The 121,896-nt window shown below is 40.5% G+C and overlaps 10 protein-coding genes, 3 long non-coding RNA genes and 1 pseudogene across 21 annotated transcripts; 4 read left to right on the forward strand and 10 right to left on the reverse strand.

Annotated features, from left to right (window-relative positions):
• Window positions 1-1,862: 1,862 nt before the first annotated feature.
• Window positions 1,863-3,023, reverse strand: LOC125016310 (urokinase plasminogen activator surface receptor-like). The gene is made up of 4 exons (XM_047598743.1): window positions 2,822-3,023; window positions 2,476-2,595; window positions 2,255-2,401; window positions 1,863-2,142 (listed from the first exon to the last, which is right to left on the reverse strand). The coding sequence occupies exons 1-4, from the start codon at window positions 2,865-2,867 to the stop codon at window positions 1,991-1,993; spliced, it is 465 nt and encodes a 154-aa protein (XP_047454699.1). The 5' UTR covers window positions 2,868-3,023; the 3' UTR covers window positions 1,863-1,990.
• Window positions 3,024-11,397: 8,374 nt separating this feature from the next.
• Window positions 11,398-12,982, forward strand: LOC125016047 (urokinase plasminogen activator surface receptor-like; the record flags this gene model as incomplete). Its single annotated transcript, XM_047598216.1, has 6 exons — window positions 11,398-11,440; window positions 11,761-11,874; window positions 11,922-12,095; window positions 12,226-12,336; window positions 12,443-12,576; window positions 12,706-12,982. Coding segments are annotated over 6 exons (642 nt in total), but the record flags the coding sequence as incomplete, so codon positions are not given.
• A 3,977-nt stretch (window positions 12,983-16,959) lies between these two features.
• LOC125016048 lies at window positions 16,960-18,820 on the forward strand (annotated as a pseudogene).
• Window positions 18,821-28,729: 9,909 nt separating this feature from the next.
• LOC125016308 (urokinase plasminogen activator surface receptor-like) lies at window positions 28,730-31,768 on the reverse strand. The gene is made up of 5 exons (XM_047598741.1): window positions 31,648-31,768; window positions 29,793-29,909; window positions 29,572-29,718; window positions 29,325-29,435; window positions 28,730-29,172 (listed from the first exon to the last, which is right to left on the reverse strand). The coding sequence occupies exons 1-5, from the start codon at window positions 31,691-31,693 to the stop codon at window positions 28,973-28,975; spliced, it is 621 nt and encodes a 206-aa protein (XP_047454697.1). The 5' UTR covers window positions 31,694-31,768; the 3' UTR covers window positions 28,730-28,972.
• LOC125016314 lies at window positions 30,813-31,320 on the reverse strand. The gene is made up of 3 exons (XR_007113674.1): window positions 31,231-31,320; window positions 31,013-31,071; window positions 30,813-30,888 (listed from the first exon to the last, which is right to left on the reverse strand). It is a non-coding gene; the product is annotated as an uncharacterized LOC125016314 (long non-coding RNA).
• Window positions 31,769-37,992: 6,224 nt separating the features above from the next.
• On the reverse strand, window positions 37,993-48,906 carry LOC125016049 (urokinase plasminogen activator surface receptor-like). The gene is made up of 5 exons (XM_047598217.1): window positions 48,861-48,906; window positions 48,459-48,578; window positions 48,238-48,384; window positions 47,670-47,780; window positions 37,993-38,192 (listed from the first exon to the last, which is right to left on the reverse strand). Exons 1-5 carry the CDS (start codon window positions 48,904-48,906, stop codon window positions 37,993-37,995), a joined length of 624 nt encoding a protein of 207 aa, XP_047454173.1.
• Window positions 48,907-54,266: 5,360 nt separating this feature from the next.
• Window positions 54,267-58,309, reverse strand: LOC125016311. 6 transcript variants are annotated; one of them, XR_007113672.1, is made up of 8 exons: window positions 57,914-58,309; window positions 57,740-57,825; window positions 57,122-57,246; window positions 56,534-56,633; window positions 55,952-56,188; window positions 55,720-55,831; window positions 55,385-55,494; window positions 54,267-54,896 (listed from the first exon to the last, which is right to left on the reverse strand). It is a non-coding gene; the product is annotated as an uncharacterized LOC125016311 (long non-coding RNA). The 6 variants fall into 6 exon arrangements; XR_007113669.1 differs by having other exon boundaries at window positions 57,110-57,246; XR_007113671.1 differs by having other exon boundaries at window positions 55,952-56,633.
• A 5,782-nt stretch (window positions 58,310-64,091) lies between these two features.
• LOC125016313 lies at window positions 64,092-68,546 on the forward strand. The gene is made up of 3 exons (XR_007113673.1): window positions 64,092-64,783; window positions 66,287-66,372; window positions 66,989-68,546. It is a non-coding gene; the product is annotated as an uncharacterized LOC125016313 (long non-coding RNA).
• A 2,986-nt stretch (window positions 68,547-71,532) lies between these two features.
• Window positions 71,533-73,458, reverse strand: LOC125016306 (urokinase plasminogen activator surface receptor-like). The gene is made up of 5 exons (XM_047598739.1): window positions 73,304-73,458; window positions 72,951-73,070; window positions 72,730-72,876; window positions 72,162-72,272; window positions 71,533-72,058 (listed from the first exon to the last, which is right to left on the reverse strand). The coding sequence occupies exons 1-5, from the start codon at window positions 73,347-73,349 to the stop codon at window positions 71,859-71,861; spliced, it is 624 nt and encodes a 207-aa protein (XP_047454695.1). The 5' UTR covers window positions 73,350-73,458; the 3' UTR covers window positions 71,533-71,858.
• A 4,640-nt stretch (window positions 73,459-78,098) lies between these two features.
• LOC125016307 (urokinase plasminogen activator surface receptor-like) lies at window positions 78,099-79,846 on the reverse strand. The gene is made up of 5 exons (XM_047598740.1): window positions 79,712-79,846; window positions 79,264-79,383; window positions 79,043-79,189; window positions 78,657-78,767; window positions 78,099-78,543 (listed from the first exon to the last, which is right to left on the reverse strand). Exons 1-5 carry the CDS (start codon window positions 79,755-79,757, stop codon window positions 78,344-78,346), a joined length of 624 nt encoding a protein of 207 aa, XP_047454696.1. The 5' UTR covers window positions 79,758-79,846; the 3' UTR covers window positions 78,099-78,343.
• A 1,749-nt stretch (window positions 79,847-81,595) lies between these two features.
• Window positions 81,596-90,675, reverse strand: smg9 (SMG9 nonsense mediated mRNA decay factor). The gene is made up of 13 exons (XM_047598732.1): window positions 90,199-90,675; window positions 90,034-90,108; window positions 89,694-89,928; window positions 89,461-89,558; window positions 89,252-89,364; window positions 87,773-87,884; window positions 87,510-87,605; window positions 87,235-87,320; window positions 83,083-83,189; window positions 82,880-82,987; window positions 82,527-82,652; window positions 82,295-82,439; window positions 81,596-81,942 (listed from the first exon to the last, which is right to left on the reverse strand). The coding sequence occupies exons 1-13, from the start codon at window positions 90,343-90,345 to the stop codon at window positions 81,864-81,866; spliced, it is 1,527 nt and encodes a 508-aa protein (XP_047454688.1). The 5' UTR covers window positions 90,346-90,675; the 3' UTR covers window positions 81,596-81,863.
• A 420-nt stretch (window positions 90,676-91,095) lies between these two features.
• Window positions 91,096-95,149, forward strand: si:dkey-79d12.4 (zinc finger protein 883). Of its 2 annotated transcripts, none has more exons than XM_047598733.1 (2): window positions 91,096-91,261; window positions 92,421-95,149. In XM_047598733.1, the coding sequence occupies exon 2, from the start codon at window positions 92,904-92,906 to the stop codon at window positions 94,374-94,376; it is 1,473 nt and encodes a 490-aa protein (XP_047454689.1). In that variant the 5' UTR covers window positions 91,096-91,261; window positions 92,421-92,903; the 3' UTR covers window positions 94,377-95,149. The 2 variants fall into 2 exon arrangements, with proteins under 2 accessions (XP_047454689.1, XP_047454690.1); XM_047598734.1 differs by having other exon boundaries at window positions 91,111-91,277.
• On the reverse strand, window positions 94,835-114,464 carry kcnn4 (potassium intermediate/small conductance calcium-activated channel, subfamily N, member 4). Of its 2 annotated transcripts, XM_047598731.1 has the most exons (9): window positions 113,165-114,019; window positions 108,848-108,943; window positions 106,202-106,638; window positions 103,858-103,993; window positions 100,434-100,544; window positions 98,237-98,358; window positions 96,805-96,874; window positions 95,960-96,126; window positions 94,835-95,819 (listed from the first exon to the last, which is right to left on the reverse strand). In XM_047598731.1, the coding sequence occupies exons 1-9, from the start codon at window positions 113,567-113,569 to the stop codon at window positions 95,816-95,818; spliced, it is 1,548 nt and encodes a 515-aa protein (XP_047454687.1). In that variant the 5' UTR covers window positions 113,570-114,019; the 3' UTR covers window positions 94,835-95,815. The 2 variants fall into 2 exon arrangements, 1 of the variants encoding a protein (XP_047454687.1); XR_007113666.1 differs by lacking the exons at window positions 94,835-95,819; window positions 95,960-96,126 and adding an exon at window positions 104,071-104,164 and having other exon boundaries at window positions 96,848-96,874; window positions 113,165-114,464.
• Window positions 114,465-114,584: 120 nt separating this feature from the next.
• si:dkey-79d12.5 (maternal B9.15 protein) lies at window positions 114,585-120,173 on the reverse strand. 2 transcript variants are annotated; one of them, XM_047598737.1, is made up of 5 exons: window positions 120,008-120,173; window positions 117,152-117,329; window positions 116,914-117,051; window positions 116,373-116,706; window positions 114,585-115,756 (listed from the first exon to the last, which is right to left on the reverse strand). In XM_047598737.1, exons 2-5 carry the CDS (start codon window positions 117,322-117,324, stop codon window positions 115,544-115,546), a joined length of 858 nt encoding a protein of 285 aa, XP_047454693.1. In that variant the 5' UTR covers window positions 117,325-117,329; window positions 120,008-120,173; the 3' UTR covers window positions 114,585-115,543. The 2 variants fall into 2 exon arrangements, with proteins under 2 accessions (XP_047454693.1, XP_047454692.1); XM_047598736.1 differs by having other exon boundaries at window positions 116,352-116,706.
• Between the last annotated feature and the right edge of the window lie 1,723 nt (window positions 120,174-121,896).

Here is a 121,896-nt window from a genome sequence, read left to right on the forward strand (position 1 = left end):
TATCAAAGTGGCCTCAAAGGCCTCAACGTTTTAACCAGGGGTGGGCTGGGGTTGAGGTTCAGCCCAGGAGCTTGGTTTCGAGAGGCCTTTTATTCGATCGCATGAAGGACACAAGTAGAACCGTAATTTAATTTAAACACAAATACTTTATTTTCAACAAACAAAATTACTGCGTGTGTGTGAGAAAAGGTATTTGTTCAATATACAAACCGCTGCTGCTCCCCCTCCTTTTCTCCTCTTTTTCTCCCTCCCTCTTTTTCTTCTCCCCCACTTCTTCTTCTTCCTCCATTTCTTCCTATTGCTCCTATTACTCTTCTTCCTCCTGCTCCTCTTCCAGCACCTCACACTGCCTCTCCTTCTCCTCCTCCTCTCCTTATTATTTAAACAGTGTGAGGACCTTTTTCTGACCTGTTTAGATGTTAACCTTCTGCTCTAATTTTCTCGGTTTATCAACACCGATTTGTTTATACCCATCACTGTTTCTATTAATCTCATCCTCTGTTAACATGTGTTATTCACCTAAACTCTCAGCTCTTTCAAGTTTTTATTATCATGTCAACCCTCCCAACAAAAGGAAACTGTCCTAACTTACTTCATCAGCAAGCGCCTGAGCAATACACTGCTCTCTGCAACTCTGTCTATGACTGCATCATTGTCTATAGTCATCAGGGTCTCTTTCTCTGTTGACATTAGCATAAATGCCTCAAGATGCTACTGTGTTGATTTCAAACTTTCAAACTAAAGCAGAGACAAAGGAGACATTAGCAGCATTTTTTGTCCTGGAATATAACTTTTGACCACAAAACAGCAAAGATAAGACATACTGTATCGTCTTGTGGATTTTTTTTGCTACTCTTTGGGGGCTAGCTCACCTAGTTTTCATCGCACAGTGGTGAGACATATCTTTGTAATCAGCGGAGTCTCTGCTTTCACCCGACACCTCGTTTGTGTGGTTTGGTCGAAGTGGTGAAAGTAGCAGAAGCCCTAAAGTGGACATGCCCGGTTTTCGTGTTTTTGTTACATGCCCATATAATTGCTTGGGGATTGAACTGTGTTTCGCTTGGGTGGCAATTCTCCCCGTCATTTTGGCTTGCTGCATGTTGCGATTGGTGCTTCCTAGCAGACGCTGGTCGTCTGTATTGTGCGTGCATCTCATCCTGACTTTCGGTTTGAAGAGGCTAAGCAGTACATCTAAAGCATCTGCGACTCAGACAACAGGAAAACGTTTAATTTGTGCTCCTTATTTAATGTATTTATTTGAATAATCCCACTGGCTGTTGTTTGTTTGTTTGTATGTACATTAATAACTGCCATGGTACAATATATTATTGTCAATAAAAATTGAGAAAAAAACAAACAAACAAAACACTAGGCTACACAGGATTACGAATTTGTCTAAGCAAAGCAACACCTGCCCAACTCCACCTCTGATTGGCTTACCATGGAATTACAGATCTAGTCGGTCTGAAAAAACGGTGCTTTCAATCATAGTAACGCGCAGTAACGCTAATGACGTTATAATGGGAAGAGTAATCAATTAGATTACTCGTTACTGAAAAAAGTAACGCCGTTACTGTTCATAAATGCATGTATTGGTGCCCTGAGCACATCTGAAAACACGAACACTATATTGCCAAGTCTGGAATGATAGCGCCGTATAGGCAGTGTTTGTTAACCTACTGCTCGGACCGTGCCGTCACCGGCCTAGGTGACCTTGGTTCCACCACGACAGAACAGATCTGTCAGTTTGGCACATTTGGCCGCATGCTGTATTAACATACTTTTCTTTTTTTATCCTAACTTTCTCTGCTCCACCCATCTCTCTTTCTGGCTTTTTTCTTTTCACCATGGTCACTATCCAGCTCCTCTTCCTTCCTTGCCCCCTTTTTTTTTTTTTTTTAACAGGAAAACAACCGTGGAATCCTCCCGAACCTGCCTATGGCCAACCCACCCCTGGTTTTAACACCAGAATCTGTAACCAATTCCTAGTCTACATGTAGAACATGAAATTTAATACAGAAGTCATGCTACCTGTTGTTGAGATGCAGCGGTCCTCATTCCCATGGCAGTTTAGAGTTTTGGTGCATGTTTGTCCGTCACAAGTGAAACACTTTCTACCATTTGGATTGGTTTTACTGGGCTCTGTGAAATAAAAATATATATTATTGAAAAGCTTATGTAATAATTTCATCATTTGAGCTAAGCTTGATATATACACAAAAGCAAATATTTACATCATTGATTTTTTTCCTACCTGGGGCAGGTTGGGTGTTACAGAGGTCGGTGCTGCAACACTTGCTGGTAACTATGGTTCTAGAGACTCCATAGTTGATTGAGTGCTGGTCACACTCCTCAGGCAAAGCACATGATTTTCCAAAGAGATTCGACACTTCTGAACTACCTGCAATGAACCAGTAGTCATTGTAAACTGGACCAACGTTGAGAAGAAATCAGAACAATAACAGAACACCATACCTGTATAAGACACAAGTCTTAGTGCAGCACACTGATACTTCTCTGAAGGGCATTGTGTTGTTGTTTCAGTGCAGGTTCCAGTCTGTTCTGATGTGCACTCATAACATCTCAGGGTACGGGCTGACGACACAAAGAAGAGTTAAATGTACTTCCCTTGTTTGTTTTAAAAAATATAAAATATAAGCAATGCTTAAAAAGTGAATTATATATATATTTTTATATATAGATGCAAATAACAAGAGGCTGAATCATCTGTGCACAAGATACAGAGATACAAGTAAATACTCAAGGAAAATTACAGTACTTATTTTCTTTAAAATTAAAAAGTTAACAAAACAAAATTTACCTTCAGGGAGAAGCACAATCCCAAGGATCAGAGTGACGAGATACATGTTGTGATGGTGGGGTACAAGTGAGTTTTAGTTTGATAGTTTCCATGGGAAGGGGCTGGCTTCATCCTTCAAACCACACCTCCATTATTTACCGATAGTGACAAAACCTGACTCTGAAAAATCCCTTTTTTTCCCCATGAAAACTGTATTTAAGATTTCAAATTCGTTGTTTTCTTTTAAAGATTGTTTTCAATGTAGAAATTCAGAAATACACAATTACGATCTACATTATTCCTGAAAATGTTAATTCATTTATGTGAACATTTAACATGTACTCAAACACTGGTTAGAAAGTTTAATTTGGTCAATTCATTTACATAGAATGAGTTATGTTTTAGCCAGTTCAAGATACAAGGACACTTTGCTCTTTCAGTGGAAGTGAAAGGTTAAAGTCCACACTTTACAGCCCTTAAAAGGTTCCTGTTGGTTGGCATCATAAACCATTTATGGTTCTGTCTCAATGATTTAAGATACCACTTTCGTTTGAGTTTCATTTCTGAGTAAATGAAACTTTCCCTTTTCAAAACGTTTAAAAGCATAACACTGTACATCTTGTTCAGAAATGGATGGTTTTCTCCCTCTCTTTTCCCTTTTTGCCCTCATTGATGCACAAGAAGCAGTTCTGTCTTTTAAACTTATTTAGTCAGACAGGCCTACTCAGTTCCATAGTTTAACTTTTATCTGCTAACATTTTTATGTATCTATATGTATGTATGTAAATTTATTTGTGTTTGCGCACAGAGTAAACAGTATAAAGTTAAGATAATTGAAATGAAAGGATCCGTAACAATAAACTTAGATGTTCTCTTCTTCTGCACTGTGGGGCCTGAACAGTAAGTGAACAATGTTCAGAAGGATTTTTTTAAGGACACATTTGCTCTTTTAACAATTTGTAGTAATTATAAAAGACGTGATAACTATTGGATCCCTGAGCAAAAAGCAGTGAATATATTTTGTCCTTGTTTTATATTTATTTTCACGACAGTTTCTCTCATACTATTGCACCGTTTCATTGTGTCAAAGCAGGTTCTAGTCTCTCCTGATGTACACTCCTAACATTTTAGGGCACTGGCTCATGAAACAAAAGAAATGTTGACATAAAGAAGAGTCGTATATCAGAAATATAAGCAGTGTGTATATGTATGACTAAATACAAATCATAAAGAAAACAGGCTGAATGATCTGTGCACAAGATGCAGAGACAACATGAGAACAGCAGTAAATACTAGAGGAAAATTCTGGTTAAATTCACAATTCTTCACAAGGCTTTGCAATCCACAATTCCTGTGGATTGCAAAGCCTCCAAACACATTTCAGTAGAACATTTCTGAAAAGGATGTTTATTTGTGTTAAAGGTGGAGAGAGCAGAGGTAAGAGCAGAGGAGGCGGACTTTGTTTCTACACGGACGCGTGTGGTGCAAACGTGGTGTGCAAACGTCACAGTTAAGGATACTCATGGTGCAGACCTTTCTGTGGTTAATTTTATTCAAATCACCAAGTCACAGCAGAATACGTTTCCCTATAAAGCAAGTCTGGACTATGTTCTTTAAATAAAATAAACAATGATGATGGTGTTTCTGATCTAATTTAAGCAAAGGTATGTACACACAAACAAACACGTGAACACACACCTACAGTCAGAATCACAGATATATAGTACTAGGAAAAAGTTTTATGCAGGTGTGAAAAATGTAAAATAAGAATGCTTTCAAAAATAGAAGAGTTAATAGTTTATTTTCATGAATTAACAAAAGGCAGTGAATGAACAGAAGAGAAATCTAAAACAAATCAGTATCTGGTGTGACCAACCTTTGTCTTTAAGAGCATCAGTTCTTGTAGGTACTTGCACACAGTTTTTGAAGGAACTCGACTGGTAGGTAGCTCCAAACATCTGGGAGAACTAACCACAGATCTTCTGTGGATGTAAGCTTCCTCAGATCCTTCTGTCTCTTCATGTAATCCCAGACACACTCCATCATGTTGGGATGAGGGCTCTGTGGGGACCTTGCCAGGTCTTCTTGTTCTTCTCTATCCTGGAGATAGTTCTTAACAATGTATCAGTTCATTGTTGCATCATTCTATGATGACCATAAGTGTCAAGGATGAGCAATGATTTAACAATTAAAGTAAATAACACTCAAAATGTTTAATAACAAAGTTAGGTAGTATATTAGTAGTATTACAACTTGTTATGTGATATTTACATTGGCAGTGCTCTTAAGTAAACATGAGTAAAGTGAAATTGCACAACATGCTGTGAGGTCCAGGCGGGGCCGAGTGTGCAGGTGGAGCAGAGAGTGCAGGTGGGGAAGAGATTGCTGGGGGGGCAGAGTGCAGGTGGGGTGAAATGTGCAGGTGTGGCTTAAGAGCCGCTTCGTCATCTACGTCGAGGTCAGTACAGCCACTTTCCACTCCAGGTAAGGAACCTGAAGTCATAAAAGTAATACACATCACATTCATAGTTTGCTCATGGATACGCTGTTGTTACATATTTTCATTTAGATTTTTATGTTTGGTATTGAGATCTAAATAATATTGTATAATCCTGCAGTGTCATGCTGAATTACTCATGCCACAATAATCTTGCACGACTTTTCTGGGACGATCCTGAGCCGACGGAGGCACTGGAAGCTGACCTTCAGGATACCGACGGTCACTTCCACTCTGGGCCACGTCTGGATGTGGGCCAAGTTGAAGAGGTCAGCAGATGGTCACTTGTACCATGAAACTCCTATGAAATGACAAGAATACAGTTTAAATTTTCAGTTATAATAGGGGGAAACACAATATTGATCACAGGATATAGCTATGTACCGTATATGAGCTAACCACAGGCAAATTTAGTACTCAACATAGACTGAAAAATCTCAGTCATGCACAGACGCAGGCCATTTCGCCTCCACATTATTTATCATGTAGGCGGCATCACATCTGGAGAACAGTAATTAGCTGCAGAGGCTGTATTGTGTGAAGTATGTTTCACTTGTAATGTAAAAAGTTATATATAGGCGTCCCAGAACATTAATTCTGTGGTATGTACTATTCGCATAACCTCCTTATTGACTGAAGGAGCTGTGATGGGAATGTGAGTGCCGTCTATACCGCGAATCACACCAGGAAACGCTAAAACATATAAAACTGACTGATTAGTGATTCAAGCCTCAAAGCTTTATGCTACATAAATTCATTATTTCTTAGACTGATGCTTAGATATGCTTTTCTGATATTCTGAGAATATTATAGCAAGCTCCCTTTTACAATGACTGATTACAAACAACCCATCAGTATAGTATACGATACATACATTATAAACACATATTTATGCTTGTAGTGACTCCAGAATCTTTGAAGTATCATATGATGTCATGTGTTGATCCTTTGGTGACACTGATACTGTGTTGTCAACACTTTGGACCACTTCTTCTTCAATTCAGCATGGCCCCCATCATGTCAAATGCAGTTCTTGCCTATTCTCCTTTTTACATCCTCACTCACTACTTCACTTCCCTGGTAAATGAAGGAGTCCGCCTCATTTAGTGGTCGGTGTCTATTGGCCTTGGGTACTTTAGTCTTCTGTGTGGAGACCTGATTCAGCTGCCTTCTCTTCTACCTCTCTCAATTTTTCTTGCGTTTGTTGGTGGTTGACTGACAAAAAGAGCAATATTGTCTGCGAAGTCTAGGTCATCCAGTTGTGTACGCAGAGTCCACTGGATCCCATTTCACCTGTTAGTGCCTCACGAACCAGTCTACCACTAGGAAGAATAGTAGTGGTGACAATAAGCAGACTTGCCTTACTCCTGTTGTGATCTTGAATGCCTCTGTCAGCTTTCATGTATGACTCTCCACTGCACTAAATGTTCTTGGTGATGGCGATGAACTTCTCGGATATCCCGTGGTGTGTCATGAGCTGACAGAGCACTGTCGAATGCTTCCAATGTCTGGAGATACTGTATATAGCAGTGACCTAAACTCTTGTGATTTTTTCAGGATGATTTCGTTGTCTCTAAGGTCTGCATCCACTGCTGCCTTGAGGCCTTGCAAGACTACCTTGTTTAGGATTTTGCCTGGTATGGACAATAGCATTGTTCCCCTGTAGCTGTTGCAGAGACTTAGGTTGTGTTACGTGCGGCTTACATGCGGCCTCTTCCCTTGGCCTGCTGAGCACCTGAGTGCTATTTGTGCTCAGGTAGGACACTATATAAGGAGAGGAGATGAGTGGTGGTGTGCTCTTTCTCGTTTTCCCTCTTTGTCTGCTGCAAGCCTGTGACAACACCAGAGGCACCGTTTATATTGATCTTTCTTTCCCCTCAAGCAGGTGGTTTCCTTTGAGTTATTAGAACTTTGTAGGTTTCATTATTTTAGTTCGGGTTGTAGTGTAGTTCCGTTTTTGTTTTTTGTTGATTTTTTGTTTTACATTCAATTTCTCTCTTTAAGTAGGCTAGTTATTAAGTGGAACAAAATGCAAAATAAATAGTTTAATAACTGGTCATTTTAATTTACATCCTCTATTCATTGACCCGTTTTGAGTTGTAGCTCTTTGAGATTGTTAAAATGTGAAGTGCAATACAAATGAAATGTAAATCATTAATTAATGATAATTTGCTTCCTGTCTTGTCCATGTAAATATATACATTCACTCTACATATGTGTACAGATAAGCACATACACGCACATGTTAATACCTACATACGTAGCGACATATACATGACCACATATTCAGTGCCGACAGAGAAGAGATGAATTAAGGAATGAATAAATAAGTAAATAAGTAAGTGATGACCCTATATCAACCCCCCTCTTCGTCTCTGTGCTGTTTGAATGCCATATTTTTATACTGCATCTTGAATTGGTGGATGTTTGGACATCTTTAAACTCTTCCATAAACTCCCACCATACTACGAACACTGTGAATTTTCAAGATGTGTTTTTCCCTGAGATTATAACCCTCCTCTCGTTCAGTGAATAAAGCTTGAATGTTTTCTGGTACTTGGTTTTTGGCCTTGAATAATATTTGAACTGTTAACTGTTATTTGATATGTTACAAGAGAGGGAGTTGGTGTGATTGAGAGATCCAGTGCTGTGAATGATCCTTATTGCTCTTTTTTTGTAGAATAGACAGTGTAGACAATGTAATGAACTCTTGTAGTTATTGCCCTTAGACCTCTGCACAGTACATTAGATACGGTAGGATGAGTGAGCAGTAGAGAATGTGAAGTGACTTGTGATCTAAGACCTGTTTTTCTTTATGTAAAACTGAAATGCTTCTTGATATTTTGTTGTCTACATGCTTAATATGTGATTTCCAGTTGAGTTGCTCATCTATTGTTACATCCAAGAATTTATTTTCACGAACTCTTTCAATTTTAACACCAATTATTTGTACCTGAATTTCCATTTTCACTCTGCAACTGCCAAATATTTTGGTGATCTGTTATATATTATTGTTTTCATGTTTATTTTATTTTGTATTTCACCTTCATTTTATTACATTGTAAAGTGACCTTGAGTTTCTGAAAGGTGCTTATAAATATTGCTTATAAATAATTATTTCTATCTACTATCTGCAAATAGTAATGAACATTTTCGGGTCTTTAATATAGATGATAATCAGCTTTGGTCTCAACAGTGACCCCTGGGGGACCCCACACGCAATGTCCAAACATCAACCGAAATGTCGAACCGAAAGCACCCAACTGCACCTGCCCATCCTGTCTCTCACGAAAGAGTATCAGGGCCACCCGTGAGAGAAAATAAACTAAATGAATAAATTAGAAGAGGTAGATATGTTTTCATCATGCACTTCGAGAAAAAAGTCGAAATTTCAAAAGAAAAAGGTCGACATTTTTTTTTAATTTTTTTTAAATAAGCCGAAATATATTGTCATTATTATTATTTTATTTTTTTTTTCTAACTAAACTCAAAACACCTATTTCTGCACTAGTTTCAACTACAGATGCATTTGGTAGCTTGATAGCTTCTCAGGTTATAGAATTACGTCTGAAACGTCAAACTGCTCTCAACACCGCTGGTTTTCCCCGACGGCGCCGCTGTGGAGGTCTGAGCTCTCAGCGACAGCCTTCCCCCAGGAGCGGATCGGAGCGGCATCGACGGAGTCCTGCCTGTGCAAAAGTAAACTCGTCTTTGATCCGAGTTGATGGGATGTCGTGGTAAATCTAGACCAAGTTTCATTCTACTTGCTTAATCTTTAATATAGGAAATTAGATCCCCTTTGCATCCTCATTTTTGGTTAGTTATTTCTCTCGTCAAAACTCTTTCATCCCGTTATCCTCCTCATCATCTTTCCATTATACCAGCTGTTACATTCTTATTATTCATTATACACTATTGATGTAAATAAATCATATATTCCACTTAAGGTTCTGGGAAATGGGAAATAGATGATCGCTGTATTGAGAGCTGACGCATGAGCTATGATGAGACAAATTAACTATTAATAATTAACCCTCTGGATCCCAAGCCGTTTTTGGCCGTTTTTGGTATATTTGGTTTTTGGTTAATATTAATCTAATAGTGATTAATTCTTACAGTTAACCTTCACTTGTGAGTGGTTCCCCCTATCGACGAGTTCTATTATTATACTTAAATATTTATTACATAATTTCCGTACACTTCATTTCAGTTATCTTAACTTTATACCGAGCACAACAAAAGCACTGAGTTCAACTGGAAGTTCAGAGTCACAGTCGCTTAATGGCTTGAACTACTGTGATAAATGTCATTCAAATAGAGCAGAAACTCGGGTCACGCAAGGAGAAAAGTGTGTCGGTAAGTGGAGACTGTCATTTGCACTCCGTAAGGAAGGACAACAGAATCTGGACTTAAAGGACAGTTTATGTTGTTTTCAAGTCACCACATGAATGAAATGTTGAAACCAAGTGGAGCCGATTGTGCTCTATGTCATAAAGTTACCTAAGGCTGGCCAAAGTAGTGTTTTGCAATAATAATGCATTTTATTTATAGGTGATTTTCAGCACACTCAATGTCACTTTACAAACTTGTTAAAATAAAACACAATTAAAATTACACACATACATATATATAAAACATACAGGTACATAAAAATGTTAGCAGATAAAAGCTAAACTATGGAACTGTGTAGGTCTGTCTGAATAAATAAGCCTTACAGACAGAACTGCTTCTTGTGCATCAAGGGTTTGAAGGAAGAGAGGGAGAAAATCATCCGACTGTACAATTCTGAAGTTTCATTTATTCAGAAATGAAACTCAAGTGAAAGTGATATTCCTTTATGTGCGGTGTCAAAATCATTATGACACAACAATAAATGGTTTACGATGCCAACCAACAGGAACAGGAACCGGAACCTTTTAAGGGCTGTAAACTGTGGACTTTAACCTTTCACTTCCACTGAAAGAGCAAAGTGTCCTTCTTTCTAGAAGTGGATTGAACTTGACTCATTGTGTGTAAATGAATTGACCAAACCGACAAAACTTTCTAATCAGTGACTGAGTACATTTTGAAATGTTCACATAGATTAATTAACACACACGCACACACACACACACACACACACACACACACACACACACACACACACACACACAAACACACACACACTCACACACACATTGTGTCAGTTGGCGAGATTTTATCACTAAGATCACTAAACGCTTCTTAATTTACATATAGAGGAAGCAATTTACTGCAAAAGTCATGCTACCTGTCGCTGACATGCAGTGGTTCTCATTCCCCTCACAGTGTGTGTGTGTGTGTGTGTGTGTGTGTGTATTAACATGAATCCAACATATTTATTAAAGGGAGGCAGAAATGCAGAAGACATTATCTGTCATTCAGCACTCATTCAGCGATACAGCAGCTCTCAGCAGCTCACCGTTTCACACAGAGCCCTACCCGAGTTGAGATCTGTTAATTTAAGCTTCCTGTACACAGTAGGCCCCGCCCCTATCGCTGCTGAGCCAATCACGAGACCGCATAGTCCCAGGGTGCAGTGTTAGCGGAAGAGAAGCTAACAGTGCATGATACACAGTGTATAGGTATGTTTATGTGTATGGCAGTTGCATGGCCCAGCCTACATGTTTGAAATAAAAAATATATATTAATAATAGCTTAATATTGAATGTAAAATGTGAAATGAAAATAATAATGTATATTTATAAATAGCACTAAGTCGAGTTTAATATAGAACACATATAGTAGGTAGGGGGTCCCTGCTCAATCTCTCCATCGGTTTGGGGGTCCTTGGCCTGAAAAATGTTGACGACCGTTGGTGTAGATAAGAGTTGTGTATTGCTGAATTTCTACATTGAAATAAATCTCCAAAAGAAAACATCACAAACTAATTTAAAATCAGTTCATTCAGTTTTCAGAACATGTTCAAGGATTTTTCAGAGTCAGGTTTTGTCACTAAATTATAATAATTATAATAATAGAGGTGTGGTTTGAAGGGTGAAGCCAGCCCCTTCTTATGAGAACTATTTATACCCTTAAGAGATCAAACTAAAACTCACTTGTACCTCACCATCACAACATTTATCTCCTCATCCTGGTCATTGGGATTGTGCTTCTCCCTGAAGGTAAGTTTTGTTTGTTTTATTTTTTGGTGTTTTGTGTTTTTATACTTTTTAATGTTTACAAAAATAAGTACTGTAATTTTCCTTTAGTATCTATTGTTGTTCTTCTTGAATCTCTGTATCTGGTGCACAGATGATTCAGCCTCTTTGTATTTGCATCTATATATGTGTGTGTGTGTGTGTGTGTGTGTGTGTGTGTGTGTGTGTATATATATAACCATATATATGTATTTCTTATATTTTTTAAACAGGTGTGTTCATACTTTGAAGACAAGGAAAGTAGATTTAACTCTTCTTTATGTCACCATTTTTTGTTTCATCAGCCAGTACCCTGAGATGTTATGACTGCATACCAGAAGTGACTGGAACCTGCAATGAAACAACAACATGTCCTACAGAGAAGAATCAGTGTGCTGCAGTAAATCTCGTGTCTAGAAGTATGGTGTTCTGTGCTTCTTCTTATTTCTTCCTGACACTGGCCCAGTTTACAATGACTACTGTTTCATTGCAGGAGGTTCAGAAGTTTTCAATGGCACAGGAAAAACATGTGTTTTGCCTGAGGAGTGTGGCCAGCACTCAGTCAACTTTGGAGTCTTTAGAACCGTAGTTACCAGCAAGTGTTGTAACACCGACCTCTGCAACACCCAACCTGCCCCAGGTAGGGAAAAAATTATATAATTATATAAATATTTGCTTTTGTGTATATATATCACACTTAGCCCAAATAATGGAATTATATGAGTTGTTTTTTTTTTTTTTTTTTAAATAATAAATATTTTATTTCACAGAGCCCAGTGAAACCAATCCAAATGGCAGAAAGTGCTTCACTTGTGTCGGACAAATGTGTAACACAACTCTAAACTGCCTGGGGACTGAGGACAGCTGCATCTCAGCAACAGGTAGCATGAATTCTGTATTAAATTTCCCCCTCTATATGCAGATTAAGAAGCGTTAGTGATGTAAGTGATTAAGTCTCACCAATTGACACAATTGTCTTTCTCTCAGTGAGTACAGGTGGCCAAAATGTGACTTTGAAGGGCTGCGCCTCTAAGGTACTCTGCACAAACAAGGAATTTCTTCGGGCCATAGAACTCCTTGGAGCAGAAGTGAGCTGCTGTCAGGGCGACAGCTGCAACAGCGGCAGCAGTACAAGTACTCCAACTACTACTTCAACTACTACTCCAACTACTACTCCAACTACTACTTCAACTACTACTCCAACTACTACTCCAACTACTATTACAACTACTACCCCAACTCCTAGTGCAAGTTCTAGTACAAGTGCTGGCCTCATGCTGCTGGTGGCACCACTGATCTCTTTGGTTCTGAGCTGATGGAGAAAAAAGAATCCACAGATGTTCCACAGGTGTTCTCCACTTTTTATCTTTGCCTAGGCTCATTGTCCTTGCACCTGTGTCCTCACTCTTTCAATTGATGTGACGATTAAGTAAGCAACTCCTCAAAATATGACTTTTATATTTCTGTAACTGTTTTTTTTTTTCAGATGCTTCGTATGAAATCAGTAGCATAGAATTGTGAATAGCAGCTTAAAATGAAAAGAAAGTAAAATATACGTTATTCCCTTAAACAGTTTTTGTTCTGATTGCCAGTGTAACCAAAGTCTGTTATGGTTTGAAATTAATAAAATGTTCAATGTCACTTATAAAAAGCAAAATAAACAAATTCCTGAAAGGTCTGTTTGAATATAACTATAAAAGTGTTTTGGGATCCCGTCTCACATATAAGCTTGCAATAGGAGGAAGCTGAGATCCTTCAACGTGTGCAGTAAAATGCTGGAGACCTTCTACCAGTCCAGCACCCTTTTCTCTGCTGGGGGAACAGTAGACCACAAAAAAAAAGAAAAAGTTCCATGTGCAATTCAGACTCAAAGTCCGGCACATACAATTTAAAATAAGCAAAATAAAATAAAGCAGCCTAGAAATATAACATTTCGAGTAAAACCTCATGAATGTGCATATTTCTGGTACCTTTTCAGATGCAGGCACAGGATACAAATGTGCAAATCGGCAGTACTCTGACAAATGTTTTTACCTGAATTTTAGCATTCTACCTAGTAATTATTATAGTATATACCGTATATGCAGTATCTATATATTGAACTACACTGAAAAGATGCAGTCAAATAAAGAGTCTATCAAAGTATTTATAAAAAAACACCAGTTTAGAAAGTATAGTTAAAACATGGCAAATTTGAATATGCAAAATAATTTTCACACATGTTAATTAATTTGCATGAGAGAACCTGATGTCAAAAGACATTGAATGACAGATGTATGGTTGAATTGGATGTAGTTTATATAAGCACAGGAGCAGGTGGTGAGAATACTCACTCCTTTGGGGATGGAGAAGTCTAGAGAAATGACCCAATTTACAGTGTTGGTGTTGTTTCTATGGCAGGAGAATGAAATCAGAACATTATTTTTTCTGTGGTTCTTGTTTCAGTAACCCCAGTGTTATTGTGGCACCTCCAAAGATTAAAAACATTGCATTACTACTACAGTTTCATTTTATATCTGTATATACGCTATATATATATATACGCTGGAATAAGAGAAAGTGGAACAAAAGTACCTTGAAAGTGTGGTTCCGCAAATAAAATTGAAACACTCGTTTTGCCACTCATTGCTGTAATCCTCTGTTGTACTTAAAAGAAAGTGTTAAGTTCACAATGTATTTCAGTTGAGGATTAAAAGTGAAAGTTTGCTTTAGGATGTTCCTACCTGGAAATTTGCTTTCAAATGGGCCTCCTGTGTGTAGCTTTGTCTCTCAGTGCATTTGTAAAGCTTGTTACTGTTTAAGGTAATGATGTCATTGTTGATTTTCTCTCAGATGCCTTGAAATTTGTGTCTTTTAATGAAGCATATCTAGATATATGATAAACAAGATAAGCATGAAAACTTAAATGTCAATTATTTTCTACTGAGGCTCATTCAGTCACTAATACAGTGTATTTACATAGAAAAATGGGTAAGTCAGTGCATCAACACTTACAGCAGTTGACTAAAAATGTTATATTCATTTCACCAAAACACCCCAATTTCATTAATTTCCATTGGGTTCTTCTTTCCTCCGTATTAGTGCGTATGCATGTACGTGTACAGCAACAGTGAAACTGTTGAATTTTTAGATCTGTGACCCTGTTCTTCATTCCCAAACACGCAGAGGAAAAATCCCCAGGGAAAGGCCCACACAGGTCAAACACGGACATACACATACAAATACATTTGTATGTGTTAAACTAATTTGCACATCAATTTACAAATATGTGGATGGATTTGCATTTCCACTGGACCCGGGGCTAATACAAGTGTGGAAATTGATGTTCTGTGTACCTACACTCTGTCCTCCTCCTGTCTGGGCCTGTCTGTGTGTGTGTGTGTGTGTGTGTGTGTTTGTGTTTGTGTGTGTGGATGCGCATGTGTGAGAGAGAGAGAGAGAGAGAGAGAGAGTGACTGTAGATGTGAGTTTTGTGTTTTTGTACGGTTCCCGCACAAGGTTGCAACATTTTTGCAAAATTGAAGCGTCTGCCCTCATTTTCCTGCGGGAATATTTATTTTCTCACACTCTATCTGATAAAAATTGGAGGCGGGACACTATAAATATAGCTTTGCCGGTGTGGGTCCTTATCAGAACCGATCAAGATGGCCAAAAGGTTCTCAGATCATATGTCCATGCTGCTGATTCCTGCATACACCCCCCTGAGGAGGAGAGCCCCCCCAACCACAAAAACTGTGAAAACATGGCCAGAGGGTGCACTACACCAGCTGCAGGACTGTTTTGAAAGCACAGATTGGAGTGTGTTTGAACACCAGGATTTAGAGGAGTACACCTCATCTGTGCTCTCTTACATCAACTTCTGCGTGGATAGCGTCACTGTTGAAAAACGTCTTCGGGTATATTCCAACCAGAAACCCTGGATGACGAAAGAAGTCAAGGCACTGCTGAGGCAACGTGATGATGCCTTCAAGTTGGGGGATGGAGTGCAGTATAGTGCAGCCAGAGCTGACCTGAGGAGAGAGCATCAGAGATGCCAAGAAAGCCTACAGGAGGAAGGCTGAGGATCACTTCACCAAGAACAACACGCGCCAGGTGTGGCAGGGACTCCAGCACCTTACCCACTTCAAGTCCAGCAGCACCACGACGGTAGAGGGCGACGCTTGCCTAGTGGAGGAGCTAAACCACTTCTTTGCATGGTTCGAGGCGAAAGGACACGAGGCAGCCACAGCTTGTCCACTTAACTGCAACAGTTCCAGCTTCTCGGTGAAGGAACATGAGGTGATGTGCACACTGAAGGCAGTGAACCGGATGGAGTGACAGGGAGGGTCCTCAGAGAGTGTGCAGACCAGCTGGCTGGGGTCTTCACCAGGATCTTTAATGAGTCACTGTCCCAGTCCTTCATCCCACCATACCTGAAGTCGGCCACAATCGTCCTGCTGCGTAAAAAGACCACCATCAACAAACTTAACGACTACAGACCAGTTGCTCCGACTCCTGTGGTCACGAAGTGCTTCGAGAAACTGGTCCGACACCACATCACGTCCTGCCTCCCACCCGCATTTGACCCACTTCAATTTACATAAAGAGTAAACAGATCAACAGAGGATGCCATCTGAACAGTGCTCAACACCACCATCTCCTATCTGGAACTACAGGACACTCCCGGACAGACTGACAGAAAAACTGCTGGACATTGGACTCCCAGCCACCACCTGCTGCTGGATTAAAGACTTCCTCTCCAACCGTGTACAGACAGTCAGAGTCGGGCCCCATCTTTCAACAGCCCTCAGCCTCAACATTGGCTCCCCACAGGGCTGTGTACTCAGTCCTCTGCTCTACACTCTGTACACCCATGACTGTGTCAGCACCCACCCAGACAACATCATTGTTAAATTTGCAGACGACACCACCTTAGTGGGGCTAATTTCTGGTGGTGACGAGACTGTCTACAGGGAGGGGGTCCAGAGGCTGGTGGAGTGGTGTAATGACAACAACTTGGTCCTCAACACCTCAAAAACAAAGGAGATGATTGTGGACTACAGGAGGAGGAAGACTGACCTGCAGCCCATCTGCATTAACGGGGAGTCTGTGGAGAGGGTGCACAGCTTCAAGTTCCTGGGTGGAGCTGGAGCTCCAACACCTCACCAGTTGTGAAGAAAGCCTAGCAGCGGCTTCACTTTCTGAGGATCCTCAGGAGGATCAACCTAAAGAGGGAGCTGCTGACTGTCTTCTACCGCTGCTCCATTGAGAGTGTGCTGACATACTGTTTATGTATGTGGTTTTCCAGCTGCACCATGGCACATAGAAAGGCACTACAAATCGTCATTTATTGAATATTTATCTTTTGCACTGACGGGAGAGCTGTACCTCAATTTTGTTGTGCAATGTATATTGTTATATGCTACCGTGAAATGACAATAAAGACTCTAATCTAATCTAATCTAATCTAATCTCTGCGCAGAGAGCTCTGGAATTGATTTTGGAAGAGAGAGAAGTTTTTGATGATGAGCGAGAGGATTCAGAAGAAGCAGCCAGTTCCAAAACGAAGACGAGCCACAGGGCCAGGCCGTCAGCAGCCAGTCACAGGACCAGGCCATCAGCAGCCAGCCCCTGGACCAGAACAAGACAGTCAGCATGGATCAAGCGAGGAAATGTGGATGTCAAAAAATTCTGAAATTGAATGGTATTCTCGCCGAAGAAAAGAGCCACCCCGCAAGGCTGCCAATGTGATAAGGATGCAACTAGGGCCAACACGGATGGCAGTTACTCATACACAGGATATCAAGTCTTCTTTTGAGCTTTTCATCCCAGATTCCATCCAGAAAATTATTCTTGACTGCACTAATTTAGAAGGAAAACGTGTTTTTGGAGAGAGGTGGAAGGAAACGGACCAAGCCCATTTACATGCCTACTTTGGGGTTCTTATCCTTGCTGGAGTTTTCAGGTCCAAAAGGGAATCCGCAGAATCCCTGTGGGATGCAGAAGCTGGCAGAGAAATTTTCCGTGCAACAATGTCTCTGGAAAACTTTCACATAATTTCCAGGACTATCTGCTTTGACAACCGAAATGACAGACCAGCTCAACGGCAGAGAGACAAACTAGCTGCCATCAGGACAGCGTGGGACAAGTGGGTGCACTGCCTTCCCCTGCTGTACAACCCTGGGCCAAATATCACCATTGATGAACAGCTGATGCCATTTAGGGGTCGCTGCCCCTTTTGGCAGTACATCCAATCTTAACCTGCAAAGTATGGTATAAAGATCTGGGCTGCCTGTGATGCCACTTCCTCATATGCTTGGAACATACACGTCTACACAGGAAAACCTGTTGGAGAAGCCCCTGAGAAAAACCAAGGAATGAGAGTTGTTCTGGACATGTCTCAAGGACTCAGTGGACACAACATCACATGCGACATTTTTTTTTTTACCTCGCACAAGCTGTGACAGGAGCTCCTAAAGAAGAAGCTGATCATGGTGGGAACAATATGGAAAAACAAGCCAGAGCTCCCACCTCAACTTCTGACTTCACAGAACAGGCCTGTCAAGTCTTCCAAGTTTGTGTACACCGCTGATACATCCCTGGTATCCTATGTGCCAAAGAAAGGCAAGAATGTGGTACTCATGAGTACACTGCACGGGGATGGAAGAATCTGTGACCAGGAACATCACAAACAAGGGATCATCATGGATTATAATGCCACAAAAGGAGGGGTAGACAACATGGACAAGCTGGTGACGGCCTACAGCTGCAAACGGCGGACTCTACGCTGGCCGCTGGTGATATTCTTTGATATGTTGGAAATCTCAGCATACAACGCCTTTGTCATTTGGATGGCACTGAACCCAGAGTAGAACAGAGGGAAGCTCCAGAAGAGACGCCTCTTTCTCGAGGATCTGGGAAAGGCATTGGTGAGACCACAAATCGAGCAAAGACAACATGTCCCCAGAACCCCAGCCTCTGCAGCCATCATGAGGAGGATTCAAGAGGAGAATGCTGGTGCCCTGTCCACCCAACCTACAGAACCACAATCTGCAGAGCCTGAAGTAAGTGTGTGATGCTGTTACAGTACATGTCTGGCACTCATGTCTTGTGAGAGAGAGAGGTGTTAGTAAAATTCCTGATCTTTTCATTATTCTAGGTTGTGAACACCAGTAACAACAAGAAGCGATGCGAAGTGTGCGGACCCAAGATGGACAGAAAAACACAATATACATGCATCAAGTGCAAAAAGTATATCTGCAACACACACACAGTAAAACTCTGCCCCTCATGTGTTGTATAGGCTAGTGGTTAAAGGCCATGTGTTCCATGGGGCTGATGTGTTGTATTAACTGATATGTTTACTCAATGTGTTCATGTGTTCAGCTTGTGTTGTGCAAAGAAATAAAAGTCAGTAGTTTTGAAAAACATTGCTTCATTTGTAAATTTGTTTCCACTCATATCTTGATTTTAATAGATTTTCTTAAAATGTTTTAAAGAATAAGTTATAAATGTGATCTAACAAAGGTAAAGGGCAAATATTAACCATATATACTGTTTATACAGCTTGTAATTGGGATGAAGTAAACATCTGTTGAGTATTTTAACATAAAAGTGTTTGATTGTGAGGCATTAAAAACCACAAAATGCAACAGGTCCACCAGACCCACAAACACTGGCTGAATAACAACAATATGAACACCACATGACAGTTAAAAAGTGACAGTTTTGGTTTTTGGTCTTTTAATGAAACATATCTAGATATATAATAAACAAGATAAGCATGGAAACTTAAATGTCAATTATTTTCTACTGAGGCTCATTCAGTCACTAACACAATGTATTTACGTAGGAAAATGAGCGAATCAGTGCATCAACACTTACATTATTACCTTACGTAGCAGTTGACTAAAAATGTTATATACATTTCACCAAAACACCCCAATTTCATTAATTTCCAATGGGTTCTTCTTTCCTCCGTAGTGTGTATGGATGTGCATGTACAGCAACAGTGAAACTGTTGAATTTTTAGATCTGTGACCCTGTTCTTCATTCCCAAACACGCAGAGGAAAAATCACCAGGGAAAGGCCCACACAGGCCAAACACGGACATACACATGTAAATACATTTGTATGTGTTAAACTAATTTGCACATCAGTTTACAAATATGTGGATGGATTTGCATGAGCCAACCTGACCTGTGATGACTTGTTATTTGAAGATGATATAGCTGGTTTTATTTGAGTATTTCAGAGGCTGATTCAGGTTTATTTGTCAGTACTATGCCTGATGGACCGTTCACACTCTTCAGCAAACTGAACGAAAACCAGAGCCAATGTAACTAAACATTAAACCTGAAGTTTCTCGAAAGTTACCATTTAAAAAGTGACGGTTTTGGTTGTTTCCAGCTTTAAATCTCTTATAATTTCATAATGAAAAAAATGGATGCACTCTGTCAAAATCCAGTCATGGGGGTCTAACGTCCACAACTATGCTAGCAGTTATAAACTTTTAACCCTCCTGAAACTTTGAATGTCTTGTGATTATTATTATTTATTTTTGCTTCATATTTTACGACTTTTAACATGGACACTGACAAGGACACTGGCCCTGACATAATAAAGTTCACAACAGGGAACAGTTTAACTCAGCATCAATAGTCTGTGTGGGTGTGTGTATAGAGATGTTTTCCATTTGATGGATGAATATATTATAGTCTTACCCATCCATTTCTTATGGTGGTAATTTTTACCAGGAACACTAAAGGTGTAACTGTTTTTGCTACACCACTGAAACTTCAACAAAAGGGATGACCAACAGGTTTATATGTTAAATATACAATAAATTGTTAATCCGTCCCTCTAGTTGGAAGTGTGGTCCTTACTAGTGAAATGCTTGAATGAAGACAGAAGCCACTGTTGGAGCTCCTGTGATGTCATTCAGCCATTTTCCCTGTGCATGTGGATCAGGATGAGGTCATTTCTTGCTGAAGAAACCCCTTGGATGCCCAGATCTTGGTTTGTCTTCCAAGCTGTTGGTTTGTCTGTATTTCTGCAATGTATCCAACTGCTGCAGGACTGTATCTGCAATTCCTGCTGGTTTGGCGGCAGCTATACCCTTCCTTGCTGAGAATCTGTATCCTCAGGTGTGTTTTCTGCGTAACGTTCCTTGTTTTAGGCTTTTTTTGTCTCTGAAGAGCTTTCAAATGTACTGGTTTTATATAGACAAGAAGCACAGCAACAGAAAAATATGTCTTTTATTGAAAAGCGCGGCCTTCATAAGTGGATCACTAGTACCAAAGTGACCCACCACCAACGACTACTCAAACTGTCAAACCAATCAATTTTAGGTTTTTAATAGTTTTTTTTTTAACAATTCGTTTAGCATTTTGTCTGTGAAAGCAATTGCACATGAACACATAAGAGTGATTCTTAGCGCAACTGCACAGCTGTGGACAGGTTGGCCCTGCAAGAGAGCACAAAATCCCCTGCTGCAGCATGCCATCCACCAGTCAGTGTGCAGGAGTGGGTGACTCCACTCACCCTGGCAAACAGACTACTCAGCCTCCTCCCATCAGGCAGTTTCTTTCCAGAAGCTGTGAGACTCATAAACAATATACCAAAGACCTGACATGACCCCTGCAATCTACTGCTCTATGCAGTGCATTTGCTGAATTTGTATTGCATATTTTATTTTATTGCACTATTTTTCTATTCTTTATTTATTTATGCCCATGGCCCTGACAAACAAATTGCGTTTGTATGTGTAACAAATAAAGGACAATAAAGAACCTTGAACTTTTTTCACAGATGCATGGGGTGTCTGAAAACATTTTTCCACCACTGTACAATGATCACTATGGGGCAAAGGAAACAGTTACTGAGTTCACGTCAGTGCAGAAGCTGAGGCTTTCATATCGAGGAGGCAAAGAAAACTCCAAGGACTTGGACTGGGCACTGCAAATTCTTATTGTACAACACACTAAAAAACCCATGGCAAATTTGAACATGACACTTAAAAGAAAGTGTTAAGTTCACAATGTATTACAGTTGAGTATTAAAAGTGAAAGTTTGCTTTAGGATGTTCATACCTGGAAATTTGCTTTCAAATGGGCCTCCTGTGTGTAGCTTTGTCTCTCAGTGCATTTGTAAAGCTTGTTACTGTTTAAGGTAATGATGTCATTGTTGATTTTCTCTCAGATGCCTTGAAATTTGTGTCTTTTAATGAAGCATATCTAGATATATGATAAACAAGATAAGCATGAAAACTTAAATGTCAATTATTTTCTACTGAGGCTCATTCAGTCACTAACACAGTGTATTTACATAGAAAAATGGGCAAGTCAGTGCATCAACACTTACATTATTACCTTATGTAGCAGTTGACTAAAAATGTTATATTAATTTCACCAAAACACCCCAATTTCATTAATTTCCATTGGGTTCTTCTTTCTTCCGTAGTAGTGTGTATGCATGTGCGTGTACAGCAACAGTGAAACTGTTGAATTTTTAGATCTGTGACCCTGTTCTTCATTCCCAAACACGCAGAGGAAAAATCACCAGGGAAAGGCCCACACAGGTCAAACACGGACATACACATACAAATACATTTGTATGTGTTAAAGTAATTTACACATCAGTTTACAAATATGTGGATGGATTTGCATGAGCCAACCTGACCTGTGATGACTTGTTATTTGAAGATGATATAGCTGGTTTTATTTGAGTATTTCAGAGGCTGATTCAGGTTTATTTGTCAGTACTATGCCTGATGGACCGTTCACACTCTTCAGCAAACTGAACGAAAACCAGAGCCAATGTAACTAAACATTAAACCTGAAGTTTCTTGATAGTTACCGTTTAAAAAGTGACAGTTTTGATTTTTGTTTTCAAAATGCTCTGTTCAAGTTTCCAGCTTAAAATCTCTTATAATTTCATAATGAAAAAAGGGATGCCCTGTTTTAGCATTTCTACACAATTATCTTTTTGAGCGGTACAATCAGAATCTATTGGGACAAAAGAAAAAAAAGACGTAAAAGACAAATAAATATTTGTATGAACAGGCTTTAAAAGTATCTATAGGAGTATTACATTTTATAAAGGCACTTGTGTCTTGGGGGGTGGACTCAGAGGATGAGCTCCCTCCAGGGATTCCCTCAGCCACTGGCCTTCCAATATTCTGGTTTAGGGCTCCTCTGCCTCCATTAGAGGTGGCAGTGCTGGGACACCTCCCATCTTACGGGCATCTGCCTTCTGTCTTTAGGCTGAGTAGAAGTCTGTGTTAGTTTAAACAGGCTTAATTATTTAACAGAACCTGATATAGATGAGAAGACATTTATGTGTGTGAAAATAGCATTATGTTGTGGATAAAACAACTGCACAGTCAAATAGTCACTTAATATTTACTTTACAGTGTAAAACATGATCAAAATGAGGTCTCTCCATGCCGAGGTCTTACCTGTTTGAGCAATGTTTTTATATTTCATCTTAAGCTGCTGCCAACTGCACTTCTCCCCTGCGGGATTGCACCTGAATGAAATACATGAATAGGCTACCATTCAAGCAATTTCCCCAGTAATATTATTGTGATTACAAAGGACTACATTTAAACTTACGCACCGACCCGAGCTGCAATGTTCTCCCACATTGTCTCCCTCTCTGCAGTTACAGTGGTGTTGCACTTCTTTCTAAAAACGTGTTGAAACTCGTTGTATCAGCGCATTAGGATTTCCACTTCGTAGCCCTCCGCTTCCCCTGTTGCCATGGTGACTTGGCGAATCGGGCCTCCACTGATGCTGGCTTTTTATAGTTGTGGCGCACGCACTTAACTCCGGGTGAAATTACTCCGAGTTGATTAAACCACTCAAATCCGCTGTTCTGAAAATGGATGTGCTTCCTTGTGGTTTTGTCATGTCTGTCCATGTCATGTTTTGTTCATGTTTCCTATTTTCTGGATTTCCTGTCTTCTGCCTCCTTGTCCCTTGATTGTTCATTGGTTTCCCCTGGTTGATTGCCGTCTGTGTCTTATCTGTGCCTTCTCGTCCCTGAGTCCTCATGTGTATTTATAGCCCTGCCTTCCCTTTGTTCCTTGTCGTGTTGTTTAATGTCTCCACACCGTGGTTCCTTGTTCCATGTTCCCATGCCACGTTTCTTGATTCTTTTTGAGTATTGTATTTTGCACCCGCCTTGCTTGCAGCGCCTTTTGTTCACTATTATTATTATTTTGTTTGAACTTCGTGCCTCATTGTTAGTCCTGCATCTGGGTCCTCAACTCCTTCCATCCTGACATAACAACGTGACTAGCATGGACCCAGCAGACTTTATTTTCGATGAAGCAGAGCATAAAAGGCGAGTAATTTTCTATTATTAAGAACTTATGCTCGAGTACAAACCCTGGCTCACTCCTGAGTACCAGTCCCTTTTTGAGGGCACTTGCCTGGCCAGGAGGGCTCCGACTGGAAGGCATGGCCCTCATGGCCGCCAGGGAGGCAGACCTGCGGGAAGGCAGCTTCGGAAGGGCCTGTCTGCCTACCTCCTGGATGCCTCTGCTCCTGTCCCTGCCAGATGGTGGCACCTGCCTCAGCTCCAGTTCATGGCATGAGGGTGTACACCGCTTCAGCCCCTGTCTCTGCTTGGAGGGTGATCGCCACTGCTGCACCTGCCTCCACAACCCCAGTGCCCCACTGCACCCGCAATCCTGATTCTGAGGACCCCCGCAGTGAACCCAGTACCTGATCATGAGGAGCGGTTTGCTCCGGCAGTCCACGGCTACGTTCCTGAGCCGGTTGCTGCACCTGCAGCCCACGCCTATGTTCCCATTCAGGAGCCGATCGGCGCGCCATCTATCCATGCTCTTGTCGCCGAAACTGTGCCGGTAGACACGCCGGCAGTCCACGCCCACGATTCCGAGCAGCCCACCACATCTTCCCAGCCCCCTGGCCTCCCTCCGGAGCGGTCCACCAATTAGAACTTTTGAGACTCCATTGCACTTTCTTGTTTTGTTCCCCCCTTCCTTGCCCCCTCCGCCCGCCCAGGTCTAGACTATTTTGTTCTCGATTTTAATGGACATCTGGAAACCATCCTTTGAGGCATAATTATGACATAATTATTTTTTTCTCACAGTGAGTACAGCTTACCAGAAGGTGACTTTGAAGGGCTGCTCCTCCATGGTACTCTGCACAAACAAGGAATTTTTGCAGGGCATGGGAGTCCTTGGTGCAGAAATTTACTGGTGTCAGGAAGACTACTGCAACAGCGACAGCAGTGCAAGTACTCCAATTACTACTACAACTCCTAGTACAAGTTCTAGTACAAGTGCTGGCCTCATGCTGCTGGTGGCACCACTGATCTCTTTGGTTCTAAGCTGATTGCCAGTAATAACCAAGGTCTATTATGGTTGGAAATTAATGAAATGTTAGGTGTCACTGATAAATAAAAAACTAAACCAATTCCTGAAAAGCCTTTTTGAAAGCAACTCTTTGTTTGGGGGTCCTGTCTCACATATAAGCTTGCAATAGTAAATGTTCTGATGTTTTGCCATATAATTTAATGTCACCAAGTGGAATAAAGGTAAATGAAAACTACTGGATAAACAGTGTGAACAAATATATACACAATTAAGTTCATAAAGGTCTAAGTGTAATTCAGACTCAAAGTCTGGCACAGACAATTTAAAATTAAATAAAATAAATCAGCTTCTTCAGAAGAAATATAACATTTCTAGTTAAACCTTCTACTCGTGAATGTGCACATTTCCGGTTCCTTTCCAGATGCAGACACAGGATACAAATGTACAAATCGGCAGTACTCTGACAAACGTTTTTACCTGAATTTTAGTATTCTACCTAGTAATTATCATAGTATAAATCGTATATGCAAGTATTTATATATTTTATATATACTGCGCTATATTGAACAGAATCAGTCAAATAAGGAGTCTATCAAAGCATATATTAAAAAACCTGTTCAGAAAGGATTATTAAAACATGGCAAATTTGAATATGGAAAATAATTTGCACACATGTTAATTAATTTGCATGAGCGAACCTGACCTCAAGACACTGAATAAGGGTTGTAAGGTTGGACAGCATGTAATTTAGATAAGCACAGGAGCAGGTGGTTTCCTGTGCGTTTTGTTTCAGTTATCCCCGGTGTTATTGTGGCACCTCTGAAGATTAAAAACATTTCATTACTATTACAGTTTCATTTGATATCTGGGGTTTCTATCTACACTGGAATTAAGAGAAGGTGGAAAAAATTTATATTGAAAATGTGCTTCAGCAAATAAAAATTAAACAGACAGAAATGAACATCTATCCTCTCATTTTTCCACTTGTTGTGGTAATCCTCTGTTGTACTGTAACAAAAAAAATAAATAGAAAGTGTTAAGTTCACAATGTATTTCAGTTCAAGATTAAAAGTAAATGTTTGCTTTTGGATGTTCATACCTGGAAATTTGCTTTCAAATGGGCCTCCTGTGTGGAGCTTTGTCTCTCAGTGCATTTGTAAAGCTTGTTACTGTTTAAGGTAATGATGTCATTGTTGATTTCTCTCAGATGCCTTGAAATTTGTGTCTTTTGATGAAACATATCTAGATATATGATAAACAAGATAAGCATGAAAACTTAAATGTCAATTATTTTCTATTGGGGCTCATTCAGTCACTAACACAGTGTATTCAAATAGGAAAATGAGCAAGTCAGTGCATCAGCAGAAATGTAACACTTACATTATTACCTTATGAAGCAGCTGACTCCAAATGTTTTATTCATTTCACAAAAACACCGGAATTTTATTAATTCCCATTGGGTTCTTCTTTCCTGTGTAGTAGTGTGCATGTGTGAGCGTGTGCAGCAACAGTAAAACTATTGAACTGGATCTGTGACTCTGTCCTTCATTACCATACAACACAACACAGAGGAAAAATCCACAGGGAAAGAACCACAACGGTCACACTTACAGTGCATTTCTTACTATTTGCGCAGACGAACACAGGTGCAGTCAAATGAATTTGTATGTGTTAATTTAATTTGCACATCCATTTACAAATGTGAATATATGTGGAAGCTTTAAATCTCCTATAGTAATGTGATAATGAAAAAAGGATGCCCTCTGTCAAAATCAAGTCCTGTGGATCTAGCACCCACAACTACACCAGCAGTTATAAACTTTCAACCCTCCTGTTATCTTGGGGGTTAGACCCCATGCAATTTTTAATGTCTCATGATTAACATCATTTTTGCTTGCACATTGACACGGACGCTTGCCCTGACATAATAAAATGATCCACAACTTTTTATGTTAAATATACAATAAATTGTTAATCCGTCCCTCTAGTTGGAAGTGTGGTCCTTGCTAATGAAATGCTTGATGAAGACAGAAGCCACTGTTGGAGCTCCTGTGATGTCATTCAGCAGTTTTCCCTGTGTATGTGGATCAGGATGAGGTCATTTCTTGCTGAAGAAACCCCTTGGACACCCAGATGTTAAAGGACTTCATCCTCTGTATCCTCAGGTGTGTTTCCTGCATTACTTGATTTAACCTTTTTTTTGTCTCTTAAGAGCTTTCAAATTTACTGACTTAATGAGTCATCCTTCTTTCCAAAGCACATCATATGCTTTTTCAACATCAAAGCAGACAGCTATTACCACTTCCTTGTACTTTCCTGGTACTATACTATACTATTGGTACTATTATTGCTTGTTTCCACACTGAGGGAAGTTGACCCAAACCCTATTAAAGGACCTTAACACCATGGCTAGTGCATTCTCTGTCAACATTTTGTAGAATACACCATCTTTTCCCAATTTCAGTTCATTCATACCAGAAGCTTCTTCACAACTTGACCCAAGCTGAACAGTTGTTTCTCCTCTGTTGTCTGAAGTCACACTGAAATGCAAAGTGATCCTAATGACAAACTGCAGGCAGGTGTGTTCAGTCCCCTAATCAGCTGGTGTCAGTTTGGGGATTTCCCTCTCCTCAACAGGGAGGAAATACACTGCTCCACTCTTCCTGCAGGTGTCATGGTTTCTTTGATTTTGATTTATGATTCATGTCTTTGACTCAATAGACACAGAGTGTGCTTTTCTGAAAGAAACGTTTACCATATCACAGTCAGGAAGAAAATATCCAACTGGAGAAATATGTTTAAAAATAGCTTGATTTCTCATTTATTGTAGGATTACCAGTGTGCACTCTTCAAAGACACCCCAGAGACATTTTGGAAAAAGTCGCATGCTTCCAGTGTCTCTTATCAGTTGATATTCAGTGATACCCAAACTAGTGTATGTGCCCCATGCTTGTTTGCATTTAAACTTAGTTTCAATCAGGAAAAACTAAAATCAGCTGACTGATGTGTTCTGAGCAAGAATAGAGAGAGAGTGGAGCATGGGATTGTCTTCTTGATTCAAACGTCGCTTCATTTAAATTTCCTTTGCTTCATTTATTAAATAATTCAAAATGTCATAGTTGGCACTGTGATGAATTAAACCTCTTGTTTGTATTGTTTATGTTCACGTTCTAACCTTTTATGGACAGAATTTCTAGGCGTAGCCGGGTGGTGGAGGGTGTCGAGTTCGGTGATCAGAGGATCTCATCTCTGCTTTTTGCGGATGATGTGGTCCTCCTCATCAAACTATGACCTCCAGCTCTTACTAGGGGTGTTCGCAGCCAAGTGTGAAGCAGCTGGGATGAAGATCAGCACCTCCAAGTCTGAGGCCGTGGTCCTCAGTCAGAAAAGGGTGGAGTATTCACTCCGGGTCGGGGAAGAGGTCTTGCCTGAAAATGGAGGAGTTTAAGTATCCCAGAACCTTGTTCACAAGTGACGGTAGGGTGGAGATCGACGGATGGAATCGGAGTGGCGTCTGCAATGATAAACCAGTTTGTTGTGGTGAAGAGGGAGCTAAGCCAAAAGGCGAAGCTCTCAGTTTACCGGTTGATCTACGTTCCAACCTTCACCTATGGTCATGCACTTTGGGTAATGACAGAAAGAACAAGATCATGGATAGAAGTGACCGAAATGAGTTTCCTTCACAGGGTGGCCAGGCTCAGCGTTAGAGATAGGGTGAGGAGCTCAGTCACACAGGGGGAGCTCATAGTATGCTCCTGCATGTTGCTGAGATGGTTCGGACATCTAGTGAGGATGCCTCACGGACGGCTTTCGTTGGAGGTGTTCCACTGGAAGGAGGCCCCGGGCTCTCGTCTGGCCTGGGAGCGCCTGGCCTTATTGAAGCAATAAGATAAGATAATATACTTTATTGATCCCCACTTAGGGAATTCAAAATGTTTCACATAAAACACAGCAATAAAAACATTTATTCATTTACAGCCTCGAATAGTTGCAGAATTACATTAAATACTCAAATGACTCAAACAACCTAAAAATCATGTTTTTCTCAGACAGATCTATATCACAAGCAGAGAATATGTTTATTTTTTCCTGTTGGTCACATATCACTTAAGGTCATGTGTGAGGCAGTAAGTGCTACGAGTCTACACAGTGATGTGAAGCAAATCTGGGCAGTGATTCTTCTTTCTCCATCAGCTCAGAACCAAAGAGATCAGTGGTGCCACCAGCAGCATGAGGCCAGCACTTGTACTGCTGGCACTGTTGCAGTAGTCGCCCTGACAGCAGCTCATTTCTGCTCCAATGGTTCCCATCATCTGTGCAGATTCCTTGTTTGTGCAGATTACCTTGGAGGCGCAGCCCTTCAAAGTCACCATTTGGTCACCTGTACTCACTGAGAGAAAGACAATCATGTCAATGGGCTTTTTATCAGATTTTGTCATTAGAATCACTAAACATTTCTCTGCAGAGTATCTGCATCAAAGTGGTTTCAACTCTTCTTATTCTACACATAGGAGATGAAAGTTAATACAGTCGTCATGTTACCTGTTGCTGAGATGCAGTGGTCCTCATTCCCCAGGCAGTTTAGAGTTGTGGTGCTCGTTTGTCCATCACTACTGAAACACTTTCTACCATTTGGAACGGCTGGGGTGACCCCTGTGACATAAAATACATATTATTTAAAAACAACAACAACAACAAAAAAAAAAAACTCCTATAATAATTTGATCATTTGAACTAAGCATGACATATACACAAAAGCAAATATTTATATAATAGCTTTTTTCCCTACCTGAGGCAGGTTGGGTGTTGCAGAGGTTGGTGCTGCAACACTTGCTGGCAATTACGGTTCTGGAGACTCCAAAGTTGAGTGAGTGCTCTCCACACTCCTCTGGCAAAGCACATGATTTTTCTGTGACATTCAAAACTTCTGAACCACCTGCAACAAAACAGTAGTCATTGTAAATTAGGCCAGAGTCAAGAAGAAATAAGATGAAGTACAGAACACCATACCCGTATAAGACACAAGTCTTTGTACAGCACACTGATTCTTCTGTGAAGGACATTGTGTTGTTTCAGTGCAGGTTCCAGTCTGTCCTGGTGCACACTCATAACATATCAGGGTCCTGGCTGATGAAACAAAAAAATGAACACACCTGTTTTAAAAAATACAAGGATTTAAAAGTGAGTTAAACACTTTTATATATAGATGCAAATAAAAAGAGACTGAATCATCAGTGCACAACATGCAGAGACTCAAAATGAACAGCAGTAGATTCTAAAGGAAAATTACAGTACTTATTTTATTAAACAAAAAGTAAAAAAAAAAAAAAAAAAAACTCAGGGAGAAGCACAATCCCAAGGACCAGAATGAGGAGATACATGTTGTGATGGTGAGGTACAAGTGAGTTTTAGTTTGATTCTTAAAAATCTCCACTGCTAATTAAAAAAAATCAACTAATAACATCTTAAGTCCTACATCTCATGGTTACACTCTTGTTGAGGCTCTTTGTCAAAATCTAGATATAAAAGCTGAATTATTTTACTTTATTGGTTGGAGTTTTAATGTGCATTTTAACTTAATAACTTAAAATAAATAGAAGCTCACTTTGAGCTCAAACAAGACACATCCTACTCCATCACCACATTAACAGATACCGATAGTTTAAAGAAAAGAAAATCACGTACAAGTTTCACTGTTGCAGTAGTCGCCCTGACAGCAGTTAATGTCAGATAGGGGGCTATCTGTTAGTGAGCAGGCTGACTGGGAGATGCAGCCCTTCGCAGGCTCATTTCGGTCCACAGAGTCTGAGAGAAAGAAAACTGTGTCACTGGGTCAGATTTTATCGCATGAATCACTAAACATTTCTCTGCAGAGTATCTGTATCAAAGTGTCTTCAAAGGCTTCAAAGTTTTAATACTAGAATCAGTAAACACTTCTTAGTCTACATATAGATAATGAAATTTAATGCAGAAGTTGTAGAGTATGTAGTACCTAATGTTGTTGAGAAACAGCGGTCCTCTTCCCCCAGGCAGTTTAGAGTTTTGGTGCATGTTTGTCCGTCACAGGTGAAACACTTCCTGCCATTTTGAACGGGTGGAGTGACCTCTGTGAAATAAAATATATATATTAATACACACTACACACACACACACACACACACACACAACAACACACACACACACACAAAAGCAAATTTGTAGAATTTATTTATGTGTTTATTTTTTCCTACCTGGGACAGGTTGGCTGTTGCAGAGGTCGGTGCTGCAACACTTGGTGATAAATACGCCTCTGTAGTATCCATAGTTGACTGAGTGGTCACCACACTCCTCAGGTAAACGACATACTTTTCCAAATTCATGATAAAGTTCTAAACCGTCTGCAATGAGTTAGTAGTCACTGAAAATTGGCCCAGTGTCAAGAAGAAATAAGAAGTACAAAACACCATACCTTTATAATACACGATTCTTACTGCAGCACACTGATACTTCTCTGAAGGGCATTGTGTTATTGTTTCATTGCATTCGGTTCCATTCGGTCCTGATGTGCATTGATGGCATTGTAGAGTACTGGCTAATGAAACAAAAATGGCGACATAGAGAAGAGTTAAATCTACTTTCCCTCGTCTTCAAAGCATGAACACACCTGTTTTAAAAATATAAGCAATGCTTAAAAAGTGAGTTATATATACGTTTTCATATAGAAATGCAAATAAAAAGAGGCTGAATCATCTGTGCAAAAGAAGCTTCGAGAAGAATTTAAGATTCAAGAAGAATAGTAGTAAATACTAAAGAAGAATTACAGTACTAAAATCTTAAACATCAAAAGGTTAAAGAACAAACAAACAAACAAAAGAACAAAACTTACCTTCAGGGAGAAGCACAATCCCAAGGACCAGAGTGAGGAGATACATGTTGTGATGGTGAGGTACAAGTGAGTTTTAGTTTGATCTCTTAAAGGTATAAATAGTTCTCATGAGAAGGGGCTGGCTTCACCCTTCAAACCACACCTCCATTATTACTGATAGTGACAACACCTGACTCTGAACAATGAACATTGAACATTGTGAAAGTGAGGTTACTTGTTGATCATTAATTCATATAATGGTTTGTATTTTGTTCTTCTTACTGTGTAATTTTGAACCACAAAGATAGTGTTTCTGTTGAGGTAATTACCCTTCTGATGATTTACTGGACATAAGCACCTTGGAGTGAAGTAAGAGGAGACATTATCAAGTGTTTGATGTAAAAAAAAAATTGCCTTTTCCTATTTTTGTGTGACACATTGTAACAGGAATGCAGTTTAGTTAGAGGTGTACAGTTTTGGTCATCTTCGTGAACACTTATGCCTAGTGGCCATATGTATTCTTCACTTTGGGAAGCTACCCAATCACTATGAGAGATGAATATTTCTCTGTTATATTCACTGCAAAAGCTTGATCCCCTCTAAGGAGGGAACAGGGAACATACAGGACCATCAGCTCACCTGAGGGCTCTGGATGGACGATGCACGCTCAAAAGGTCAGAAAGGTATTCTCGGGCCAGTCCATTCAGAGAGTTAAAAACACATAAAAGAATCTTAAAATCAATCCTGTACCTAACTAGGAACCAATGAACAGAGGAAAGCACTGGTGTTATATGTTCTTGTTTCTTTGTCCCAGTTAGGAGACGAGCTGCTGTGTTCTGGACAAGCTGGAGATGGTTGAGCTCTGATCGACTGGGAGTGTACCTATGTTCCCCAGGTCCTATGTTCCCTGGGTCCCTAACCCTGTCCCTAACCCTAACCCTAACCCTAACCCTAACCATTTAATGTCCCTCACACAATTGGACACAACATGAAGAGATTCCAAAGGAGGGACCTTTAGCGGCAAGCACACATGCACATCATCAGCAAAGCAATGAAAAGGAGTACCATGTTTCCCCCCAGGGTTAGAGTATGCAGTGACAACAGTAGAGGTAGAACAGTAGACTGAGGTCAGAGTGGCATCAGAGGAGGAAAACTGTCCCAAATGCACTCAGAAGGATCTGTCTGTGAGGTAAGATTTAAACCGACCTAACGCAGTTCCTTTGATGCCTACGCAGTGCTTGAGGCGTGACCCACTGTGTCAAACGCTACTGTTAGGTCTAAAAGAATTAAAAATGCACAATTGCCAGAGTCAAGATTTAAAAGAAGATTGTTAAAAACTTTTAAAAGAGCAGTTTCAGTGCTGTGAAGAGGCTAAAAACCAGACTGAAACAGTTCACCAACAGTATCCTGATTCTTGGTTAAGAACAACTTTCTCTAAAACCTTGGAAATAAAAGTGAGTTTGTAAATTGGCCTGAAATTAGACCGAATTTTCTTTTTTAAAAGAGGCTGCACAGTGGCACGTTTAAAGGAGGATGGGACACACCCAGAGCCAAGGCACAGAATTATAAGACACAAAATAAAAGACCCAAATGAGCTAAAAAACCTTTTTGAACATACAGGATGGGATGCTGTCAGATGGGCAGTTAGCAGGACGTAGGTGTTCAACTATTTCACTGAGTGCAGAAAGTGAAACAGGCTCAAACTGGTTGAAAAGAGCTGAGCTCGCTTTTGGAATGGAGGGGTTCTGGGCAGGCTGAGGGAGTGGGGACTTAAGAGCAGAAATCTTATTCACAAAGAACTGCAAAAAGTCCTCACACAGAGAAGAAGAGAGTTCAACAGAGACAGCATCTAAAGACTCAAATACATTAAAAAGAACCTGAGGTTTGTGAGCGTTTTTGGAGACAAACAAGGAAGAATATTCAGCTTTAACAGCTTTAACAGCAAGCTGGTAAGTGAAAAGACAATTACCTAGGCGATCCCTAGAAATCTGGAGATTGTCCTTTTTCCACTTTTTCTCCGCTGGTCTATATGTGCGTCTGAGTCTGTGGCTTTACCCGCTTTAAAGTCATCCATGCAATAGAGTCTAAAATGACAATTATTGCAGCAATCAGACACATCAACTGACCTCAGCTGAGCTTCGAGTCTAACTTAGCCGAGATAGATGGGAAGACACCTAAGGAACATTGGGATTTCATCGAAGCGTGGAGAAGATTCCACCAACGGATCACACCAGCCGAGCACCCCAGCGCCATCTTGCCACAATGAATTCTACAAACATATTTCAGAATTTTTCATGTGCTGTATGTTTCGTATGTGTTTTCCCTACAAAGGGAAAGGAACAATAATCAATCTGCACACCAGTTCCAGTCCATCTTCCACTGCCTGATTGTTTGGTGTCAGTCAGACAATGTGCAGCAGACGTGTCCTCTGTCCTCCGACAGCATTTCAGCTCCGAGGCACCGAAGATGTTTTCTTGCTCAGGGAACACATTGATAACCATCATTCAAACTTGTTGTCATTGGTTATGTCCATGTTCCTTAAAATAAACCTTCACCACATCACCAACTCACCTCTCTTACACTGCAGGCAGTGTAAGGCAGTAAAAGAAATATGCTATTCAAACCTGTCCTCTTTCAATGGTTCAATAGGCTCAAACCCTTTAACTAAGGAATAGATAAGATTACTCTCTTACACTGCAGGCAGTGTAAGGCAGTAAAAGAAATATGCTATTCAAACCTGTCCTCTTTCAATGGTTCAATAGGCTCAAACCCTTTAACTAAGGAATAGATAAGATTATTAGATTGCATAAAATAAATAAGACAAACAGGTGAGTGAATGGAGCTGATGACCAGTCCAAGATGGCGGCCACACAGCTCGTCAGCTCCATAGACACACTACATATACATATGTGTATATTGTCAGTTCCTACAGGTGGTAGCAACGAATGCGGTGTCTACTCTTTATTATGTTTATGGGAGCCAAAGCAAACAACTTCAGACCAGGAGGCTGAGGAGCTTAGTGCCATACACCGACACACGGTGACCTCAGACACTGAGCATCCGACCGTGTGGCAGACAGGCACGGTCAAGCGATGTATCACTTCCTCCAAATATCTGAGTGTCGACGTTTGAACCGGTGTATGACACTAAATGCAACAGGCTCAGACACGGCTCACTGCAAAAGATAAATAGTCCTGACCGACAGCGTTACTTTCTGACACATCAGTTCAGCGCCTCGGCTTCTGTCTGCCATTGCTGCGCCATTTCTAATCAGACTACAAGGCTGGTTTTGAAGACCAAGGCATGTGCAGTCAGGCCGTGCACTCATCGATCAACCAATAGGAGGTATTCAGCCAGTGTGGACAGCCCCCTCATCTGAATAACATTTTGTTGTGCATGTGAAGTAAATATATAAATCAATAAATAAATGGATAAATAAATAATTAAATATCATTTATGTCATATTTTTGGGTATTTATTTAATTATTTATGGCAGGATTTATTTGTTTGTCATTGTTAATATTTTTTTTATTATGTCAGTTGTCTCATATCGCATATCATCAACATTGGCCTTCTCCTTGACCTCTCACATCACAGTGTTTTCATCCAACAACTGCAGCTCTCCAATTTTCTCTTTTGGACCCCTCTGTAAACCTTAGAGATGGTGTGTATCCTCGGAACCAACAACAATACCAGCTTCAAGCACTTAATCAATTTTCTCCTTTGATGCTCAGTTTTAACTTCAGCAAGCTGTCTTGATCACCTCTACATGCCTAAATGCACTGAATTGCAGTCATGTGATGTGACTTATTAGGCATTTGTGTTAACAGATAATTGAACAGGTGTGCCTAATGAAGTGGCCGGTGAGTTTCATATTGCGCATATACTGTATATACTATCCCACACACAAGTGAACAGTACATCATTCTCATTGTTTTGCAATTTAAAACATACTTGACTTTGTTCAAAATACTCCATCCCAGATACAGGCTGCAGAGTGAAACCTGCAAAATCAACAACAAGGAAGACGAGAAGAGAAATGTGGGTGGGATGACAAGATTCAGAGGTCCCCACTAGCGTCTCACAGAAGTGTGTAGTTGATGTGTATGTTTTTTAATTAGTGCTCATTGAACACAGATAAAAACACTGAAGCAGTCTATGCAACCCTCTGCCTCTGTTGATACACAAACCTTACTTAAGATCATACTGGTTTTTGCATTTTTGCTACAATTTCATGAAGACATGCAGAGAAGACTTTTTTCTGGCTTTTCTCTTTCAGTCTGGATACAGACTCACCAACTTGTGGTTGTGACCCTTAAACCATGCCACTTCCTCTGTGCTCAACTTCCTGTTGAGCTCAGTGCTTTTGCTTAGATGTTCTCTCCTCTGGACTGTGGGGGGTGAAGAGTGAGTGAGGGACCGTAGAGAAGAACAACAAGAGGGAGAAGTAGGTTTTGAGCAGTAAATCTCATCTTCTCATATTCTACTACTGCTTATCCTCCCTAGGGTTGCGGGGGTCCTTGGAGCCTATCCCAGCTGTCAACGGGCGGGAGGCAGAGTACGGTTTTGTATGAGGAAGTTTTTCAGACATCCCTCAGAAAGAGGACAAGGTGTTGCTACTAAAACATGAGACTGATTCTGGCTTCCATAACATAACAAGCCCAGTCCCATTATTTAATCATTCACAATGATAAACAAGAAAAGCTCAGGCAGCTCAAAATGTGCTGCTCACACCACACATCTGGATGCAGGTGCACACACTGGTGTGGCAACAAAAAATATAAAGGTCTCGTTGCTTTTTGTGATAAATACTGATGCATCTATATTTGTGTTTAATTCAGCAAGTTAATCACTGAACCCCACGTTCAGGGCCTACTGTACTTCTACCACATGTGTGTTGAATCAGTAAATACAGAGTCTGAGTCTGACCTGGACCGTGATGACCTCTTTGACAGGCTCTTGTGGTTCAACCTGAAACAGTATGTAACCCCAGTCCCATGTAGCTAAAAAATACTGATCGACAAATAATGGGTGTGTTGTAGTACAATAGCACAGGGCCTGAGTTTGTCCGGGTAAAGCGCTATATACCTGTGATAACGGTGATAATGATATAAACCAACTTGGTGGTGTCTCGAATAATATTTAAGAAGCAAACACACAATTAGGTACTTCATCTTTAAAATAAAAGTTCACTTTAACCTGTTTTAGGTTTATCAAAAATGTATCACATTTGTAATTACAACACAGGATTTAGCTGAAACAACAAGAATTATTTACTACAAAGTTAGGAATTAGTCATTTGCAAATTAGTTAACTGGTTCACTGTTGACCTTTAAGTATGCACTGATAGCGGTACTCAAACTCTCATATAATGTTCCCACAGTTTTGACCCAATAAAGATCCCTGATGAACCCAAATGGAACATGTAAAATAAATCATAGACCTGGAAAACTCAAATGTCCATAGCCCACACTCACATTCACCAGGCTATCAAATGTAAATAAAATAAACAGGCAAAAGGCAAGGTGCAGTTTCAGCGGCAAACGAATGGAGCGTGCGGCAACACACTCTGTCAGTCTTGAAAAGATGCTTCACTACCCCACAAACAAACATGGTCTGCCATTTGTGCCACCAACCAACTATGAATTTTTTTGTTGTTGTTGTTGTATTAAAAACTAACATATTTAAACTAACACCACCCTTTTGTCTCTGACTTTGAACTCTATATAAAATGACTGTATTTTTACATGTTGTACTCCAACAGTTTTTTTTAAACGTATTTACCCTTCATGAACTTTTATTATCGACATAAACATTTTAATCTCTGCATATGGATTAATAAAATCAAGAGTCACAGGGCTACAAGTACATGTCACATTGTCTCATGCTTTACTCTGGTTCACCAGATAATAATGGACATTTGAGCTGTTAAATCATTGAGGCCTTGTCATGAGTGAAAGGGGAATAACGATCCATACTGCATAGGGTTTGATGATTGTAAATATCCACTGTAGTTATACAATAAAATATCAGAAAACTCAGTGTTTTTAGATTAGATTTTATTTAGTTTGACACCATAAAGTCGTAAATTAATATCATTTGAGGACATCAACATCATATCTTCTTTCCTTTATTCTTTTAATCACAATCATATGCAAAGCAGTCGCTATTGTATTTGGAAACAAGACATGAACAACATTTAAAAAAGCAAGCTAGAAGCAGAAAATATTTTTATGTTTTCCTGTTGGTAATTACACTTTCTACTTGTCACATATCACTTAAGGTCATGTGTGAGGCAGTAAGTGCTACGAGTATACACAGTGATATGAAGCAAATCTGTGCAGAGCAGTGATTCTTCTTTCTCCATCAGCTCAGAACCAAAGAGATCAGTGGTGCCACCAGCAGCATGAGGCCAGCACTTGTACTGCTGGCACTGTTGCAGTAGTCGCCATAACAGCACCTCCATCTTGTTGCTGAGTGTCCTATGATCCGTGCAAATTCCTTATTCGAGCAGAGTGCCTTAGACGCACAGCCCTTCATAGTCTCATTTTGTTGAGTTTTCTTCACTGAGAGAGAGAAAGATTTTATTACTTGAATCACTAAACTCTTCTTATTCTACAGAAGATTCTATAGAAGATTAAATTTAATACAGAAGTCATGCTACCTGTTGCTGAGATGCAGTGGTCCTCATTCCCCAGGCAGTTTAGAGTTGCATTGCATGTTTGTCCATCACAAGTGAAGCACTTCCTGCCATTTGGATTGGTTTTACTGGGCTCTGTGAAATATACATTATTTTAAACAATTAATATAATAATTGTATCATTCAAACTAAACAAGATATATAATTAAAATCTATATCACTGATTAGTTTATCTGATAATAATATTTTAATATTTTCTCTGATGACTTTGACACGCAGGATTTTTTTTATTATTCTACAGTATGTACTCAAGAGGATCTTTAGGCTTTGAACTAATATTAACAGTAGTGACGATTCACAGATTACATGAACAAGCCAATGGACTAACTCAATTAAAGATGGCGATAGGCAGAAAAGTAATTTTCCATCCAGGAATTTGAGTCTTATTTCTCTAACAGTATCTGCGCAACATATTTAGTAAAATCTTCACATTTTAACAGCTTTTGCTCATGCAACAAAATGCAAATCGTGCAGGAAATACAAAGGGCATTTTATAATTTACCTGGGACACGTTGGGTGTTGCAGAGGTTAGAGCTACAACACTTGCTGGCAACTACAGTTCTGGAGACTCCAAAGTTGACTGAGTGCTCTCCACACCCCTCAGACACAGCACATGATTTTGCATTGACATCCACTCCAACTTTTGAACCACCTGCAATGAAACAGTAGTCACTGTAAACTGGACCAGTGTCAAGAAGAAATAAGAAGAAGAACAGAACCCCATACCTGCGTAGACAACACGTCTTGTTGTAAGCCATTTGATTTTCCTAAAGGGCATTGTGTGTTTCTATGCAGTTTCCGAGGCACTCATAACATTTCAGGGTACTGGCTGATGACACATAAAATGTTGACATAAAGAAGAGTTAAATGTCTTCAAAGTATGAACACACTTGTTTTAAAAATATAAGCAATACTTGTGAATTATATATATGTTTATATATATAGATGCAAATAAAAAGAGGCTGAATCATCTGTGCACAAGATACAGAGATACAAGAAGATCAGCAGTAAATACTAAAATTACACTACTTAATTTCTTAAACATCAAAAAGTTATAAACAAACAAACTTACCTTCAGGGAGAAGCACAATCCCAAGGACCAGAGTGAGGAGATACATGTTGTGATGGTGAGGTACAAGTGAGTTTTAGGTTCATCTCTTAAGGGTATAAATAGTTCTCATGAGAAGGGGCTGGCTTCAGCCTTCAAACCACACCTCCATTATTTACTGACAGTGACAACACCTGACTCTGAACAATCCATGAACATTCTCTGAAAACTGAATTAGTAACAGAAGAAGTTAAATTAATTTTAGTTCTTCTCTTTTGAGGAATTTTGAAAACAAAATCAGGAATACACAATTCTCTTCTACCTCATTCCTTATGTGAATTAATATATGTGAAAACTTCATATGTAGTCAGTTACTTTTTAAAGGTTTAATTTGATGTTTGTCAACAACCCACTGCTAGAAAATTAACTAATAACATCTTAAGTCCTGCATCTCATGGTTGCACTCTTGTTAAGGCTCTTTGTCAAATTTTGGGAAAAAAAGCTTACTTTACATTAAGAATCAGTTGCTTCGTCTGTGTATAAAATTCACAAAATAATCATGGTCATTATTCATTGTTTCTTTTTCAAAAGAAAGCTCTCAAGTTCAAATTAAATTGCTGTTAATTAATGCCAGATATCTTTATTCCACTGAAATAAATAGCTGCACTCTTTCTTTTTTAGCATGATGGTTAGATTTAACAACCTCTAAGTGGTTTGTGTTTAATGCTCACATGGTTGCCTGTCACACCTCAGTTTCATTTCCTCAGAATTTGGAAGCCAGTTCAACAAACAAGGGTGAGTGTGAACCACAATATGTTCTTTTGTGTTTCCATCTTATACCACTAATTGTTCTCTCACAATGATTCACAATTAACTTTCACATGAGTTTTGTTTGTGATTAATGAAAGTTATTTTTATTGATATTTTAAAGATAATAAAAAATAACTTACAGAGGGGTTCATTTTTCAAGTTCATTTTTCAAGTGTAATACATCTTGTTCAGATGTGCAGATGGATGATTTTCTTGCTCTTTTCCCTCTAACCATTGATGCACAAGGTGCAGTTCTGTCAGTAGCCACATCTGCCTTGTACTGAGAAGTATGATGGTGATCCCACTCCTTTTTGTGTCTCTGCACTATGGCTCGTGTGGTCTTCATGATAACCCACCTCACAGGGAGAGCTTGAGAATGGGCTATGGCAGAATGGGACAAAAAATCGCCTGTGTGTCGTTCTGTTAGAGATTTTTCTGATGCTCTTTGCAAGGTTTTTGATCACAGTGCTCCAGGCAGAGAAGCAGCTAGAAGGGTGTTAACCTTGAAACAGGGTAATAGCCGAGTGGCTGACCATGCTATCCCCTTCCGCACTCTGGTGGCAGAGAGCGAGTGGGGTGAGAATTCCCTATCCAATGCCTTCCGAACACTCTATCTGAGGAGATTAAGGGACCAGTTGTCTTCTGCACCCCTTCCTGCTCACCTCCCTGGTCCAGCATCTTTGGAGGATGCTGTTAAAGGACCTGCCTGTGTAATGGAAGAACCCATGCAACTGGGCCGCACTCTCCTCATTCCAGAGGAACGACAATGTCACCTTAAAGAAGGGAGGTGCCTCTATTGTGGGCAACTAGGTCATTTTTTGGCTTCATGTCGAGGCGAGGGCTATTGGTGAGCCAAACCTCCTCTTCCACAAGTCCCTCCCGACCTTCAACAGATGCTCATCTGATATCTCCAGACACTTCTTTGAAATTGGCAGTGTTTTTGGATTCTGGCACTGATGAGAATCTCATGGACCAAGGTTTAGCTAAGCATCTCCAGCTAATCTTGGAACCTCTCCCTGTTCCTCAAGAGGCCACAGCCCTGGATGGCCATTTGCACTTTCATGTTACTCATTGCACTCCAGTTCTGAAACTCATCATGTCAAGTTATCATTCAGAAACAATCTTATCTTATCATCTCTCGCTCTCCCCCTCAATGACATTACCATCAAGAATACAGGTACCTTCTCTGACTCATTTCTTCCGATTTTGAACTGTTAAAAGGAGCATCAATTTTCACTAAATTTGACCTGAGAAACGCTTATCACCCTGTGCGTATACCAGAAGGGGATGAATGAAATACAGCATTTACCACTCCTGGTGGCTACTACGAATATCTTGTCATGCCATTTGATCTCACTAATGCCACAGCTGTGTTTCAGGCCCTAGTGAATGATGTTTTAGGAGACATGTTGAATAAACTTGTCTTGATTTTTTTCAAGTCAGAAGAGGAGCATATGCAGCACGTCCGACAGGTACTTCAGTGGTTGCTGGAGAATCAGCTGTTTGTAAAAGCAGAACTGCAAGTTTTACAAGCAGTCTGTTTCTTGCTTGGTTTATTGTGGAACCTAGCAACATTCAGATGGGTCCAGAGAAGGTTAGTACTGTAACTGAGTGGCCTACTCCCACCGAGAGGAAACAGTTGCATAGATTTTTGGGCTTTGCAAATTTATACAGATATTTCATCCAGAACTATAGCTCTGTTGCAGCTCCTCTCCACACCCTCACATCCCCAGGAACCAGATTTTTGTGGAGTCTTCAGGCGGAGACGGCCTTCCAGTCCCTCAAGCAGTGGGTCTCCTCTACTCCCATTCCCACCTTGCCTGACCGTAAACTTCGGTTTATCATCGAGGTCGATGCTTCTGATGTGGGGATGGGGGCAGTCCTTTCTCAACGCTGCCCCAAGGATAACAAGGTTGACCCCTGTGCTTTCTTTTCTAGAAAACTTTACCCAGCTGAGAGGAACTATGGTGTTGGACACCAAGAGCTATTGGCTGTCAAATTGGCCTTGGGGAATGGAGGCACTGGTAAGAGCTGAACAGCTGTTTTTGGTGTGGACTGACCACAAGAATCTGGAATATATACGGACTGCCAAGAGACTCAACTGTTGAGTAACTCTTGTCAGGCCAGGTGGGCCTGACAAGAGTTACTCGTTTTGATTTCATCCTATCTCATCGGCCTGGCTCCAGAAATGTCAAGCCAGATGCCCTGTCCAGCGATTTTGAGCAGGATAACTCGCTGGGGACACCTGCCACCATCTTACCTTCCCCTTTTGTCATTGGAGTGGTGAAGTGGGGCATAGCTCATTAGGTCCAACAGGCACTGGAGGGGGTTGAAGTCCCTGCAAGCTGCCTGGAGAATTGTGTCTCTGTTCCACCCACTCTTCGTTCAAGGGTTCTGCAGTGGGGACACTCTTCCAACCTCAGCTGTCACCCTGGAGTGACCCACTCCATCAGTCTCCTACAACAGTGTTTCTGGTGGCCCACGGTAAGGAAGGACATTCAAGAATTTGCTGCTACGTGCCCCATCTGTGCTCAGAAGACGTCAGCGGCCTCCTGGACTGCTTCACCCCCTACCCATCCATCAACGTCCATGGTCAAACAAATCCTTAGACTTTGTTATGGAACTGCCCCCCTTGGAAGGTAAAACAGTTATTCTTACCATGACAGATTCTCCAAGATGGTATATTATGTCCCTCTACCTAAACTCCCCTTTGCCAAGGAGATGGCTGAGGTAAGAAGTGGAGACAGGACTCCATTGTGTGATATCCCAGGATCCTTCCCTGTGGAGCAAGCGGTTGATATGGACTGAGTATCCTCACAATTCTCTCCCTGTTTCTGCCACAGGACTTTCTCCCTTCCATTGCATTTATAGATATCAGTCGCCCATGTTTCCTGAGCACAAGGAGGAGATTGTGGTGCTGTCTGCTTGAGCCCTGGTCTGTCGCTGACATCTCACATGGAGAAGAGGCAGAGCAGCTTTCCTTCGAACCTCTAGCCACTACAAATGGGTGGCTAATGAGCATCGTTCTAAAGTTCCTCTCTACAAGGTGGGTCAAAGCATTTGGCTGTCCATTCGAGACCTTCCTCTCAGCGTAGAGTCACGCAAGTTGGCGCCTTGGTTTGTTGGCCCATTCCCCATCACCAAAATGATCAACCCTGTGGTGGTCCAGCTCAAGCTCAGACCATAACAGTTCATCCTATGTTCTTTGTGTTCACTTCCTATTTTATTTTGTAGCACTGCTCCTTGTCTATATTTTGTCCAAAGTTACTTTCCCACACACACCTGTGGTTTGCTTGGTTGGTTTTGGACTGTATTTTTGAACTTTGGTTTTTGTGCTTTCTCCCTGATCGGATTTGGTTGTTTTCTCTGTCTGCCTACCCATGTATGACTCTGGACTGGATTAGTAAAGGCTTTCTCCTTGCAAGTGATTTAAGTGTCTCCTGGGATTCTTCTTCTGCACCTGAGTCTAAGGTTTGTACAAGACCATTACACCACATCCCAAAGGTACTCTATTGCATTAAGATCAGGTGGAGGCCATTGGAGTACAGTGAACTCATTGTCATGTTCAAGAAACCAGTTTGAGATGATATGAGCTTTGTGACATGGTGCATTATCCTGCTGGAAGTAGCCATCAGAAGATGGTACACTGTGGTCATAAAGGGGTGGACATAGTCAGCAACAATACTCAGGTAGGCTTTGGCAATTAAACCATGCTCAGTTTGTACTAAGGGGCCCAAAGTGTGCCAAGGAAATATCCCCCACACCATTACACCACCACCAGCCCGAACCGTTCATACAAGGCAGGATGGATCAATGCGTTCATGTTGTTTACGCCAAATTCTGACCCTGCCATCTGAATATCACAGCTGAAATTGAGACTTGTTAGACCAGGCAATGTTTTTCCAATCTTCTATTGTCCAATTTTAGTGAGCTTGTGTGAACTGTAGTCTCAGTTTCCTGTTCTTAGCTGACAGGAGTGGCACATGTGTGATCTTCTGCTGCTGTAGCTCATCTTCTTCAAAGTTCAACGTGTTGTACGTTCAGAGATGGTATTGTGCATTCCTTGGTTGTAACGAGTTGTTATTTGACCTTCTGTTGCCTTTCTATCATCTCCAACCAGTCTGCCCATTCTCCTCTGACCTCTTACATCAACAAGGCATTTTCATCCACACAACTACCGCTCACTACATTTTCTTTTTTTCGGACCATTCTCTGTAAACCCTAGAGACCTAATAAAGTCGCCAGTCAGTGTATATGTGGCGAGGCTAAAAGAAAGTCTAAACAATAAATATTAAAAGATATAGTAAATTCAAAAACCGACAACGCCACCTAGGTTCAAGAGGCTATCTAAAAGATGCAGGTCCTCAATTTAAATTCAGGGTTGAGCAGAGTTAACAACCAGGAGTCCAACTGACAATGTACACCAAATTTATCATTAAAAAATAAATAACCCCAGCCCAAAGTCTCCCCCAAGGATCCCACAGTCTCTGGGTCTTCTCATGCTCCAACCAGCTGAAGTGACAGACCTCTGACCCTAGGAGGTGGTGAAACAGGCCTCAGTCACTCCAGAGCCCATGCACAGCAGGAGACAGAAAAAACTCCTGGGATCAGATGTCAAATAAAATAAGGCTAAAACCAGAGGACAGTCTTCAGGGACTGAACGCCTGCAAATCCTTAATCCGCTTAAAAGAGATAAAAAGGGTACTCAGCAGACAGGGGGGTGTGTCATGACAAGGAAGGCAGCATAAAATTCAGAGGTCCCCACTAGCATCTCATAGAAGCATGTACTTGATGTGTATGTTTTTTAATTAGTGATCATTGAACACCGAAGCAGTCTATGCAACCCATTGCTGTACTGTTGATACACAGACCTTACTTAAGATCATGATGTTCAGTTGACTGGTTTTTGTATTTTTGCTGCAATTTCATGAAGACATGCACAGATGATTTTTTTTTCTTCTGGTTTTTCTGCTTCAGTCTCACTAACTGGTGGTTGAGACTGTTAAACCATGCCACTTCCTCTGTGTTCAACTTCCTGTTGAGCTCAGTGCTTTTGCTGCACAGTATAAAGTTAGATGTGTCCTCTGGACTGTGGGGGCTGAACAGTAAGTGAACAATGTTCAGAGGGATTTTAGAGAACAACAACAGGGAGAAGTGGGTTGTGGGAATTATTTTTTCACTCAGCCCCATTTGTCAACATTTCTAAAATTTTGTAAATTCTAAAAGATTTGATAACCACTGGATCCCACAACAAAAATTGTGAATGTACTTTGTCCTTGTTTTATACTTTTGTTCACAGCAAATCAGTCACCATCGTGTTTAGAGGCAAGATGTAAACAAAAACTTCGCCTTTGAAGGGAATTGTTTTATTGTGTCAGTGCAGGTTCTAGACTAGAACAAGTGTCTTCCAGTATACGCTCATAACATTTCAGGGTACTGGCTCATAAACCAAGAGTTAAATTAATTGCTCTTGTCTTCAAAGCATGAACACATCCTCCAACAAAACTCTCCATCAACAGGATAACTTAGACTGAAGTTAATCAGTCAGCTAACAAGGTGCATGGAGTCTGTCAGTTGACTAAACTGTTCATCTGTTGGTTGCTGACACCCAGTGGATGTGGGTGGACACGTTACATCTGTCACATCCAAGTCTTCCCTTTGTGAGCTGTCAGTTTATTTGTTATTTCTTTCCATGTTTTGATGAATTTTACTTCAAGGTTAATTTATTCTTAACATCTCTCTCTCCATGTCTCCTATTTTGGACTTTAAGGCTTTTATCAATAACACTCTCACAATAACAGTCATTATGTATTCAGCTATAACTGTCCCAACTCTGAGTCTCAACATCTCACTTCCGAACCAGCATCCTGCTACCAGTGAACTGATTGATGGCACATTCAACCACCTTCAACACAGACACAGGGAGAAAATGCAAACTCCACCCAGAAAGGCCCGAGCTGAACCCGGACCTTCTCACTGGGAGGCTTCGGTGCTAACCACCGAGCCGCTGTGCCACCCTGTTAGGGAAATTTAACAGAATCGTTTTAAAACAAAGGGAACTGAAATATATATTGTAATTCAGCACTAAACAATCTGCGCAGCACTGCTGCACTACGGCTGTGTTATACATGAAGCTTGCAGTGGGACAAATAATTGTACTTGTTAAGCATTTTAATAAATAAACACAGTAATTGCTCATTTCATCTCTTGTTTGCATTGTTTATGATTCTAAGTTCTAACTTTTAGTTTCACGTGTTTGGAAGTTGCAGTCTGCTGCTGAGTGGAAGAGCTGCTTGTTACACAAAGTCTCCACTAGATGGGGGTAAACTGTTGCTTCTAGATTCTCTCTTCTCAAATAAAAGTCTATCCACACCACTTTCAAGCAGTGAGTGATTCAAGGTCAGGTTGGCTGATGCAAATTCAACTTGATGTTTGTAAACTTTGTGCAAATAAATTTTAACTCTCCTCTTGCTTTGAATCCAGATCATTTTCTTGTCACACACTGGGTTTTAAATTCATTGTTCAGTCAGTTGAAATCACAGCTATGTGACAGTAACTCCAGAAGACATTTATTTTATCTGTTTATTTAAAAAGGACAAATACAGAGAGACACTGTCAATTATTGAAGCAATTGCAATAAAAACATTTAACGTACAAAGTCAAATGGTTGCAGAATTAAATTAAATATGAAAATGACTCAAATAATATTTTAAAGAACAAAATGGACGTAACCTAAAAATCCTGTGTTTCTCAGGCAGATCTATAACTCAGGAGACACAGCTGTAATCGTGGTCTGTTTCTGTTTGTCTGTTGTGATGATTTAATGTTAATATCCACTTTATTTATATAATAAAATGTCAGAAAACTCAGTGTTTTTAGATTAGATTTTATTTTGTTTGACACTGGAACCCAGAACAAAAACTGTAAGTGAATGTAATTGTTTTTTACTGTGTTTTATTCTTATAATCACAATCATATGCAAAGCAGTCGCTATTGTATTTGGAGACTAGAAATGAATAAAATTTAAAAAGCAAGCTAGAAGCAGAAAATATTTAAATTTTTTCCTGTTGGTAAATAAACTTTCTACTTGTCACATATCACTTAAGGTCATGTGTGAGGCAGTAAGTGCTACGAGTCTACAGTGATGTGAAGCAGATCTGGGCAGTGATTCTTCTTTCTCCATCAGCTCAGAACCAAAGAGATCAGTGGTGCCACCAGCAGCATGAGGCCAGCACTTGTACTGCTGGCACTGTTGCAGTAGTCGCCCTGACAGCAGCTCATTTCTGCTCCAATGGCTCCCGTCATCTGTGCAAATTCCATGTTTGTGCAGATTGCCTTGGAGGCGCAGCTCTTCATAGTCTCATTTTGGCCACGTGCACTCACTGAGAGAAAGACAATTGTGTGGGCGAGATTTTATCACTAGAATCATTAAACTCTTCTTATTCTACATATAGAAGATAAAATTGAATACAGAAGTCATGCTACCTGTTGCTGAGATGCAGCGGTCCTCATTCCCCAGGCAGTTTAGAGTTGCATTGCATGTTTGTTCGTCACAAGTGAAGCACTTCCTGCCATTTGGATTGGTTTCCCTGGGCTCTGTGAAATATACATTATTTTAAACAATTCATATAATAATTTTATCATTCACACTAAACAAGATATATAATTCAAATATCTATATCACTGATTAGTTTATCTGATAATATTTAAATATTTTCTCTGGTGACTTTGACACGCAGGTTTTTTTTTTTATTATTCTTACAGTATGTACTCAAGAGGATCTTTAGGCTTTGAACTAATATTAACAGCAGTGAAGATTCACAGATTACATGTTCATGCCAATGGGCTAACTCAATTAAAGATGGCGATAGGCAGAAAAGTAATTTTCAGTTCAGGAATTTGAGTCTTATTTCTCTAACAGTATCTGCTCAACATATTTAGTAAAATCAGACTCTTCACATTTAAACAGCTTTTGCTCATGCAACAAAATGCCAGTGTCAACAAAAGTATCATTCAGTGGTGCAAGAAATACAAAGGGCATTGTATAATTTACCTGGGACACGTTGGATGTTGCAGAGGTCAGAGCTACAACACTTGCTTATACGTACGATTCTGGAGACTCCAAAGTTGAGTGAGTGCTCTCCACACTCCTCAGACACAGCACATGATTTTTCAGTCCAGTATATATTTTGTGAACCACCTGCAATGAAACAGTAGTCACTGTAAACTGGACCAGTGTCAAGAAGAAATAAGAAGAAGTACAAAACACCATACCTGCATAAGACACAACTCTTAGTGCAGCACACTGATTCTTCTCTGAAGGACATTGTGTTGTTGTCTCAGGGCAGGTTCCAGCCAGTGTTGATGTGCACTCATAACATCTCAGGGTAAAGGCTGATGGAACAAAAAATGGTGACATAAGGAAGAGTTAAATTTACTGCCCCTGTCTTCAAAGCATGAACACACCTGTTATAAAAATATAAAATATAAGCAATGCTTAAAAAGTGAGTTATATATTTATTTTTTATATGTGACTCACTTTTTATGCTTTTTAAAATAAAAGGAGGCTGAATCATCTGTGCACACAAGATTTAAGAATCAGCAGTAAACACTAAAGGAAAATTACAGTACTTATTTTCTTAAACAACAAAAATAATAAGAAAAAACAACCATCACCTTCAGGGAGAAGCACAATCCCAAGGACAAGAGTGAGGAGATACATGTTGTGATGGTGAGGTACAAGTGAGTTTTAGTTTAATCTCTTAAGGGTTTCAATAGTTCTCATGAGAAGGGGCTGGCTTCACCCTTCAAACCACACCTCCATCATTCAAGAATCCAAAAATCCTTGAAGATTCTCTGAAAACTGAATTAAAATTTTAAATTAATTTTAGTTGTTCTCTTTTGAAGAATTTTGAAAACAAAATCTGAAATACACAATTCTCTTCTACCTCATTCCTTATGTTAATTAATATATGTGAACACTTCACATGTAGTCAGCTCCTTTTTAAAAAGTTTAATTTGATGTTTGTCAAAAATCTTCTCTGCTAAATTAGAAAATCAACTAATGACATCTTAAGTCCTACATCTCATGGTTACACTCTTATTGAGGCTCTTTGTCAAATTCTAGGTATAAAAGCAGAATTATATTACTATACAATGTGAATCAATTGCTTGATCAGTGTATGAAATTCACAAAATAGTCAAAAATAGGCATTAGACAGGCATGGCTTTATTCCACTGAAATAAATAGCTGCACTCTTTCATTTCTAACATGATGGTTAGATTTAACAACCTCTAAGTGGTTTGTGTTTAATGAACACATGGTTGTTTGTCACACCTCAGTTTCATTTCCTCAAAATTTGGAAGCCAGTTCAAACAAGGACACTGTTGAGTTAAAAACTTCGTCAAACCTCACTGGAAATGAATCCATACTCTATCCAGACAGCTGACGAGGTGTGGTGTCCATACTTGAACTACTTGTTGACCGCGGTGAAGTTGCAGTTTCTGAGCTGTAACCACCTGAAGACAACACAGACAACATTAGCTATTATTAATTAATAGGTGGGTTTTCATGGAGCCTTTTTCCTCTTTCTGGACGTTGGTTCCGGCCAAAACTCCTCCAATGAATTGGTTAATTTTGACTTGGGCCGTGTTCAGACCGAGACGCGCTGATTCCAGGCTTCAACACCCGTGGGTCCGGGCGGATTTTAATTTTCAGGCTCAAAAAGAACTCGTAAATGCATAGTGATGTTTACATTTTGATTTTTGTCGACACGGAGCAGAAAGAACGGAACGAGACAACATTTAGTTTCATTGTTAACATGACAAAGTTTTAATTTCTTTCGGTTGTCATTCCACCTCTCGGGGCTTGTTTATTTTGATTGAGATTGTAATCAGATTATTTGATTATTTATTACAATGTCTTTATTTAAGACATTTAACATGGAACAGACTTTTTTAAAATGACAATTAACATTTGGACTTAGAGTCTTTGGCAGACAACAAAAATTATCTAATGTAGCAGAACTTTGAATAAATAAATTCGCATGAGAGAGTGTAGCTTGGATGCGAGCTAATCTCCTTCAACCATGCATAGGAAAGGTTTTTCTAATTTATTGAGAAACAATGCCCAGGTCAGCAATGCATTCCCAAAAACACGTCGTTCATTCGTCCCCTACATAAACCACACACAATCAAACCAAGCCAAAATGACGACGACAAGTGACCCCGCGTCCTGTCGGGGAGACTAGAGCTTCCTTGGTTTAATCCTTTTAGCATATATTAAACTGTAACCCTTTGGTACTTATTTGCAAACTGAAGCCGTCCTATCAGAGCCTGGCTCTGAGTCAACAATGCTATGCTTAAGTGAAATCACTCTTGTCACACAAAGCTTGTACACAGGCAAAGGGTACTAATCTCGTTTCCGCACAGGCGTCCAACATGTCATGCTTGTTTCAATTCATACAATGCAAATGCTCGCATATAGAACATGTCATGAGGTGTAACAATAAATTATACATGATGCTCCTGCGTCACAAGCATGAGCTCAATCTGTCCGAATTCAAGTGCCTCATCTTGTACTTAGTGCCTTTCCACTGCACCTCTGTAGCTGCTCAACGTTGGGTCCTTTGACTAAGGTTTCTCCTACTTCGCTGTACAGTTCAGCATGGAAAGGAGTGGAGTTCTTAACCACCAGTTTACACCATGAAATCAACAAATGTTGTTCCTCTTTCTCTCCGCCTGTGTCAGTTAGTTCACAAAAGTAAAGTAATGACTCACTGTTAAGTGATAAGCTGATGTTAGTGTAAAAAAAAAAAAAAATAGGCTGATCTGGCTGACCACTAACACAATACTACTCACTTTCTGCCTTCGTCCTTCCTCCAGCCTCTACATTAGCTGCTGTTTGCTCCTCTCAAATATGAAAAAAAAACAGAAAAAAAAACAGAAAGGAATGCATGGAAAGGTGATTAAATGAGTGACAAGTCAGATACAAGTAAAAAGAAAATCAAAATCAATAGCTGAGACAGCATTTGTGTGCGGGCATGTCTGCCATCCCCATATACACCATATGTGCTACAGCAGTTGAAGTGGAACATGAAATACTTTACAATTCATATATCAAATACATAAAGGCAACTAAAAATGGGTCAAAGACGAGACATGTCAATTCTGGTGTCCGAGGCATATTTATAACAGTAAAAATAAATAAAAAAAATTCAAAAGTACAATTTGTTACTCATTTCTCCCCACTTTACTTGCTCGTATGAGTATTTACTGTAAGAAATGAAAATTCAAGGACCTATTTAGCTCAAAAGTACAAAACTGTCCTTCCTGGATAACGTCCGGGCTAAAGATCCAAGTACAAAATTATGCTAAAAATGTCAAAAATCATAATAAAGGCATTAATGATACACTTGGGCATAATTGTGTTGGTGTCTACAAATATAGTAACAACACTAAGCTCATTTACATTTTTATTCAAGAAATACTTTTGTCCCCATTTTTGGATTCTCAAATGTCCTTCCTGTGTATCATACATAAAGTGGCTATATGACCATAATTGGATTTGGACAGCCATGTTACAGGGTGTTGTATCAGCCAAAAGATTCTGAAGGACCCCGAAAAGAGAATTAAAATGTTGATATTTTGACCTTTTCGCTCAGTGGTACGTGATGTACCACCATGATTTGTCTTCCTGGATAACGCTAATAACACATTTATAATTTTTGTACATTTTAAAATGACCCATTTCATGTGAAATATGACATTGACGTGTTGAAGATTAAGGTAATGTTTTACACAGTAGACCCAGTTAGTGCCCGATTATGAAGGAAAAATAGTTGTTTTGTCCTTCCTGGGTAACGATATGTCCTTCCTGTCAGGCCATGACTCAAAGCAGGACTCAGAATGCAGAGATAAGGAATGACAAAAGGCTTTTATTGGATTCTCCATAGATCCCACACAGAGGGACAAACAAATGGCTACAAAAAACCTAGACGCTAATCTGACTACTGAGAACGAAAAACTCTCCAGAAGGAGGAAAAACTCAAATCAAAGAAACAAATCGAAAAAACACAAAAACACTCTAAATGGAGGAAAACCTCAGGACTAAGGATCTAAACGAAGGAAAGAATTAACAAACAAAAACTCTCTCTTCGAGAGGAATAACAGGCTTACTTGGCAACTTCTATGGGTGTAGACATGAAACAAGGCACGGGTGCAGGTCGAGGACGATAACACTCTGGCACAAGACAAGGGGAACACAGATTACTTAAACACATGGAGGGAAAAAGGGGACAGGTGGAAACACTTAGGGCAATCAGACAAAGACACATGAGGAAGGGCAAGTGACCTGAAACGAGAGGAGAATTACTTTTCAAAATAAAACAGGAAATGACAGGACAAAACAAACCCAAGAAAAGACACCCTCACCACGGTGTGACACTTCCTGGATAACGAAGGTATTCTGTTACCCAGGACATGTCCTCTGTTAGAGAGACTGGACATGTTAATCAATTCAGTAGCTGTAGGTTTTTAGACATTGATTTGATGTTGTACTGTTGTTCTTTTATTATTGTTAATAGCAGCTGATTTGGATTTTTTTTTTTCACTTTTAAAATCCTTATACCCCTACAAAACCCAAATACAGAAAAGCACCTAATGACATGTTCAACGCTTACTTCTCAATGGAATACGGCATATGAGAGAAGAACAACTGTGTCAGTGCCTAGCAGCACTGCAGCATACATGTACAAACCATAAATGATGGAAAATGTCAAAAATCATCAAAAATGATGAAAATGCACAAAAGAGGGATAAATTCATTGAGAATTTGATGGTAAATGAAAGAAAAGTAAAAAAAAAAAAAAACACGAAGAAGGAGGAGGCCATTTCAACATAGAAGAAGCAATGCTTCCTATGTGAAACAAGATTTCTTCACAAGTGGTACCAGTTCCCGGCACAGATGAAGTTTCCAACAGGTCATTAAGCCATGCCACTTCCTATGTGTTCAACTTCCTGTTGAGCTCAGTGCTTTTGCTGCACAGTATAAAGTTTAGAGGAAGGGTCACTAACTTAATAAACTTAGATGTGTCCTCTGGACTGTGGGGGCTGAACAGTAAGTGAACAATGTTCAGAGGGATTTTAGAGAACAACAACAGGGAGAAGTGGGTTGTGGGAATTATTTTTTCACTCAGCCCCATTTGTCAACATTTCTAAAATTTTGTAAATTGTAAAAGATTTGATAACCACTGGATCCCACAACAGAATTTGTGAATGTATTTTGTCCTTGTTTTATACTTTTGTTCACAGCAAAGCAGTCACCATCGTATTTAGAGGCAAGATGTAAATAAAAACTTCTCCTTTGAAGGGAATTGTTTTATTGTGTCAGTGCAGGTTCTAGACTAGAACAAGTGTCGCTTATACGCTCATAACATTTCAGGGTACTGCACTGGAAAAAAGGCCACTCCAAAAATAAGCAAAAAAAAAAAAAAAATTAATACAAGATATTTTTGCTTGTAGTAAGCAAAAAAATCTGCCAATGGAACAAGTGAAAATTCTCTTGGTAAGATTTCTTGAAATAAGACATTATATATAAGCCTTAGAAGATAAGAGTGATCTTGAAATTAGCTGGGAATACTCATTTTTAGCTATATATTACTAGTATTGTGATGTTTTGTGTCTCATAATAAGCTTGTGATGCTCAAAAATAGTATTTTCCCCTCAAAAGTAGCATCTTTTTTGTCATCCTGTTTGTTTCAAGTGTATTTAACTAATTTTTAGTTCTATAATTGTTACACTGTTTTAGATTTAAGTCCACCACCTACTTGAAATAAGATCAGAAACTGGCATTTTGAAACAAAATGTCTTGAAGTTAGCATTCCTGACTCATATTAGGCAGTGCTTTTTTGCCATAATAAGCTGTAATTTACCATCCTGTCATCATCTGAAGTGTATTCACCTTATTGTAAGCTCTACAAAAGTAATGCTGTTCTAGATTCAAGACATTCACCTGCTAGATTCAAGACATTAACTACTTCTTATAAGACAGAAAAGAATGAAAACTAGTCTTGCATTTAACCAACTTTTTTTTATTATTATTTAAACAACAAAAAGTCCCAGAGGACTGAGGGAAACAGCTTCATAAAACATTTTGGCAGGGTTAATGTTAGGCCAGGTCCAAACATCTGACCAATGTGCCCCTCAATACACGTACAAAATTGTGCAAACAACACACAATATAACATCACATCACAGGATATCGACATGTTGGCTAATATTGTCGTGCACCCCAAATTAACACTGCTAACTTAGCCAAATTCAGACCAAGAATGCATAACAATGAACACGGACTGTAGTACCCTTGGAGGGATGGAGGAAGTGCTATCCTACACCATATCTGACCACTGGTTTTATTGGCCAATAAAAGCTTTCCACCCAGCCATGCTCTTCTTGTAAGACGATGTGAGATCTCTCTCATGGATTTTGTCTAAGAGGACCTCCGTCTGTATGACTGAAAGCAGAGTGGCTACACACTTTGGATAGGGTATAATAGTAGGCCATAAGGTATAAAGCACTCTCTGTAAGCTTGTCTTTTGGAATGGTGGTTACTGCAACATTTCCTACCACTAGGAGGTAGTTGGACGGACCGACGATCAGAACTGGGCAGGAGAGAGGGCGTTTCTTCAAGTAGGAATTGGGGTCTTCTGTTTCCTGCAACACAAAACACAGAAATCTTTCTGTCAGGATAATGCATTTTGGTAATTTGGAAAGTAGGGTGGAGGGTTTTTCACAAACACATAACTTTACAAAGCAAAATTCTGACAAAAGTTACAGTACTGAGAAAGCTCCATCTGAAAGTGCGGTTTTAACTATCCCCAATGCATTTACTGTTCACACACATCTAGCCTTCCAAAAGAACTAAAAACCAAGGCTAGACTAGTCTTGCTTGGGCATCATTAGGGTGATAAAACCTGCTACCATGTAATGCACACATTTTTGTACATATTGTGACATAGCCAAGACATCTACTCAGTGAAAATCCTCTTTCTAAAAATAAATGTTTTAGGTGTCTTTGAAGGCTTAGAACATACAGTATGTGAATAGGAAATACATTGGGAGTCGCCAGAGGCAGCACCCTCAGTTATAGTTTTGTCTGATACTGCAGTCAAAATGATCCTGCAACATTTTACACAGCTCACCTCGAGGACATGCAGCAGAGCCTCACTCGCATCTCGTACCCTCTTTGGAGGAGCAGACGTGGAGGGGAACAGTGATGGCAGCACACTTAGGATCTCAAGAGCCTGTTCATCTGTACAGGAAAAGATTCATTACTAAACACTTGAACAAAGTGCACAAGGTCAAATCTGATCAAAAGTATACAACAAGTATACAAAAAAATTCAGCAAATAATGGGATAGCCATAAAAGATGAAAAAGAAGGACGACAAAACATTAGCTCATGTACTTGACAATTAACATGCCTGAAGGTCCACCTAAACCCTATTCACTAATAACACCAAAACAGCATTCCCTACATTTGTCCATTCCTATTGGGGGTTCAGCGCCTTTTTCCACACACCAAAAAACTGCACCTTCTGGCAGAAGTCATGCCATCTTCCCTTCAGTTCATCGCTGCTCCTCCATCACCTATGAAATATCAAATATACCAATACAGACATTTGAATATATCATTCAAGAGGAAATTGGTATTTTAAACATTGTGCGTGATACCATGGTTGTAATCATGCACAGTCAATAATGACTTACATGTTCAACATCCTTGAAACAAGGATATGCTTCGAGAACCTTCTCGTGTCTGTCCTCTTCGCGAACAGTATTTGAATCAATGAATGCTCTTCTGGCTACGAATTCCAAATCTAAGAGATGAGACATCCTGGTGGTTTGGATTTTTTCTTTTATACAAAGTTTGTAGGGTCTTGTAGTGTTTGGCCAAGGTTGCTGGACTGTAGGTGTCTGGACTGTCAATATCTGCAGACTTGTTAGCTGTAAGACACAAATATACATGATTAATATGCCTCAGTTTAAAAAAGTTCATCCCATGTTGTTGCATGACAAAGAATATTTCAAAAAACTGCTATAAAAATCATACATTAATATTAGATTAAACTTTCATGGAATTAAATCTTTTAACAAATATCAGCCCTGATCCTAACTACTAAATACCTATTCATTTTTGGAATTTTAACCATTTAAATGCCATTTTAAAAAATCAAATAATTTTTTATATGATAAATGCAAGAGAACTATTTGTCCGAAACTCATATGGTCAGGCAATCACATAGAATTGCGTGTAGGCACACAAGTGCACCCCTACAAAGATGCACACACCCCCACTACACACAGTAACGAGGCAGTTGGACAAACTCAACATCAGGACTGGACAGGGCAGAGGGTGTTTCTTCAGGTAGGCTTTGGGATCTTCTTTGTCCTTCAACACATAACACAGAAATATTTCTGATAGGATAATGTATTTTAAGAATCATTTTGGTATTTTCAAACCAACAATTAAATTCAATTAAAAAGAGCAAAAATGCCACTAATGAGACACATGGGTTTTAAATACTTAACATTATTTGATATGCTGGAGAGGTTATAGAAAGTAATGTTGCACAGTAGACTGATACTAAAAGGTATTGCTGTACCCTTTGGTTCAAAATGATACAATACCAGATTTTTATTAATACCAGATTTCTGTTAAAACTCAATTTCTACAATAATGTTAATAAACTGATAATAAAACAGGACAAATGTAGTGTAAATACCTATCCTCTGATGTCCATTTTAAAGCTTTACTTTTGTCATGTCAGGACTGTCATCTTGACCAATAAAGTGAGATTATTATTTTATCTAAAATATAAATACCTCACGAATATGCAAATTTGTAAATGCAAAGTTGAAACTGACCTTCTAACTCACTTTCTTTATTCTCTGAACCTGGGCTGCCACTTCCTTCTGTGGACAGATCCAGAATGATTGTTGAGTCACTTGACTCCATTTCATCCGTGTCTGTTGGCTGCTCAAGGCAGCGCTTCTTTGTAGAGCTGCAAAGAATAGTCAGTTAATCAATTAGTCGTCAACTACAAAATCAATCCATCTGACTTTATTTGTATAGCACTTTTCATACAAACAAAATGTAACACAAAGTGCTTCGTAATAAAATGCAATATCCCCCACACACATCCAAAGCAATTACTTTGTAGTCAAACACTAAAATAAGAGCACTAATTAAAAACGGGAAGTGAGGAAACACTAGAGACTGATCACCCAGGACACTGACATGATTGATCATTTTGAGTCATTTTTCTTTGTTTTTTTTTTGAATGTCCAAATATGATTTAAGCTTCTCAAATGTGAATATTTTCTAGCTTCCTTAGTCTTCTATGACAGTGAAATTAATATCTTTAGGTTGTGGACCAAACAAGACTTTTGAGGACATCACCTTGGACTTTATACTGACCACACAACTGATCAATTAATCTTGAAAATGATTAACATATGAATCTTTGATGAAAATAATTATTAGTTACAGCTCACCTCTTTGAACGTCTGCCATCTGAAGTTCTTTTTTGGGGGGATTTCACATTTTTCAGTCTTTTGTACGGCTGTGTGTACACAGTGACCTGCACAAGACATTTAATACATTTTTCAAATCCCTACTTAAAATGTCCGACATGAAACACAGTCATCAACTGGATGCATTTCACTTACCCATGTATGGAGGCCTTGGTCCTGCAGCATGGGGTAGTACAGCACGATTCTCTTTGCCATTGCTGTGATTTCTGGCTTTGATGGGTATCTGTGTGATTCTTCATTCCCCTTTGCCCTCAGGATTGCAATGATACTGGTCATGGTGTTTCGAACTAGCCGGCATCTGAGCTCCTTTGACATCTGGCAGTTGCGCTGTTCGCCTCTCTTCGACAACTGAAAGTACTGTTCTCGGACTTGCTCAAGTTCTGCGTCGGTGTGCAATACGTATTCTGGAAAGGATAACTTCATAACCGTTTCAGGGGTTGTGTACTTTGCAGGACTTGCATTCACAGGAGTGGATGTCTGTCGCGTGGGTGACGCATTAAAGGAGGAACTGCCCGATAATTTTGAGTGTTCTTCGCCAGATTCCTGTAAAATAAAAGATAATGACCTAATGCAAAACGCAAAATTTTTGTTCTTTGTGACAACACAAAATGCAGTGTAGCATTGATAGCTCTACGTATAAATAAGCAATGTTCCATTTTAGCGGTGAAATCGCTTACATCAACTAACTGAACACCTATGTAGACTACCATGCCTGTTCCAAAAACACTGTGCGTCAGCTCATTGTGCTGCTGCAAATTTAAATAGGTGGTTAGTTTAGGCCACTGAACTGAGAAACTGCCCTCCTCTCCAGTAGGGGCTGCCTCAAATCGTGGCATTGGCAACTAGCTGTGACATTTCCGGTGGCATCTCTAGATGCCATGGCCGATGCCACTGTTTTAGGGGAGATGCCACTGTCAATGTTACTGTTTACGCCGCCGTTTGTCCGAGACAATAGGGTCTTGCGGCAGACCTCTAGCGTGAGGCCGCTTCTGTGTCAGACGCTCAGAACAATAAGTACGCGCAAGAAACTTCGAAATAAAATTATTTTACACACTTTTGTAAGAGGCGACTCTGTCAGCACCCGTCATTTAGTGTGGCACAGGGGCCTGGGGGTTATCGTGGATGCCTCCCAGCGAGAAGGACTGTGTTTGAGTCCAGCTTGGGCCTTTCACATGTTAATTTTGACTCTTCTTTATGCGTCGCAATATAAGTTGCCAATCGCATTTTTAGCTATGTTAAAATAACAGTGTCAGCATGTGTGGAAGAGAGGAATAATTAAAACTGTAATCTCTAATCTTAAAATTTATTGATGATTTGAATTCACTATTGAAATCAAAAGCATTGAGAACACAGAAATGACTCAATATAAATTGTTTCATAAAGGCACTGAACACATGCTGTATTTCAGTCTACGACAATGTTATCTATCAAATTTTCAACTCAATTCAAAATATCAGTAAGTAAAATACAAAGACAGCAGAGGTAATCTTTGAATTTACAGCTGGTTTTGGAAATGGCAATTGGCACATAGAACAAAAAATGTCCACATAACGTCCTCTGTCAGTCCTGTGGATGTACAAAGAGTGGTTGTTAGCTACTCCAGCTACGCTTTTATTCAGCATTAGTGCTCCATTTCACATTCATATTATGCCAAGTATCCTTGTCTGTCATGAATCTCCTCACAAAAAAGATCCTCTTTCTGCAGGGCATCGTCATTCTGCCTCAGACAAAAGGATGGCATACTACAGTACAGCCTCTGCCAGCTATTCCTCCCTCATTTTTACATCCGATGTCAGGGTGGGGAGAAATTGTACCCATTACAGGCACAGATAGGATTAAACAAATTCATCTTCAATTAAGTTAGACCTGCGATAGGCTGGCGACTTGGTCGTTGAAAGATGTTCAATTCACCCTGAAGATAACTTCTCTTTGGAATCTCAAAAAAAGTCCAGAGCATCAGAGTGATCTTTATTGCCGGCAAAAAAGGAGAACAGCATCACAGGACAAAAAATGGTCACCACCACCCCGCTCTGAGGTGCAAGGGCTACTGTCCTCATCTTTTATACCTTTGGGACGTCACAAGTCACACCCTTGTCCATCCCCTACATGGGGCACACCCTCACCAGCCCCTTCATACCCTAAGAAATTGTCTTCATCACTGTTGATGAGCCATGTGGCCTGGGATGCCAGATGTGCCACATGGCTCTGGAGCATTGTGATTCTACTCCAAATACCTTTTCTATTTTTTTCCTCAGGTTCAAACACCTGCAGTTACGTCAGTAGTTTTGGAATTTCCCTAGGTTCCCAGTTTCACAAAGTTACTCCTGTCCATTTTACACCCTTATCTTCTAGTCCACTCTTAAGCTCATTATTCTTTAAAATAACTTTACCAAGTGCGATAAGCACAACTATCTTCTACATACACTCGTGCTCTTGTGAGGAATACAGTAGATATACTTTTGATTCCAGTGCTCTCCCTTTGTGTTCTTGTAGCATGTGCCTGGTGAAGACCCATCATATCAAACTTCATGTTGTAATCAAGCTAATGACATTATGATTGGACATATTGTAATTCAATCATAAACTTATAATCAAACATGATCAAACTAAAGGTATTATTATTCAATATCATCATAATAAATACAACCTTATAATCAAACATGACGTCATTCAGTATGCATCTTATTTATTTATCTTCTTTGTAGCACATCACAGACTTTAAAATTACACTACAGTACCCCGCCTCTCGCCCGATGCCAGCTGGGATAGGCTCCAGGATTAAGCGGTACGGAAGATGAGATCTTCAATTAAAAGGAGGTTATTTTCATTTTCACTCAGTTGTTAAGCATGGTGTGTGGATTATTCGCCTGTAACTTAATTTACTAAAGCTATATTTTGTAACTTAGTTTATTATCCGTGTTCTTTCTTGTATGATTATCACAGCCTTTGCCAGGAGTGGGTTTCCGCTGCCACAGATGCCACGGATGTCACTTTCCGGGGGAAATGCCACGGACAATGTCACTGTTTGGGAAGGCTGCCATTGAGATGCCGAAAGCTTTGTTTATGAACTGTAGCAAACTAACCTAACCTGATGAAAGCTATGTTACTGGAAAGCTACATCTTGGACAGGGCGCCAGTCTATCACAGGGCTAACACCGTTAAACTTGTCAATGTGCAGAGGCAACACTTATGAGAAGGTTTATGACACTTTACAACACAAGGGGATTGAGGGGACATTTAATTTTCATTCATTATTTTATTTTGAACATGTAAATGAGATCAAATGAACAGAAGCATATGACCAATGTGTTATGTTGTAATGCTGTGGAAATAAATATATTGAAAACTAAGTTTCATCAAAAGTTTTATAACACTCCAATATTTCTGCAGTTTAATGTCTCATTTTAATGAAAGTGTAGACCAAATAAACAACTGAAGTTAAAAAAAATAATAATAACCATGGAATCAATATATAACCCAAAATCTATCTGACATGTTCGACTCATCAAAGTAACCACCTTTCTTCCCAATTTTGTTGCATAAGTTCCCAGAAATGTGAGTCACTTGTAGGTTGCTTTGCTTTCACTCTTCTGTCCAGTTCATCACAAACCAGCTCCATGGGGTTAAAGTCTAGAGACTGGGCCATGCAAACATGGTCCACTACTTGTTTTCAAGCTTTCCACCTTGCTTTTATTCCGAGGTAGTTCTGGTAGAGCTTGGACTAGAGTTTTGGGTCATTGTCTTGCTGTAGGAGGAAGCCAAGCCTAAACAACTATACCAGAGCCCAGCCAGCATGTCCATGTGGGGCCCACGAGGGTTAAATATGGGCTATGTAGGCACTGGGTGGGCATGGGATTGAACTGGGTCAATTTTGCAGGTCCCAAGTGGTTTGAGGTACATGTGCCCCACATGTGAAACGCATCTGGGCAAAGATATGAGGCCTACATGGGTTCTGTGCAACTCAGCAAGTTGGGCCCCACCTGAAACCCGGTCAGAACCTACCTGATGCCCACATGGGCAAACACAGGTGGGGTCACCATGGAAGCTGCAGACAAACCCACTTGGGACCCTTATCTGCAGCCCACTTAACCCTTATGGGCCCCACATGGACATGCTGGCTGAGAGGATACTGTGTGCTGTTCTAAAACTTTTGACCGGCAGTGTATATATCTACACTTTCCCCAAAAAGATATGTTTCTTGAAGAACCTGCCTTCTGTGTTTTGTGGACTCAAACTGTGTCATACTGTATAGTCCCTCGGGATATGAATCTTTTAATGGAGTACAACTCAATAGATTAGAAGTTTAACTTTTTTTTTTTTAAATAAATAAATAAAAATAAAATTAAAAATTGAAATAAAAAAAAAGACTGAATAATACTACTAAGGAGTTTATCAAGCATTTAAAGAGTTCCATGTAATGGTGCATGTTATGTTTACTCTCAGTTACGATGAATCATCTGAATGCTATCTTACATAAAACTGCATTGAAAATCATATATATTATGAATGTGTAGTGGTTTCAGGCTTTTGATAACAAGTATTTACAGACATGTCAACAAATGACTGTTTCGTAGAAATAGCTTAATGTTTTTGTTGACCTTGAGGATGAATCACAGAGGACCCGAGTATGAAAATACTACTTATTTTTAAATGACTGGCATTTACAAAACAACTTACTTCATTACATTTCTAGAACATTGCTTTGAGCCTAATGTCGTCCTTGAAAATTTGCAGAAAATACATTGTTCGCTCTATATTAATTAAATTAGACGAATAAAAGTGCTTCAACAATTCACTGAACTGCTCAGTACCAATGAACAGGCTCTATGTGCCTTATAGCCTTTGCGAATTCAATCTTTCTTCCCTCATTCAAAGTTTGAAACGCAGGAGGAGATGTGAGCATGTATGTGTATGTCCGAAGGCAAGCCAGGGTGTGTGTATGTGGCTGGAGGGGGAAGGGGACGGACTGTGAGTGATTTTGCAACAGTGTGATTACAGATGGAGAAGAAGCACCCTGAGTGCCTAAGTTTGTTTGTGTTTGTATAAATAGTATTTTGTAAAGACTAAATTCCTCTAATAGGTTGTAATAATGTAGTTCTAGTTCACCAATTGTTTTGTCTTTCATTCCAAGTCTTGTGTGTACGTAGTTACATCACCAATGTTTTTTTTTCTATGTTCCTAGGCTTCAGGGTACCTTAAATGTATAGTATACACTAATTCATTATTTTTTTAAATCTTCACAAAATAAAATATCACACACACATTAGACTACAGTGAGTAAAAATGTGACAGAAACAAAAAACGACCCGAAACTGCTTGGGATTCAGAGGGTTAATCAAGAAAACCTTGAAAAATAATACTAAAATCCCGATAGCAGAAGCAGTGACATCTCCCCTAAACGGTGACATCGGCTGTAGCATTGGCCGTGGCATCTCCGATGACAGTGGCATCGGCCGTGGCATCTCCCCTGACAGCGGCATCGGCCGTGGCATTACCCCTGACAGTGGCATCGGCTGTGGCATATCCCCTTACAGTGGCATTGGCCGCGGCATCTCCGATGACAGTGGCATTGGCCGTGCCATCGGCCGTGGCATCTCCCCTAAAACAGTGGCATCGGCCATGGCATCTGGGGATGCCACCGGAAATGTCACAGCTAGTTGCCAATGCCACGATGTGAGCTTGCTGTCTCTCCTCCTCCGACGCACCATGAGAGGCACGCCAGACCGCTTTTCTCCGTAAAAACGTTCTCTGGGCCTGGGAATAGATCCCACAAGTCTTCACGAGACAGGGTGCTCATCATTGTCTCTGTGATGTTTGCAGCTATGAAAACACTGGAAGACAAACATAGCAAGATGAAACAGTGCCCTAGAAATGAAACTGCATGGCACTATTTGAAGTTGACACTTCATTCAAATTAGGTACCTAGTGCAAACCAGCTCAGTATAGAAATGTAGATACCTCATTGGCTGCTGTTGTCATATAGACGTTACTAGTATAACTAGAGCTGCCACCAACTAAGAATTTTCCTAGTGACCAACAATTGTCATTTGTCGCCATTAGTTGACTAGTCTTCACAGTTTATGAATTTAGTGGGAACAAAATGGCGTTCAAGGCCCACAGTGCTGCTGGAATGTTAGCGGGTCACATGTGGAGCAGTGCCAGGAAGCAATTAGCTTTTCTTTTTTTTTTTTTTTTTTGCTTCAATTAGGCCTCTGAATTCGTTCATATATATATTGAACTATATATGATAAAGAATAATATTTGCATACATTACCCCTTAAAATCGACAATGAGACATCATCCAATTCTTCCATGCTTTTAGCTGACTTAGCTAGCTAGTTAGCTACACTAACGTTAGCTCGCCTCGCTGTATCTGTTCGGCTGCAACGATAACGTTACACAATAAACACTGAAAACACATTAAAAACGTCGAACATTCAATGGGTGTGCGATGTGAACTACAAATGATGAGCACTGGATACAGCGCTTTAATTTACCTGCAATGAAACAGTCAATCCTAGTTCAAATCCAAGTCGGTCCCATATAACGTTAGTTAACGCCCACACTCTCATTTGCAGCAGCTAGCTGGCGGGTGTAACCATAGTAACGAGTTTTTACGGCAGTCTTGCTCTACCGACCTGTGACCAGTTTACCTTCCTCGTGCCTGTGACATCTTTGCTTCCAACATGATCTGGCGTTGCTTCATACGCTACATATTTGTGGCACTGACTCTGAAACAACTTTTGAGTCACATTAACAACATGCACAATCGCAGCCCTGACTTTCGCGTCGTGTGCGGGATTGATGGCTGTCCAAGTGATTACAGGGTGTATAACTCATTCTACTATCACGTGAAGCGGACACACGCGCATCATCTTGTCCAAGTTCAAGCGGCAGAGGATGAAGGACGGTTTACCTGGAGTAGGGGAAAGGACAGCCGTAAACGACCAAACTTATGCAAGCCCTTTTGCTGAAGCGGAGGGCTCAAGCATCGTTATTCCAGCGGTAAGTCGTTAACGTTACACTAGTTGAAATTTAACGTAACATTTATTTAGGTCAACTGTGCCTGATCCAAGCACGTCCACTTAACATGCTTGTTTTTGTCAATGACAGGCTCAGGCTATTTTAAGATAAAGTAATAGCAGCGTTGGAAGTAATGCGTTACTGTAATTCCACTACATTTGTCAGTAACGAGTAATCGATCCAGTAGCGCAAATACAACTAGCCTGCTGAGATTTAAATCGGCTAACAGTTGGTTAATGGTTACATTTATGTTGACAAACGCAGCCTACCGCCCCACAGAGTGTCCACTTATGATCTAATGTCACCAGGCATTACATTACAGCGAGCATCAATTAACCTGCATTTGATTGCAAACAAATGAGACTCAGTCGTTACAAACTCACCTTGGCTGAACAGTGTAGTGGAGTGTATAGTAGATATGCTGGACTGCAGCTTTGTGTCTCTGCATCCTGCTGCAGCAGCAGCCCAGACAGTTTTTTACTCATCCATCCGCTGGTAAATGCATTCAAACTTAGTAGCAAGTCCCGTTAGTTAAAAATGGTAAACCAGTGTTGAAATACGTGTGGAAATCAGCAGGGTGAAAGCTAGTTAGCTCACAGAAGGTTTACATATGATGTGTTCAAGGTGGGCTCAGTAAAATGACTATTAGGCAAGTTAAATAAAATGTCATCATGATGTGTTCAAATGTGTAATTTCAAGAAAAATAAATTTAGGTACACTAAAATAATGGCAGTGTATCTGCACATTAATAAGAGAATTAATTCAAATATTTAGAAGTAACACAAAAGTCCCTTTTCTGACAACTGCTTACTTTTATATGCAGTAATTGGTAAATGAATTCACTCATTTGATTATTAGTTTAATCTGTTCAGTTTAATTATGCCATGCAGTTACCAGACTTCATTGAAAAAAAATCAGTAACGTTAATATTCGTCATTTAAACAACAAATTAAAAATTACAGGTTATCCTTCAACAGTTTGAATCAAGCATTGAGGCTGTAATATGTGTATTATTAGCTTATCATTCACAAAGTCACCTGCCAATAACTGGCAGGTGAGACATGTCTTCATGACACTGTGTGACAGGAAGTTGTCTCCTTATAGCTTACTGGAATACAAGCTCAGTTCGAAGGCCTTTAGTAATGTTAATTTACTGGCAAGAGAGCAAGTAAATGGATACAATTTAGTATGTGTGTCAATCCCAACACTCATGAAGTACAGATTTTTTCTGCTGCTGTCAAAGTCATTGTTTTTTTTGCAGTACTGTTTTGTTTTGTTGTCATTAGTTGTTTTTTTTGTTGTTATTTTACATACTCAAAATAAAGACACCAATCAGTAAAAATACACCAATCTTGTTCCTTTTTATAGGAAGAAATCTAGGTAGCTAGCTTACCCAGCTAGTTGTCAGATTGGCTAGTGGCACTACCTACAAATGCCAATATTTTCCCTGTTTTAGTATATATGTGTGTTGTTAATCTCTTTCAGAGTGGATTTCAAGAAGATGGAGAGGGTCGCATGAATGTTGACCTTTCTAAACATGCAACTGCATTTCTTCTTCAAGCCAGAGATAAGTATTTTATGCCATTGATTTTCTAATGAATTATATTTAATTTTTAGTGGCAAGCTTAAAAGCAATAAGCTTAAACTGTAGAATGACTTAGCCACTGTTCAGACCTGGCATCTTGGTTGATCCGATCACAGATGGACAGCTAAAGGTGTGTCAGAGAAACACCTGATATTAGAATGTGTCTCCACATGCTTCTTCAGTGATCACTTGTGATCGGATCTCTTCCCCGCTATATATGCAAATGGACACATACAGTACGTTTCTTACAAAATCTGCCCATCCACTATATTTGTTGAGAATGAGCTGAGAATAGAGACAACGTAATACACCCAACACTTACACTTTTATTTAGCACTGTCCACTTGTGATCCTATTGCTCAAAACACATTTTAAGTCCAAGTGTAAACAAGGTCTTAAAGCTGCAGAAGGCAATATTATTTCATGATATTTCATGTTTTACTGGAAATTGCCTATTTTGATTATTGCATGTCACTAACAATATGTAATTAAAGGGTTACTTTTTTAAAAAGGTGTCTGTGAGTTTGCATGTTGACTGCATTTTTATATGAATTTTATAATGTAGTATTTTTTTGTTTGTTTGTTTGTTTTCTACTCCCCAGAGAGCTGTTAACCAAATGGTGAGTGGAGTCCAGCAATATCAGGCCACATTATTGGAGCACCTAAAACAGCAAATGAGCAACATGATTGAGAGACATTCTGGGGACCTGGATCAACTGAAGAGTGATGCAATGGGGATATTTGACCAGTTTGTTGACCCTTTCTGTGAAATTGCTTCCACCCATTTGCAGGATAAGACCGTCAAAGAACTGTTAAAACCAGTTGAACCAGAGATTGTTGTCGCAAAACACACAGTGTGTTATGTCAAACATGGAGACTCCAGAGTTCTTACCATTAAAGACCATTGTTTTCATTATATACCGTTGGTGAAAAGTTTGGAGCAGCTGCTATCACATCCAAGAACAACAGCAATGATTGATGAGAGGCCACAGACATGCAAGGATGGATTTTTTTCATGATTTCATTGATGGGGAGATTTTTTAAGTCGCACCCACTGTTTTTGAAATTTCCCCAAGCATTGCAGTTGGTTTTATATACAGATGAAATTGAGCTATGCAATCCTCTTGGATCTCGGGCAAACAAAAACAAATTGTTATTGATTTATTACACCTTAGGTAACATCAACCCTAAATACAGATCAAAACTTGCTGCCATTCGTCTGCTTGCCATGATAAAATCAAAAGATCTTTCCCATTGTGGTAATGATGAGATATTTGAGAGGATTAACCATGACTTAACTGAGCTGTGTGATGGTGTCCAGGTTGTCACTGCAAATGGTGAGAGGACAATTTATGGGGCACTTATGGCATAAATAGGAGAAGCAAATTAACAGAATTTCCTCACTTTGATATAATCAATCAAACCCCGCAGGACATCATGCATGTCATTCTTGAAGGTGTTGCCCCATATGAAATCAAATGTGTTTTAAAGCAACTTGTGCTGTCAGGGCATATGGACTTAGACGCATTCAACAGTGCAATTATGTGTTTCCCTTATTCTCCTGTGGATGCAAGGGATAAGCCTTGCCCCATATCTGTCAATACACTTTCATCAAATGACAATAAATTGAAACAGTCAGCTGGGCAGATGCTGGTTTTGTTAAAGATCCTGCCATTTCTCATTGACAAAATTACACACACAAATGCTACTTAAGTTGTTAGAGATAGTCAGAATTCTGTTTTCACCCATTATTGCTCTCTCAACTCTTTCAAGGCTGAAGCTTTTAATAGAGCAACATTTAAAACATTTCAAACAACTGTTTCCAGATGCAAATATTATACCTAAACAGCATTACTTGCTGCATCTTCCTTCTCAGATTAAGGCACTTGGTCCTACAGTGAGGCACATCTGTATGCGCTTTGAGTCAAAGCATTGCTTTTTTTAAGCAGTGGCCTTTGAAAAGTAGTTTTAAAAATATCTGTAAGTCTCTTGTGAAGCTCAACCAACTTTATGAATGTAGTCAGAATGTGCATGAGAAACATCCGATTTGTTCAAGTGAAGTTGACATGGGCCCAGCCTCTGAGGTGAAAAATGTTCACTATGTAGAAGGAAAGATTAAAGACTTCTTAGGAATAGAGCACGTTGAACACACAGATTCAGTACAGTGGATGATGCAACATGGAGATAAGTATACATGTGGAAAATCTCAATTTCTAATGTCATCAATGATAATCCAGAGTTTGCACTTGTGAAAAACATTTATATTTTAAATGCGTCAGTGTATTGTTTTGAATGCCAACCTCTCTCTCTACAGTTGGGTGGAATGATCATTATTTAGCTGACGAGGTAGAAGTTCCCGACCTCGCTCAAGCCAATATTTTCATGGATGCTGAAAAGCTTGTTGATTATACACCATACTACTATGTAAGCTTCAATAATAGCAAGTACATTCCACTTATGATCTCACAGACATCATCAAACATCATTCTTGAGTCTATATTGAGTGTGGGTATTTGGGCGTTTTGTTTTTTTGTTTTTTTTTTAAGCACTGACAAACACTGTAATTGATGACAGCATTTATTTTTACTTGTTCCTTTTGGAATAATGTGGTGCATGTCGAGAGTGCAACATAGCAGAGAAGGAAACATAATTCCAGCTTTTGCCTCTGTCTTTTTTTTCCATGTCACATGGACGTGGTTAGATGGAAATGTAAGAAAAATAGCCACACTGTGCTGTGCATTGTGAGTTGTTGTGAGGTGGGCATGTTGACCTGTAGTTTTCAATAAAGCAGATTTGTTGTCTTAATTCAAGTTAAGTCTATTTCTTTAAACAAGACAATTCATCTTTTACAAATAACACAGCAGCTTAAAAACCTTATGACATGTCAAAAATGCTTGTTTCATCTGAGATATGACTCAAAAGAAGATGTTTTCAAGACAGTTTCACTTAACAAGATATTCAAGATGCACTGTCTAAAAACAAGCTCCGTTATCTCACTTAAATATTGCTCTTTAGGTGATTTTGTCTTATATTAAGTGTGATGAGATATTTTGACTAGAAATTCAAAAAGTATACTTAGCAAGATTTTGAGTTTTTGCAGTGTGGCTCAAAGCATGAACACATCCAATTTAACACATAAACTCAGATAATAATTTCAGTATTTAAAAAGTGTTTTAAAAGTGAGTTATATGTATATACACGACTAGATACAAATAATAAAAAAACAGGCTCAATGATCTGTGCACAAGATGCAGAGAAAATGTAATAACAGCAGTAAATACTAGAGCACAATTCTACTGAAAGTCCTCCTTGTGGATTGCAAATCATACCCTCCACCCACATTTCAGAAGGACATTTCTGAAAAGGATTTGTGCATTTGTGCCAAAGGTGGTAAAACTCTCCATCAACAAGATAACTTAGACTGAAGTTAATCAGTCAGCTAACAAGGTACATGGAGTCTGTCAGTTGACTAAACTGCTGACTTGTTCATCTGTCGGTTGCTGACACCCAGTGGATGTGGGTGGACATGTTACATCCGTCACATCCAAGTCTTCCCTTTGTGAGCTGTCAGTTCATTTGTTATTTCTTTCCATGTTTTGATGAATTTTACTTTAAGGTTAATTTATTCTTAACATCTCTCTCTCCATGTCTCCTATTTTGGACTTTAAGGCTTTTATCAATAACACTCTCTCTAATCACAGTCAGTGTGTATTCAGCTATAACTGTCACAACTCTGAGTCTCAACATCTCACTTCTGAACCAGCATCCTGCTACCAGTGAACGGATTGACGGCACATTCAACCACCTTCAACACAGACACAGGGAGAACATGCAAACTCCACCCAGAAAGGCCCGAGCTGAACCCGGACCTTCTCACTGGGAGGCTTCGGTGCTAACCACCGAGCCGCTGTGCCACCCCGTTAGGGAAATTTAACAGAATCGTTTTAAAACAAAGGGAACTGAAATATATATTGTAATTCAGCACTAAACAATCTGCGCAGCACTGCTGCACTACGGTTGTGTTATACATGAAGCTTGCAGTGGGACAAATAATTGTACTTGTTAAGCATTTTAATAAAAAAAAAAAACACAGTAATTGCTCATTTCATCTCTTGTTTGCATTGTTTATGATTCTAAGTTCTAACTTTTAGTTTCACTTGTTTGGAAGTGAGTGGAAGAGCTGCTTGTTACACAAAGTCTCCACTAGATGGGGGTAAACTGTTGTTTCTAGATTCTCTCTTCTCAAATAAAAGTCTATCCACACCACTTTCAAGCAGTGAGTGATTCAAGGTCAGGTTGGCTGATGCAAATTCAACTTGATGTTTGTAAACTTTGTGCAAATAAATTTTAACAGATGCACCACAATCATTTGACTTTGTTGTCCTCTTGCTTTGAATCCAGATCATTTTCTTGTCACACACTGGGTTTTAAATTCATTGTTCAGTCAGTTGAAATCACAGCTATGTGACAGTAACTCCAGAAGACATTTATTTTATCTGTTTATTTAAAAAGGACAAACACAGAGAGACACTGTCAATTATTGAAGCAATTGCAATAAAAAACATTTATTAACTTACAAAGTCAAATGGTTGCAGAATTAAATTAAATATGAAAATGACTCAAATAATATTTTAAAGAACAAAATGGATGTAACCTAAAACCTGTGTTTCTCAGGCAGATCTATAACTCAGGAGACACAGCTGTAATCGTGGTCTGTTTCTGTTTCTGGTTTTGTATGAGGAAGTTTTTCATCTCTCAGGCAGCTCAAAATGTGCTGCTCACACCACACATGTGGATGCAGGTGCACACACTGGTGAGGCAACAAAAGATATAAATATAATTACTGATGCAAGCAAGTTAATCACTGAATCCAATGTAGGGCCCTTCTGTACTTCTACCAAGTCTGAGTCTGACCTGGACCGTGATGACCTCTTTGACAGGCTCTTGTGGTTCAACCTGAAACAGTACATGTCACGTTGTCTGATGCTGAGCTTCACTCTGGTTCACCAGATGATAACGGACATTTGAGCTGTTAAATCATTGGGGCCTTGTCATGAGTAAAAGGGTAATAACGATCCATACTGCATAGGGTTTAATTATAGTAAATATCCACTATAGTTATACAATAACATGTCAGAAAACTCAGTGTTTTTAGATTAGATTTTATTTAGTTTGACACTGGAACCCAGAACAAAAACTGTAAGTGAATATCATTTTTTTTTTTTTTTTTTTTACTTTGTTTTATTCTTTTAATCACAATCATATGCAAATCAGTCGCTATTGTATTTGGAAACAAGACATGAACAACATTTAAAAAAGCAAGCTAGAAGCAGAAAATATTTTTATGTTTTCCCGTTGGTAAATAAACTTTCTACTTGTCACATATCACTTAAGGTCATGTGTGAGGCAGTAAGTGCTACGAGTCTACACAGTGATGTGAAGCAGATCTGGGCAGTGATTCTTCTTTCTCCATCAGCTCAGAACCAAAGAGATCAGTGGTGCCACCAGCAGCATGAGGCCAGCACTTGTACTGCTGGCACTGTTGCAGTAGTCGCCCTGACAGCAGCTCATATCTACTCCAGTTAATCCCATAATCTGTGCAAGTTCCTTGTTTGTGCAGATTACCTTGGAGGCGCAGCCCTTCACAGTCACCTTTTGGCCACCTGTACTCACTGAGAGAAAGACAATTGTGTGGGCGAGATTTTATTACTTGAATCACTAAAGTCTTCTTATTCTACATATAGAAGATGAAATTTAATACAAAAGTCATGCTACCTGTTGCTGAGATGCAGTGGTCCTCATTCCCCTCACAGTTTAGAGTTTTGGTGCATGTTTGTCCGTCACAAGTGAAGCACTTCCTGCCATTTGGATTGGTTTTACTGGGCTCTGTGAAATATATATTATTTTAAACAATTTATTTAATAATTTTATCATTCAAACTAAATGAGATATATAATTCAAATCTCTATATCACTGATTAGTTTATCTGATAATAATATTTTAATATTTTCTCTGATGATTTTGACATGCAGGATTTTTTTTATTATTCTTACAGTATGTACTCAAGAGGATCTTTAGGCTTTGAACTAATATTAACAGCAGTGAAGATTCACACATTACATGTACATGCCAATGGGCTAACTCAATTAAAGATGGCGATAGGCAGAAAAGTAATTTTAGTCCTAGAATTTGAGTCTTATTTCTCTAACAGTATCTGCTCAACATATTTAGTAAAATCAGACTCTTCACATTTAAACAGCTTTTGCTCATGCAACAAAATGCCAGTGTCAACAAAACTATCTTTCAGTGGTGCAGGAAATACAAAGGGCATTGTATAATTTACCTGGGACACGTTGGGTGTTGCAGAGGTCAGAGCTACAACACTTGCTGGCAACTACAGTTCTGGAGACTCCAAAGTTGAGTGAGTGCTCTCCACACTCCTCAGACACAGCACATGATTTTCCAGTGATGTCCGCAAGTTTTGAACCACCTGCAATGAAACAGGAGTCACTGTAAACTGGACCAGTGTCAAGAAGAAATAAGAAGAAGTACAAAACACCATACCTGCATAAGACATAACTCTTAGTGCAGCACACTGATTCTTCTCTGAAGGACATTGTGTTGTTGTCTCAGTGCAGGTTCCAGTCACTCCTGGTGTGCACTCATAACATCTCAGAGTAAAGGCTGATGACACATAAAATGTTGACATAAAAAGGAGTTAAATGTCTTCAAAGCATGAACACACCTGTTTTAGAGATATAAAATATAAGCAATGCTTAAAAAGTATAAAAAGAGGCTGAATCATCAGTGCAAAAGATACAGAGATTCAAGAAGATCAGCAGTAAATACTAAAATTACAGTATTTATTTTCTTAAACATCAAAAAGTTAAAAAACAAACAAACAGAATAAAACTTACCTTCAGGGAGAAGCACAATCCCAAGGACCAGAGTGAGGAGATACATGTTGTGATGGTGAGGTACAAGTGAGTTTTAGTTTGATGTCTTCCGGGTTTAAATAGTTCTCATGAGAAGGGGCTGGCTTCAGCCTTCAAACCACACCTCCATCATTCAAGAATCCAAAAATCCTTGAAGATTCTCTGAAAACTGCATCAAAAATTTAAATTCATTTTAGTTGTTCTCTTTTGAAGAATTTTGAAAACAAAATCAGAAATACACAATTCTCTTCTTCCTCATTCTGTATTTTAATGAATATACGTGAATACTTCACATGTAGTCAGTTACTTTTTAAAAAGTTTAATTTGATGTTTGTTAAAAATCTCCACTGCCAAATTAGAAAATCAAGTCCTACATCTCATGGTTACACTCTTGTTGAGGCTCTTTGTCAAAATCTATGCATAAAAGCTGAATTATGTTACTTTACAGTGTGAATCGATTGCTTGATCAGTGTATAAAATGTCACAAAATAGTTAAAAATTGTTTTTACAATTGGCATGAATTCATGCCACATAAATCTATTCCCCTAAACTAAATAGCTGTACTTTTTCAGCTCTAACATGATGGTTAGATGGTTAGTTTAATGCACAGATGGTTGTCTGTCACACCTCAGTTTCATTTCCTCAGAATTTGGAAGCCAGTTCAAACAAGGACACTGTATGAACATGTTCCTTTTGGTTTCACAATCAACGTCCACGTGAGTTTTATTTCTGAATAAATGAAAGTTATTTTCATTAATATTTTAAAGATAATAAAAATAACCTGACCAGGTAATTATATTTGCTGTTAACCTTTAAGTCATGTTATAAAAATTAGGTGCATACTGTGTTTCAGATGTTTCAATCCTATGATGTTTATGTGAGTTCTGTCTTAAAAATTAGGATAATACTGTGGCCCAGATGTGTTTTGACAATGTGTTTCTATTTTCTGTATGTTGGGGAGGCACTTCCTTTTCCCTAGCGTTGTTGCTTAAGCCGGGAGTTAAAGTTCTGTTTAGTATGCAAAAGCAGGACGTCTAGCTCAGGTGTGAGCGTCAGAGACGGGTCAAGAGGTGACAGATGAGTGGATTCTCTGCTTAGAGTTCAAAAGAGAATGGTGCAACATGTAATAGTGCTATTTAGGGAAGGTGTCTGTTAACAATAAGGAGGTGTCTGGGACAGCCCATTAAAAGTGGACAAAAACCAACAGTTAAAGCTCCACTGGGAGCCTTTTCTCTGTAACCCCTCGTTGTGTGTTGCACTGTTAAACACTCCTTCTTGTACAAGAATAATAAATTCAAGTTAAACTTTGATGCTTCGAATCCAATCTTCTTTATTGAAGGGTCACTCTAAAAGAAATTCTCACAACAAGTAATTTCTTAATACCAGACCTTACGTACATTTTGTGGCGGGCAATGGGGGAAAAGCATCTCTTGCTGATAACTCTCTGACAGGCTAACTGTGAGGGAGTGGCCAAACACACCAAACTGATATTGATAAGTGATCAAATTCAAATAATATTGCATGTTTTTGACCAAGTTGGAGAGCTCTCTTCCTTGTTATTGTATGTACACTACCAGTCAAAAGTTTGGACGTATTTGTTGTTATAGAGGATGGCGACATCTTTGGGCTGTGAACATTGATTTCCTTTAATTCGTATATTGAGTAATTCCAAATGTCGTAGCTGACGCTGCGATGAGTTTGACTCCCTGTTAAGCATGATAATAATAAACACAGAAATTTCTCATTTCATCTCTTGTTTGCATTGTTTATGATTCTAAGTTCTAACTTTTAGTTTCATGTGTTTGGAAGTTGCAGTCTGCTGCTGAGTGGAAGAGCTGCTTGTTACACAAAGTCTCTACTAGATGGGGGTAAACTGTTGCTTCTTGATTCTCTCTTCTCAAATAAAAGTCTATCCACACCACTTTCAAGCAGTGAGTGATTCAAGGTCAGGTTGGCTGATGCAAATTCAACTTGATGTTTGTAAACTTTGTGCAAATACATTTTTACAGATGCACCACAATCATTTGACTTTTTTGTCCTCTTGCTTTGAATCCAGATCATTTTCTCGTCACACACTGGGTTTTAAATTCATTGTTCAGTCAGTTGAAATCACAGCTATGTGACAGTAACTCCAGAAGACATTTATTTTATCTGTTTATTTAAAAAGGACAAATATAGAGAGACACTGTCAATTATTGAAGCAACTGCAATAAAAACATGTATTAACTTACAAAGTCAAATGGTTGCAGAATTAAATTATATATGAAAATGACTCAAATAATATTTTAAAGAACAAAATGGATGTAACCCAAAACCTGTGTTTCTCAGGCAGATCTATAACTCAGGAGACACAGCTGTAATCGTGGTCTGTTTCTGTTTCTGGTTTTGTATGAGGAAGTTTTTCATCTCTCAGGCAGCTCAAAATGTGCTGCTCACACCACACATGTAGATGCAGGTTCACACACTGGTGAGGCAACAAAAGATATATATATAATAACTGATGCATGTCACACCTCAGTTTCATTTCCTCAAAATTTGGAAGCCAGTTCAAAGAAGGACACTGTATGAACATGTTCCTTTTGGTTTCACAATCAACGTCCACGTGAGTTTTATTTATGAATAAATGAAAGTTATTTTCATTAATATTTTAAAGATAATAAAAATAACCTGACCAGGTAATTATATTTGCTGTTAACCTTTAAGTCATGTTATAAAAATTAGGTGCATACTGTGTTTCAGATGTTTCAATCCTATGATGTTTATGTGAGTTCTGTCTTAAAAATTAGGATAATACTGTGGCCCAGATGTGTTTTGACAATGTGTTTCTATTTTCTGTATGTTGGGGAGGCACTTCCTTTTCCCTAGCGTTGTTGCTTAAGCCGGGAGTTAAAGTTCTGTTTAGTATGCAAAAGCAGGACGTCTAGCTCAGGTGTGAGCGTCAGAGACGGGTCAAGAGGTGACAGATGAGTGGATTCTCTGCTTAGAGTTCAAAAGAGAATGGTGCAACATGTAATAGTGCTATTTAGGGAAGGTGTCTGTTAACAATAAGGAGGTGTCTGGGACAGCCCATTAAAAGTGGACAAAAACCAACAGTTAAAGCTCCACTGGGAGCCTTTTCTCTGTAACCCCTCGTTGTGTGTTGCACTGTTAAACACTCCTTCTTGTACAAGAATAATAAATTCAAGTTAAACTTTGATGCTTCGAATCCAATCTTCTTTATTGAGGGGTCACTCTAAAAGAAATTCTCACAACAAGTAATTTCTTAATACCAGACCTTACATACATTTTGTGGCGGGCAATGGGGGAAAAGCATCTCTTGCTGATTACTCTCTGACAGGCTAACTGTGAGGGAGTGGCCAAACACACCAAACTGATATTGATAAGTGATCAAATTCAAATAATATTGCATGTTTTTGACCAAGTTGGAGAGCTCTCTTCCTTGTTATTGTATGTACACTACCAGTCAAAAGTTTGGACGTATTTGTTGTTATAGAGGATGGCGACATCTTTGGGCTGTGAACATTTATTACCTTTAATTCGTATATTGAGTAATTCCAAATGTCGTAGCTGACGCTGCGATGAGTTTGACTCCCTGTTAAGCATGATAATAATAAACACAGAAATTGCTCATTTCATCTCTTGTTTGCATTGTTTATGATTCTAAGTTCTAACTTTTAGTTTCACGTGTTTGGAAGTTGCAGTCTGCTGCTGAGTGGAAGAGCTGCCTGTTACACAAAGTCTCCACTAGATGGGGGTAAACTGTTGCTTCTTGATTCTCTCTTCTCAAATAAAAGTCTATCCACACCACTTTCAAGCAGTGAGTGATTCAAGGTCAGGTTGGCTGATGCAAATTCAACTTGATGTTTGTAAACTTTGTGCAAATACATTTTTACAGATGCACCACAATCATTTGACTTTGTTGTCCTCTTGCTTTGAATCCAGATCATTTTCTTGTCACACACTGGGTTTTAAATTCATTGTTCAGTCAGTTGAAATCACAGCTATGTGACAGTAACTCCAGCAGACATTTATTTTATCTGTTTATTTAAAAAGGACAAATATAGAGAGACACTGTCAATTATTGAAGCAACTGCAATAAAAACATGTATTAACTTACAAAGTCAAATGGTTGCAGAATTAAATTAAATATGAAAATGACTCAAATAATATTTTAAAGAACAAAATGGACGTAACCTAAAACCTGTGTTTCTCAGGCAGATCTATAACTCAGGAGACACAGCTGTAACCGTGGTCTGTTTCTGTTTCTGGTTTTGTATGAGGAAGTTTTTCATCTCTCAGGCAGCTCAAAATGTGCTGCTCACACCACACATGTAGATGCAGGTTCACACACTGGTGAGGCAACAAAAGATATAAATATAATTACTGATGTATCTATTTTTGTGTTTAATTCAGCAAGTTAATCACTGAATCCCATGTAGGGCCCTTCTGTACTTCTACCAAGTCTGAGTCTGACCTGGACCGTGATGACCTCTTTGACAGTTTCTTGTGGTTCAACCTGAAACAGTACATGTCACGTTGTCTGATGCTGAGCTTCACTCTGGTTCACCAGATGATAACGGACATTTGAGCTGTTAAATCATTGGGGCCTTGTCATGAGTAAAAGGGTAATAACGATCCATACTGCATAGGGTTTAATGATTTAATGTTAATATCCACTTTAGTTATATAATAAAATGTCAGAAAACTCAGTGTTTTTAGATTAGATTTTATTTAGTTTGACACTGGAACCCAGAACAAAAACTGTAAGTGAATATAATTTTTTTTTACTTTGTTTTATTCTTTTAATCACAATCATATGCAAATCAGTTGCTATTGTATTTGGAGACTAGAAATTAATAAAATTTAAAAAGCAAGCTAGAAGCAGAAAATATTTTTATTTTTTCCTGTTGGTAAATAAACTTTCTACTTGTCACATATCACTTAAGGTCATGTGTGAGGCAGTAAGTGCTACGAGTCTACAGTCATGTGAAGCAGATCTGGGCAGTGATTCTTCTTTCTCCATCAGCTCAGAACCAAAGAGATCAGTGGTGCCACCAGCAGCATGAGGCCAGCACTTGTACTGCTGGCACTGTTGCAGTAGTCGCCCTGACAGCAGCTCATTTCTGCTCCAATGGCTCCCGTCATCTGTGCAAATTCCATGTTTGTGCAGATTGCCTTGGAGGCGCAGCCCTTCAAAGTCACCTTTTCATTGCCCACATTCACTGAGAGAAAGAAAATTGTGTCAATGGGTGAGATTTTATCACCTAAACACTAAAAACTAAACACTTCTTAGTCCATATATAAAAGATGAAATTTAATACAGAAGTCATCCTACTTATTGTTGAGATGCAGCGGTCCTCATTCCCCTGGCAGTTTAGAGTTGTGGTGCATGTTTGTCCGTTACAACTGAAGCACTTTTTGCCATTTGGATTGGTTTTACTGGGCTCTGTGAAACAAACATTATTTTAAATAATTAATATAATAATTTCATAATTAAAACTAAGCATGACATATACATAATTCAAATATTTGTATCACTGATTAGTTTATCCGATAATAATATAGACTATTTATTATTCTTACAGTACGTACTCAAGAGTACTCAACAGTATCTGCTTATATACATATCTAGTAAAATCAGACTCTTCACATTTTAACAGTTCTTACTCATGTAACAAAATCTCTCATGTGCTCATGCACTAAGGACATGATGTAACTCACCTGGGGCAGGTTGGGTGTTGCAGAGGTCAGAGTTACAACACTTGCTTGAAATTACGGTTCTGGAGACTCCATAGTCAATGACGAGCTCTCCACACTCCTCAGACACAGCACATGATTTTCCAGTTACATCCAAAAGTTTTGAACTACCTGCAATGAAACAGTAGTCATTGTAAACTGGACCAGTGTCAAGAAGAAATAAGAAGAAGTACAGAACACCATACCTGCGTAAGACACAAGTCTTTGTGCAGCACACTGATTCTTCTCTGAAGGGCATTGTTTTGTTGTCTCAGTGCAGGTTCCAGTCTGTGCTGATGTGCACTCATAACATCTCAGGGTAAAGGCTGATGACACATAAAATGTTAACATAAAGAAGAGTTAAATGTGCTGCCCTTGTCTTCAAATGAACACTCCTGTTAAAGTATACATATTTTTTGTCTTTAAAACAGGTGTGTTCATGCTTAAAAATGCAATCATTAAAAAGTGAGTTGTATATGCAACTAGATGCAAATAAAAAGAGGCTGAATCATCTGTGTAAAAGATGAAGAATTTCAAGAACAGCAGTAGATACTAAAGGAAGGGAAGTGAAAATTACACTACTTATTTTTTTGAGCCTCGAAAAGTTTTTTTGAAAAACAAAACAAACAAAAAAACAAAACAAACAAAACTTACCTTCAGGGAGAAGCACAATCCCAAGGACCAGAGTGAGGAGATACATGTTGTGATGGTGAGGTACAAGTGAGTTTTAGTTTGATCTCTTAAAGGTATAAATAGTTCTCATGAGAAGGGGGCTTCACCCTTCAAACCACACCTCCATCATTTACTGTGACAACACCTGACTCTGAACAATAAACATTGAACATGTTATGAAAACTGAACTTTATTTTTTCTGAATAAAAAAACAAAAAACAAACACAACACAATGTTCTGTTGGGAAATGTTTGGACCTGGCATTTGTGTACTGAGACATGTACCACACACACCTAGAGCAGACCACGCAACTCCATCTGGTTTAGGAACAACTCAAAAAACACGAACAGCACAAGGTGTTGACCTGGCACCCAAACATGTCCGTTCTCTGATGAGTCACAACTGTTTTGTAGGCACAGTGGTGACCTACACGATTCTAGGAAAGTGGTCATAATGTTATGCGTGACTGGTGTATTTCATCACGCCACAGTCCCAGATCTGCTCTCCCTCTCTCTCTCCCTGCGGGCAGGCCCATGCCTGATCAGTGAATCTGAAAATTAACATCGATCAATCACTTATTTAAAAGTGTAAAATATCATTGTGTGGTATTATTTGGGTCTGCATGATTGATTTCCATTGCTAAATTAGAAAATCATCCACTGACATACATCTTGTGGTTCCACTCTTGAAGAACCCTCCCAGGTTCTTTGTCAGAATCTACATATAAAAGTTATTACTTATTTTTATTTCCATTGTGAAGCGATTGTTTTGTTAGAGGCAGAAGCTAGTCTGTACAGGCTCTGCTGAACTGGAGACAAAGTTGCTTAATCTAAACAGAAAATTATTTATTTACACAACTCAGATTTTGAGATGGTTTGGACAGTACCATCAGCGCTTTAGCCTCCTGCTGCCATGCTGCTGGAAGAAACCTTGTTGTGATTTTTGCCTCTAAATGCGGGGGAGCTTTTTCCAATTAAGCTTTCTTTGTGAAGTGAAGTCCAACCTCCCCCCCCCCCCCCCCACATAATTTTGATTATTCATGCCTTCAGTTCCTCTCATTTAAATAACTGTAATCCTCTGTATGTTGGACGGGACCACTTGTCAATATGTCGCCTGCAGGCTGTTCAGAACGCAGCAGCTCAACCTTTGACAAGGAAAAAACAGCATGGTCACGTCACAAGGTGTTGGAGACATTCCTCGGAGATTTTGGTCTGTACTGACATGATAGTATTGCCGTTGCTACAGATTTTGTCGGCTGCAGATCTATGATAACAATCTCCCGTTCCACCACATTGGTGCTCTATTGGATCGAGATCTGGTGACTGTGGAGGTCATTGGAGTACAGTGAACACATTATCATGTTCCAGAAACCAGTTTGAGATGATATGAGCTTTGTGACAATAGCATTATCCTGCTGGAAGTAGCCGTCAGAAGATGGTTCACTGTGGTCATAAAAGGATGGACATAGTCAGCAACAATAGGGTGGATCCATGCTTCCATGTTGATTACGGCAAAGACATTGCCACACTCCAGCCAGAGCACTTTTTTACCTCATATATGTTAGTGTTTATAAAAACCACGTGCACAATTATTAGGCAAGTGTGTATTTTGATCCCTTCTTTAGTACATCTGTAGCTGTTAAAAAATAAAATGAATCGTCAAAAATACACCTTGCCCAATAATTGTGCACGCAGTGTACATTTCTATGAATGTTGACAAAGAAACTATGTACTTTTGGTGGAATTAAAGTCATGACCACATGCCAAGACCTGCAATAGGTTCCTGTTGGTTGGCATGATTTTGCAATTTGTTTTCACGTGAGAAGCGTCAGTCATCATTGCGCAAAAACAAAACTGCTACATGGGGTTAATTTCTGAGTAAACGAAACATATTCTTTTTATTGATATTTTAAAGAAAATAACAAAAAAATAAAATAAAATTTACAAAAGGGTCCATTTTTATCTCCGAAACCGTGTTCATCATTACCACAGCAAAGCTGCAACAATTAAAATGTTCAAAATAAAAGTGTAATACATCTTGTTCAGACATGTGCAGATTCCGTCTCCACTTTCTCCACCTTTGTCATTGTGTGACCTGAATTGCTGCTATAAATGACTGACATGCCCCATCACGTTTAGCAGAGCAGGCGACTGTATTCGGAGAGAGCCGAGGACTTTTTAACGCCATCCCAGATACGAGCTGCGTAGTGAAACCTGAAAAAACAGCAAAGTTGATGTTGATGTGTGCGTTTTTTTAATTAGCGCATCAAAATAAAACACAACCGAAGGGTATGCAACCCTCTGCTGTATTGTTGATACATAAACCCTACTTAATATCATATTTTCCATCAGACTGGCATTTGCATCTCTGCTTCAATTTCCTGAAGACATGCCACTTCCTCTTATATTTTGTACTCAACTTCCTGTTAATCTCAGTGCTCAGTGAGTTAAGATAACTGAGATGAAGGGATCAATAACTTCAAAAACTCAGTCTCAGTGGAAATGACACAAATGAACTCAGCATTAATCGAAACAGAAAGCTCATAAAGAAATATGTGACGTTTACCAGTTTTTCTCAGTGAGAATTGTGTGTGACAGCTGACAGCGGGGCATGGCCAGAATTTGGCTGCGGAGCTTAGAAACCATAGTGGAGAAGGAAGGGTGTCCTCTGTAGCCAGGGAGCAGAGAGAAGAGTGGGTATGTTCCTGGCCCTAAACATCACATAAAGGTTAATTTAGATCTCACACAAAATGCCATAAGAGTTGGGCCTTAAGAGAAGAAACTAAATCTGCTACAACCTGCTTTATTCAGATGATCCTCCCCATCGTTCTCCTGCACAGGAAGCAAGAACATGTTGACCTCAGTTGTCAGGTAGTCGTGCCCCAGGCCTGGGAAGATATTGCAATCCAGCAAGGACAATGTACCTGAAAACATACCCCGTATGAGTGGAAGTGTGGTCAGAGCTTTGAAGAAGTTTGGAGACGCATGAATTGCTCATAGTACAACTTTTAGACATTCTCAGTGAAGAAGTATGAGTACGCAAATTCAGAAATGAATCCTCAATCAATCCTCTGCTATTGGTCAGACCTGAACAACAGCGTAACCAAGAGTAGCTTTTAGTCCAATAAAAGTCTAATATGGAGCTTGGCACCTTTGTATTTCAGATGCGAATGGGCCATTAATTTGTCCACCACCATGTGCATGTTCTTCAGATTTCTCGGACAGAAATCCTCACGCCTGGCCTTGTTCTGCAGGAACACTGGATGAGAGAGAAATTTAAAAAAAAAGAGAGATATCGATATGACTGAAACTGGGTCGTCTGTAAGATTGTGGGTTTCTGCACAAGACAGGCACCTATATGAGGGTAGTACTCTGCTCCATCGTCACTGCCTGTCGAACCAGTGCTGTCATGACTTGCAGATGGAGTGGAAGGTTTCAACATCTCAGCAGTCTGAAGAAATCTATCACCCAACATGACAAAAAAAGATAAGACAGAATGATGATAATGTAGTTGCATTTGTAGGGTAATTGCCAAGATACCAGGGAGACAGTGGTGAAAAAACGTTTTCGGACATCCCCATGCATTTGTAGAATGCAAATGCATGGGGAGGTTGTAGAAGAATCACTCTTAGGTCTTCAAGTACAATTTCTTTTAGTACAGTCACAGACAAAATACTGAACAAATCATAAAACAGCCACTAAAAACTCGATTGGTTCCATAAAAATATATAAGAATTTTGAGTATTCATTTTGGTACCAGTGATCCACTAATAAAGGCCGTGCTTCTTATTAAGACACATTTTTCTGTTGCTGTGCTTCGTGTCTATATAAAGCCAGTACATTTGAAAGTTCTTCAGAGACACAAAATGGCTAAAACAAGGAATCTAACGCAGGAAACGTGCCCCAAGATACAGATTATCAGGCTGGAAGTGCAGATCCAGACCTTCAGCAGTTGGATCTACTCTGCAGAAACACAGACGAACCAACAGCTTGAAGACAAACCAAGATCTGGGCGTCCAAGGGTTTCTTCAGCAAGAAATGGCCACATCCTGATCCACATGTGCAGGGAAAACTACCAAATGACATCACAGGTGCTCCAACAGCAGTGGTCAAACCAAACTGGTGTCCAGTGTTCCACCTTCATTGTACATGGTCGACTTTTATGTCATGGCTTAAGGTCCTACGAGGCTGTCCAGAACCCCTGATCAACGAGAGACAGAGGTTAACCCGGGGTTGATGGGCCCAAGCACACAAGAACTGGACAGTCAGGAATTGGAAGAAGATTCTGAGGTGAGATGAGTCCAGTTTCCGGCTTTATCTTCCTCCTGCTGATGTGAGGGTATGCAGAAGGCCAGACGAAGCATTATCTCCAGCATGTACCGGACCTACTGTCAAAAATGGTGGAGGCTGCATCACGGTTTGGGGATGCATGAGTGCTGCTGGTGTTGGTCACCTCACTGTCTGTGATGGCACATGGAACTCTGGATTCTGCCATTCTCCAAACCCACATGCTCCCTTCTGCATACGCCCTGTTCTATTGAGGATGTTTGAACGAGACAGCGCCCCCTGCCACACATCCAGGGCCAGCAGGACTTGGCTGGAGGAGCACAGTATCCACTCTATCCATAGAGTGGCCGGCTCATGAGCCCCATTGATAATCTGTGGTGGAGTACTAAATATCAATTTGATGAGGTGATGCTTTATTTATTTTTTGTTCAGCTTTGAACACATTCTCAGTTTTTTGTTGACTTTGATAACGACAATGTTGAGAACTGACTCACTGAAACTGTCAAGAATTTAGTTTTGTTAGTTTTTCTTGTAAACAATAAACAAACTAATTTGTATTTGTTTGTGTCTGTCAAATGCAGCCACAACTTTTGAAACACAAAAAATATTTTCCACAAACAGTTCATGATGATATTTTAGAAGGGTGGCCAAAAACCCACCACTGGGTTTTCCACCACTGTATATGGAATTATGTCCAAAAAAGGAAAGCACTAAAAGTGACCACATTTTCAGAAGATGCAACACAACTACCTTGGAGATACAAATGTAACTTACTATACAAATGCATCACTCTAAATGAAAAAAACAACACTGCAAAAGTAATGTCAAAGGAAGACTGTCCAGTCTCTAAACCACTTCCTCAAAGGGAAATTAAGAAAAACACTTAAGGTGTGCTAAGAGTTAACAACAAGGTGTGACTCAATATCCCAAAAATCTGTTGTGCAGAGGGGTGCTGAAACGTTTGTTGAAACAGGGTGTATGTGTAAGATAAAAACTGACCGTGATATCAAAATGCAGAACTCAAACAGAATGGTTGTAATAAGTGCAGTTTACGTCTCTGCGGGAGTAGACGCTGTTACCTAATGCTTCACTTTCGAAAGCAGCGACTGAAACTTTTATGGAAACTTTGCAGAACACAAATCGTACAAACATCCCGATGTGTTCCATGTTTGATGATCCAAGACAATGAACTCGAAAAATTGCAGGGATGGAGAAACAGACGGAAATACCTAGGTGGAAATGCGCTACTGCCAAGCGGACAAATCACAGCTCTTGCGGTCTGTCTGAACGCGACACAGTTACATTTCTGGGAAGGCGCGCGGGTGTAGGTCAGTTCATTCAGAACGCTGCTGCTTGCCTCCTCTCTGGCAAGAAAAAGCGTGACGCTTCCCTTCACTGGCTGCCTGTTCACGTTCGTATTGATTTTTTACTTGTCTTGCGCTGCTATATCTGACTAAGCTCCTGTGTTGCCACACCCCAACCAGAGCCTTAAGGCCCTCGGAATAGCTCCTGTTGGAGGTTCCCCAAACAGCTGAAGTCTAGGGGTAGCAGGGGTGACAGGGGCTTTAGGGAGTTGAGGATGCCGTCATCTTCCGTGCCTATGCTCATCTGGATAAACCAGAGAGCACTATGTGGGTCACATGCTTTGACTTGGACATGTGGACATTGTTGAGGATTATAAGTACCTTAGGGTGCTCGTTGACTTCTACTTCCTAAGGAGACTGAGGTCCTTCAACATCTGTCAGACAACGTTATGGATGTTTTACGAGTCTGCGTTGTTCAGTGTTCTCCTGTACGCAGTTGCTTGCAGGGGCAACACACTCAGAGTGGCAGATGCAAACAGACTCAACAAACTGATTCACAAGGCCAGTGATGTTGTAGGGGTGGAGTAGTTGACTGTACCACCAAGAGCAACGGCAACAACTGTATCTCAGAGTAGCAAGGAAATTGCTGCTTGAGTGGGATAAAAAGCATTATCAAGGATGCATCACACTCTAACCGTGGACTACCCACTCTCCTACCATTTGACAGGAGCATGTTGAACTCTCTATATTAAACCATTAACTCAGACAGCCACTAAAAATAATCTGTATACACTGCTATCTACTACCGACAATGAACATGAAGTTAATTGACTGTCTATTCATATAATCTATTCACATGCCTCTGCCCTGTCAGTAATACATATACTCTGCATACAACATATAATCCGTTTTGTGTTTTAAGTTAACTCAAACAGGACACAGGCTCATTCACAGCGCGAGATTAGTCTGAACTTGCAGCTCTGTGTCTCCTCCACACAAAGGGAGAACCTGGCCCTATGTGCCAGGTATGAAACCACACGTTACAAAGATTTGTCCTTTGACTGACAATGAATAAAGCGGTTGTTTCATTCAAATGGCCCCGCCTCTGTGTTTATTCCTGAGGTTATCACAGTTCCATGCACATAGAAAAGCTTTGCACTGTCCTAGTGTGTGTCTATTCAGTCACCAGCTGATCCCAGACACAAGGACCTCTGTACATACCTGAGCTTCCTGTTAATATCACTTTCTTTTGACCTCTGGTTAGATATTTAGCTCAGTTAATTCAATGACCCTGTGTCTGTAAACAACACAATGAAAGTAAATTTTAGTTTAGTTTAATTGCCGTAATATCTTAAACACACCTATTCCACAGCAGTAAGGTTGTCGGTGCAATTTATCGCCTATCTTACTGAAGACAGCCCTAGCTTTAGACTACTCCGATCATTCGTCACTATTCACTGTGAACGATAACCAAGATGAATGATCGGGGCTCCCCATACAATGTTATGGCAGCACACAACGATTTGGAAATGTTTTTGCACATCTCAAACAAGGGAGTGTCTTGTCTTTATCCTAATGGTCCCGAAGGTGCCTCTCCCCATTTATTATATCGACTGCCAGTGTCTCAAGACACTGGCTGAGAACACAGTGTCAGGACAGGCACACTGCCAGTCATTCTTGTCGAGTCTGGCTTTGCCCACATTTGTTGTTTGCAAGACCAACTGAAAGAGCAGAGATAATGAAAAAGAGAAAGCAAATATCCTTTCAAGATACAATATGAAATGCTCAACATTCCTTTGGGCATGGGGGACTTTCAGTTATTGTCAGAGCCTTCCTGAGCGCTACCCTTTCCTTTTGTCCTCTTAGTCTGGACAGCAGGTAGCAGACAGATCATTGCAGATAAACAAGTCCCTACCTGTAAAGATTCAAGTCAGTGAACCAGTCTTGGACGACAATTACAACGTGGCACACTGTGAAGAGGAAGGCTGCGATCTGAAGAGACTGTTGACAGATCACACAGAGAATACAAATGTGCTTACATGTCAGTGTACATTGTTACGTTTACGGCAAATCATCACATCAGCCGTTATTACAGTGAAATGCAGGAAAGAAAGTACACAGCATCGTTATTCCAGTGGCTATACAGGAGGATGCAAATTACATACTGCCCTCTGCAGGCCAGTCACATACCTGCATCTCAATATACGTGTGAGGGAGGTTGTACTCTGGAGGCAACTTCCGGTCGTTGTTGATAAGGTGATCCAAAACTGATGGGCTGAGCATTGGCTACAGAAACAAGAAAGGCACTTAAACATAATATGTTGCTTGAGCGCACCTTCTATCAATTACATTTTCTTCAGACTGTCCATGATTTACTTACATTCAGACAGCAAAGTGAAAATAATACAGCAAATGAAAGAGAGACTGTGACTGCAGCCACACCTCACTGTTACCTGTGTATCCAAGAAGATGACTCTCTCCTGCGTGATAAAGAAATCAATGCCTGTGCTCTGATTTCCTCCTCTTTCCTTGATTTCTTGACTCTGGGCTCTGAATACATAACTCCTGTTCAAAGAAATATTGAAACCTTCGTTATATGGAGTTCTGGTACAAGTGTATTCTGTAGAGTGTGATATGTTGAACGGGTGTTCAGTAGTGTTTTGTTCAAAAACCAAAAATTTGTAAACATGTAAGAGCCACTCGAAGGAAGCGTCATATCGCCCCCGTGTGTTCAGGAGGTGTACATCACTTTTTATGTTCGGCTTCATAAACTTTGATTGGTAGCATAAAAATACAGCCACTTGCCAATTCATTAGGTGATCAAGTAAAAGTGAATCTTAAATTAATTGTGCCGCACTGAATCTTAGCTTCATGAAAAATAACTGAGAGAGCTGTTGATTCAACTGTGTTTTCATTTTGGAGGTTGTGGTTTTCAGTGCTATTAAATCGTATTGTGTCGTTTCTGTTATGACTAAATGACAGAAACAGTTATGTGTTGAATTCTATCCAGTTTAATAACATCACAAACTACACCTTCCATAATGATCACACCACTTTTCTGATGCTGTTTCTACATAAACTTAACATTAAAAAATGTCATGAAGGAGGATTTAGGGTAGGGCTGTTATATCAGAAAGCAGTTGTTTTCACTCATTTTTTTGCCAAGGGGATACATAGATATGTAATTTAAAACGGTAACGGTGAGAACTACTCCAGCTAAGAGATAATAATTATATAAATGATAATATATATAAACTTAAGTAATATTTTTTTTATATTTTTTTCTTAAGTAATTTTTTCTGAAGCAGACATTTATATTAAATCAAACACATTCTTCAATTAACTTCAATTACATTGCATGATTTTTATTGTTTGTTTCAAGTTGATACACTTTAACAAATGACGCACACACTTTAAATTCAAGATTTAAAATTAAATTAAGAAAACATATGAATCTCATGTCTTCAAATACATAAATCAAAATCCAGGTTAAGTGCCACTGATCAGCATGTGCTTTGGAGTGATCGGTCTTATTCAAACGGCTGACAGTGAGGGTCTGGCTTTGTTTTGCCACCTGAGTGTGTGGCATTAATATTTCAAGATCTAAGGTGTTGAGAAAGAAACTGTTGTGAGTGTCTTTGACTGTTTGAATCTGTTGAGTCTAGGCAGTCTTTAATGTGACTCAGGACGCATTGCGTTCACACTACCAAATGAGGACACATACAATCTAGATCAGCTCCAAATCTGAATGGAGAATTGGTTCTCTCAAAACCGATCTCAATGTGTCCAGCCCAGGCTTTTAGACTGACCGCTTGCGATTGAATTGCCCAGATCGGATCTTAATGCAAGGTCTGAACAGGCCTTAATTAGCATCTAATTACTTCATAATTGCCTCATGTTGCCTACCGGTTTCAAATCAAATACTACTTTACCTTTGATCTTCCTCAGGAGTGTTGGCAGATAACAGCGACATGATCGTTGATTTCCCAGTTCCTTGTAGGCCAATGACTCCCACCACCAACATGTCAGTCTGGTCCCTCAAATACTTCAATGCATCACAACAAAACACCTTGTTATGAGCAGATACTGTACGGTGTGATTAATCCATCACCTCAATTCGTCCGCATAAACATGAACTCACCTCCATTGCACTGTCACACCAATTCATCTGATCATCCACCAGTTTAATGCTGTGCTTCATCTTCTCCGGAGGAAGGAGTTTGGACTGACCGACCAAGGCTGGAAGTAATACGGAGGGATTCAGTATGTGTTTTTCCTTATCTCTACATGAATACACGGTGCAGCAAACTGTCTTTTACTTTAACAACAGAGCAGAATATAAAAATGATTTTTGTAAAACCTATAATAACTCACGGTCCACCGCACTGCTTGTTGCTGAAGCACCCATGCCTCTGTTTTGGATCTGGTACACGGGCTGGGTAGGTCGCTGCCCTTCCCTCTCCATCTTGGAAGGTCCTGGACCAGAGGACTGGGCTGCTGCCTCTGGCGGAGTCCCTGGTTTCCCTCCATCATCTCTGGCTTTCATTAACATTATCGGCTTCTCTAGGACCGGAGCTCCACTGACTGGTGCATTTTGTGATGGCTTAGCCTTGGGAGAGGATCCAACCACAGATCACATTACGTCTTCACATCATAGGAAGAACATTTTGCAGTGTGTTTAAAAAAAAAAAAACTCTGACACTGGTTGACGTACCCTTTCCCCGGGGGGTTTTGCCAGAATGATGGGAGTCTTCTGAATGAGAGGACCAGGTGGATCCTCGCTCCCATCCTGATGAGATTTAGTCACTTAAGTTTGTGTTGTGATATACAGACGTTAAATAGCAAAAACTTCAACTGCTAGAGTTTATGTTTGCTTTACCCTTCGTTCTCTCGGCTGGTATTCCCGATCTCGACTGGGACCAGACAGGTTTTGTCCAGGAGGTCCAGCATCTCTGTCTCCCCGGCGTCGCCTTCTCCTGCGTCCCTGACCGTACATGCCGGGCTGGCTGTGGCCGGACTCTGACATCTCGTTACGAACTAACGTTAATCTCAATGGAAAGCCAGCAAACGATGGGAGCCCAGTTCAAGGAGAGGGCCGACTGTAGGCAATCTTACTTCCACTTAAATATAGAAGTAACATCTGCTGCCAGATCGTGTTGATGGTTGCGTTTACGTTTAATGATATTGCTTAGCTAGTGAAGCTCAACCACCAATTAGTGGAGGTAAACAACGGTAGCTAAAGCTCCCCGGTGGTGTGCTTGTTTCATAACTCCGGCTGTTACAATACAATGAACTGATACTCCGTTATCAACGCATTTAAAGAAACTCCACTCGCCTGAAACGCCCCTTGCTGGCTAACAAACTCATCTCGTTCGTCGAATAAATCGAGCCGTCAAGAAACAAACAAATGATTGGTTCCTACCACTTCTGCGAGGACTATTTAGAATATATAGAAGCGTGAAAAAATGTATAGATTATTGGTATATTCTCCACTTAAATCGTGTTACTTATTTCTTTCCCAATGTTTAAATATGTGCTTTATTGAAGAGCTTAATTGTTCTCCTGCATTTATCACTTTATCATTGATACATGTGTCGTACATTTTCTTATGAAATAACATACTCTTTTGATATTAATACCAAAACCGTGCACGTACATAATACGCGATTTTTCCCAGTGTTTAGAGAAGTATTGAAGTGAAGCTTTGTGGAAAGAAACTGAGCGAAAACACGGCGATGCATTCTCTGACACGTAGGCGTCGCTTTTCCGGTTTGCACCGGATACTTGGTGCTCGGTGTTCGGATTTGGCCGCCATGAAGATGTGGACAGTGTCTTCAAATATGAAAATAAAGATGTTTATATTTTCGTAACGTGGGCACTCATACTTGTCGTATCACAATCTGCACATCTGGATGCGCTTCAGATGTACATCTGGAATGGAGGTGGGTTATTTGTTTGGTAAGCCGACATGTTACTTGTTTAAATTAACACGAGATTTTTGTATATACATATTTGTTGTTTGTTTTTTTGTTTGTTTGTTTTTTTACAATACAATATTAGGGCAAATCGTGAGCTCGTACTGATTCTTGTAGACAGGGGTAAGTACCGGTTACCTGTGCAGGTATAAGACATAATGTAACACAAGGTAACTAAGGTAGCCTATGTAACAGTTCAGTTTCACTCACTAAAAGAAGCGTCAACATTTAGCTAAAAAGGGGGGAACGGTTCTAATGTCTTGTCCTCGCAAAAGAGGACATGGGTATTTACAGTCGTGATGTTTATTTTATATATATTTAGTTATAGATTGATTTTTTTTAACCCGATTACCCTGTCAATAGTTTATTCTACAATCCGTCAAAAAAAAGTATCCTTTGGGCACAATTTTCCAAAGCATAATGATGCCGTGTTCAAACAGCTCACGCTTTAGGAGACATGGATTTATTTGAGACATACATGATGAAAAAGACAGAAAGTTGGCAGCTTGCTGAAGCTGTACTTACACTGTCACGGGAGTGCTCTGGGCTAGGTCGATGCTAACATGCTATTTGTGCAGTAGGTGCACCATTTTCACCATCATAGCTTAGCACGTTAGCATGCTAACATTGCTAACTAGCATTGAACAAAAAAGGGCTGATGGAAATGTCACGTTGCCTGGATGTAGACGTACAACACCAGAGTGAGCTGCAACTCACACATTAGACTTGGCTCCGTTTTTGTTTTGATTTTCTGCATAAATATATCTGCTTTTTTGCAGTGCATTATCTAGCACAAACTACTACCTGACTGTCTACATTTATTAGCTATTATATTACATCACCAGTTTTTTTAGCAGTTTCCCAATACAGAATGTCTCTATATTTCTATTTTCCTCTGTAAGGGTTGTTTTTGTAAATCTTTCAAATTTCTTATTGCATTTTTGTATATATACAAACATTATTTTTTGTATATATATATATATCTTATTTGTGGTTATCTCTTTACCACAAATATGAAAAGGTCTTTACCTCATGACAGAGTGGAGGTCTGCTGTAATGTATTCAACCTGTAATATGGATTTATTCCCCAATATTTTAAGTGACTCAATTCTGCCTCACCCTGCAGACCACCCAGAGATCGGCCTGACCGGCACCTTATGACTGAGGACTCAAGCCACGGTGAAGAATGTCTATCCACAATAAGGCAGGTGTGTGATGTGCAGTCGCATGCAAAATCTTGGGAATGTGGCAAAAAAAAAAAAAAAATCAGCAACTCAAAAAGATTGGTGTCGCACAATAAAAGCCACAATACCGGAGCCGCCTGCCACCTCTGCAAGGTTGCTTTCCAACCTTGACGTCGCTCTCCACTCACCTGGATAATGCGCACTGAGCACCGCTCTGCAGAAAGGGCCATCGGTCTTTCGGTTGTGTGTGGCAGCTGAACAAGCATGTGGCGGCGCATTGCGTGGACTCGGCATCATCTCAAGGAAGTCGAATTCTACAGCCGCATATGAGCGGCGGAACAGTGGCAACTTTTCTGAAGTGACAAACCACAAACTCATCCCTGCGCGAGTCGCTGTCGGAGACGAAGCCTGAACAAAGGACTGAGATGAAGCCTCAGGCGTCTGAAAGCTGTGTGGAATACATTGTGGGCGAGGATGATAACGATGCTGACATTAAATGTGATGGCGAGAAGTCGGATTATTCATCCAGCTCTGAGTCTGATGACGAGGACAGGACTTTCTCTAAATCTGCAGACTTGAGCCCAAATGACCCAGAATCGGATGGCTCAAGTTCGTCTGGCAATTCCAGCGACTCTTCCAGCAGTCCACCCTCTAAAGCCGCCCCCACACCCAATCCTAACAATGCTTCAATGTGTTCAATGTGTGGCAGAGGGCCATTTAAGTCAGTTAAGGTTCATTTGCTTCACTGCAGTGGCGTCAAGGTAAAATATCAGTGTTTTTTGTGCAAGAAGGTCTTTCTAAATGAGACGACTCTTGATGAACACTTCATGCATTTGTATTCCTGTAACGTCTGTGGCCAAGTTTTCTCTCAGCAGAATTTGTACACTTGCCACCAGTGTCCCAAGGGTAGAAAAATACCTGTGGCCCTCTTCTGTTCGGAGTTCATGCCTAAAGCATGTAACATATGCAAATCCTTTTTCACTTCTGAGAAAACTTTGTTAGACCATGTTACCAGAGTTCACGCGTCTGTGGTTAGCACCAAAGTGCGCATCATTCCTAAATCCTCACTGTTGACCGACGAAAAGGTTATACCACTTATCCATAGCACGGAAGTCCTGTCAAGCATCTCTAGTCCAAACGCAGTGAACCATGCCATCAATGGAAAGCTCCACGTCGGCCAGACCTACGCGGGGTCCACCGTGGTGAAGTCGAGCTCGCCCTCCCCCCAGCCGAGCGCGCCTTCTGCCAACGCGCGCACAGCCGCTGTGCCTGTGAAAAGCGTTGCTGTAGGTCAGCCAGCGAACCAGGCCTCAAGCCGCAGTGCTGCACCTTTATTCGTCTCTCCCGTCGCCACTGACACGCCGCGAGACGCTCAGGCCTCCGACCCGGACTCCCCAACCACGCCCACCATCCTGGCCATGTTCGAGCACGGCAGCCGGGACGCGGCTCCGGCGAAACGCGCGAACACGGGCTGGCGCTCCAAGGCCTCTTACCCCTGCAGGCAGTGCGGAGCCGTCTTGCGGCAGCCCTCGCTCATCATCAGCCACCGCTACCTCCACCGGGGGCGGCGGTCGCACCGGTGCCAGTGCGGCAGAGCGTTCAAGCACCGGCTGCACCTCCTGCGGCATTGCGTTCAGCATGCGGAGGCCATCAGCTACATCTGCGTCAGCTGCGGGGACACTTTCACGGGGGCGAAGCTCTTAGCTCAGCACCTGAATGGCAAATCACGGGGGAAATCCAGCTCCGGACATACGTGGAAGAGCGCGGTGAAGACAAAGTGCAGAATGCCCTTCATATGTGACTGTGGACAGCTCTTTTTCAGGCCTTCGGCTTACATATGGCACCAAATTAAAAACAGGACAGAAAAATGCAAACAGCTGAGAAAGGCCATGAAATGACATTGCTTTTTTGCGTAAATGGAATAAAATCAGAAGGCATATTTCACACGTGCAATCTGGTCGTCACTGTTTAATATTTGTCTTACCGAGCGGCAAAATGAGGCAACACATTTTTACTGGCTTTGAATTTTTTAACATCCTCCCGGGTGGTCGTTAACATGTTTTCACTATGTGCAAATGATACTTTGTAAACGTGTAAAATACGTCCCTCATAAGTTACTTTGCTAACACCAGTATACAAATGAAGCCACAAGGGGCTTTTCACTATTGGATTAAGTTAAAAACATGTAAACACATAAAACTTACAGTTTATCTTCCGTAGAAATATTTAATCCAGTTGCAAATTTTGTTCCCTCCCAAAGTGCGTTCTTATCCGTGAGGTTTGCGAGGAAGTCCTCATTTTCTGTCTTTAAATCTGTTTTCAACACATCCGATTCGACTGTTCCGCTCCCTGTAGACGCCGATGAGGTTTTGATATTTAGGTTGGCAATAGCATATGACATTGTCTATGATTATTTTTTTTTTTTTTAAAAGTTACGTAATTGTGATCATTTTAATTTAACATGTTGTCTACTTAAGTGTTGTCCACTAGGTGGAGTAGTCGATTCAGCCAACAGGGCAGTGTGGGCTCTTTCGTTGTTTTCAACAGGTGCAAACTGTCAGATGCTTTTCCTGCATCACGCGATTACAAACGTCAGTGTAGACATTAATCTATGAGTTTCTTTGAAATCCCATGGATCTATAGTTTAAAATAAAGGTTTCTTTCCAAAATACTTGAACTGGGTTTCTTCTCTGTATCGACCATCCGAATGTGTAATTTCATTTCTTATTTAACTGGAGCTTCAGAGGAAAGCAGAATAAGTAGGAATTGTTATACACTGTATCATATTAAGCTGGTTTGCAAACAATAATCAAATGTACTAAGTACTGAACTACCTGCGTAGGCGCAAAAAGGATTCATGAGAGGTTTTTTTTTTTTTTTTTCTAAGACACTGCAAAACATTGCAAAAGAGTTGAAATTAACACGTAAAAAATGTATACAGTATATCTTATTCCACAGGAATGAGTCAGTGAGGGAGTTGATGAATTAAGAATAGCTGGTTTAGAGCGCGTTCGACATTGTGGACCACGAGATTCTCCACGCTCCTTGTTTGAGATTAACTCATTTTGGCGCAGTCGCAAATACATCAGCTGAAAACAGATGTCTCAAAATGCACTCTTCATTTTCTCCCGCAGTGGAGGCCTTATTTTATCTTCAGCAGTGAGTCATTGTGCATTGCACTTAGCACTGGGCCAGGCGATGAGATCTTAAGTGTGTATGCCAGTCCTCCAAGTGGTTCAGCATGTTGAGAGTCTGAAGCAGCTCTGGTTGGACAGGACTCGTGGATACTGTAGATGAAAACACTACAGGGAGTCTTCGACGAGAGCATGTAGCCATGTCACCTGCGAAAAAGAAAAGACAACAAATAAGGTTTTATTCCTCAAAGCAGGGACTTTGCAATGATTGAGCCGCGATGCCACATCCTGCAGCGTGCTGTCAGCAGATCTGCGCAGCGTCGCTGGCGGCTTGAACCGCTGTTTACCTGATCTCCGGGTTGCGGTGACGTAGGACCTGAGACAGCAGCTCAGAGGTTTGTTGGAAGCAGCGACTCAGCTCGTCCAGCTTCTGTTCCATCGAGAGGATACGCTGCTCCAGCTCCCTGTAAGAGTTATTCCAGTTGGCGCTGAGGTCGCACATGATCATCTGCATCTGTTGAGAAAAAAAACAAAAAAAAAAAAAACACACGCCGAGATCAATTTAGATACACAAATACACGTGTTACTGAATTTCTAGCACATTGTGAGCATGTTGCGCGTTTGCCTGCGTCTCGATGACTGATTTATGCGCTGTTAGACTGTGGATGTGGGACCGTTTCAAGCCAACTCGCTGAGGCAGACCCAAAACCACTCCAGTGTTTCCAGCTTGTCACTACATTTTGCAGGCCCTTCAGCAAACTCGTGTCAGAAAATAAGCGAGTAACAGCGGCTCTTCGGTTGTTTTTTAGCCTGCTTGGCTCGATACAAGGCCGTGGCTCAGCTGCATTCAGTCGGTGAGAGTGAACGGCATGTTTTGTTTACAGCACGGCCGTTAGGCTGTAACTGATTGTAAAGTGACCGTGGCGCGGTTTACTTATGACCACGGGGCTACACTTGAAATCTGACAGAAACTACGCTTATATGTAAACAATTTATTATAGTGTGCTTGTCGTTTGGGTAATGACTTTTATCTCGGCTTTGTTCCATGTGGAAAACATTTCTTGGCTCAGAATTCAAATCTCATGATGCTTTTAAGGTAACAGTCCATGCATCTTAACAAGCAGTGATAAAAAAATTAATAATAATAAAAAACAGTTAAATCTTTGCATTTGAGCACATAGCCGTGATTTACCTTGGGGAGGTCCACCATCTCGCTCACGTAATCCCTCAGTTTTCTTTGTTTGAGGCGTAAATGCCGAAATCTGTGCAGAAAAACAGGTTTGTTCAGTCACAGTGAAACACAACCACAGAATTTCCAAATGTTTACGCTGAGGCACAGACAGGGAAACGGACACGAGTATCCAAGTCAGCTGTATTGTCAATTTCTTCACGTGTGCCAGACGGACAAAGGGCCTCGAAAGAAACGTTTCTTACTCTCCCACGGCGAAGGGGTGGCACAACAGATATAGAGACAGACATTAGCAATAACCAAAGTGCACAGCAGATAAAGACATTTGCTTGTATTAAAGAAAAAAAAAAAAAAAAAAAAGTAATAGTAATGTAGACGTGGCAGCAAAAAGTTTTTCTGTATGAGAGTTTGCAAATGTGCAAAAGAGTCAGTATTAGCCACAGAAAGTATGTTCATTTGCTAGTTTGATTCAGTGGATAATAAAACGCCAATATGATGTTACTGTGTGTGTGTGTGTGTGTGTGTGTGTGTGTGTGTGTGTGTGTGTGTGTGTGTGTGTGTGTGTGTGTGTGTGTGTGTGTGTGTGTGTGTGTGGTTTAAATGCTCCAGTATGAGTTCTGGTGTACCCGTCTACAGATGAAGCATGAACGGCCCTGACAATCAAGTATTCCACTACTCAACGTGGAGGAGTCACGCTGAGTTTGTTAAACAGCTATAAAACATTGCTAGAAGCTTTTTTTTTTTTTTTTTTTGACATATAAACGTGGAAAAGATCTAAATTTAGCACCCTGCATGGATGAGACCAATATTGCGATCGAGCACCCAGTCTCCGAAGAGTGATGGCCTCATTAGGTTACGCTGTTCTTACTCCCAGGTGTGGAGGTTCCTCCCTCTCATACTTTCCACAGCGTGTTTATTTATATGCCCCGTTTAAAGCAGGAAGTACAACCCATCCACAGAGGCTAGCATACCCTCACACATGTAATCCTGTTGTCAGGATCATAGACCATATAATAGTCACACTTGTGGACTTCCCGTCTTGTGCAATTCACTTGCATAAACGTGGCGCCACGTCATGACGTTCCCTTTCTCGAATGTCTCATAAAGGATGTAGAATATTTTGTGAACTAATTGAAAATGGGTCATTTGACACGGCATGTGCCAGCAAGGACTTTTGGATTCGGCACCAAATAAAAGGGCGCGACCTTGTTCACACATGGCTTGCCCACATAAAAGAAGCAAGCAAATCTAATTGGTAATCTAAATTAGTCATTAAAATCGGTGACTCTGTGGTTCAGAATGTTGACACTAAGTTAATGACCCGTAAAATACACATGCGAGGCACATAAACCGCCGCTCACTTACATCCCTCGTCCGGACTGAGCCACACAGGCTTCCTGCCTGAAGGTAAAAAACCTCTAATACAGTAACTCACACTCGGATGGCTTCCAGAAGGCACCTCTGGTGTCTTCGGTGCTCGCCGCGGTTGCCTTTCGTCAGGTTAGCGCGGTGCAGCAGCCAGCACTCTCTGAGGACGTTAGCGGCGGCGTGGCGGATCTGGTAAAAATAAATAAATAAATAAATAAATAAAAGAGACATCGCTGATTAAACGCGGTGGTTTCAAGAGCGAGCGAAAAGACCATCGAGATCAAGTTCATCAAACTCGCAAGCTTGGCTGACAAAAATCACACAGAGCTGCTTATATCTTTTAGACATTTTAGAACAGGAAATAAAAGCATGAGTCATCCAAGCCAAGCTGATTAAATCCAGATAGTCGTTCCCTTTGATGCTGATTTCAGATAATAAGGAACAATTAGGTGTTATTTTCACAGAGAGCCTAATACACTGGAATTCTTAAACAGGCCCAACTCAAGTCTACCAAGATTTCTTCACTTTCTGCACTTTTCTCTTTGATTCTATTCGTGTCTGTTTGTCTTCCTGCCCGATCCACTGTAAGTGCCCCGTGATGATGTCAGCCTGGCCCTGTTGTGGGGGTTATTAATAGAGGTTGTCAGTGTTTGCATCCAGATGTCTTCCCTTGTTCCCATCCGTGTTAAGTCTGTGCTGCACCAGAAAGCTCAGAAGGACGCACGCACGCACGCACACACACACACACACACACATACCAAAACAACCACGACAGGCATAGAGATGCACCTAGTGACAGGATGCAGCCACCAGGAGAAAGGAAATGGTTGTATCCTCCGAAGCAGCGTAGCAGCTGCAGTCCGACAGCGCACACAAAACGAACTGAAACCAGTGTTGTAGGAGCTCAATCAGTCATCGCGCGCCGCGCTTATGCGTGTTCCTACGACACTGGTACTGACAGTGTTTCCCTTTATTTATGTTCCCGTCAATAAAGAAAACACTTAAGCAAGCCCTCGACCAGCCACTTACACGCACAAACACATGCGTAAGCGCAAACAGTTTCCTGCCCCATCGCTGCACCGTCCTGAACTGACACAAGTTTCTTTCCTGACAGAGATAAGATTATTTCCTCTGTTTGACGCCTTGAAAAAGCTATAAAGAGGTTGGCAGACCCTCACCTCCCTCCTCTCTTTCTCACACCATCCCTATCCTGTTCTCTGGTATGTCTTTTTTAAGGGACAAGATGATTTTTTATTTTTTTTTTAAAGAGTCAAAAACCATAACGTGGAAAAAAAATGACGCAGCCATCCTGTCTCTGTGCACTTTATTGAGTTTCTTGTTAGGCCCTCCCATTTAGCAGTAACCTCCGGTGACCGATCGACATTTGCTGGAAGGTTTATTTCATTATTAGATTATTAATTGTTGAGCACACGCTGCAAAAAATAAGAGCCACTGTATTTCAGGCTCTTTAGAGAACGTTCAAATTTAATAATCCCACTACAACACCCACATATTGTACGTCAATTGCACTTTTCCGATGTCGGTAGCCCGGAGCGCCGTGCTTTATTAGGTTTTACTTTGAAACACCTGAGATGATTTTCCATATTAAGGTTCACGTTATCTGACCTACGCCGAGCCGTTAATGCGTTACTAAAGCAAAGTAGTTACAGATACATTCTTCATTAACAGTGAAAACTGCTCAACTCTGCTGTATGGAGGTTTCCTATTTCATGAAAAATACAAGTCACACGCTTTACACAGCCGCCACAGATTTTCTACAGCATGCTCAAGTGTGTTAGTTTTGCGTGCTGTATTGCTTTCTGGCAATGCAGCGCAGACTCTTCAAATCATTCTGCACTTCCAACTGAAGCACCACGCAATGCTCCAGTGACTTTGACAACAACAAACACAGACATGGCGTTCATTTATGATGGATTATCTAACTAAAAACAAATCTCAGCAAGCTAATTTTCATTCAGCAGTGAAATCAGAAACCAGCAGCTAGCTGGATGGTAGGAAACGTACATAGAAATCTCCAACCTTCCCACATTCTGAAACAGCGTCAACAGTAACATAAAATATGTTTGATGTGCAGTGAATGGGCATCGTCTGTGCAGTAACGTGATAGGCAGCGAAATCAAATGGATGCAAACATACATTGAAGAGTGGGTTTCCTTTTATGTTGTTACACTCTGTGGTTGTGATTTAAGTTTTATTCCTGGCTGCTGGGAAAAAAAAAAAAAAAAAAAAAAACGTGTTCTTACCCTTTTAGAAATCTGGATGTCCAGCATGAAGAAGTGCACATGTTTCTCTCCTTTGTTCAGTGCCAGCTTCTCTGTAACGATTGCCACCAGCATGGCGGTGCAGGCTACACCCTGAAACAAACGCACACACACACACGTACCCGTTAGCCTGGTCTCTGGTGCATGTACCACCAGCTTTGTCTTCTCAGCAGATTCTCAAGGATTGTTCAAGACTGATCCAGAATACTGAAGCACACCGATTGTTTTTACAGCCTGTTAGCATGTTAGGCCTGATTCTCAGCAGTGGGTTTTGTGTGTTTAGCCCCTTCATTATCCCCAAAGGAAACCCTTGTTCAGAAAACTCTTCATGCCTCAAATGGTTTATAAATCCAAGTTAGATTTAAAATAAATGTCCAGTGCCTAAACAGGCCTCGAAGACGCAGAAATAGCTCGGGTTTCCTCTGGGAATAACCTTGTGCTATTGCTGGATAGGGAACTACAGAATGATGGTGAATATTCAAATAGGCCAATCCACATATTCACTGAAAATAAACAGCACGACACACAGGCAAACACTGAGGTCCATCACCACATACGACGATATAAGGTAACTATTTTTTTTTTTTTACCTGCTTTCCTTTTCAGCTGGCATGAAAGAGAGGGAGATAGAGAAAGGGAGAAAGAAATAAGGAGACACAAAGACCAAGCATGAGCATAAGAAAGCCTTAGCCAAAACGCTGAAAGATATATTTATCCTTCACTCCAACAGCCACAAAATATCTATCATTACATCGACTGCAGAACCTGGGAGGTACAAACTTTTTCCTTGGATCCATCCACACACGGTGATGGGAAGCAAACCGTGTTGTCAACCCTTGAGCACAGCTGCAAACTGAGTTATGACTGGAGTGCAGCCGAAGTGCTGACCATGAAGGCTTTCAGCCATACTACAGGTGTGAGCATCACCCCAGCCACTAGCTCCCAGGGCCGCCCTGATGGGAGTAGGAAATTTGTTTTTTTTCCAAACCATGGGCACAGGTTGGCACACCCTCCTGTTGAAGTGGTGCCAAAGGCAATAAACCACCTAAAAATGGATATGGTGGAAAGTTTTCCCTTTTAAGGGGGGAACTTATAAAAACAAGGGAGATGGAGAAAAGGGAGGGAAAGATTGGGAAGACTGTTTTCCACTCTGTCACGGAGGTGTCTAAATCGGACTCGTGCCCACATCCAACGGCGGCGACTCTTATCTGCTTGTACTGGATATGAAGGCAGCAGCAAAGTGTTTCAAATGCACAGCCACTCCTCACTGTTTGCACTTACTGTTCAGCTCTGAATATTATCTCAGGTGCCATTTCCTCATCCCTTTTAACCTCTCCACTTTATTATTATTTTTTACCTGACCAAGATAATAATATTAAATTGCTAATTACATTAGCACTTATTCTCTCCTTTATAGACACGGACATTTTGACTTCAGTCCTTTCCCTACAATCTCTCTCTCTGGGACACTATTTATTTTATGCTGTGGCATTAGAAACATCTAAGTTAAATTTTATAATCCCTTTGCAAAGTATAACGATTAGAGTAGTCACTGAATGTGTAGAAAAGCCTGGCAGGACCATGGCAGGACCAAGTTGTCACCTGAAAAACCAGAGAGCCCCCTCTTGAGGGGGCCGTTGCACCTCTGGCAACAAACATTGGGTGTTTCTACAACATGCTGACTTGTCTGTACCTGTGTTCTTGTGGATACGGAAACCTCACAATTCGCTGCTAAAGTTTGTTTCCGGTTGACAGTAAATAACCGGATGTGTCCTCTGCCCTCCGGTTTACTGAGCGGACACAGCCAGCAAATTCAGAATTCACAGGCGCCATCAAGCAAGCTGCTGTTCCCTTCCTCCCCCAGAGTCAGAAGCAAGCTTGTCAAGTTCATTGATATTGATGCTGGTATTGATAAACGTGACATGTCGCACACCCACTTCAAGTGAACAACCTCGGCCAAATGCCCTTAATCACCATTTCCACGCAAACTACACACAATTCCCAACCCAAGTGACTAAATTAGCATGTAGCAGTAAAGGTGACAACATGCTAAATAAAGTTGACACTAGTGACTATGCCATTTCCTACAAATGATATGAAAAAAAAAACTGCTTACTTTAGAATTTACCTATATAGTGACGTGTAAATGACTTTGCCGGCACAGTGTGTCACTGGCCTAAACGGGCCCTTACTGAAATCTTTCTGCTTCACTTTCATTAATGGTCTTAATGGTACAGGTATTAGTCAGATGCTGTGCTGCGGTTTTCTGGATATTTGGGGCTGCCACTACATCTAAAAGAGAAAGTGTGACTATATTTCACCATGTTCCAGCCGGATTCACTTTGACTCTGTAACACACACACACACACACACACACACACACACACATACAGACACACACACAGGGATGCATATATATATATGTGTGTGTGTGTGTGTGTGTGTGTGTGTGTGTGTGTGTTACAGAGTCAAAGTGAATCCGGCTGGAACATGGTGAAATATAGTCACACTTTCACTTTTAGATATAGTGTCAGCCCCAAATATCCAGAAAACCTGTGTGTGTGCTACTTCAGAAATATTACCTTTATTACAAGTTGGAAATTAGACAAACAGACACTGCAGTTGCTGACATATGCTTAACTTATTTTGAGCATTTTTAAGCCATCTATAGTGACTGAAAGCCGAGATCAAAATTTCACACATGAAAGAATGAAGGTGTTCAGGACAAGAAGAGAGTTTCAGGTATGCAAGATGACCGCAGCAACAGTACAACATAGGTTGGGTTGGAGGAAGGAGAAAAGTGAACCCATTCATGCATTATGTACTACCACTTCTCCTTTAGAGGGTCACAGCTGGGCTGAAGCCTATCCCACCTGACACTGGACAGTAGGCGGGTAGAACCTGGACAGATTGCCAGTCTATGACAGGGCCAACGCAGAAAGACAAACAACCATTCACACCTACAGCCAATTTAAAATCACCAATTAACCGGCACAGGGAGTACATGTAAACTAAGCACCCAGAGCCTTCTTGCGAAAAGACACAGTAGAAATAAACACAGCATAAAGTATGACTAATTAACAAGAACAGCAACAGAACATCTTGTTTCTGTGTGTTATCAGGTTGGTTGTGCGCTCAAGGTTGTGAGGTGGAGTTAAACAAAGATAATATACTGTTGTACTTCTTCAATCATTAAATGTATTTTGTGTTGGAGCCACAACTGCTGTGATAAAAGATTTCATGGGAAGAAGCCAAAACGACTACTGAAACTCTTCATAGAGTATTGTGCAATTTACAGATTTCAGCAGTCACACAACCTGATGCACCATTTATTTTAAAAGCCCTTTTTCGCAATCACTCTACTGATCACCGCACATTTCCTAAGCAAGCAAATTAATCGAGTTACCATGACTCCAGTGAAGAGACACACCACCTTGCCACAGCTGGTTTTGGGTGCTACATCGCCGTAGCCCACTGTGAGGAAAGTGATGGCTATGAGCCACAGAGCTGTATCCATGTGGCCCGTTGATGTTTGGGATTGCCTGCAGCGAGAGAGAGCAGAACTGAGACTGTGTCGTTACGAATGAAATACACCAATCACACATAACATTATGACCACCTTCCTACTATTGTGTAGGTCTCCCTTGTGCCCCCAAAACAGTTGTGACTCATCAGAGAATGGACATGGGCCTTCTGAGGGTGTCCTGTGGTGTCTGGCAGAAATATCACAAAATAGGTAATCCAGTGTGCAAGCATCAATCGGTCTCCAGATGTAGATCTGACTAATGCAGGAGCATGATGGGAGAAACATTTCAGCGTTGCTCTTATCAGCCATTTAGTCTTTAGCTATTTTATTGCTTTTGACAGATCAAAACATACACAACTGAGATGGAAAACTGAAGGCGAAACCTCCCATTAAGGTTCAACTGAGCAAATGACCTCACACTGTTCAAACACGTCAGGCTGAAGTTTATTTGGCCTCCGCACAACGGCGTGTGTTCGTGAGAGAAGTCTGAGGGATGAACATTATCGTCCATTCTACAGAGAGGTAACAAAGTCCTCTACTGAAAGAAAAATGGAAACTGACCTAATTTATTTTGACTTAAAGAAAATGTTTTATTTGACTTTAAGCAACCACCTATACACTCACTCCAGGATAAAGGACTCTAGTCAAAGGTCATTTTGACAAAAGAGAATGTGGGTGAATGTGTGAAGACTGAAGGTGAACACTGTGGAACGCAAACAAGCGTCTTTGTTTTCGCGGTTCATTTTCCTACATGTTAAGCAAGGCCAGCCTCTGAGCAAATATGGAACTGATGTTTGAAAGAAACATTACTGTCCAAGCGTAGTGAGATTTAAGCTTGAGCTTTCACTTTAGTGTACAGCCCTTACGAAAATGTACCCAAGTGGTGTACGTTTCTCTTCAATATTATGGGCAAAACGTGGGCACCCGTAAAGAGTGTTAGTCAGTAGATGTTTAGCACTGAGACTGGGAGATGCAGCTAGCTTAGGTCTGTTTAAAGATAAAAAAAAAATAATAATAATTGCCCAAAGGCTCGCCATTGTGTGTCATTCTTCATGAATCTCTGAACTGAGTTGTGCTAGATGTTTCCAGTTTTAATGCTAAGCTAATTGTCTGCAAGCTGCACAGAAAATGCATGCTTAACATATAGAGGTACATGTAACTATATATATATATATATATATATAACACATGTTTGCAGTCAGTCTGGTTTCTCGTCAATTCAGGAAATATAAAAATTTAGCTTCATAATTATGTTTTTACCAGTTAATAGTCTCCTCTGCCTTTCAAACAGGGTCGTGTTCACTGTATCTTCAACAAAATTCCATATGGACATCCGACTTTTGTGGTATTCAGAGGAAATTTACGCAAACAAACATGGAGGTTGTGGGCACAAATGCATGATGTCTGTAAGCTGCGAGGAAAACCCCTGTTAGGCTGTTAGTGACAGCACCTTGAAGCTACCAAGGCCAACGAGTTAGCAGGCTAATAAAATGCCATGTATCCTCTCACGTGAACTCGGTCAACAATCAGCCATTTAATGATGGCATTCAAATCTAGCACCAGGCGTTTCTACAGTCCACACAGGTCAAACCAAACACTGGCTATCAAGAGGGCATTTGGCTTCAAGTTTCTAGTGGGGAAGGGAGCTGCCCACTTGAAAAGCCCAATGATGTGCCGCATACTGCCTACTGCTCTTGGCTAGGATAGTTAGCTGGTGTCTCCTTGTTGGTTGCTAGTTGTAGCTAGCTTGCTGGCCGGCTTTGTTTTTTTGTTTTTTTTTCTCAGTTGGACTGGGGTTCTAAATGCAAGGGATCTCATCCTGTGTAATAATGAAGGTTTTTTTGCTTTAAGGTGCCAACCACCATAGGTTCTCCTAGATACTTGGTAAGAGAGGTGAAGCAGGGGTATTTAGTTAGTTGCAATCTGCAAACATCCTCTTTAGATGCAACTTAATCCTACACACCTGTACTTAAATGCATCGCATTATATGAGTAAAATTTGGTTCGACTGAATGTTTTCTACATTTATTGATGGATAATATAGCCACCAACTAATTTCTAAAGGATTCGACGGACTCTAAGGACTGGGTTTTGTATTTGTATTGACTTGCTTGGTCATATTTCATATTTTTTTACTAAGTAAAATATTTACTGTTCACTGAAATCATGCCAGATATGATCACTCCATTTGTATTGATTCACACACGTGCAGTTTTTCCCCCTACCTCTCACAGAGAGTAAGCATCCAGGACGCAGTGAGCCAGAAGAGAAGGATGAAGACCAGCAGTGTACGGGCCGGATGCTTGTTCATCAGTACCTTGAGAACAAAGCGGAAGGTGAAGTTGATGTTGTTGAGTGAGCCTATGCTCCTGTAGGAGGCGCTCAGCAGCACTTTGCTGTGCAGCAGGATGGCTCGGTGCACCAAGTACAAGCGGAGGAACATCAGCACTGACAACAGCAGCTCCATGTTCAACAGGTCCTCGCCGTGGTGGTTGGAAACACAGAGTGGAGCTGAGTAAGAGGTGTTGACCTGGAGGCCCACCTCCCAGTAGGATCCAACAGGATGGATGACACAGACCAGCAGCTCCAGGGTGATCACAAGAACCCTGCGCCTGGTCATGGCAATACGCCAGTCCACCTGGTTGTGGTCAATGATGAAGAGCTGAAAGAGGATGAGAAAACGGTAAAATAGCTGCTGAACTTGGAACCAGTTGAAAGGCAAACACGCAGTATTTTAATGTTTAGAAATTGGTGCCATACTCCATAACTTCTTTACTGAAACTTTAACCTCACATATGAACCAGCTGATATTTTTATACTGGTTCTAGTTCCTCTGCCACTTCTCTGTGGGTTAGTAACATTAGCAAATTGCTAATGTTTTGTGGCACCTGTTGATATGTTTTAAATGAAATAACCATTTTGTTAATTCTGTTCAGAAAACCCCATTCACTTCTCTCACTTTATAAAAAATTTATCCAGTGTTTTAGCAGGGTCACATATGCAGAAACCATTTAAAGGGAGATGCCTGCCCATCCCTACACCAGGGATGGGCAGGCCATCTGGCATACCAGGCATTTTCCTTGTGGGCCAACAGTCCTGACACTTTTTTTTAATTCATATATTGGTCTGACCGGCCCATAAAACCAATAAATCAGCGGCCCAATCACATCAGGGACATTGTTTAACACCAACCTTTTTCACTTTGGTCCTTGGTCAAAAAAAGTCAGTGCAATATTATGTTTCTTAACCGCTGGCCCTTGACACTCACTGGCCTACAGCCCATTGATTATTTTCTTCGTTGACACAGGGCTGGCCCAATCATATCATGAAACACCTCCTCCATTTGGCTTGGCGCGCCGGTGTGAAGCGCGGTGTAGGCTGACCGTAACGTTATCTGTTAGGATCTTCTGAGATGGAAAGAAAACGCAAAGGAGGCGCAGAGAAACTGCAAGAAAAAAAGAAGCTTGTTCTTCAAGCAAATGCTGCCAAAATGTGCCAAAATTACAGACATGTAATGATGTGGGCCCATGTAACGTGGGCAGGAGCCTTTATCAGCTCCGGTGGCTGGTGACAGGAACATGGAGTAAAACCTGCGGTAAGCTGGATTGCTTTCACAATACATCAGTAGGCTAAAGGAAACCAACCCTTGGCAAATGTGATAAAATGATAAAATGACAATAAAATTATTGTAGATAATGTTCTATGGCCAAGTTAATTTGTACTGTAAATGCAGGTGAAGTTAGTTAACGCCCTTACCACTAGCAGCTATCTATAAGAGACTGTGGACACTTACTGGATGGGAAAATAAGCAATAAGTGCATTAGCATTGCATTGGCAAGTGTTATGCCAATGTAGCTGTGTGACTGTTTATCAGAGAATCCAATAATTCTGGACCTGACTGCATCCTTACGTACAAAAAAAAAGAGTTGGTTTACACATTCAAGTGACCAAAAAGACCAAAAAGGTTAGCGTCATCAAATGTTTGTCCCAGAACTGCTCTAAAGTACACCATACTCGAAAAGGGCCGAGAAAAGCAAACAGTTTTTAATCTCAGAAGGAGAGCAGTAGTCTTTGAGATAAACATGTAAGCTGACATGTGCGAAAGTAAAAATCTTTTCATCGCATCAATATGCGGCTTTATCGCTCCTCAGTTTGAAGAAAGAAAATTACAAAACATTTTCAGAAATTTCTCCTGTCCAGTTACATTTATGAACACATTTCTAGCGGTTTCAGAAGTTTCAGTGCACTTTGTCACAGAGTATTATAGCAACATCAGGCACCACAGCACACTGTTTTAGTCTCCACCCTAAACCTTCCCTTTCCTTATCTCCCTAACACACTTGGACTGAACCCCTCTTGTATCAGACACACATGACTCACAACTAAACTAAAACCGCGCTAGGTGAGAATGGAGTGGCCCGATCAACATAAAGATAGGAACTGAGAGTCCTGAAACGCTGTTCAGTTTCTAAACCCATGGTTCGTTCTGCATGTTACGGAAAATTTATACTGTGAGAACTGTTCGATATTTAATTCACACACAGCGGCAGCGAGACATGTGCACTGGAAAAACATCGCAGCTAGAATATCGTGCACGTCTTTGTGGGCTGAGGATTTGCTCCAGATTTTTTTTTTTTTTTTTTTTTTTTTTTACACATACAGCAAACGCACCGCACATAATCAGTGTTGAGGCTACCATCAGTGGACCGAGAGCTACGAATTGCCTCAAGTATCTCTAACAGAGTTAATTTGGAACATACTACACTGCCATAAAATGTGACACACAACAGCACATGAAGCTCCAGAACACACAAGCTCTCACTCGGACAGACTCCACATCTCTATGAGACGGGGGGACGAGGTAAACTCACCCTGATGTCCTTATAATGGAAAGCTATAATGAGGATCAGGAGGCACCCAGTGGACAGGCTGATGGAACAGTTGATGATTAAGGCGATTTTTGAGCCCTGGGAAGAAAAAAGAACATAGAGATAAAGCATGAATAGAAGGTCTTCTGATATAGCTAAAGTTTCTTTCCGTTAATGTTCTTTGTCATCAAGGTTTTATAGATTGCTCCCAACCGGAGTAGTTTCTGACTGTGTCACTGACATGGCTGCAAAGGGGAGCAGTATATTTAATCATTTTTAAAATACAACATCTTAACAGACAAGAGGCTGCTTGGTTATTGTTAGCCAAAACATCCATCTGGCTCTTAGCTCTCTCAGAGGTACATGAATTATTTGCAGTACAAAATTTCCAATCTGTTTTCTCCAAGGGAGTGTGGATAGACCGCCTGCTGGACTGCAACACAAACTAGATCCCCCACGAGTTTACCGCTCAAGAACAGTTGAGACTGTGGGTCAAACTGTGAGTGACAGGAGCTTTTGAATCACTACTGTGTACCCAAAACAAACTTTAATGCGTTTTCCAGCTAAACTGGTACAAATCCTGATTAAATCAGCTCAAAATATCGGCGGTTACTCATTTAGTCAATCAACAGAAATGAACTGTTAAATGAATTTGTTTCTGTGAAAAATGTGCTGCTTATGATAAACGTTTGCCAGAGGTTCCCTTTGCACGTGAGAGTATTAAGACTAACTTCAATGGATTATAAAAGTATAACTGTGAGCAACTAATTATTTCGTTTCCAAACGAAGCTTCGTTAGAAAATCTGCGGTAATTGAGCCCAATTAAAGAGGAATTACCTATTATATAATGAACTCCCCAAAAAAAAGTGCGTAAAGAGCCACTCACTTACATTGAGTGTGCTTGTAATTAAATACTTTCCATTCCAGGAAATGGACAGCTGGAGACACAGCGTGATGGTTCACTCCATCAGAGGAGCTGAGATGGTTTCATAAACTGAATCAAGAGCTAATCACAGGCCTCTGCCGTACACAGGTTAAAGAGCACCTTTATCCATGATTCATGCATCTCGGTGCAAGTGATGCAACGTCAGTGGAAGTTTTTAACGGGGAGTGCAGTTTAATGTGGTTTACAGTTAAAAAGATAATTACAAACTTTCAAACTCGAGGAAACTTGAGCGTGTAGGTGGTATGGTGTGACGTCCGTTGGCAAGGTACATTGTTTTCCACAGTTTCTCCCGTAGCATCCACATCATGTCTGTGTTTCATCCAGGACTAATTAGAAGACCCCACAAAAGCTCAACAATTCACCACACACCATAACACAGAGTTCAACAACATGTCTCTTGCTGAGTTTCTAAAATAGTTTTTGTAACATTTTCCTGTTGGAAACAGCCATTTCAAACCTGGTGAACCTAATTTGGGTTAACCATAACGCGGATTGTTTCTCATAGTCTTGGAGAGACAGCAAGTGGCTGTCACCAGAACAGGCCGCCCAAGGGTTAGCAAATAAATTAAAAATTAAAATATCAAATTCAGTGAAAAAGAAAGCAGTCTGATTTGTATATTCTGTGATAAATAAACACTTTTCAAAAGCAATAATACGTAGACATATTAAGTTTTCTAATTTGCTTTGTTAGCCAGTCATGTAGGTTCTCTGCAAACATACACACACACACACACACACACACATATATGAGTGGCTATATAGTAAGTAACGAACATCATTACCGCATGAATCTGTGTAATAAAATCTCTGTAATAGTCAGTACATTTTGCAGAATGTACTGACTATTACAGAGACAGAGATCCTCAGACAGGCCACAATCGCTTTGTGTTGGTTTTCATTACTAGGAGTTAGCACAGCACCTAACTCTGACGTTTCCTGCTCTCTCTTTGGAGGTATGTTTCTGCAAAAACTCCCTGATAACACATGCATGTGTTCTACTTTTGGTGGTCATAGGCCCTGTATCTGCATCGGCAGAAGTTTAGTTGTGGGTTTTGTCTTGTTTATTGACCCTAACTGGCTTGATTGTAAGGACGGGGGCAGGTACAGAAAACAGTGTTGGTACATTTGCATGTGGGCCGTATACTGTACAATAGGTAAGCCAGGTTTCAGTGTGTGGGTGTGCTGCAACTGTATTGCACCATCCTGAAAAAAAAAAAGAAAAAAGAAAAAAAATGACCTACTTTTAAAAAGGATGTCTGCCACAGCACTTGAGGAAGTTTGTAATAATGCTTCAAGTGGATGGTCATGTGGCTAACACTATGCTTCCAGGAATGCCCATTCCTTCGTTTGAGTTTGTTGTTATGAGATGATTAAAAATATAAGATGAAACATCAAGACGGCAGGATCATTTAGACGCAATTTGCTGTCTGATCAAAAGATCAAAAATCAATCCCCTGGCATTTCTCAGTGATGAATGTGTTTTTCAGCAAAGTAATAAATAAATTAATTAAATTAAATATTAGAAACATGCTGAACTTGTTGTTCATTGTGATTCTTTATGTTGTGCATTGGTTGGAAACCAAGTGATTAATCAATGATTATAAGCTTAGCTGGCAGATATTTCTGATTAAATGTAAAACTGCTGAGACTGAACTTGTTAACTTTTCTTTTTGGACTGCAAGTCTCGGAATCACACATGACTGAATCGTTAGAGCTCATCAAAAGGATCTACTTTACCACGGGGTTTGCACTTTTAAAGACTGGACATCATGCTCAGCCTTCCAGCCATATAGTGCGGATAATGCTTTTAAACGTACAGAAATGTTGCAGGGGAGTTGCTGGAAAGATGACCCGAGGTCACTTCCTGGTTAACGTGCACACTCATGGCCTTAGCACATTAAATTCAAGACATAGAGTCTTTCAGACTGGCCATACAAACACTATAATTATACACTAAATGATGTGGAAAGATAGCCTGAAGTACTGTTAACAATCTCGCTGTAGGGGAAGAAGTGAAATGTGGAAAAACGTTCCATAAATAGCCCTGTTTTCGTGCATAAACATGAAAAGGTATGCTTAACTATGTTGATAACTTTGATAGGACCAAAATATGCTGCAACAAATCCTTAACAAAATATAATTACAATACTGGGGTTCCCCTCCAGGCACCGCAAAGATGTTGCATTGTGTTGAAATAGCCCTTGGGTTACTCACACTCATGACTTGGAGACCCCATGAATGAATACTGGCATTAATTATACAAGCTACGGTTAAATCAGCAGTGCAGCCTCTCCAAAATAATATACTTTTACTGCGGCGGGGAACACTTTTCCAGTGCATCAGCATTTCCATGGCACCAAAGCTGATGCCTGTTGTTAGAAATGGTCTGACAACACCTGTTCTTGGTTCATATTTGTAAACTGGAATAGAGAACCCGTTACTCGTGCCAGTACTGTTAATTTCACTGCCATATTTCTCCGTCTCTCCGAATGCACCACACATCTTTTAGAGAACATTTCCATAGGTTTGGAGTGTAACTGATGTGTGTTAGAAATGTGGAGCTCTCTGACACTGTAATCAATCACTGACTTCACAGCATGGAGGTGGTCTGATGTTTAGCGGCACGCATGAGAACTTTTTTCCACATGTGGAACTGGCGTGTGCTGTAGGAAGCCAGGGGGAGTTAATAATTTGTTGATTGTGTGGCCTGGCATTGTTATCCACTGAGATCTGCATGTTAATGTCATGAGGCTGCTGTGCTACCAAATAGTGTGTCTGGAAACGGACTAACTAATCAGAAGGTCAGAGAGGTTCAAAGCCCAGGTGCAGGTCCTGCAGCATGGGGTTTGTGTTGTCTGCTAATCAAGAAAGTTGTCATGACAACAAATATGGCCAGTAGCTGTGTATTTTTTTTCTACGCAAATTGCAGCCAAACACTGAAACGTTCCATTAAAAAAAAAAAAAAAGAAACCACAAGTTATTACAAATACATTCAAGTAGAAACCATTTTGAGCATAAGCTAAAGAAGATGCAGCAGAGCGCGTATTAATCAAGGTTTCATCTGTCTGCATGATGCTGGATAACGAGGAATGAAATGAATTAACGGCGCTGACAGCACAAAGGAAACGTAATCTAAGTGTCAAAGATTTGCTGCTCTTTGCCCTGTGTAGCACGCGAAAAGAGCTGTATGTCACATGAAGTCACATGCGTGACTGATATATTCACAGAATCTAATGAAAACAGGCATGGAACAGTCTGTGCAAGGACAGCGTCAGATTAAGTGTCTCACTGTAAAAAGTTCCATCCGATATGATTTGATTATGCAGTAAACATCATTGGCCAAGACGTTAGTGTGGTTAATTCTTTAAACCTACCGGTGTATAAACATATGGGCATATTTCGGCGTGGATTATCATGAGCAGTATCCCCAGCAGAGCGGTGCCCAAAGCCAGCGCGCAAAGGCGCTTCTTATCCTCCAATAAAAACTTTCTGTCTCGCAGTCTGTAGAGGTCGTCTCCCTCCATGTGATTAATCCGCTTCCCGGGAAGTGACAGTGGTACGGACACTTCTGCCGAGTCCCCGCAGGTTCGGTTGTTCAAGCCATCGCAGCTCACACAATCCACTTTGGAATTGCCGTGCAGGCTGCGGTTTGTCATCTCCATCTCCAGAGCGCACATGAGACGTCCGACTGCCGCTCTCTCCCTGTCGTCGCTCTCCAAAGGTCCGTGCTTTGCCCGTCCGGTCTCCCCTTTGCTTTTCTCCCGAGTTGGGAAAGGCATCGTCCGCTGGGAGAGTTGTGTACCGGGCTCTTCTCTCGTTTGTTGCTCATCGAAGTGGCGAATATACCAGAACACTTTCTTTGCCTACACTCTCACAATCCATCAAGCCGGCGTTGCGTGGTTTTGCGCACTTACGCCATATGCTCTCCGCATCGGACTATGCGCTCTTATTTGCATGGCTTATTATTTTAGGAGTGTGCGTCAGTCTGCCACAAGTGAATTGTGTGTGCGCAGCATGCGTGTGCGCGCGCACGTGTGCCGTCCTATGCATGGTGCGCTCTCAAAGATTTACAAGGAAGGTTGCGGGCTCATTGTTCGTCTTCACTGGGTTTGGATCAGACTGATCACATTGGGGGCTACAAAAAAAACTTTAAGACCACGTGTTATCAGAAAAAAAACGGTGTTGTATTTTAGCTGATCAGGGGACAAGCCACGTGATTCCCAGCCTCATTTTACTGAAAAAAAAATCGAAGAGCCTAATATACTGTCTAGGCACTAGACTGTTTTACTTTATTTTTCATCCTTTTTACTGGTTGCTGTATTCAAAACACTCGTCGAGGTTCTCCGAAATTCCTAGTGAGTCCTAGTAATGAGTCATGGCTGTCCCGTAACGTGGCCACTTTTTACTCCCTGGTGCACGTCCCTTGTGTGACAGCCACCTTATCTTGTATTCTTGGCTATCTGTGTCGGAGTTTCATGCCTCGCAAATTAATTCTAAAGGCAAGTCTTTCAAAACAAACAAAATGTGAGTCATAGCGCTCTTCTCTCATCCTCTTTACTGGTATGTTTGGAGGAGGAACAGCGTCATGACCTTGGGCTAAATGACGCACCCCGCACAGGAGTACCTGCTTCCGCTGCAGCATCCTGCTGACCCTCCTCACACTTATGTGACAGGATGAGTTGAAGTCAAGTTCCGCCAGACAGGTGCTTCAGGTCAAAATATTTTCAAGTCGGAAAACACAGACAACACTTAAACGCACGACAGACACAATGATAAACCAGAAGAAAAAAAAAGTTTTAAGTTTCAGGTATGGGTTTGTTTAATACACTGCAACAAGCAGGTAAATGGCTAATGCAAAGGGTGAAAGCAAAACAATGATCACATAAACTTCAAAGTGACACCAATAGCAAATAAATATCCATCTGAATAATTACAAGAGCTGAGTGAAGTATGCGTTTGTATCGAGGAATGGCATGGCTGCTCGAAGCAACGAAGGCTGTTTTCAACAAACACGTTGTGAAGCTTGAAGCAAACAGAATTCCCTGTAAAGGAAGCACCGCTTTATAGATTTCATCGACAGCAGAAAGAGAAGGTTTTAAAAACAAAACTGTGTTCCGCTTACAAACAGCAGCCACTGCTGATAAAAAAAAAAATATACAATCTCATATAGGTGGGAGTTGGGTGCCATCCACTGGTGGCTAAATAAATTACAACGGTAAGATCAGAAAGTGTGCAACAGTCCGTGGTATCTGTGATATTTACACGCAGTTCAGTAAAAAATATTCTTCTCAATATACATGTATTGTCTGCTAGCTACAATAGATTAAAACCCTGAATCACATGTTACAATGATTATCCATGACTTTTTCCACAGTGAACCCTATTTGGTGAAACAAACTGGAAAAGATTCACACACACACAAAAAAAAAAGTAGAAAAAGGAGATTATTTGGCATTAGACATATTGCAGAGAGTTCCTGAGTTGGTCCAAGCACAGTATTCAGGAAATTCAGGGGAAATTAACAGTGCAGACATGACAGCTAGTTCTCTCTCAAGTTCAGTGGTCAGTTTAGAGTACAAGTCATCAAGGGCAAATCGCCAGAAACGAGAATTACTACAGATTGTGCAAGGAATAACTTTACACTTTACAGTTTAAAAAGAAGTTATTTTTATGCCCACGTTTAGCAGAGATCCGACATCAGATGGCTCAGTTGAAGGAGGTTATAATGCCGCCCAACACACACGTGTAACAGTCTAACCCTTCACAGCTCCCCACGGGTGCAGGGTGGCCTGGGGCAATATGAACTGCGGGGATGGCTGTGGCATGATGTAGTAGCCGAAGACCTGCTGGTGCGGAGGTGGTGGCGCAGGAGGTGCGCACACTGTCGTGAGGAAAACCGGAGCAGCCTTCTTGTACTGAGGCCAGACTGGTGTAGGGTGGTAGAAGTACTGGAGGCTAGCAGGGAGCTGGAGGGAGAGAAAGATTGGAGGGAGCGCGTGAGATTAGCAGGGATACTGGAGACATCGCTGCATCTGTGTGAAACACACTTTGTCCATATGGGAGGAATCAGTGGTACTTTCCTTTCTGGCACTTGTAATACTGAAACATTATCACATGGGAATGTCTAAGCCGCGGCTGATTAATAAAAATATCTTATGAGTACGTATGTAGCACTTCCCATAAGTTTTAGATGGGCCGCAAATAATCAAACTTTTTAAAAAAAAAAAAAAAAAAAAAGCTTGAGTAATTCCGTGAAACGGGCGAGTAGTTCCAGTAAATGTTACTCCAAGAGGAATATTTGTTTAGGGTAACATTTGCTATTTAGAAAGTCCCTAATCTTTGGGGTTTTTAAGATGGAAACACATTTATTTTGCTAGTGAGTGTTCATGGCAATGGAAAGTGGGACTGACTCAAATTGCTACAGCGCTCATGTTCACAGTAACAAAGTACACAATAACTTATTTGTGTGTTTTTAGACAACAACTGAGCTCGAGTAAGAATGTAAACAGTTTCAGTGAAGTACCAACTGATGTTCCTCTGAGAGGAGAAACGCGTGCTCACCATATTTCTGACGTATTTGACCTTATTTGGTGCTTCTCCGTGCCGCTTCCGAATCCTGGGCACCATCACTATCGTGTAGGTGTCGCCTTCTGCAGCGTCCTTCTTGGCAACCTCCTCCTCTTTTTCTTGCTCTCCCTCTGTCTCGCCATCTTTGGCCTCCTCCTCCGTGTCGCTCGACGCGGTTGAACCGCAGTCCGACGAGGTGGCGGAGTGGTAATCTGACGTGTCCAGGTTTAACGAGACCACCGAGGAGTCGTCCCCGTCTCCCTTCACGCCCTCCTCCTCTTCCTCCTCCTCCTCCTCCTCTTCCGCGTCGAAACGGGCTATTGTGAAGGGCCTGCTGTTCTCCCCGGACCTGTGACGAGGGAGCGGATTATTTTAAACCCCACACGTTTTAACCGAACCGCCGACCACATTCCTACTTTTGACATTTTCATTCACGCCTTCGCAGCTTGACGACGACTCACTCGTAAAACCGAGGCAGACTGACAAATGCCCCTTTGTTGTCGAACCGTGCCTGCATGTGTCATCCCTCGCCCCAGCGGGCCAGCCAGTGACTCACCTTGCACAGACCTCCAGCGGGTCAATCCACAGAGTGATTTCAAGCGGAAGACTCAGCTCGCTGGGTGTGAGCTCACTCTCCTCACACGCCTTGAGGAGCACCTCGTCGCAGAGCGCTCCATTATTTATACGAATGCATCTGTGGGGATTTAAAGGTCTTTAATCTCTCATTCAGCAATACAGTGGTCTCAGTCAGTGGTAAGGATATAATTATATGGAAGGTCTTTTTAAATGGTTACCTATATGCCTGGCCTTTGCTCGGACAGTCAGGATACCAGTGGTCATCATATTTGTCACATAAAAGTTTCTGGAGTTTCTCAGCAAACAACTCCGCTTTGGCTTCGCTGAGCTTGCCACGTGCCACAACCAGACGTTTGAGGAAGTTGACTCCAGCCCTCACCTCTCTTTTCATAGTGTCTGTAGAATGAGAAGAGTACAAAAAAAAAAAACATTTATTTTTTTGCAAGCAATTTCCGTGCGTCTGTTTTTTTTTTTCTAGTAATAAACTGCGACTTCCTTCAAAGAGTTGTGGGGGGGGAGGAGAGAAAAAAACTTCAGTTCAAGCGATAAAAGCACTTCCCTGTTCAGTTGCCCCTGAGCCTTGTGTTTTTATAACCTTCGGTGGGGAGGGGAGCGGGGGGGGAGTGGGGACTCTGTGTTACGAGCGCGTGAAAAAGTGCCAGCTATGTCACAGATGTTGACACGGCACCGTGTTGACCAAAGGCTACAGTTTATGCGCAGACAAACGAGATGCAAACTGGCGCTGCCATGTTGATGTGCAAATATTCTGACATGCAAATCCAAATGAGCTCACTGTGCTGTTTGCCTTCCGATAGCACTGGAGTCTGCTTAGGTGGAGTGCCAATGTCAACTCGACCAGAGGGAAGAGTGTGTTCGGAACAGGCCAAGGCAATTCAAAACACTGCAACGCAGCACGGCAACATCCTGCTGTTGGTCCTGACAAGAAAAGTTGTGCCTTGAACTTTGAGGCGCAGACAGTCGTTTGTTATTGCGGCTTAGGACGCACCACTATCACTGCAGTCTGCGTAATGTGTTGTGTGAGAAAATTACTATTTGCTCTGGTGGAAGCAGCCACAGATTTCACTTAAGAATAATAATCGGATTGCGACACAACAACTGAGAGTATCAGTGACTTTTAAATACTTAACAAATGTCTTGTCGTCACACTAACACACTGATGTGTCACCAGCCGTATGTTTAAATGTTCAGTCCAGGCAGCAATTAGTCTGCGAGGTAAAAACACGGTCAGGACGGTTGTATTTTTCAGGCTGTTATTGTTGCTTCCTCCGTTCGCCGTGTTTTGCATTCCACTCATCACCTACACATCTTCAGCACATTGTTGCGGCGCTTGCGACACTCTCACCTGCGTTCTGCCACGACTGGTGCATAGACGCGAACACAGGTTTTTCAGGTACATTTTGTCACATTTGCGCTATAACTCTGAAGAGTGAAGCAAGAGGCCACAGGATGAGCACCACTAAAAAAAAAAGCACACAAGGTATTTGGGCACATGGCTTATATTAGATGCCACAAAGCCCCTTGTGACTAAAGCACCAACGATATGACTGGCTGTAATGGGAAGCAGCAAATGCGGATCTTTATTACTAATCCATCTGATCACAAAAACATTAGTTTTTGTGATTAACTGTTGAATGAATCACAGCAGGAGTTATTTGATGATAGCGAAAAGCCGCCTACACATTTAACAAATTCCAACAATCGAAAACACTAGGGATTTAAGCAATTTTTGTTATTTACACCTAAAAATTACCCTGGAAATGACTTTGGCTTACAGATACCTTCATGAGCTGTTTCCCTTTTACGTGTTCGCTGTTCACTGGCAATAAAAATGTCTTTCCACGGTATGGCCTTGTATTTAAAACCTATTTTGGCTGCCACAAACACAGTTCTTGTTCTTGAGTTGAGGTGTTCACAAACAACACGTAACATCCCACCTATCTGTGCTGTTTCAGTGTAACGCATTCTCCTGAATACAGACGAGATGATTTGCGTTTTCGGCTGGCTGGTATCACACAACCAAGGTGCGTCTAGATACTAAAGGGCCCAAAGAGATCGTTCAAATCACTGCCTGTGTTTGGTTCCTCTGATTGTTTCACCTACAAGTGTCACTTTTTTTGATCTAATCAGAGGCTCATTAGCAACAACAGCAGTCAGTCAACCTGCATGCCGTGTTTACACTGTGACCTGTTGACATCATTACAGACTCTGCTGGTGGCCTACTATTGTGATTCTACATAGGAGGAAACAACTTGACCTACTTGCAGACCTGCCCATGGTTCAGTGTGACTCCAACATAATAACGGGGGCACTGTGTTCAGGTGGAAGTATGTTAATGGAGAACTGACGGGATTAGTCAGACTGAGTTACACTGAGTTTGAATATATGTTAATGTTGGCTTCAAATGAAGTTTTGCCCCCCCCGTCCCACCCCCCTTTTTTTGTGGTTTGGTTTCGTCGATAGGAACCTTGGGGCTCGACCAAACTTGTTTTTGTGGAAGCGCGTGAAACAAAAGGCTGAACAACAACTTCGCGAGGTCACGCGCCGCTCGATCCCAGGGGTGTGCGCACGTGCTCGTGAGCGAATTGGGTGATTTATCCGTTTCAGCCTTAAAAAAAAAAAAAAAAAAAAAAAAAAAAAACTTGACACGATACTACCGACTGTGCCTTTCAGGTTAAAGAGCTCTCACTACGTGCTGGAAATAACGCGCTCGGGTTTTCTGACAGTGCGGAAACCCCCCAAGTGGAAATACACAAAGTTAGCAGGAAAAAGAAAACAGCCCACGGTTTTCGGCTTCGCTATTGAGCTAAACGAGGTAACGGACTTAACTTTATAGGCTGTATTTATATATTTTTAAAATAAATAAAATACAATAAACAATAATGAATAATAAAAGTGACTTGAATGTTACTGTCGGTTGATAATAAACAATTATTCAACGTTGACATAAACTCAGACGTCAAACCCAATGGGCGACAGAAAACGGCAATAAAATTATAACAATATAACAAACGCGACAAGAGGGATGATAAAAGTAATTAAAAAGTGATACTCACTTTTAAAAAGTGTCCTGATTGTGAAATTAAAGTCGTCGGTGCGCGTCCTCGGACCCTCTGCTCTTATCGCGTCTGGCTGCCTGTCTCTGTGCTGATGCTTTGTTGGAGTTATTATGGTAAGCACATGTTGCTTCCTTATTCTCTGTTCTACTCGGCTCTGCTGCAACAGCGACGTAACATTACCGTCATTGTGACTCACTTCCTTTACCGAGCGTCGTGAGCAAGCGCTGACTGGTTCTCGGAGAGCAGCGACTCCCCGCCCTGCCCAAATATGGGCAGTCAAGGTAAACAGCTGAGTGCGGGGATTTCAGTCCACGGCACGCCTCTCCTATGATGAAATTTGTGGTAAGGCTTGTGCTTTATAGACCCACTTGTTACTTCCAATTGAGCTATTCACGTGAAAGGGTTGACTACGTGGGCTAACACGGACAGCTCGGTGGCCATATTTTTTTGCCACCATGTTTCTTTTTCCAAGTATGACAGAATTTCCCACACGTGTTTGTACGTAAACAAAAGTTGCAACAAATTCTGAAGAATTGCAGCAGTATAACAAGTGACCAAAGTAATTCTTCTGTGTACATAATTACTGAGTAAAAGTCAAAGTCAGTCCTGCTGTACAGTATATTACTGGCTATCAGTGTATTAACCTGTTAGTAATATTTTCACATGTGGGTAAAGGCGAAGTTATTTTTACTTTTGTACAAGGTTGGGTAGTTGTCAAACTACCCAACGACAACTAACCTTAACAACTGAGCCTTTGTAATCTCCATTTTCAAATTTATGCAGGTATCAAATTATAGTATTTAAGTAAAGCATTATTTCTCTACAAATGTTTGGTATGTCAAATTACCTCAAAAGTGTTATATTTTCTTACATTATATCACAGGTGAAAAGATCTCTTTTTCCATGTCAGCGATTTTTATTTATTTTAGCTTTATTTAGAGTTGGATGCCTGGTATTATCAATAACCTACAAATATTAACAAATAAAGCTGGTTCAATATTACATAGGACGTTGACCCAGAATTATAAATATACAAAGAGTTGACACCTGAAAGATATGTAGCTATTATTTAGCAATGGTGAGGAGAAATATTACATCTCTTAATAATAGTTTCTGCATTGCACATCAATTCTGTTTTCATGGAAATATTTTAAATTTAATATTAAGCAGTTTTTGTTTTGTTAGCAAAGTAAAAGTCATTTGTCTACATATGTATGTTTAACAATAATACAGTCATAATTTTCTGGATGTCTCCGTAATGTACCAAGTGTGCAAGCTCCATTGAAAACGTGTTCTTATGTTACAAAACTACAATTATTGGTGGGTTTCAGTGTTGCCAGTTGAACTGGAGTCAGTTACTGATAATAACATATTTTCCCAACGATTCAGTGTTTGTTTATGAAATCTTTTTTTTGCAAAGTTGCCATTAACTAGCTGTCAGATAAATGTAGTTGAGTTAAAAGTGTATCTTTCTCTGAATTTTCAAACAAATACTTATGAGCACGTACTTCAAAACTTCGTTAACTGAGTAATTGTTCTTCTCACCACTGGTTTGCTAGAGTTTGTGTTACAATGTGCGTAAATGAACACTATAACTGCATTACACAGATGATTGAGGAGTCTCCCTAATGTCTTAAATGTGTTTTTCTTTCTTCTCCGGTGTCATAAAGAATCAGCTACATTTTTTCTTTTCTCTTGTTTAGATTGATTTGGGGTTATTTTCAAAGAACTGCAAAGTGCAGCTCCATCACATGCACCCGGTGCTCTTTTGACCATGGAGCCCCAACCAGAACGAGCTGTGAGTCAGTATGTTTAAGATCAATAAAGCATCCACAAATACCAGCGGTTCACAGCAACACAGGTCGAGAGGCTGCAGCTCTAAATCA

This window comes from Mugil cephalus, chromosome 11, assembly GCF_022458985.1.
Source record: "Mugil cephalus isolate CIBA_MC_2020 chromosome 11, CIBA_Mcephalus_1.1, whole genome shotgun sequence".
Classification (NCBI taxonomy): Eukaryota; Metazoa; Chordata; class Actinopteri; order Mugiliformes; family Mugilidae; genus Mugil; species Mugil cephalus.

What these genes read in the sequence shown, in the direction of transcription:
- LOC125016310 (XM_047598743.1), bottom strand. Translation starts at nt 2,867, where the DNA reads ATGTATCTCGTCACTCTGATCCTTGGGATTGTGCTTCTCCCTGAAG. An exon ending in AAGACTTGTGTCTTATACAG is followed by an intron (nt 2,402 to 2,475) that starts GTATGGTGTTCT and finishes GGTTCATTGCAG; the next exon opens with GTAGTTCAGAAGTGTCGAAT. An exon ending in TAACACCCAACCTGCCCCAG is followed by an intron (nt 2,143 to 2,254) that starts GTAGGAAAAAAA and finishes TTTATTTCACAG; the next exon opens with AGCCCAGTAAAACCAATCCA.
- LOC125016308 (XM_047598741.1), bottom strand. Translation starts at nt 31,693, where the DNA reads ATGTATCTCCTCACTCTGGTCCTTGGGATTGTGCTTCTCCCTGAAG. An exon ending in AAGACTTGTGTCTTATACGG is followed by an intron (nt 29,719 to 29,792) that starts GTATGGTGTTCT and finishes GTTTTGTTGCAG; the next exon opens with GTGGTTCAGAAGTTTTGAAT. An exon ending in CCACTGCATCTCAGCAACAG is followed by an intron (nt 29,173 to 29,324) that starts GTAACATGACGA and finishes TCTTTCTCTCAG; the next exon opens with TGAGTACAGGTGACCAAATG.
- LOC125016049 (XM_047598217.1), bottom strand. Translation starts at nt 48,906, where the DNA reads ATGTATCTCCTCACTCTTGTCCTTGGGATTGTGCTTCTCCCTGAAG. An exon ending in AAGAGTTGTGTCTTATGCAG is followed by an intron (nt 48,385 to 48,458) that starts GTATGGTGTTTT and finishes GTTTCATTGCAG; the next exon opens with GTGGTTCACAAAATATATAC. An exon ending in CAACATCCAACGTGTCCCAG is followed by an intron (nt 47,781 to 48,237) that starts GTAAATTATACA and finishes TATATTTCACAG; the next exon opens with AGCCCAGGGAAACCAATCCA.
- LOC125016306 (XM_047598739.1), bottom strand. Translation starts at nt 73,349, where the DNA reads ATGTATCTCCTCACTCTGGTCCTTGGGATTGTGCTTCTCCCTGAAG. An exon ending in CAACACCCAACGTGTCCCAG is followed by an intron (nt 72,273 to 72,729) that starts GTAAATTATACA and finishes TATATTTCACAG; the next exon opens with AGCCCAGTAAAACCAATCCA. An exon ending in CCACTGCATCTCAGCAACAG is followed by an intron (nt 72,059 to 72,161) that starts GTAGCATGACTT and finishes TCTTTCTCTCAG; the next exon opens with TGAGTACAGGTGGCCAAAAG.
- LOC125016307 (XM_047598740.1), bottom strand. Translation starts at nt 79,757, where the DNA reads ATGTATCTCCTCACTCTGGTCCTTGGGATTGTGCTTCTCCCTGAAG. An exon ending in GATTGTGCTTCTCCCTGAAG is followed by an intron (nt 79,384 to 79,711) that starts GTAAGTTTTGTT and finishes ATGTGTCATCAG; the next exon opens with CCTTTACCCTGAGATGTTAT. An exon ending in CAACACCCAACCTGCCCCAG is followed by an intron (nt 78,768 to 79,042) that starts GTGAGTTACATC and finishes TTTGTTTCACAG; the next exon opens with AGCCCAGTAAAACCAATCCA.
- smg9 (XM_047598732.1), bottom strand. Translation starts at nt 90,345, where the DNA reads ATGTCAGAGTCCGGCCACAGCCAGCCCGGCATGTACGGTCAGGGACGC. An exon ending in GGTGTGACAGTGCAATGGAG is followed by an intron (nt 89,365 to 89,460) that starts GTGAGTTCATGT and finishes GATGCATTGAAG; the next exon opens with TATTTGAGGGACCAGACTGA. An exon ending in ACTCCTGAGGAAGATCAAAG is followed by an intron (nt 87,885 to 89,251) that starts GTAAAGTAGTAT and finishes TTCTTTGAACAG; the next exon opens with GAGTTATGTATTCAGAGCCC.
- si:dkey-79d12.4 (XM_047598733.1), top strand. Translation starts at nt 92,904, where the DNA reads ATGAAGCCTCAGGCGTCTGAAAGCTGTGTGGAATACATTGTGGGCGAG.
- kcnn4 (XM_047598731.1), bottom strand. Translation starts at nt 113,569, where the DNA reads ATGCCTTTCCCAACTCGGGAGAAAAGCAAAGGGGAGACCGGACGGGCA. An exon ending in GCCCATATGTTTATACACCG is followed by an intron (nt 108,944 to 113,164) that starts GTAGGTTTAAAG and finishes TTTTCTTCCCAG; the next exon opens with GGCTCAAAAATCGCCTTAAT. An exon ending in TCCATTATAAGGACATCAGG is followed by an intron (nt 106,639 to 108,847) that starts GTGAGTTTACCT and finishes ATCCTCTTTCAG; the next exon opens with CTCTTCATCATTGACCACAA.
- si:dkey-79d12.5 (XM_047598736.1), bottom strand. Translation starts at nt 117,324, where the DNA reads ATGAAAAGAGAGGTGAGGGCTGGAGTCAACTTCCTCAAACGTCTGGTT. An exon ending in AGCAAAGGCCAGGCATATAG is followed by an intron (nt 117,052 to 117,151) that starts GTAACCATTTAA and finishes AAATCCCCACAG; the next exon opens with ATGCATTCGTATAAATAATG. An exon ending in CCGCTGGAGGTCTGTGCAAG is followed by an intron (nt 116,707 to 116,913) that starts GTGAGTCACTGG and finishes CCCTCGTCACAG; the next exon opens with GTCCGGGGAGAACAGCAGGC.